The following is a 144,179-nucleotide window of genomic DNA, read 5'->3' on the forward strand; positions in this document are numbered from 1 at the left end:
ATCAGGAGATGCACGCGGTAAATATTATCCATTTATTACGAAAGTAGAACAATAAAAGTAAAAAAAAAATAGTTATTTCAAACTTAAAACTTGTGGTCTACCTTTTTTAGGATCAATGGATTAGGTTTAATAAAGTAATTTTCGGATCAATTATGCTGAAAATAAAATCATTTTGATAGGATGCAATTCCAAATCTATCACTCTAAATAAATAAATAAATAAAATCTCAAAAGACAATGAATAATAAGAGATACAAGATTCTTCACCAATTCTCAGAACTGGCAGAAATTGTAGAGCTTCTGAATCCCATTTCACAAAATTAATGAAATGTAAATAGGATAGCAACAACATGTTCTTCAGGTTCGTTTTATATTTTTTATTTTCTCCATGAAAAATAACCACCATGTATCCCATTCCGTTATAGCATACAGACACCAATCCCCCAAAGTAACACAGACATATGAAGTTTTCTACCATTATACAAGAAACGTTAAACAATCTCTATTAAAATAGAGACATTTGAAAAGTTCCCATGATGAAAAACGTGTTCCAATTGCTTAGATATCCAAGGTAGCAACCAGGCTCATTACAAGCTCATCAATAACAATAACAGGCATCTTTTATAATCAAATAGGTAAAAGTAGTCAGAACTCTGAATAACAGAGGGGGGCAGGAGTGGAAGACGATGAAAAGCAACTATAGATATACTTGAACCTTGTAATAAGCTCAGAACTCTCAGTATCCCATTGAAGAACACAGAACTTGTACCGCTCAGTTGCTATGAAAAGAAAATCTTGGGCTTCTCCCTATTTAACGTGCAGGAAAGAAAGTCACAAAAATAAGGGAAAATTCATGGAGTGGTACTAATCAGGGCTTTGGAAAAGATAGAACTCACGTGAGGGCGAAAAAGTTCCAGTGTCGCAATCCTCCCATATATCGGAACATCCAACATAGGCTGCATGGCAGATGCAGCAAGATAGGCATGAGCTATGTGACCAAATTCAAGGTAAAATAATAACCGATCAGAGTTTCCAATCTTTTTTTTTTTTTACAATATGAGGTGGAGGGATCGAACCTCTAACCTCAAAGCTATCGTATATACTTATGCCAGTTAAGCTATGCTAATTCTAGCAAAGTTTACAATCCTTGGACTTGTGGTGAATAACTTAGAAAGTTGATAAACCACCTCTTTCTTTCACATGACCCTTTTAATTACTTCTCACGTGAAATGTGAAAAATTGTATACAATTTCAAAAGTTTATACCATTACAGACCAAATGAAGTAGCCAGTATTTTCATGGTTCAAAACAAGCCATGGTTATTGATAACTTGATGAAGATATAAACTTAGTAACTTACATGGACTACAACGTTCCACATCAATTTACATGACCTATTTCAACTTCAAACTAAAACCCCTGAAACTGAAATATCTCCAGTTCCCTATAATTGGATCATAAAAGATGAATCAAAAGCAAAAGAAAGAAAGGTAATACCTGCAGGCCTTGAGCAGTAAGCAAATGAATTTCAATCCGGGTACATTTCCTGTAGCCCAATTTTAGGTGTGAATAACTTCATCAGCATTGCATAGCATTCTTAAAGTAAGTCACAATGACAAAAAGAAAGCTTATACAAGAATGAAATAAAATGACGTGAACCCGGCAACCACAATCTGAAGCATGTGCAGTAGCCGTTCCATTCTTAACATATAATAAACAAACCAAAAAACACAAAAACACCAAAAAAAACGAAAAAGAAAATCTTATTGTGATCATACCGAAAAAACATATCAGGACAACATAGACCGGGTCAAATGGAGAAGAAATTCATTGTACAAAACGGTGAACAGCCGTGCATTAGTGTAGCTTGGTTTATTATCAATTTCCATATACCCTTCAATACTGAAATAAAACCCTAGCTCCTCAATCAACCATCAACACAAGAAAAATCTAAAATGAGAGTAACAACTGACCAAAAAGAAAAACGAACTCAGTAGATAGGGGGAAAAAAACAACAGATTACGAAAGGAACATTAAAAAAGAAGACGCAATTCAATCCAAGCTGTTGAAAAAGAACCGGAAAAGTGAGAATTAGAGAGAGGGTGAAAAGTTGGATCAGAGAGATGAAGAAAAACGGGGGAAACATACGCTATAATGAGGTTGAGCTCCTGAGGGCCGGTGAAGTTGCCGACACAGGAGTGAGTGACGTTGGTGGGTTTGTGAGCGGTGACGACATAGTTCCAGACGCTCATCTTCGAGCTAGGAAATGGTGCGTGCAGTTGTTCGTTGGGTTGGGCAAAACCCTAGGCTAGGCCTTGCCGGATGCTTAAACAGTGCGTAGAAATGCCGGATTCTGTGTTTGTATTGTGTACGTTCTAGCGAGAGTGGCTCGGCCGAAGCCACGGAAGAAGAGAGATTTCGGCAAGAGGAAGAGTTAAATTAAAAATAAAATTAAAATTAAAAGAAAGAAAGAAATAAAGCGGTAGCAATTTTTCGGATAAAGGAAATGTTAAATACTAAAACAATACGAACAAGTTCGAAATATTGATGGCCGATAGGCTTTTTCATGGAAATTGATGGTTAGTTATTGAAATTTTGACGTAGGGTTGTTTAGATTACATTTTCTAACATTAATTTAAAAATAAGTTATTTGGAAGAAAAAAAATTCGAGTCTTTGAAAGCTAATCAAATAGCTTTTTAAGTATATTTTAAATTATTTTCACAACAATGAGTATCTTAAAAAACATTTTTTATTAGGTCAATCTAATTTTCGGTATACAAATTGAGTATGAGATTTGAATATGAAAGCTTGTTTATTGAGCTAAGCTTTTGTCATAATTAAAATAAATATTTTAATTGATAAAATATGTAATCGAATAAGATATGTTAGAGGTGTTTGGTGTCAAGGGCATATTTGTCCAAGGTATTATTTATCTATGGTCGTATGCCCGAATTCCCCTAAATCGCTTTATCTTTATGTCTTGAAAGTAGTTTAGGTTAATTCTTTCGTTTTCATGTCGCCGAGCCACAGTGTGACATTTCAGCTTTTTCATATGCAAGCGTGCCAAGGCCAAAAATCTCAATATGTACTATAGGGGGTACATGACTAGTCCGACCCCTGCCCAAGCCTTGTCGCACTCTTTGCAAGTTAAACTATTTTCTTTGCAATTGACAGTCTTCAATGCTTTCTTTATGATGTTTTCAACTATTTACTTTCTCTCTCTCGTTTTATAAAAACATTTTCTCAAGAACGAAGAGGGAGGCTACATCATACCGCGAGTTTGTCCGCGGATTCCGAATTTCGAACGGCTGACTTGTTGATCGAGCTAAGCAAGTGCCGCACAATCGTGTTGAGAAGTTACGATTGTGACAAGTGGTATCAGAGCCAAATCGGCTAATCGACGATAAGATCGAAACATGTCGTCCGCTAATCCATCAGGCAAGTCCCAAAGAGATCGACTAGTAGAGATAGAAGAGCAGATGCTCTACCTAGTCGAAGTTTTCGACTCCATCCGCTACTTGGAGTCTCGTCTCGATGAAATTTCTGAGAAAACTAATACGATCGATGCGGTAGCTGGCCGTGTCGAAGGGTTTTCGATACAAGAGTTGATGGCAAGGGTCGACACCCTGGAAACAAACATAAACATCGGAAGAACTGTCAACTACGAGCGTGGGGACAGTTCGACGGGCTCTGTTGCCCATATTGAGGAGCGTGTCCAAGAACTAGATAGCTCTCAAAAGACACTGTTAGAGATGATAAACAGCATGTCAGAGGATTTCCGAGCTACCCTCAATGTCGTCAGAAACGAAATCGCAGATGTGAACGCGAGACTGAGCCTCACAATGCGAGCAATGGCAAACCAAGTTCCCACTGGGGGAGCCATTCCGGTTAGTAGAGTGAAGATCCCACCAAAGCCCTTATGTGGGGCAAGAGACGCGAAGGCCCTAGAAAACTATATCTTTGACCTGGAGCAGTACTTCAAAGCCACAAACACGGTTACAGAGGAAGCCAAAGTCACGTTGGCGACGATGCATCTGTCTGAGGATGCCAAGTTATGGTGGAGGTCCCGATTTGTTGACATGCAAGAGGGACGTTGCACGATAGATACTTGGGACGATTTGAAGAGAGAACTTCGCTCGCAATTCTTTCCTGAAAATGTCGAGATCTTAGCTCGACGGAAGTTACGCGAGCTGAAACACACCGGTAGTATTCGGGAGTATGTGAAACAGTTCGCGGGATTGATGTTGGATATACGCGATATGTCCGAAAAAGATAAAGTTTTCTATTTTGTCGAAGGATTGAAGCCGTGGGCGAAGACAAAGCTATATGAACAAAGAGTTCAAGACCTCACGTCCGCGTACGCTGCAGCCGAACGGCTGTTTGACCTGTCTAACGACTCTCAAGATACGAGACGTCATCCAAGTTCCTCATCTGGAGGAAGTAGGAACAACCGCCCAAGTTCTCCTAAAACTACGGGACGGGACAGACGTTTTAATGGAGATCGTAGGTCCCATCAATCGAATACTGGAAACTCCAGGCGAGGATCAGGTAATCAGAATGTGTCCAATCGTCCTCTTAGTTGCTTCATATGTAAGGGACCACACTTGGCCAGGGAATGCCCGAACAAAACTGCTTTCAATGCATTCCAGGCATCTTTAGCCTCAGATTCAGACAATCAACTAAGTCAAATCGAGAGGGAAGTAGACCAGACAGAAGAAATTGATAACCCTCGAATGGGGGCCTTGAAATTTTTGTCCTCTCTCCAGAAAAAGGTGGGGGAGACGAACACACCAGTGGAAAGGGGCCTAATGTACGTTGACACCTGGATCAACCAGAAGCCAACCAAAAGCACTATGGTTGACTCCGGTGCCACCCACAATTTCATAATAGAAGCAGAAGCTAAACATTTGAATCTCCGCTGGGAGAAGGATGCAGGAAGAATGAAAGCCGTGAATTCTGCTGCCCTACCTATCATCGGACTAGTGAAACGAACGATGATAAGATTGGGAGGATGAAGTGGCCTCGTAGACTTTGTAGTAGTAAAAATGGATGACTTTGATGTGGTACTGGGAATGGAGTTCCTACTCGAACATCAGGTAATCCCAATGTCTTTGGCCAAATGCTTGGTGATCACTGGATCTACCCCTTCGGTTGTACAGACTGACCTACGTCAGCCAGATGGGTTGAAAATGATCTCGGCCATGCAATTAAAGAAGGGTTTCTCTCGAGAAGAACTAACGTTTATGGCCATCCTGCTCAACTCGTCAGAGGACTTAGGGGAGACAATCCCTAAGAAGATTATGCGCGTGTTAGAGAAGTACCGTGATGTGATGCCCGATAGTTTGCCCAAGTCTTTGCCACCTCGGAGAATGATTGATCATGAGATTGAGTTGGTGTCAGGGGCAAAACCGCCTGCGAAGAATGCTTACCGTATGGTGCCTCCGGAGTTAGCTGAACTTCAGAAACAGTTAGATGAGTTACTGAATGCAGGATTCATTAGGCCTGCAAAAGCTCCGTATGGGGCCCCAGTTCTTTTCCAAAAGAAGAAAGATGGGAGTTTACGACTGTGCATTGATTATCGTGCCCTGAATAAGCTCACGGTTCGCAACAAGTATCCACTTCCCATAATTACTGACTTGTTCGATCGCTTACATGGGGCGAAGTATTTTTCAAAGTTAGACTTGCGATCGGGATACTACCAAGTGAGAATTGCAGAGGGAGATGAGCCAAAGACACCCTGTATCATTCGATATGGTGCGTTCGAATTCCTCGTAATGCCATTTGGTCTCACCAATGCCCCTGCAACCTTCTGTACGTTGATGAACCAGGTCTTCCACGAATACCTCGATAAATTCGTAGTAGTCTACCTGGATGACATAGTGGTCTATAATACGACCATGGAGGAACATAGAAACCACCTGCAAAAGGTTTTTCAGAAATTGAAGGAGAATCAACTGTATGTTAAAAGAGAAAAATGCTCTTTTGCACAAGAACATGCAACTATATACCTGTTAGCTCACCTCCGGGGGAGCGAGATTGGTGGGTCGGTTAGAGACACCTTTAGAGAGTTCCTATAGAAAGATCATGTCGCTCAGAATGTCATGAATTTAGTGAAGGCGGGCAAAACACGACAATTTTGGGTCGAGGAAGACTTGTTAGTCACAAAGGGCAATCGGCTATATGTTCCAAGAGCAGGGGACTTAAGGAAGAAATTGTTGTATGAGTGTCATGACACTCTATGGGCTGGCCATCCCAGATGGCAGCGGACGTATGCCTTGTTGAAGAAGGGCTACTTTTGGCCAAATATGAGAGATGATGTCATGCAGTACACTAAGACGTGTCTTATCTGCCAATAAGATAAAGTAGAGAAAGTGAAGGTTGCTGGACTTCTTGACCCTCTACCGATTCCAACAAGACCTTGGGAGAGTGTCTCTATGGACTTCATCACCCATCTTCCTAAGGTAGGCGACTTTGAAGCCATCTTAGTCATCATTGATCGTTTTTCAAAGTACGTCACCTTCATCCCCACCACCAAGCAGTGTTTAGCAGAAATGACAGCTCAATTGTTCTTTAAGCATGTTGTTAAGTTGTGGAGAGTCCCGACAAGTATAGTGAGTGACAGGGATGGTAGATTCATTGGCTCCTTCTGGACGGAATTATTTTCCTTCTTGGGGACAAGTTTGAATATATCCTCAAGCTACCACCCCTAAACGGACGGCCAGACTGAGCGATTCAACTGCATGCTCGAGGAATACTTGCGCCATTTTGTAAACGCAAGGCAAAAGAACTGGGTCCAGCTGTTGGACGTAGCCCAATTCTGTTTCAACGCTCAGACAAGTTCATTTACAGGGAGAAGCCCGTTTGAGATTGTTTCTGGGAGGCAACCAGTACTGCCACACCTTGCTGATCATCCCTTTGCAGGGAAGAACCCTCAAGCCCTCAATTTCACGAAGGAGTGGAAACAGACAAACGACATCGCCCGAGCGTACTTAGAAAAAGCATCGAAGCGGATGAAGAAGTGGGCAGATAAGAAGCGGCGGCCTCTTGAGTTTCGGACGGGAGACCAGGTGCTCATCAAACTACGACCAGAGCAAGTCAGGTTTCGAGGACGCAAAGACCAGCGTCTCATCAGGAAGTACGAAGGACCAGTTGAAGTGCTGAAAAAGGTAGGGAATACTTCTTACAGAGTAGCGTTGCCCACATGGATGAAAATCTACCCAGTAATTCATGTTAGTAACCTGAAACCGTACCATCAAGACACTGAAGACCTGCAGCAGAATATCGTAACTCGCCCAATTATCGACCTTAGTCAGAAGGAAGACAAAGATGTTGAAGAAATTATGGTCGAGCGAGTAAGAAGGGGCAGAAGACCCGTACGAAGGATCCACGAGTATCTGGTAAAGTGGAAGAACCTTCCTATGGAGGAGGCTAGCTGGGAACGTGTCGAAGATCTTGAAGCGTGGAAGCAGAAGATAGAAGATTTCAAGCTTCGCCAGTTGACGGGGACGTCAACCATTTAGGTGGGGGAGAATGACAAGGGCATACTTGTCCAAGGTATTATTTATCTATGGTCGTACGCCCAAATTCCCCTAAATCGCTTTATCTTTATGTCTTGAAAGTAGTTTAGGTTAATTCTTTCATTTTCGTGTCGCCGAGCCACAGTGTGACATTTCGACTTTTTCATATGCAAGCGTGCCAAGGCCAAAAATCTCAATATGTACTATAGAGGGTACATGACTAGTCCGACCCCCGCCCAAGCCTTTGTCGTATTCTTTGCAAGTTAAACTATTTTCTTTGCAATTGACAGTCTTCAATGCTTTCTTTATGATGCTTTCAACTATTTACTTTCTCTCTCTCGTTTTATAAAAACATTTTCTCAAGAACGAGGAGGGAGGCTACATCATACCGCGAGTTTGTTCGCAAATTCTGAATTTCAAACGGCTGACTTATTGATCGAGCTAAACAAGTGTCGCACAATCATGTTGAGAAGTTACGATTGTGACATTTGACACACTAACATGAGATGAATTAATATATTATGGTGCGTTTGGGGAGGAAAATAGTTATGGGGGGAAAAGGATTATAATAATTGTAGGATTATGATAATTCCAGTGTTATGATAATATGTGTTTGGAGGAAAGGTTATTATTGGTAGTGTTATGGTAATATGTGTTTGGGAGAAAAAATATAAAATGCAGTGTTATTCGTATATGTTTGGGGGAGGAAATATGATAGTAGTGTTATAATAATATGTGTTTGGGGGAAGAGTTATGATTGTAATAATTTAAAAAACAATAATAGAATTTGGATTTGGTTATTTGGGTAGGGTAATGTAGGGTAAGAAAGTAAAATATAGGATAAGATAGGGTTATTTAGGGGTTAGGATAACCCTAATCCCCATTTATCATAATCCTTGGGCCATACACGGTTTGACCCAATTTCCTAATCCTTTTTCCCCTAAAACTCAACCCTAAACATTCCCTTAAGGTATTGCTTTATCTCCTTTATCGGGTTCCTAGTTGCAAGATAAACTCTCTCTTTCTAGTAATATAGAAGAAATCTATTCCATGATCAGATTTTAGAAATTATGTCTTTATGGGGGTAAGAGATATTCAAAATGGACACATAATTGAACTCCTAGAAAGTTTGAGTCATCCGCATCTTTAGGTCCGACTATCGATATTGAGATTCTTCTACAGAAAGAAGTACGATGTAAATAGCTCAGTCTTCCACTTTCAGGAAAGGGATCAATTTCAGCTTAGTCTGCTTAATCGCCTGAAAAAATCACTTAGTTTTGCGCCTATAGGTTCACCCATCAGCCACCATTGGCAGTTATTATTTTTACATATCTAACCCCAATGACCAGTTTCTAGCTTCGACAACCACCTCTAACAATTTGTAGCTTCGACGACCACCTTTACGTAACCAACTCCAACCATCAATTTTGGACTCCAATAACAAACTCCAATGAAAATCAACTTAGATCACCATCTTCGCACGAAGAATTTCAGGTTCCGACAACAAACTGTAGCGACCATTTCTAATATCAATTTTGTGCAACAAACTTATATCTTCAACAACCACTTATGACTACAAACTTTGACGAAAATCACATTTGATAATCAACTTCAACAACCACCTTCAACTTTGGACTCAAACAACTGCCTCTCTACGATAAATTTCAATGAAAATCACCTTTGATAATCAACTACAATGATAAGTGCTTTTAAAGTACTAGAAAAGTAACTTGATTAGCAAAAGTGCTTTTAAGTACAAATTTGAAATTACTAGTTTATAATGTTTAATAGTCATCTTTTATAGTAACTTGATATTGAGAAGTTGTCTAAGGATGGTTGATCGTTCTTATAGATTTACTTCTCACAAGTTTTCATAAACCGATTGCTTCTTAACCACATTACTACAATCAATGAAGATGTATTGCTTGTACTTACTTGGTAGGACTAACCAATTTAACCATTTTAAAGAACAATATTTTTTCTGTCTACATGAAATTGGTTTTTATGTTGATTGTATATATATAGACACACGTCAAATGAGTGTTACAAATTTGGAAAAGTATGTACGTAGTTGAATGGTGGAACAAAAAACAAAACAAAACAAACAAAAAAAATACCTATAAAATGGAGATTTGTTTTTGTTAAATATTTTCTAGCAAGAATTAGTGAAAATAAAGATATATTGTTTGATGATTCTCCAAATTTGGAGAAATTGGATGTGAAATTGTTGAAGAAACGTGGTAGCATTTCATTGACCGCTAAAGTGGCTAAGCAAATTCAAATAAAAGAAATCATGAGAAAGGAAAAATACAAAGCAACAATAGAAAGAAAAATAAAAATAAAACGATGACATTTATGGAGAAAAATTAGGAATTTAAAGTTTTGAGTTCTCTTTTGTTTTACATTTTAATCTATCGATGTTAGTGCAAAAAATATAGTGGTGTTCATTACTAAAAAGAAAGAAAAAAATTATAAAAACAAAAGAAAAATGAAATCTATATTTTATTCAAGCAAAGATAAGTAGAATTGTTGAATAAAAAATTTTAAAAACAAAAAAGTATAAGAAACATATTATTTAAAAAAAAAATGTGCCAGAGATTCCTAACATATGATGTCAACTCTACATCCCAAACAGAGACATATAAAAAAACAAAATAAGTTTGTATTCCAAACACAAACATATGTACCAAGATATCTTATCAAAACTCAGTGTCCCAAACAACTTCTTAATGATAATGTTAGATGACCATGCATAGTGTAGCCACCTAATTTTGTCCGGCCTTATTTAAAATTAATCTAATTACTAAATTAATTTTTGCCTTAATTTGGTTTATTTTGAATTTTGTGATTAACTACATTTTTCATAAAAAAGAGTGTTATTTACCTACTTTTTAAATTTTGTAGGTAGTTTGGTCTAAACCATTTAGTTAGGGTAACTAAGGTGTTGGAGAAATACCAAATTTGTATCTTTTTTAAATTGGTTTTGTTAATAAAAGCTCCATTTTTAGGTGTAAGACAAAGATATCATTATTTCAAATTTAAAAAAAAAAATCCACTATTATGAATTTTTAGCCATTTGAAGAAATGATTTTGGCTATAAATATTCTCTTCTTCTTCATCCAAGTAAAGGTTACACAAAAAACCCTAGAAATTTTTACAACATTCACATCCTCTCTTCTTCATCTAAATCTCTAACCTCCATATCCTCTACTTCTTTTAACCTTCATATATTCTTAAAAAAAAAAAAACTAAAAGATCTACGACATCCATTTTATTTTCTCTTCTAACAACCCCCAAATCTTCATTTATCTCCCTACCATGCCAAGAATCCAACACACAAAAAACTCTAACTTAGTTGGAGGTGTATGGTAGGGCTTTGTCCCAATGATCCACACCTCAAACAACAAGTGAGTTTAGTGTGTTGTAATTTCAATCTTTCTTTCTTTTTTTTTCTTCTTCTTATTATTTTGTTTATTTTTTCTTCAAAGTTCTTTATTTTTTTTCTTTCTTATTCTTACTATTTATCTTTCTTTAAGCTTCCATAAAAAAATGCAAAATAAAAAAACAAAGATTAAATGATTATGTATTTGCTTATTATTCTTGTTCTTATTTCTCTACTTTATGTTATCTTATAATTATTTATTTATTATCTTGAGAGCTTCTCTTTTATAGTTTTTTATTTATTTATTACATATTTCTTCGGGGTATCTAATTTCAAAAAGATAAAAAAACGACAAAATATTTACACTATGTAGAACAATTCCAAAAATGGAAAAAGCTCACAGGTCCACCATGTAAAATACAAAAAATGCCCCGTCAACAGCTCACATAATATATATGTGATCGTTTAGATTTGTTTATTGTTTGGTACGCGATCGTTTAGATATGACTACAATTTATCTTTTCAATTATATCGTTTAATTTTGTTACACGATCGTTTAATTTTGTTATTTAGATTTGGGGACTCAAATCTAAACGATTTTTTTTCAAAATTTGGTACACGATTTTTTTAATTATTTTGGTACACGATCGTTTAAATTTCTCTAAGCGATAATTTAATTTTTTTACACGATCGTTTACATTTGACTACTTCAATCTAAATGGTTTTTTTTTAAGATTCTTTATACACGATCTTTTATTTTTTCTACACGATCATTTACTTTTTTTACACAATCGTTTATATTTGGCTACTCCAATCTAAATGATTTTTTTCAAGATTCTTTATATACGATCTTTTATTTTTTTACACGATCGTTTACATTAGGCTACTCCAATTTAAATGATTTTTTTCAATATTCTTTATATCTTTTAATTTTTTTACACAATCGTTTACTTTTTTTACACGATCGTTTACATTTGGATACTCCAATCTAAATGATTTTTTTCAAGATTCTTTATATATGATCTTTTAGATTTTGCTATTTTTTTTTATACAGTCGTTTAGATTTGGTTACACAAATTTAAACAACGTAAAAAAAAGGAAAAAAAGAAAGACGATGGAAAAAATCGCAGTATAAAAAAGAAGAGGAAAATAATAAATATGATGGAAAGAAATCGCAAAAAAAAAAGAGAAAAATAAGAAAGACGATGAGAAGAAATCGCGAGGAAGAGAAAAAGATGGAAGGGAAAATCTAGAATATTTAAAAAATTGCTAACTTTATGGACTTTGTTACACAAGCCGTTAATAGTTTGGTGTTTTGTTACATTTATGTAACTTTCCCTATTTCTTCGTACCTTGTTATTTATCTCTTTTTTATTTCTTATTATGTCTTTTCTTTGTTAATTTATTCTTAAGCTTTATTCTCTATATATTGTATCTTTACCTTTCTTTTAATTAGCATTTTTATCCTTTTTTTTTCCTTTTTTATAGCATTCTATATTGCTTCTTTAATATTTTCTCATCCTGATTATTGCTTTTTTAATATGTTATTGTCTTTTATATATTTTATTTTTTCTCTCTTTTGTGGTCAATTTATTATCATGTTACTACTAATAATTGTTTAAGTTTTAACTTATTTTTCTTAAAATAAAACATTTGACGACGGAATCTAGGAAATTTGGGAGTCCAATTTCATATAATTCTTGAGGAGAGGAAATCGATTCTTTGGAAGTCCGAGATCGATCTCCAATATGTTTTTATTAAAATCTTAAAATGTTATTTTCTGTTTTCATAATTTATTATGATGTTTTTTTACTCTTGTTTCTACTTTATTTAATTTTCCTATTAAGCCTCATTTTGTTTCTTATTTAAAATTTTCAACTCTTTCTAATTTAAATTCTCAATGTTTTAAAACTCTTCTAATTTAAAATTCTCCAAGTTTTAAAATCTTTCACAAAACTCTTTTTCTAAACCATTTAGAACATTTTTTCTTTTAAAGTTATAACTTTTTATGTTTTCTCAAACGTTCAAAATTTAATCTATGATTTCATAAGGTTTCCTAATCAATTTTTTCTAATGACTTATACCGTTTTCCCTAAATAAAATTCTACGACGGAATCTAGAAAATTTGGAAGTTCGATTTTCTAGAATTCTTGAGGTGAGGGATCACGTCTTTGGGAGTCCAAGATTCCAAGAAAAAAATTATTTTAATTAATGTTTTTTAAAAAATCTCTTTATTACAAGGCTATCCCTATGATGGATTTTGAGAAACTCTACCAATTTATCACCTTCTTGAGGTGAGAAGATTTCTTCAATATAGCCTAATTGATGAAATTTTTTCCACTTATTTTATGAGATCGTTGCTTCAAATTTTGAGTAATGAGGGGTAAAATAAGACACTAGTTTTAAAAGAAATTAAAGAATATTTTCAATTTAAAATTTGAAATTTGGCCACCGTTTTCTAAACGGGTGTTGTGAGGTGCTAACACCTTCCTCAGACACAAATGACTCTCGAACTCAACTCTAGTCTTCGCAGACCATTTATTTTAGTGATTTTATTCAAAAAATTGTTTACTCTATTTCAGTGTCCAATCACACTGTAAAAAGGATTAGTGGCAACTCCTATTTTGTTATAAAACTAACCATTTTGAGGATGTTGACTGTTTCGCATCGTCTCGGGCACGTGGCGACACATAGGGTATTTAAACAAGTGGTCTCCACCTAATTGTCCCATGTATTATGTTATCCATGCATCTTACAATCATACATTCTTAGGGTACGGGGGTTGGGAGTGGAGTGGACTAAAGTGAGCTATAATAGTTCACTCCTTGTTTGGAGCAATGCTTTGTTTTATTTGAGGATTAAGATTAGGATTAAGATAACCCACATGTCATTACTATTCTTTAACCATAGGGGTATTTGTTTCAAAAGTTGGGAAGTTCGTTGACCAACTTTTGTTCAACACCACCACCAGTGAGCATCACTAGTCAATCTTCGACCACCACCTCTATTGACTCCACCGACAAACTTCCAACAACCAACTCTGGCGATGTTGCCAACCAACCTCTAGTTGCCACCAATCTCTGATCACCACTCCGGTTACTCTACCGCAAACTTCTAACAATCAACTTCGGCGATCGTCGCCATCAATCAACCTAAAAATTTTCTAATAAAACATTTTTAGGGTTTAGGCAAATCTCTTGCGATCGTCGTTGGCCAATCTCCGACTATCATCTCTAGTAACTCTACCAGCGAACTTTTAACAACCAACTCCAACAACTGTCGCCATCGATCAATCTTGAAAATTGTTGAGAAAAACATTTTTATTTATTATAAATAACAAACAACAAAAGAAACTTGTATATACAAATTATTCTTTTAAAAGATGTTTTTATTTTAAGAAATTTTTATCAAAAGTGTTTAAATAAAAATGAATTTTTTAAAAACCTTTTTCTAAGTCATTAAATATACACTTTTAATTTAATTATAATAATATTTTTTAAAATACACTTTCTTTGGCTTTTTTCATGCAAAATTATTTTATCTACTTGATAACTTGTTAATAGTCATATATGAAGATTGTAGTTACATTTATTAAATGAACAAGATAATTAACAATATTTAGTTAAATCACACATCAATTTCTATAAAATATGTTATAATATAAAATTGTAGAAGGCATGCATCCCAACTAGTAATGAACTAGTTTGTATAAATTAGTGGAAGGTACAATTTGAACTAGGTTTTCAAAAATGGTATTTCGTGTATCTAATATATATATATATATATATATATATATATACCAAAATATAATAGTGAAAAAAATAAACATGATATAACACATACTATAATAAGACTATAATACTCTACACCAAAAACACAAACTATAATATTCTGCACCTCAAACACGGACTATAATAACTCATAGACTATTATAACCCACAGACTATAATAATCACATATTATTATAACTCACTTTGCGCCCCAAACGCCCCCTTAGTGTCCTTGCCGTATGTCAAAATATTATCACCCAGTTTGTTTTTCATGTGTTTTAAGCTTACACACCATGTGATCCACCACCTACTTGGTCTCTTTACCTATAAATAGAGGTCTTTGGTGATGGAATAAACTAAAAGATATGTATGATGATTTGATATTAGTTCATCTTCCTCAAGCTCATTATGATTGGATGAATTTGAGGCTACAAGATGTTTAAGTGACTACAATTCTAAATTATATAGAATAAGTTCAAAATTGTTGTTATTTGTAGAAAAATTTATTGATGCGGATATGTTGAACAATACATTTTGTACTTTTCATATATCGAATATGCTTCTACTGTTGAACAAAGTAACGAGTTGTTGATGAAAAACCACAAATCTCGAACAAACTGGAACAACATCATTCCTTGAAGTGAATGTTGTAAATTTTAATTGTGGTCAAGGTTGTGATTGTGGTCGAGGTTGAGACTGTGGCAAAGGAAGAAATAATAATTATTTTCATGTTGGTTGTTTTAATAATTCAAACTCTAAAAAAACCACATGAAACGATTACTATAAAGGCAAGACTCCACAAAATAAGAATTCAAAAGGTGATGAAGAAGTATGCTATCAATGTGGTATGACTGGACATTGGTCATGTGTTTGTCATACATCGAAACTAAGGATCTATATCAAGCTTCCTTTGAGAAGATAAAAAGGGGAAATGTAAAAGCTAATTGTGCATACCACCAAGTTAATGATATATTTGACCTATCCAATCTGACTAATTTAGATGTGACAGATTTCTTTGGAACTCTTGAAAAGAAGATTGGTATAGATGATGGAACAACAAATGTTTCTTTTGACATTGAGAATATCTAAAACGATGTTGTTATTGTTTTGTTATCTATCTTTATTTTCCATTCCAAATGTTCGGGAATGACTGTCATTGTACTGTTTTATAATTACGATTTGAGTTGAAAACAATAACTTTTATTATTTGATACATTTTATTATTCAAAAACCATTATTCTTTTTTATATTTTTTTAAGAAAAGATTATACATGAGGCGTTCTTTCTCCTGAAAAGAAATCCTAACGATTTTCTTTTGATTCCACTCCTTACTCCCACGCTTGAGTGGGGAAAGTTATGTTAACTAGGGGTGTAATTGGGTTGGGTTGGGTTGGTTCGGGTTTCCTTCAAAACAGAACCAACTCGAAATGTATGGTTAATTTGGTAGCGAAGCCTGACCCGACCCGACCCATATTCGGGTCGATTCGAAATGGATCGGGTCATTCCCCCCCCCCCCCTTCGTGTAAAAGTAAAAGTAGATTTTGTACAAAGCAGGTAGCTTGCATATCTGGATACTTTATATGTACGTTAAGAAATAAGAGATAAACACACCCTCTGGTCATCATACAAACTCATCTCCAACTTGTCATCATTGAGACATTGACAAGTTCTCTACGAGAGTTATTCTTTTATGAACTAAACTAGACAGTAGACACATTCAAAGTCACTCAGTATCTTTGCTTTATATACTGGACCATAAGATCCTTATCCCAAAAGAATAGTGAAGTTCTCTGTAGCCTTCTGAATATCTCTAAAAAGTAAGGGCAAACCAATAATTTCAGCATAAAACAACCTCCATATTGAGGAAACTTATTTGCATTTAAAATACCTCTTAATATATTCAATTAGAGAAAACATCTTGCACAATGATAACTAAAGGCAAACTGATCAGCAACCTACAAAATGTGTATGTAAAAGGAAAATGAGAATGAAACATCCAAGTTCAATATTAAAGAAAGATGATGAAATCCATGAACAATAAATCAAGTTAAAATCATATTCCCATTAACCAAAACTTACAAAACTTTAGAAAAGGGACGAAAATGAAATTATATCGCAGAACAAAGCAGAAAAAGTGGTGAATTCCCAAAGCCACAATTGTTAACAAAAATTCATATAACTAAACATATATCGTAGAACAGAGCAATTCAATAAGTAACTTCAAATTTTCAATTCAAAGTTAAAGAAGAGAAAAAAACCCTAATTAAGACATCTGTCCTTTTGAAGCAATGACAACAAAAAAATACCTACAATTGAATCTATTGTCTACGTTACACCTTGTTCGTATAACCCAAAGTGCTTCCATCACTGTGCTTCAAGACTCTAAAAAAACAAGATTCAATATTTAACAAGTTAACAATTTAAAACAAAAAAATGTAAATAAAGATTTGAGAGTAGGGATTTAAACCATAGAGTCATTATTCAGATTCTCAAATGCGGCTTCCATCTCCTTTCTTATGTTTATGAATTCTAGATCAAAATGACAAACTGTTAGCTTATATGGGATAATTGAAAATTTTAAATGCGTATTTCAAAAAGATTATTACCTTCATCAATTTCTTCAGCCTCATCAATTTCTTCAATCATGTTATCCAAAGGTTTAGACTAAATCCAATTCTGAGCACAAATGAGTGCCTCTACAGTTTGAGGAGTTAAAGAACTTCGAAAAGAATTTAATACCTGTCCTCCAATGCTAAAGGTGGACTCAGATGGCCCAGTTGATATAGGAATACTGTAGATGTCCATGGCTACTTGGCTAATGATCTTAAATCAAGAGGAATTCACCTTCCACCAATTTAGCAAATCTAAATATTCATCTTCTATACGAGCCTCATCCAGATAACGAGCCACCTCTGTTTTAGCATCATCTAGACATGTTTTATGACTTTGTTTAAATCTATCATGAACAATAGCACGTGAATTATAAGATCCACTAGAAGATGAGATAGAAGGTATTTCACTTTGACTTTGAAAGCCAAATCCTTCGATAGGTGTACATGATTGTGTTTGTGAATATTTTTCTTTTGACATTCTCATATAATAATCATCGCACAATCGGCGAAATGCTTCTTCAACCTTATTCATCCATATTTTTGCACAATCTTCCTCTAAAAATTCCTTTAAACAATAATTCACATAAGCCAGCTTGTATCTAGGGTCAAGAACTATAGAAACATACAGTAATAAATTGGTCTTCTCACTTGTAGTTATACCCCAATACTTGTTGAATTTTGTCTGCATGCTTAATGTTATTTGACTGAATAATGCATTCTCATACGATGAATATTCACGAATTATTTCTTGGACCAAACAAAGTTCGTGAAAAAATATGTTTGAATTCACAGACATAGATGCAGAAAACTTCATTGTTACCTCTGAAAAAGTCTTTAGGAACTTCACTGTTACCTTTGGCAAATAATTAGGGTCATGCTCCTCTAATTCTTCAAATGTCTTTTGATACTTAATTGTTCCATCCAACATAGTGAAAGTAGAATTTCATCGTGTTGGAACATCCATCGTAAGATAATTTTTTGTTGACATCTTATTTTCTTTAGCAAAATCTTTAAATATTTACAATCTAGTAAGAGATGACCTAACATACTTCACAACATTTCTGATTCGAATGATAGACACATGCAAATCTTTTAAGGCATCACTAACAATTAAATTAAGTATATGGGCACAACATCTAATGTGAATAAATTCACCATCCAACACCAACCCATTTCTGTCTTTAAACTTTTTAACCAAGTAGGCAATGGCCACATCATTTGAACTCGCATTATCAACTGTTATAGTAAAGAGCCTATCAACACCCCAACCTTCTAAGCACTTTTCAATAGCACTACCTATTGTATCTCTTTTATAATTAGCTATTTGATAAAAGTTCAAAATTCTTTTGTGCAAGTTCCGATAACCATCAATGAAATGAGCCGTTATAACCATATAATTAATATTTTGCACAAAAGTCCATGTATCTGTTGTTAAACAAACTCTTTGGCCACTTCGAGTTAATGCATTTTTTAACTTTTTTTTCTCTCTCATATACATTTGAAACCAATCCTTTGCAACGGTTACTCTTGATGGAATCACAAACTTTGGATTTAATGCCCGACAAAATTGGTGAAACCCTTCACTTTCTACATACTTAAATGGCAATTCATCCAAGATAACTATCCTAGCAAGCATTGTTCTACAATTTTCTTGAGTGAAGGATGTAGCCATCAAACTACATTCAGAATCTCCCTCTCCTTCAACATTATCTTCCAATGGATTTACATACATCTTACATTTCTCTAAATATCTTTTTAAATTAGTGGTACCATTTCTTTTGGAATCACAAGCATAGGAAGTCCCACAATGTTTACAAGCTGCCCTAGGATATTTAGGATCACATCCTTATACTTTTATAAAATGTTCCCTTACCGATGATGGTGGTTTAACTGGTTTTCTTTTTACTAACACTGGACTAGAACAACTCTATTTTGAAGTCTCGTCTACAGAGAATGAAGTCATCCTAATAATCATCAAACAAAATACACAGAAAGAAACACTCAAATTTTAATTAATAATCGGTATTACCCTCTGTAAATTGACAAACACATTGACAATAAAACTATAGCAGCCAAAGAAGATTACAACTGTAGTTATACCCCAGTTATAAATTTTAGCAGCCTGTAAATTTTAGCCCTGTTATACCCAATTACACCCATACTTTCACTGGGACAATGTGAAAGATTTCAATCTGAACTTGCTCTTGGAATCAATGAAAATGGTTTAAATTTGTTACATAGGGTTTTTACTACGGTGAAAGTCATATCAAACATACCTTTGGTTTTTGAAGAAAAGAGTTGGCGGAATGGAAATGTTCTCCAGCATCATTGACTACTGTCATTTAAATATGTCTCATTTATCAAAGGAAGGAAAACTGAAACATGCTACTTTTTGTACACCCCTAGTTATACCTCTAAATTAAACACTATTTCTACTTTCAAGAAATCAAAACCCATCAAAAAAATTAAATCAAAATTCCTTCCAACCAAAACCCGGTGAATTTATTCGAGGAAAGTGTTCTAAACAACAAAAACCCACAGACAACAAAGCAAAGAGATAGAAAAATAGTGAAAATGATACCTAGCAAGTGACAACGGAATGGCAAAGTGTGAAAACGAAATGACGAACAGTCAGGGGTATGGGGCGAAGACGAAATGATGAACAGAGAATGGAAGAGGTGAAGACGAAATGATGCAGACGAAGAAATGACGTGACGAAAATGAAATGCAGAGCAGGAAGACGAAATGCGAACAAAGACACTTTTTGGTATTAAACGAAATGCAGAGCAGATAAAGTGACAAAATACCTTTTTTTAACCTAACCGGTTAATTTTAGACCCGATTTGACCCGACCCGAATCAAATCGATTCGGTCCAATAACACTATTGTTACAAATCGGTCCAAATCGAACCGAACCAATTTGGTTCGATTCGGGTCATCGATTTGGTTTTTTCACCCCTATTGTTAACCTTGGGATCGCAATTGGCATAAGCGATTTAACATCGAAGTCGCACCAAATTATGCTGAATTTTGCTTTCAAGTGCTTTCAAGGCCATGGTTTGATACGACATAACAACGACGATCAACATTTTTTTCGAACAATTTATTTGATTTTTTCATTTCAACGAATTTACATGATACATCAGAACAAGCATTTCTAGGATTTAATGATTCATAAAAGTGGAGTCATCCTGTTAACTAGCCGCGTTAATTTGGTAATAAGATAATAACGAATAGAAAAAAATTAATGGCTTGGATTGTGTATCCAAAACTTACTTCCAAATGTTGATCAAATCTAGAAAGTTATTCTGGAAGAAATCCCCAAATTTCACAATCGTAAAATTTGGGGAATGTGAAAAAAAAGGGTCAAAAGTTCGAGCGGCACTAGGATATCCTTCGAAAACGTGTCGGCAGTAGGACGAAGGCCCTATGTCGATCCAATATAAGAAAAGAAAAATAAAAAGCCACAAATGGAGAAGAAGCTGCATGTTGTCAGTCAATTATCATCGCAAGAAACTCCTTCAGCATAAAGAACTTGACGCTAGAGTTCGATCTCCTTTTGAATTTTTTGCAATGGACATTCTTTGGTATATGAGATTATTGCATCTCAGTTTTTGGCTGTTAACTCATCCCCCAATTATATATACATTTTAGCCTTTGAAAGCCCTAATATTTCCAAGACGCCTTGTCTAGAGCTTCGTGTAGTTGTATGTGTAGGGAGGAGAGTGCGATAAGATATAGGACTTAAAGGAGGGAGATTTGGGTAAGATCTATTAGGAAAATATGATCATTATAGGAGTTAGAAAACTTTGGGAAATGAGGTTGTGTTTCTGACCGCTAGTTCATCATTACTATTTGATCTGTTTAGGCTGATGGAGATTTAGGATCAAATCTGCAAATTGGGAGGCAGATTTGAAGGAGATGAAGCCGAGGGTGAGCATGGGAGTGAAGAATAGATATTGAATTTGAATGCGCTTAAGGAGTCTGTGAATATGCTTAGAAGAAGTTTAAGGGAATTAAATGTAACGACCCAACTCCTTGTACTAAGTCTAAGCCATTACTAATTTAAAAGATACATAAAATTTGTAAAATTAAGATAAAAATAAAACAAACCTCAAAATTTTCATTTAAAAGCATAAACAATTGTGATTAGAGATAAGTATAAAAATAAAATCCTAACTCGGGTCTTATCTAATTTTAAAGAAATAAAATAACAAATAAAGAATAAAATAAAATGCAAACATTAAAATCTGCACTATGACATAAAGCGGAAGCAAAAGATCCCTATAGCTTGTCACGGTCACTTATGGTCATTCGCCAGCTTGCCTTTGCCCTTACCTCTGCCTCTGCCTGAAAAATAGAAATGGAAAGAGTGAGTATAAAATACTCAGTAAGGGACCCACTACTAGTCCCGCTAGGTGCTTGTTAACTTCCTATTAGAGTCTTGAAAAGTGGCACCCAAGAACTGGTACATCCCCGAACACGTGCAAGATGTGATCCCGGAGGAACATAACTGGTCTTCGGTGATCCCAAAGGAACACCTAGAACAAACTGGTCTGTAGTGTATCTGGAGGAAACAGTAAGACAATCGGGCTGCGAGCGATCCCGTCGAATCACTCGAATCATGTCTATGTCAATGCCAGACTGGCGGTCTCGTCGGACTGTGCAGTCCTAAAATGGTGATGATCCCGAAGGACACCCATGCAGGTACGACTCTAATAGGATAAGCTAACACACACCCTAACCATAACATGCATGTAACAAATCATCATCACATCATCAAGTCATACCATATCATCATGTCATATCATGTCATCATGTCATATCATATCATCATTAATTGTCATGTCGTTATGCAATCTAGTCATCAATATGCATAACTAAAAATACATGCGATCTCTTAATTCCACTCGTAGGTCTAGTAGTAGAATCTCTTACCTAGAGATTAGCTTAATCAAAATTTAACAGTAAAATCACGCCTTCCAAGCAGCGAAGTCCTAACCAAATGAAAAACACCAAATTTAAGTAGCCCAACCACCAAACGACCAAGGACCCAAGAATCCAATCGAAATAACTTACCCGAGGTTGAGGTTGCAACGAATAAGCCCTTAACTGGAGAAATTCCTCGCTCCAAAATCACTTGGTCCAAATTGTCTTTTAAGAGAAATAATTTAATTTAACACAAAATTAAATTATTTAAGATCCAATAATTTTAAATTTTAGTTGGGTATTCCAAAATCCAATCAAAGCTTACCAAAACAGGTGAAAAAGAACCCAAAACAGGTTGGTGGCTCAAAATTAGCTGGACGGCTCGACTGGAAAGGCAGGTGCGGGCGCAAGCTGGGAAGGCGCGGGTGCAGGCTCCGGTTCGAACGAGTTAGGTTCGGTTTACGAAGAAGGGGCACAGGTCGAGTTTCGATTTATGGAGAAGTCTTCGGTTGGGACAACTTGAATGGCTCGCAACGACTGTCAGCGCGACGGACTACGACGACCGACTTGTCGACTGCTGTTCGACGGTGGCTGGCGAAGACGACTAACGAGGCGGCTTCAAGCGACGTCGCTCGCGATAAGCTTCGACCTCGTTGCTGCGAACAGCAAACGACGCTTGGCGGCGCTCGACCTCTTCGATGATCAACGACAAGGGACACGCACGGCGAACGACGGAGTGGCGGCGGCGGCAGTTGCAAGGAAGTTAGGGTTTGGGTTCACGAAAATTAGGGTTAGTGATTCCTTCTCCCTTTTTTTCCTTGTGCACGGATCCCTATGTCTATTTAAACACAAATAAATAACCAATATTATTTTCTCTTTCCTTTTCCTTATTTTAAACCAACAAAAACCAATCTTCTCTTTCTTCAATTAAAACCCACTAAATCTCCCTTTTAAATTCAAAATCAACCAATCACATCAATTTTTTTTCCAAATAAAATATCACCATTCTCTTTAACCAATAAATCAATTTTCTCTCTCCTCAACCCAATCACCTTTATCTTCAAACAAATATCTCTACAAATTTTATTATCCAAATAAAATAATTATATTATCCTCAAAACTTAATTAATTACACAACCAAAATATAATTAATCAATTTTCCTCAAATACATCCAATAATAACACAACTCCCAAGCATCACCACCAATAGATATTTTCTTAATGTCTAATAAAAATCAAATATTCATAAATCACTTAATTCAAAACATCCAAAATTTCAATAATTACACTTAAGATAATTAAAACTAAATCATCCCAAATTTTTTGGGTGTTACATTAAATGCATAAACCATATCTGTTTTGGAAATGTGGAAAGAAGAGGATCTAGAAATAGAAAGGCTCAGTGAGACATTAAGGGTGCGTTTGGGGGAAGGGTTGATTTAGAGAAGGGTTAGTGTTATGATAAAACTAGTGTTATGTTAAACCTAGTTTTATCATAACCCTTGTTTGGTGGAAGGGTTTAGAAATGTAGTTTTATGATAAGAGGTGTTTGGGAAAGAGTTATGATAGTGTTATGAATAAGATGTGTTTGGGGGAAGGGTTATGTGGGAAGGGTTATAAGGATTTTATGATAAGACGTATTTGGGGGAAGGGTTAGATGGGTAGGTCTATGTAGAATTTATGATAAAAATTATTTGGGGAAAGTGTTATATGGGTTGGGTTAATAATTTTTTTTATGTAGTATAATATTTTTTAAATTAGATTGTAAATATAATAAAAAAAAATTATTGCGTACTTTTTTACGAAAGCATCGAACCCGTCTTATTGCAAATAATTTATTCTATATGTAATGTTATTAAATTAGTAAGGACGGTTGTCCAATTTCAAATTAATTTATGAACATATTGTGAAAAGTTTATTAAAAATTATTATTTAGAAATACAAATTAATTGTTTGCTATTTGTAATTAGCGATAGTGACGTCCCCCTATTTTGAACATATATAATTACGTGGTATAACGCCTACATGAAATTTTGAAGTAATTGTATGTTTAAAATAAACATATGAACGAAATTGAAGGGATGTAGAAGGAACAAAAAAAAATATGCATAACTAACTGAAGTACAGAAGGAAAAAATGAGTTGTCTACAATAGCAAAAGTAAACCACAATCAATAAAAATGAGAAAGTGAAATAAGCAAACAAGAAGCAAGGAGGGTCAGTAGAAACATAAACTATCTTGGCATGTCACATAGGAGGACTCTATAAAAGCCCTTCCTCTCATCCTCAGGCATGAGTATGAAACCCCGCAGGTCGTCCATACGAGACAGAAGATGTCTTTGCAACAATGCCCTATTCAAACTCGTTAGTTTCGGCATCTCACGTAATATGTGAAAACATTTCGTGCGCACATGGTTGTCATTGGTAAGGGCACGTGCAGGCCTCTCCGCAATCATCCTTAGTTGGTCGTTTGTTTGGTCGAGCACGAAATAAACATTATCAACATCCACCTCTCTCTTGCTTCCCCTCTTCCTCTTGGATCCGCTCAATCGGTCCTACCCTCTAAAGCGCGAGAAGATCGTGATGTGCGTACATCGTCTAGTGACATGTCAATTCCCTGGTTGTACACAAGTGGGAACTCCTCGTTCCCATCCGACATGTCAAACCCCTTATAACTGTCAGGCTCGTTAGACCCCACGTTCGCAAATTTCTCTACGAAGCGACTCGTCGCCCTATCGTGACCGAAGACATATGAAAGTTTGTCGTAATACAGAAATAGTTTGTTCAGAAGTCCCTTCACTGCAGGATACGACTGCGGGAAGAAAATAAACCACTTATAAGTACTGATTGAAAAAAAGTTAAGTAAATGTACATTGCGAACATCGTGTGACGTCTATATTATTTTCCTTACCCTAACCCAATTATCAAATAATTCTTTCTTCGCAATGATACATTTCTCTTCATCGTTCCACCTAAAGCCACTGCACGCTAGCCCTCGCATTTCGGCGATGGCCTGGAATGTCCGCTTTAGTGTCTTTATTCTACAGTCAATTACAGTTGTTGCGTAATTGTACAGGTAGTTTCTCCGCCATCATGCGTACCAACTGAGCCAGGTTGAAGGGATGAAAACCCTTTACAATGAAAGAATTACAGAAATCCAATTTTAATTGGAACCTTAAAAAATACCAATACAATGGCAAAAATTACAAAATAATTTTTGTGGTTAAACATGCTTTGAATAAAATACAGAGAAGAAGAACTTACTCTCATTGACGACTCTGAATCCACCAGACACCAACTTGGGGCACCACCACTTGAAAACCTTCCTATTCTCTGAATGAGATGGTTTGTAGGAACCAAATTGGATTGAGAAAATTTTTCTTTAGAGAGAAAATTTGTTCAGAGAGAATGTGATAGCAACTCAGTCTTCGCAAAACTCACCCTTCTGATTTTCGTTACGCAAAAAATTCCCTCTTCTTTAGTCGGAAGAAGAGGGAAGTTAGAGAGAATAAATAGGAGCGTGGGAAAACCACCCACGTTCCTTATTAATTAAATAAATAAATATTAAATTAATATAATTAATTAATTAATTAATTAAATCATATTTAATTCATATTTCATTTAAATCATATTTAAATGAATATTCCTCGCATAACCTATAGTTTTAATTTAATTAATTTAATTAAATCAAATTTAATTAAATGAAATTAAACTAAACTATTAATTAATTCTCCAATTAATTAATTTCTAAATTAAATATCTTATATTTAATTTAATCCAAAATTTGAATCATATTCAAATATAAATCTCTCATATAACCTATAGTTTTAATATGTATCACATACACATTAAATTTTAACCTATAGTTTTAATATGAATCTAATTCGCATTAAACTAATATTTGAACTCATTCAAATATTTTATTCTCTCGTAATTTAATTTTGAATCATATCCAAAATTAAATTTATATAATAAAGTCTAATTAAAATATAAACTTTATATTATAATGTATCAATATACATTATATTAATTACCAAAGTAAATTTAAACATTTCAAATTACAACCAATATAAATAAATCTCATTACTCTTTATGAGCTAGGAAGGAGACCTAATGGACCTACATATTAGAAGCTACAACGATATGAGATTAATTAGCTAAACTCCTTAACCACATTAATCAATATTCGTTAACTGTGTGTACACTCCACTAAAGACTCACAGCTGAACTCTTCTCACTGTAGATATATTTCTGTGTCCACGGATATAGACCAATACCAGTAAGTTAGTCCTTCACAAGTGTTCGTAACACCAGTTCGGTCAAATTATCGTTTTACCCCTAGGTTACTTCTAGTCCTTAAATACCAGTGCTCCTCTAATGAACAACTTGTTTATGGTCCAACAACTAAACAGAAACCCCTCTCGTGCCATAGAAAGGGTAGGGCCCTTTATTCAAGTCCCGGAGACACCATTTAAGGGAATACTTATCTACTTACTCTAAAGATGGAAAAGAGTGAATTCCTCTTGTGTGATTATGTTCCCAGCTCCCCAGTCGGTCTTGTCCCCAAAATCATAAGCATATTAAGTCGGCTATTTGGCCACTCTCACCCGTACAAATCAAAGGACAATCTTTCGCAAACAGGAGTTCATAATACACTCAGGATTAAGATTAAGTCACCTAGGTCATCCTAATGAAATAGAAATCCAACTAGTTAACGGAGTTACATCTAGTGATTACTATTTCGTGGTCCAGTCTTATGCAAACTCATTGCATAAGATACCCTCACTCGCATGTCGCATTCATGAACGCATTGGATCAATGTGTTTGTATCAAATACAAAGTGAGTCATATCCATAGTGTTAACAGGATAAGGTACCCAACCTTAACCATATACTATAGACCTTTTAAGCTGATCTTGAACATTGATCTCCGTATGTCTCTACATACTGTTCAAGACTCATCAAACAGCTTAGGATGTTAGTTTATTGGATTTAGGTTATTAAGACAAAACTAATAATCAATAACACTTATTGAAATTATAATAATAAAACACTTTATTAATGACGGTCAATTGATTATATTTACTATCTACGAGTTTTAGAACATAAAACTCAACACAGGTAACCTGGCCGGAACGTACCATTATCGGATTTCCATCCCCCCATTGACAGCAACTCAATTAAACACTCCACAAGAGTGCCCTCCTCCTCCTTCGTCCAGACATGCCTCAGAGCACGGGTTGAGGTTGACATACTGAGAATGACAAATTACAAGAAATATATGGAGTACGTTACTAATTTAAGAATTTCACATTTAACGGTCACAAACAAATGGCACGCGTAAATTTCATATGCAACAGTACATTTTACAGGTCATAGAAATTCGCATACAACTGATGACTTCTAATGTAAAATTTTCTAATCTAAGCATTACGCAACTGCCAATCAGTGAACATCGATTCAGCTAGTTCGTCGCGCCACTGAGACCACTCGTTTGTCGTCTCAATGTAGTGAATGTCTTCTGAAGCGGTGGTCGTCGCGTATGCAGAGTCCCCCTCGTCTACGTCGTCAATGTCGTCACAATATGTCATTTATCTGTTTATCAAGTTGTGGAGCAAGCAACATGCCAGTATGGTGCGACACTGGAGTTTCAGGTGATAGTATGACTTCCCACGAAATATTGCCCAACGACCCTTAAGAACACCGAAGGCGCGCTCAATCACATTCCTTTCTGAAGAGTGCTCCATGTTGAAGTACTCCTTCGCATTTCTGGGCGCATTTCTAGCACCACGCCACTCTTGTAATGGTAACACTGGCCTTTGTAAGGGGCGAGAAATCCTTTGGTGTTTGGATAACCCACATCGCACAGATAATAATATCCTATTATTAAAACCAATCGTTTAGAGCCTTTCCATCTGTAAGTACAAAAGGGCTTTGTTTGATTCAAACTAAAAAATACCCTTTGGCACTTGTAGTCCATTATCTCGTGTAAGGACATCCCATAGAATCCACAATTCTACCGTACATCCTTCCCAACCAGCGAGGACGTAAACAAAATTCTCTTTCGTGTCGCACATTCCCAATACGTTTGTGGCCATTTCCCCCTTATGCGTTTTGAACGTAGGTTGATCTGCTGTGGGGACGTTGACCTTTATGTACATTTCCTCTAACACGCCAAGGTAATTCTACAGGTTTAAATAAAAACGCTTCAATTAGTGCCATGTACTGAAACCTCACACACCAGTAAACTTGAACCATGTCCACCTCGAAACACTTCCAACGTTGATCATTGCAGTTGCTTGTTACCGAAACAGGTTTCTTTATCAACTCCTCGTATAGTCGAAACACAACCAACAATACGAGGTTAAAATGTCGAGATACTGTCTCATCGAACCGTACAAATTTCTATTGAATGACGTGATTATTGACGTCATGGGCAAGGACATGCAAGAACATTGCTGCCATTTCCTCAACATCGACAATCTCGGTCGACGAAAGACCAGCTACATTTCTAAGTAAATGACATATAATTGTGAATGTTTGCATGTCCATCCGCATGCTCTGCCAATACACAAGATCTGATTCGTGTATCATGCGAAAGTACGCAAGTTGTCTAATTCTATGTCGTGTATCGGGCGATGTATGTGGGAGACGCTTCTTGTCGTTCATTAGTAGCTCCAACGTTAGTAAGATCTGATGTTGGGCCAGCGTGAACGTAATTAGGACTCCAATAAGTGTTTGTTGATCCATTACAAATTACGTAAAGTTTCCTAAAGAATTGTACTAAGTGAATTAGTAGTATATGGATATACATTGTGCAAAAAAATGCATAATGAAAGCTTCTTATGCACTTACTGAAACCCTAAATTAGTAATTTGTTACAAAACCCGTACTTATTATGGGATACATATCTACAGACAGTTATGAATTTTATTGAAAGTTTATCCAATTGCAAATTTAATTAAAAGCTTATCTACAAACGGTTATGAATTGTTTGTTACGAATTTGCAATTTTATTTTATTAACTTTGTAACATAGTTTGACCTCTCATTTATATGTTTGAATTGATGGTCATAAGGAGTGATGTAAATTGGTATTTATTATGAAAAGTATAATTTTACGTTAGCTAATTTGAAAAATACATTAGTTGATTATTGTGTTATATGTTAAACATTCCCATTATACTAATTTACTTACATTATATATTACTTAATTGCATGATATGAAGATAGACGAAAGTTGAAAAATATATTGATATTGCATATGTATATTGATCTTGCATATGTAAAAACTACGTAAAGAAGATATTTAAACTACACAATGTATACACATTAGAAATCAAATGTAGTTTAACAAAACGTTCATAATAAATTCATACAAAACCCATAAAAATAAATTACAAAAAAATATTGAAGTTCGTAAAAATAGAAAATAAATTACGATCCTTAGTGTAAGTGACCATAATATATGAAACAAAACAATTGAATGCCTACAAAGGGCAATAACAATAGTACCTCTTAGAAGAGTATACTCGTGAATGGTGAGATCCTGCATAAGATAAACATCATTGTTAACATTTGTACATAAGACAGAATATAGAAGAAAAAATATTTGAAAGAATATTACGTATACATACCTTCAATGACGACTAATACGACCCGAAATCAACATTGAATGACTAAAGGCATTAATACTCAACATGGAAAGTTTAAGAAAATGCTATTTTTTTGAAATTGGTAGCCTCAAAATTTTGAAATCCATTCAACATAATGAATGAAATTCCATATTAGTAGAAATATCAAAAGCGAATGGAAAAAATACAAAGAAGCATATAAGGTAAACATCAATACAATAGACGAAACAAGTACATATAAAAGAGTGCCTAATTGAGGAAGTATGAAAAGACAGAAATAAGGCATAAACATAGGTCGCCAAACAGTGCACAAACATACAAAAAAGGTTAAAAGCATTTATGTAAGAAAAGTATGAACAGGCAGAAACTACGATTACAAAAAAGTTTGAAAAGGAAAGAGCGAAGCAACTAGGGCAGAAACCGTGAGAGAACAAGGGAGAAAGTGTGATGAGAAAAAAGTATGAAAATGTTAGAAATATTTACCTACGAAAGATCAATTTGGAATACAAAGGAAAGAGTCAAACAATGAAAAATGGAAGTGGTAAATGATAAGCATAAAATGAGGTTTATTAGGGTATGGGTAGTAAATATGGAAATAAATTATGCAACCAAGAAAAGGCAGAGATTCGCTGCAAAAGTAGCCCTAAAAATAAGTCAAGAGATAGTCAAAAGTAAATATTGGAAGCTATCATGCAGTCAAGTACAAATGAAAAGATAACACATTGCTTGAAGGGACAAAACAATATTGAGCAGAAATGTATACATTTTCCCAAAGAGTGTACAAATTAAAGGATAGGATATTCATGAAAATTTGGAGGCCACTATATTGAATACAATTGGGACAAAAATAGACAATAGATATATGTGAAAAATTAAAAAAAAAGTTGCATAAACCAGATTTCATATAAACCAAATCAATGAATGAAATTGAGCAAAAAAAATTTCAGAAATCTATCATCGATTGACTACTCATTATCGGTTGTGTTTAAAAAAGAGTAATGAAACAGAAGTATACCTCCCTACCATGCTCGAGTAGAACCAATTGTCGGTGAAGACAAAGCATTGAATATGTTCTACATCAGTCCAGGGTAAGGTCGAACGGGAAATTGAACACCAAGCAGCAAGGAAGGGTTGCTTCAAGGGTAACACGCACATGCGTGTTCACACAGAACACGCGAATAAATTTGAAAACGGTTTCGATTTGGAGGTAGCGCCGGTAGAGGGCCGCCTTCAACAAACCCGATCCATTTTCGAAAGTGAGAGAGATCAAGATCGGAAACTTCCATTCCGTGTATGAAATCCTTTTTCGAAAATAACGGGGATAAGCGAATTTTCTGGCTAAAAGAACAAAAAATAAACAAAAAAATATGGAAGCTTTCAAGAACGTAATACATACAATAATGGAAGGCGAAAGTGAACAAAGCCGAAAAGAAAAAAAATTCACCAACGGAACCGCAATGAAGGAGTGTAAACACAGAGCCCTCAATCGAACGTAATACACGATTGAAAGAAGACAAAAACACAGAGGTGAAAGTGAAGAAAGAAGATGAGGCGTAAACACGGTTGAAAGAAGGCGGCAACACGGGTTGAAGGAGGTGGCAACATGGGTTCAACGGGTGTAACACGGAAGGGAAAGGAAATTCGGTAGGGGGTTTCAAAGAATTTTTTTTTATGAAACTGGTTTATGGAAACCCTAAAACTAGGGTTTCCATATACCGTGGGCCAAACGTGGGTTAGGGTTGGGCTAACTTAAGCCCACAGTGCTAAACCTAACCCCAAACAGCCCCTAAGAGTTTCACAATGAAAGATACAACGATTTTATAACTTATAATTCTTTGTATTGTGAATGATTCACGACTAAACAACAATTCAGACTTTGATAAAATTCAAGTCTAACCAATTTAATTCCAATGCTTCAAAACACTTACATTGTAGGTTCTTTTTTTTAGGTTGCATGCATAGATGCATTTATTTGATGGGTTCACATGATGCTCCAAATGAGAACTACTAGCTTTGAAACCTTTTAAATTAATGATTTATTTTATGTTTTTTTTTCTTTTCTTTTTTAAGTTATTTTAGTACTTTAATCTTGGTTACTATTTTGTTCTATTTTTTACTTTTTTTTACTATTGGTGGCACTTAGGAGTTTTCTTTACCCTACTATTTATGTACTGTTTTTTTCCATTATTGAATGGTAAAAATTAAGGAATTCTCTCTCTCACGACCACTTCTTCCTATTTCCTTCTTCCATATTTTGTTTTTCAAAACCAAATGGTATTCTCATTGACTTTCATATAAGATTAAAAATAAATCCACTAAAAATAAATAAATATATAAACTTGGGGACAATTGAAACATACTTTGAAAATCAAATAATTGATCTCGAGGTTGATGATAGTACAAACATTATATCAATTGTCCTATAGTTATTTCAGCACACCATTTATATGTCTAATGTTAAATTACGACCACCAAAGCAGACAAAATTTACATTTTTTAAACAAATAAAAACCTTTGGAAGTGTAGTATTTAACATATGAACTTGAACATCAACATGAATTATAAGATTAGAACTTCGAGATTGCACACTTTGTCTTAAATTATTCTTAACTACTTTATATTAAAAAATTTGTATCGTCTAATTATCCATTATAATTTTGCTAGCAACCATATTTAAGCCATTTGTGTGAAGAAGCTATAGACTTAATTAGTAAATCTTACCTTACCTAATTGTTTTTTTTATGTTTCTTCAGTTTTAATAAACAATTATTTGAATATAAACTCCATTGGAGTTGGCTTTAGAAACCAGCTTTCATGAGCATTTTGGGAAAAGCAACCAAAAAAGGAAAAAAAACTTTGATTTGTACTTGTTTGGGAATATGTCTTTGCTTAGTTGCCAAGACGAGTACTTGTGGCTTGTGAGAAATAGGTATAGCAAAGCATTTTTAATTTGACTAAAATATATTTTTATATCTGTTATGAAATAAAAGATAATGAAACAAACAAAGAGAAGAATAAAGAAGAGAGGAAGAAGAGAAGACAATTGAACTCAATTGTGGTGTGTCTTACAAAGACATCACACTCCTCTATTTATAGGACATATTATGATATAGGTTACATTATGGAATTCAATGGGATGAATGTTACAATATAGAATTGAATGTGAGAGTTATACGAAAATTGTAACCTATGTAGGATATATCCTACATAGATATCCATATTATATAAAAATAAATGCCTCGTTAAAACCTTACTAGGAAAAAACTCGATGGAAAAAAAATCCTAGTGAAGGAAAAAAAGTACATCATTTTTATACATCAATAACTGCCTCATTAAAAACCTTGCTAGGAAAAACCCAATGAGAAAAATCATAGTCAAGGGAAAAAGAGTGCAGTATTCCTATTCCTTGAGGGCAATATTTCTACTCCCCTTCTGGATACATCACTTGAGTTCTCTGAGTCGTCGCATTTCAATATTGTGCACTAGCTTTTCAAATGTTGATGTGAGTAATGCTTTTGTGAATAAGTCTTCCAAGTTGTCTTTTGAAGAAATTTGTTGTATAGAAGAGTTTTGGCGAGATATCTTTGTTCTATCTCCTTTTATATACCCTCTTTGATTTGTGCTATACATGCGGTATTATCTTCAAATAATATTGTTGGTAAATTTTTACTAAAAGACAAACCACATGTTTCTCGAATATGATGAGTCATTGACCTCAACCATACACATTCTCTACTAGCTTCATGAATTGCAAAAATTTCTGCATGATTCGATGAAGTGGTCGTCATGGTTTGCTTTACAAACCGCCAAGATATAATAGTTCCTCCACATGTAAATAGATAACATGTTTGAGATCTTGCTTTGTGTGGATCAGATAAATATTCAGCATCCGCATAACCAACTAGATCAAAGTTTGATTTATTTGAATAAAACAAACCTATATCAATTGTCCCTCGAAGATAACGAAGTACATGCTTAACTTCATTCCAATGTCTTTTTGTTGGAGAAAAACTATATCTTGCTAACAAATTTACTGAAAATGTTATATCTGGTCTTGTGTTATTAGCAAGATACATTAGTGCACCTATTGCACTAAGGTACGGTACTTCAGGACCAAGTAATTCTTCATTGTCTTCCCAAGATCGAAAGATATCATTTTTTACATCTAGTGATCGAACCACCATTGGAATGTTCAATGGGTGTGCTTTGTCCATGTAGAATCTTTTTAAAATCTTTTCTGTATATGTCGATTGATGAATAAAAATTTCATCGGCTAAATGCTCGATTTGTAAGCCAAGGCAAAATTTTGTCTTACCAAGATCTTTCATTTCAAATTCCTTTTTGAGATATTCTATTGCCTTTGAAAACTCTTCAGGAGTTCCAGTTATATTTAAATCATCAACATATACAGCTATAATCGCAAATCCTGACTGTGATTTCTTAATAAAAACACATGGACAAATTGGATTATTTTGATAACCTTCTTTCAATAAATATTCACTTAAGCGATTGTACCACATTCGTCCTGATTGTTTCAATCCATATAATGATCTTTGTAATTTGATTGAACATAATTCTCTAGAGTTTGAATTATATGATTCATGTATCTTAAATCCTTCAGGGATTTTCATATAGATTTCATTTTCCAAAGATCCATACAAGTATATTATAACTACATCCATAAGATGCATATCAAGATTTTCACATACAGTCAGACTAATTAAATATCTTAATGTAATAGCATCCACCACAGGAGAATATGTTTCCTCATAATCGATGTCTAATCTTTGAGAAAATCCTTGTGCAACAAGTCGTGCTTTATATCTAGTGACCTCATTATTTTTATTTTGTTTACGCACAAACACCCATTTAAATCCCACAGGTTTTACATCTTTAGGTGTATGAACTACAGGTCCAAAAACTTCACGTTTCGTGAGTGAGTTTAGTTCTGCATGGATGGCTTCTTTCCACTTGGGCCAATCCTTTCTATTTAGACATTCGTCAACAGATTTAAGTTCATAATCCTCATTTTCATGAATGATATATATTATGTGCAACATTATATACAAAAATATTGTCCACAACTACATTAATTCTATTCCACCTTTTTCCTGTCATGGTATAATTTATCGAGATCTCATTGTTATCTTCATATACTTGAGTCTCTTCTACATTCTCGTGTCCATGACTTTTTCTTGAATGTTTCTATTGTTAATTAAGTCATTTCGACTATTGGTCACTTTTCTTTTTCGAGGATTTTTATCCTTTGAACCCATCGGTCTACCACCCTTTTGGCCCAACGCTGATTCATTAATTGTATTAACTTACTGAGTTGGGATTTCAATTCTAGATGAAGCATTTGCAGCTGGAGTATATGACTTGGTCACTTTCTTAGTATCTGTAAATGCATCTGGCATTTGGTTTGCTATACTTTGTAAATGAATTATCTTTTGAACTTCTAATTCACATTGCTTTGTACGAGGATCTAAATGAGACAATAACGATACATTCTAGGCAATTTCATTTTCCAACTTCTTAATTCCTCCCCCTAATGTTGGAAAATTTGTCTCATTAAAATGACAATCAACGAATCGTGCAGTAAATACATCACCCGTTAGGGGTTCAAGATATCTAATAATTGATGGGGATTCAAATCCGACATATATTCCTAACCTCCTTTGAGGTCCCATTTTAGTACGTTGTGGTGGAGAAATTGGAACATATAATGCACAACCAAAAATTCGCAAATGAGAAATATTTGGTTCCTGGCCATAAGCTAATTTTGTTGGGGAATACTTATGATAAGATGTCGGTCTTATGCGTATAAGAGACGTTGCATGCAAAATAGCATGACCTCATATAGGTAATGAAAGTTTTGCTCTCATAAGTAATGGTCTGGCAATCAATTGTAAACGCTTGATAAATGATTCTACCAAACCATTTTGTGTATGAACATGAGCTACAGAATGTTCAATATTTATCCCAATTGACATGCAATAATTATTAAATGCTTAGGATGTAAATTCACCAGCATTATCAAGTCGAATGTTTTTTTATTGTATAATCTGGAAATTGTGCTCTTAATTTGATTATTTGAGCAAGTAATCATGTAAATGCAAAGTTTCGATTTGATAATAAACACACATGTGACCATCTACTTGATGCGTCAATTAAAACCATGAAATATCTAAATGGTCCACTTGGTGGATTGATTGGTCCACATATGTCACCATGAATTCGTTCTAAAAATGTAGGTGACTCAACTCCCACTTTGACTGGTGATGACCTAATAATTAATTTTCCTTGAGAGCAAGAAATACATGATAATTCATTGGATTGAAGAATCTTCTGGTTCTTTAGTGGATGTCCGTGAAAATTTTCAATAATTCTTCTCATCATTATTGACCCAGGATGACCCAATCGATCATGCCAAACAGTAAACATATTTAAATTCATGAACTTCGGGTTCATTGTGGCATATGTTTCAATTACTCGTATATGAGTATAATATAGTCCAGAAGAAAAGGCAGGCAATGTTTCCAATATACGCTTTTCATGTGAAACAATAAATGTAATATAAAGATATTCTATATTATTTTTATTGTTAGTTTCAACATGATAACCATTTTGACATATATCTTTGAAACTCGATAAGTTTCTTTTTTACTTTCTAAAGAACAAAACATTACTAATTGTGAATTTTGTTCCTCTAGACAAAATAAAGTTTGCTCTACCAAAACCTTCAATCAAGTTTGTAGAACTTGATATTGTATTGACATTTGCTTCAAGCATTGTCAATGTAGAAAAATATTTTTTACTTTTAAGTATTGTGTACGTAGTTGCACTATCTGCCAAACATAAGTCTTCATTATTCATCTTTGAGTCAGCCAAAATATGAGAAATGTCCATAACTCTTCATTAAAAAAAAGTCTCTTGGTAAAAAAAAAGGAAAAAAAAACTAACCTTGAAATGTAAATAATGTAAATAAACTGGTAAATGTTAAATAGATAAAACATAATGCAAATATTAGTTTTGGACATTATCATAATTAAAGGAAGTATTTGCTACTCCTTCATTAACATCATTTTTCTCTTCAGGAGACTCAAAGAAGTCTGTCACATCCAAATGGGTCATGTTGGAAGGTCAAATACATCATCTTGATAGGCAAAGTTTACTTTCACATTCTTCCCTTTTTTCCTTCAATGAGGCTTGATAGAGGTCGACTAAGTGCTTGGATGTACGACAAGTACGAGTCCAATGACCATTCATACCACAACGGAAGCATTGATTTTCACCACTTTTAATTTTCTTATTGTGTGGAGTCTTTCTTCTATGATCATCATTTGTGGTTTTCTTGAAATCTAAATGATTATTACCACGTAAATTATAATTACTTCTTCCTCTACCACGGTCACGACCTCGGCCACGACCTCGACCATTAATATTATTTAAAAATACAACATTCGCTTCAGGGAACGGTGTTGCTCCAGTTGGTCGAGATTCATGGTTTTTCATTAATAACTCATTATTTTGTTCAGCCACAAGAAGACATGATATGAGTACGGAATAATTTTTAAAATCTCTTTCTCGATATTGCTGCTGCAGGAGCATATTCGAGACATGAAATGTTAAAAAGGTTTTCTCTAACATATCTTCATCAGTAACTTTTTCTCCGCATAACAATAATTCTGAACAAATTTTAAATAATGCGGAATTATAATCACTTACTGATTTAAAATCTTGCAACCTTAAGTGCATCCAATCATATCGAGTTTTAGGAAGAATCACATTTTTTTATGATCATACCTTTCTTTTAAACTTTGCCATAGTTCACAGGAATCTTTTATCGTAAGATATTCAATCTTTAGTGCCTCATGAAGATGATGTCGAAGAAAAATCATGGCTTTCGCCTTTTCTTGACTTGAAGTCTTGTTCCCTTCTTTAATTGTTTCTCCAAGATTCATGGCATCCAAATGAATTTCAGCTTCAAGCACCCATGATAAATAATTATCACTGTTGATATGAAGAGCTAGAAATTCTAATTTGGTAAGACTTGACATGGTAAAACTATAACAAAGAACAAATAAACTAACTTATATTAGAAATTTAATAAACATGTCAAACATGCATTCTAAGACAACTTAGATAAATATCGTATCATGCACATGATACAAAAATCAATAGAACCCATATATAATAATTCAAAACATGCATGTTAATGTACAATAATTAAAATTACAAATAAAAATTACATATACATATTATGGAAAATTAATAACAATACACACCAAAAATATTAATTTTACAACATACTTAAGTAAATTGATAAAAGCATTTAGATTATAAAAACAATTACAAAACTTATACTAATAGAAAGTAAACAACTAAATTATAAACACAAATTATAAAAAACTCATAAACTATACATAGATCTTAAAATAATTGATATAAGAACAAAAAATAAACAATCACATAAATCATAAAGAAATTAAAGATGAACTAAAAATCATAATCTTATCATGAACTAAAAATATTTTTTTAACAAACAATAACCATGTAAACGTAATATGTAAAATTACAACATGCAATAAGTATAAAATATTATATTCTCAAACATTTAAGCTATGCATGATGTATACATGAATTGTTTCATGCAATATTCACAAATACCATAAAAACAAACTAATATTATAACTTACCTTTTGCAAATAATAAAATTGTAGAGTGTTGTGCTGATAACGTGTTATGAAATAAAGAATAATGAAACAAACAAAGAGAAGAATAGAGAAGAGAGGAAGACGAGAAGACAATTGAACTCAATTGTGGTGTGTTTTACAAAGGCACCACACTCCTCTATTTATAGGACGTATTATGATATAGATTACATTATGGAATTCAATGGGATGGATATTACAATATGGAATTCAATGGAATGGATATTACAATATGGAATTGAATGTGAGAGTTATATGAAAATTATAACCTATTATATAAAATTTGTAACCTATCATTGTTTTTCAATTTAATTATATGAGTATTTTTTACATCCACAAATTTATGACTAATACTTTAATTTTTCATCCTATGTGTTAATAATCAAAAAGAAATTTAGTTGGAGTCCCATCATCAATCAGATACGAATTATTAATACTAAATAATTTGAAAGAAAAAAAAAAAACATAATGTTATCATTTTATATATATTTGAAAATTTAAAAACATTTTCAACGAAAAATTATAATAATGATAACATTAATTTACCAGTATTTATCAAATAATAATAATAATACCAATATAAAAAACTTTTTAAGTAAAATACACTTTTTTATTTTAATTTTTTTAAAAAAGAAAGTAAAAGTAAAGTACAGTGTTTAATTACTGTGGATTTAGAAACCAAATTACCATTGTGGGTAATTTTAAAGGAGCAAAGAAAGTTATGTATAGGCTAATTAGTTAGACTCTAGGTTTCATCATTATCCATGATTGTTATCCTTTCACAATCATTTCATTGGTCAAAGGGAAAAAATATCCAAAAGTGCAAAATATCATAAAATCGATAAAGAAAAGAAAGGAAAGAATCTGATGAACAATATTTTTAAATAGATGGGATTACATGAGCAACGATTGAGTATAGTATTCTGCATCTACCACGTAAAAAAAATAGTTGGAACAAGTCGTATTTAGAAAGAATGTCACTCGATTCAACTACACTTGAGATGTATCAAGATAGATGGATCCAAAAGAACACCAAGTTTTTTCTTGTATGTATTTAGTCATTTAAAGTTGTATAGTAATGGCAGAGGTGAAGAAGGGGATCTTTGGTGGCCAAAGCACTTTTCTCTTATTGGCTAGAACAAAGGTTGTATGTATCTAGAAGTTGTACTAGAATTGCTCACAACCTGATTGCTTGCTTGTTTCTACATCTTCCTCTTGATCCTCAAATCCCCCTCTTGGCTTTCTTGAGTCAAAGATGGGGTTTTAGGATAATGATGCTTAATGGTCGTTTGCTTGTTTCATGTTAAAAAAAAAGTATCTAATAGATTTATAAACTAACAAAAATTATAAAAGATACTTAAATTTTCAATTTTATGCTTAACAAGTCGAAGTATTTGGACTCCCAACTTTAGACTTGTAGTCCCATAATTGGATTTCAATTATAATAATTCTAAACTTTTCAACTTTTATAAACTACCATTGACTACAACATTACTATTTCATCTTACACACTCTAATAATTAACTCAATACCTCAAAAGCTCTTGAATGTTAAAAGGATCATAAGTTTCCAAACTAGTGGAGAATAAGCTTTTAAACTTAGGAAAAGTAGGGGACTTGGAAGTAGTTTGGTGTTCCCTAGTGTCAAGGATTTTAGGATTCTAAGGCCCAATATATGAAATAATGTCAGTTCATCCCAATTATTAGAGAATAAATCTAGTTAATGCAGAGTTGGGGATTGTAATAGTTATGGGGGGAAAGGACATTGATTGACAATTTTGGTATGAGAATAATGTATGTAATGTAGTAAGAAAAGATGGGTTGGTTGATTCATGGTTCGAATTTAATTGACAAAAGAATTCTCAAATGGATTCAAAATGCAGTTCAGAAATAGCCAAATGAGCTTTTTGAATGGCTTTGAAGGTTGAAACTGGATGGATGGATAGATGGATATGTAGTTGAATCCAGGTGAGAAACTTTCCAATGTTGGATAAGACAATTTTCTTTGACATGAGAGCTTTGGTAACTGATGCAATTGATATTTTGACACCTGTTTTCTCAAAAAAAAACATTTTTATGAAAATATTGAAACATATAACACAATACAAAAGAATTTACAAATATGACAAAATTTAGATCAACTCTTAAAATCTATCTAAATAGAGTATTATGAATAGATTTTGATATATTTGCAATTCCTAAAAATGTTGTTATACACTTAAAAAAAATGTTGCTCATTGTAATTATTCTTAAATTTTTGTCGGCTATCAAATGGGGATCTCAACTTTCTTTTTTTATTTTCAAGATGCAAAAGAGGATTTAAACTCATGACTTTTGAGTCAAAGGTTATTTTAATCAGATCAACAATTCATCATCAAATTTAAAACACATAATTATAAATATAAAATAATTAATGACCAAAAGTCATGATGTTAGATAATTATTATATTTATTCTACACAAGTAAGTTAGAGAAACATAATATGCAGATTGGCAGTAGGAGGGGCAAGGTTGATCCCTAAATTAATAATATGGAAAAACAGTCGAGAGTTAGTTTTTGAATATCATCCATAGAACATTTAACTACAACAAAAATAAAAAATTGATAAGACAAAATGAGAATGAGTAAAACATATGATGCTATATTACTGCTCGTACCTTTTGAGTACTGCAACATGGCATGAATCATTTTTCTTGTTCAATCACAGAGTGTTTTATAGTTGGAAACTCCTCATATTTGCTTCCACATTGCCAGTAAACTTTACGTCAATTCATTACAACAGCATCCAACCCGAGCTACTGCGTCTTGCCTTGGACTAACTGGGTTATCTCCTCTGATCTTGATTGGATTCCTTTTAGATACTCGGTGAGCACGCGCTGTTGGTAAGATCCTCCCTCCTGAAACATTGACGGAAAGAAAGAAGAATGGTGTGAAAACATGAACAAGATTGTTGAAAAAGAGTAAAAGTGACGAGGAAACAACACATAACAGAAGACCGGTATCTGTCTTACTGTTCGTATTAGAGTCCGCTCAATTCGTTTTTTAATGACATCATCTAGTTCATCTGGTGAGACATCGCCTTTTCCGATAGTCAATCCATTAATCAACAGCTTGTTCCACTCTTCTTCAGGAGCTGCAAGCAATCATTTTGTTAGGATACCCCCTAACGAGAAAAATTCAAGAACACTCGTATACGGACATATATGGAAATATGTTGTACTAATATAATAAAAGTAACAAGATAACCTACCTTTTGAGAGGGCTACTCTCTCCCAAATTCGGAAATCCCTCAAAATTCTCCACCCATCCTCTCGGCCCCACTCCCTCTATTTATAGCTAAAAGCTCAAACAAACTTACTACCTATTTACAAATATGCTCCTTCTACGATATTACTTGAACAAGATCTATTCTCTAGGTTGTACAATTATGTCCTCGAGTTCCAAGGAAACTGATATACCTCTTCTAATAACCACTAATTATCCTAACATATCTCTAACCAGGAGTCCTACACATTTCTATTTTGGTTAGGTGGGTTTATTAGAGATGATGGAAGGTTGGAGATTTAAATTTCCTACCACCACGTTGAGTCTAAGAATAATTGACGAATCAACCATATACCAAACAGCGAGATGACTTGTTGGAACATAGAGTTCAACATCGCTTTTTTTTTTTATGAATAACGTTCAATATTCGTTATGCATGAATGCGAGGGTTGGAATATATATCCGAAAGGTTAATGGGAGAAAAACTATATAGACGAGATGAATATAAGCCACTTACCTCTGATCACGGTTTCTAAGAACAGTTCAGCTTTCAAGACTTCCTCTCCTGCAAATAGAAAACGGATTATTTCAATACCAAAGCAAAATATATAAATAATGCAGGTAGACTATTTACTAGCAGTGGTACTTAGCACTCACAAGAATCAATAGGCACCGAGTGTTAAATTAAATTATTATTTATTAGAACATGATCTTAGGACATTAAGCCTCTGGGACATTTACAAGTATTTTAGTGAGAGGTTTAAAACTGGAAGGTTAGCCACCAACCGGTTGGTTGAATCCATGGGTTTCTATTACATACCCAGACGGCTGAAATTTGGTACTGTAATTACTGATTACCCTTCAATAAACTCAACTGTTTTCTTTTCTGAAGTATTTCTTCCCACATTATAGGCGACTAAGCTATACATTCTCGTTCGTACTGAACAAATGGTCAACAGTTGCAAAATTGTTACCTTTCTTTGCATAACTTCTCTTAGAAAGAACTCTGGATGCATAGAGTTGCAAAACCTTCTGTAACATAGCCTCTAACCCTGGCTTGTCTCCATCTTCTTTGGCCTGAACCAATTAAACAAGATTAGCCGTTCTAGGCACTATTAAACTCCATCACTAGTTGCATGCGGCCTCAAATTATATGTATCACCAGTCTTTCGCATGGACTAATGAGCACTAATAGAAGCAAACGGACATAGGATGCAATCTCATCTATATATCTTATTAATATTTTTAGATAGAAGCAATTAGACCAATGTTCTTGTGCATGTATGATGGTAGCAAATCTTAAATTGAATAAATAAATTAGTACCAGAGTATACTTTCTTGAGTTCAATGATATGGGGTGGGGATTTAGACCTTTGACCTCTTGATTAATATTATATGCCTTAATCAATTAAGCCATGCAGGTTTAATCTTCATCTATAATTTTCATGAGGATGAAAATAAGAAGATCGTACAAAACTTACTTGGCGTAGTTGAGCACTAACTTCTGCGAGAAAGCCTTCATCTAATTGCCCTTCTTGCTCCCGATGGATTATTTCCTAATCATCAAACACCTTCTAAGAAAGCTCGATGAAACTAAATATCATAACAATCGAGACTAATTTTTTTAGATAAGAGACAATTTTGTAGAAAAGGTCTTCTCTAGAAGCAGCTCGTTAGAGCTTTTTCATGGCTGATTTGGTTTGAACGAATCAACTCTTCAACAACAAAGGCCAACATTTTGAGGTTTTCTTAGACCATGTGTTTAATATTGCTATTTCTTGGTGTAAATTGTCTAACCATTTCAATTCTTATAGTTTTGATTCTCTTTTGGGAGATGTCTTTTGTAACTCCTTTGATCCGCGGCCTCTTCCCCCTCTTCTTTTCTAATTCCATTCAACAATCAAGACTAAATAATATTCCATAAGGACATGATTTAACAGCTCACTTAACGACAGCTAAATCTCAAGTGGAAGAAACTGAAAAGAATCCTAAAAGTAAATACTAGAAGCATTGTTTATTCTGACTCAAGCCAGAGAGAATGGTAGCAAACAATCCCAATTCCTTACTTAACAAGTATATACAAGCTCAATCGAGGTCACAATACAAGGACACGGCATGCAAAATATAAGATATACCTTTTCCATTAGCTTCAGTGCCCCAGGATCCCTGGGTGGCCAAGCTATCTCTTCCACATCGTCCACTACAGGTTTTAGAATCTCTTTAAGAATATCAGTAGATGATTCTATTTTTTCCTGTACAATTTACATTACAAGAAAATAATAAACATCATGACTCGAGCAACCTGATACTATTCTTCAATGTGTATGTGGGTGTGTATGAGAGAGAGAGAGAGAGGGACAGTACTTCCGTAGGAACTGTGGATTTTCAGTTTATGGAGGTAGTATGGGATTTATAGTTGGTGCGAAAATTACCCGTTAAATAGAATATGCTACCAATCAATTTTTACCTCTTATTCCAACGTGTGCTTGAAGGAAGTTTGAGCTTGGTGAAAATGGCAAAAGTATCTTTCATTTTATATGATTATCAATATCAATTTTAGTCCCTATACTCGGAAGTTTATCACATTTTAGTCTTTGTAATTTCAAATATCCAATTTTAGTCCCCCAAACTTTCCATAAATCTTAAGTTGAATTCCTCTAAGTTATCTTTTACCGGATTTGGTTAAATAATAACAATAATTTTCATAAAAGGAAAATACAATATATGAATATGTTTTTAAAATTTATCGTAAAAATGCAAATAGATAACAAAATGCTTATTAAAAAATTAACCATAAACTAGCATTGGAGACTAAATTTATCGCTATTGAAAGTACATGGACTAAATTTGAATAAAAACTTCGAAGTATAGGGACCGCAGTGGTATTTTAACCCAAAAATATATATTCTATGTACCTTAGTTTTATGGACAAGGTGATCCACTATACTCATTACTGAGGCAGCCAATTCCTCGTAATCTTTCTGAAAAAGAAAATATAGTATGAGCATAAGAATGCTTATAAAAGCATGGACAAGAGTTCAGACAAGAAAACAATGTCTAATACTAAGATGAAAAAAATTAAGTCAAAACTGAAACCATGCTTTATCGTCCTCTGATTTGCAGGTATCTGTTCTTGCTGCTAGTCGAATCCAGAAATTCTCATTGAAAGCTAGGACATTTTGAAGGACAAGTTTCTGAAGCTGTTTACACATACATGAACAGAGTACATAGTTAGTATTAAATCCTTGTACAGTGGAAAAGAAACGGTGAAAGTTTAAAATGAACTTTTTTATATACATAAAAAGCATTTCATCGATAAATGAAATAAGGGGGAAAGTTGAAAACAATTTAGAACTTCAAAGTGAAAGACACCATTAATTAGAAGGCCTCATATCAACAACAATTTCATTTAAGAACTGGCTTAAATCCATTTTCGGGTTATTCCATTTTTGGTCCCTACACTTCCAAATTTTCAGTTTGGTATTTACTAATTACTTCATGTTTGTTCGATTTTGTCCATATGCTTTTAAAAGTTTATTTTAATCTGGAGTTAAAAATAACTATTTTGGTTCTAGTTGTTACTTCACCGTCAACTGTTTAAATGAATAACGAATCTTTGCATACGTCTATTAAAATTTTAAGACGAGCATGTGTGAGAACCACATCAGTTGGTTGAGGCAGTATTAGGTGAACGAGGATTAGATAGTAGAATGATAGTAAGGATTAAAATAAATACTGTTAAAACTCAGAGGAATAAACTAGATATTTTAAAAACTACACAGCCAAAATGGAATAAGTTTGAAAGATAATGAAATTTTTTAGAGAAGAAGTATTTCATCAAAAGAATGAAGCAAGGAGAGACCCCGAACACTAATAGGTGATTACAAAAAGGATTTCCAATTGAAAACTAAATAAAAAAGATTAAAATTCTTAAAAGGGTGCTTAGTTTGCACCAATACCAACCCCGTAGATAGAACTAAATCCATAGAACTATCAAAACAAGTAGAGGAATCTCCTTATTACGTAAGTTCGCCCCACGATGTCTAGAAGAAAAAACACATAATATGACCAACCAAACAGTCTCCTTTTTACCATAAAATGGATAACACCAAAAGAGATCCCAAGATTTTGACCATATTATCAGAGCAGGCTAATGACCAAACAAAAGCATAATCTTCCAAAATATTACCGATACAATAATCCGATTGCAACTTGCACATGGAAATCCGTACAAAAGGGTCAACAAATTATAATAGATAGTGCAATATAAACATGGTCCAATTCGTGGAAAAGGATTACACTTACCTCTATTGAACTTGCATTCCTCAGGGTATCTATCAGTCTATCTACTTCTACAGTCTTCTTGAATGCGTCCTCAGCATCTTGATTGACTGCATATATTAAAGTTCTCCTGTATTAGAGCCAAACGTGCAAATTTACTTCCAATGGTTCCATTACTTAGAGGCAAGAATGGAAATCGATAAACTTTAACTTTAACATAAACAATTTGTTTCGTACATTTATTTACGTGATATTATTAATAACAGGAAAGTCTATCAACCTTACAACTCAAACGTTAAAGCAGCTAAACAAAAAATGAGATGTCCAATGCCAACCAATTTATCCCCAGTTTACAACTAAGAGCTCCCAACTTACTTTTTTGGCATTCTAATGAACCTTCAAGGAAAATAATAACTTCATACCTTCCTGCCTCCATATTAATGTCAGTCAAGTTACTACAAAGGACAAAGTTTATAATTTTTTACCTCCTGATAACAAACAAACATTTCAATGATTTCATTAGAAGAGGCCGCAGCAACAAAGAAGAATGTTAATTTTGTTGGATATGTACTCTCCCATCAAAACTTACCAGACAAAAAACTTCACTTTCTTAGGAATTTTAACCCTCTAGAAAGAGAAGAAAATTGAGGCCACCTGATAGGGAGAAGGGGAGTAAAAAAATCGAAGATTGACCAATGATAGAATCCTTCATCAATAACTAAATCACAAATATCTCTTCACTGTGAATGGACCATCTGATCAGAGATGACAAAAAGAAGGCCAAGCACCACTAGAAACTCTAAGTTCGTGAGGAGCAACGGAAGCCCAAGGAGAGAGAGTACACATATCAGATGAAAACAAAAACAGACCAGAAATGCAACATGTCTTCTAGTTCAAAACTTCAAATTGATAAACTTGTGGAAACAATCCCCAAAGAGGCTTGTCTCCCACCCATCAATCCTCCGAAAAGTAATTATCAGACCCATTCTTGACTGAACAGTTAATGAACTAGGAGAATAAGGGGAAACTAATAGCAATAGTAATCTATAGGTTTTTACTTCAACCCTTCAACCTACCACTTGAAAGCCACTCAAAGGGCTGCGGACTATACTAACTATGATCCTATAGCACAAAGCACACAGTTCCTGGTAGAACACCATAACTATTTAACCAACAATGTTTCATTACTAATCTCAAGTTACCCATGTCTAAACCTCGAACCTCCACAGACATCAAATCTATTCACACTTAAACAAGTGAGATCCATGATTCCTTCCCATACGAAATTCTCCATTAAGCTCTTTGTTTTTACACACAACCTAGGGAGGAGATTTCTTATACTTTATTCATAAGCATCTTCCTTAAATTATAATTTGATCTCTATTGCCTTATAGACATGTCAAGTTTCTTACCAAACTAACATAAAAAGTTTAGGTTTCCAAGAGCTTCTGACAATTTTACATATATCAGTTCTTTATTCCAATTCTTGGTTCCACCTTGTACTTGCCAGTGATAACACTTCTCCATAAACCTTGTTCTTTATTCCAATTCTTGGTTCCACCTTGTTCCATCTCCATACAGTTGCTCAATTAATAGGAAGAGAATCATTCTTCTGCTTGATTAAGTTTGTTTGCACCTTCATTGTTTAGTCCAAACCAAAGGAAAGCACTCATTCGATATGTCTAATTTTTTTGGCAATCGTAGCTGGAATGTAATGAAAGAAGGAAAATAATATCAGGGAACATCAATGTGATTGCTTCCATTGTAGTAGTTTACCTATATAAATGGATAGACCTATGGCCTTTTATCTATCTCACAACTTCGTGGAGAAAAGCCAGAAGGTTCATAGGATTAATAAGACAAATGAATATACCAAGTGCAAATAAATGCGAAGGATCAAGGGAGGAAGATAAAGAAAGAAAGACACTTTTGGTGAAAAATTAAAAAAAAAAAAAAAACTTGTTGAAAGAACAATCAATCAATTCTACAAATTAAAGAATACTAGCAAACATGCTTCAATCTCAGTTGCAGCTGTGGCTGCAGGCTTATTACCTCCTCCTGGAGTTAACTGGACTTAAGGGAAATGCTCTAAGATTCCATGTCTTGAAAACTCCTACGTCCCATTTCTGAAAATCTGACATCTAAGTGAAAGGAGAGAGGAAGAGGGAAAAACATAACACCGCATGTCAAATAAAGAAACCACGCCTATGATTACTAATTGAATTATCTGCCAACATATATGCACGGAGGGAATATAAAGATTATAAAAGGTTAACTATCTAAAAGACAATCATAATTTTGCGTACAGGGGATGGAGCAAAATCCTCGATAAAAAAAATTACCATATGATATTAAAACAGACAATTCAAGTCACTTATGCATACACAGCACATCCAACAGTCTCCATACCAGTTAACTCGAAAATGTATAAACAATGTGAAAACTAGAACACTCGACTATCTCGACAACCAAACAAGAACGAAATAAAAATTTAAACTCGGGCAGAAACTTATGCACAACATTCTTCCAGGATATAAAACAAACGCTCGATCCAGTTCGTCTAGCTATACTCAACACGTCAACATTTTACATGCCAGTTTACTCACAATTGCTTAACAGACGTAAAAAGAAATGAAAAAAATGAAAAATAAAAATAAAAAAGAATCAAAACAAGAGCAGAAATCTCAATAAAATATACGGAAGGGATATAGAACAAACACACAGTTCAGTTCATCAATGCATACTCAGCACATTCAACAGGTGTGAAACCAGTTAACGTAAAACTCGTTCACCATTGCGAAAGCTAAAACAATACGACAGTCTTGATAACCAAATTAGTAAAGGAATCAAAGGATGAAAAAGCTACCAGAACCGTTGATAAACAGCACGCAAAAGATAGATAGCGAGAGAGATATAAGAAGTACCATGGGGTGAGAAGATGAAGCAAAAGAAATGCGAAAGAATGGAGGAGGAGAGGGGAAGAAGGAGGCCATGGGAAGCGAAGGAAACAGGGAGAAAGAATGTGGCGGGAGAGACAGCTAACGACCATTCATTCGGCTTCCACCCAAATCCATTCCTCTCTAACGCAGTGAGAATTGAGATTTGGAGGCCAAAGGTTCACTTTCACTCTAAGCCCAATCCATCATCAACTCAATACTAACAATTTTCAAACGCATGACCACATCCTAAATTCCTAATAGTTCAATGATTATGATTCTTTTTGGAGTTGAAAAGCATAAACACGTGTAATGTTAAATTTTAAAACATTCAGAATGCTTACAAAATGAATGTTTCGATTGAAGTAAATATTGTGTTAAAGGCTCGAACCATTTTGCAATGGATGATATGTTCCTAACACGATAATGCACTTCATACTGTGAAGATGTTCTATAATCGTTTGTTTTTTAAAATTTGATTAGCAACACAAAACAAGCTGAATTTTTAGTTGGATTATTAAATCTTATTTGTATTTTTTTATAGAGATAGTTTTAGTTATCCTAGCATCGTACAATAACAAGCAAAACAATGTAAAAACTCAAAAATATATATATATATATATATATATATATATATATATATATACATATATAAAAATATAAAATGAGTATAAAAACTCAAGCAAATACAAAGAATACTTAAGTTCAATCTTGATTATATTCTAATCATCGAAATATACAAAAATGTTCTTTAATGGTGTGACAAGTAAAATACCGCAATCATCTCAACAATTAGAAAAGTGCAATAAATGTCGACATATTCGATTTTCGATCTAACATTTTTCCAGTGTTTTTAATTTTGTGCTTGATGGGTTATTGACCTAACCAATAGTTTTTAAAGTTGATGAATGTAGTGATTTTTTTTTTTTCTAAATAAGAAAGCAGTGGAATGAGGATGTTGTTTGTTTAGTGAAGATATGAACCTATTTGTTTGTGGGAATTTGAGAATACCTAGGCATCTTAAAATGACTATTAAATCATACATACTATGCCCTCCCTCTTGCAATACATTTTTCTCTGCACTTTACATTTTTCTTTTTATATTTTTCGTGTTTTTTGTTTTTTTATAAAATTTCTTTATTTTACATTTTTTATTTTAAATTAAAAAACCATTGTCTTCTTAACATAATCTATATTTTAAATTTAGATATAAAATAAAGTTTAGTTAAATTGAAAGGTTGATATGCTATTTTGGTTCAGTTTCTTTAATTTTAATCTATGTACTTCTCTAATTATAATCTATGTATTTTTCATAAATGTTAAATTTAATACCTGAAAATTAATATTAAATTATAACAAAAAAAATTCATGCAAGGCTGTATGTGAATATATTTACCGAAGTTATAGCAAAATTATTAATGTACAATAAAAAAAATCGAAAAATTCAACGATCTACTAACATAGTTAGTCATTAAGCAAGCATTTAACTGTCCATGAAATCACCTCTTAAATGTACTAATTGCTAATACATCATTGTTAACAAAAACTGTCAATTAGATTTTGAGGGGGGGAAAAGGTATTCACATATCCCACTAGTTTCCCTGTAAAAATTGTAGAACTATATCGTCTAAGGCTACTATCTCCAGAATCAGCCCCTATTCCAATGTGGGACATTTCAAATTATCGAGTACCGGAGTGCCACGTGTTGAAATTCGATAATATGAACTTTGAGAAATCAGTGGCTCCAGAACGACTATTTCCCTAATATTTAGTCTGTTCCAAAGATAGGTCAGAAATGCTATTGATCAAGTCATCAAGTAAATCTTCCTTCAAGTCTTTCAACACACCAAGATTACTGTCCATTGAAGGGACTGATTCAACAGAATTTTCGGTAAGGGCTTTGTTCAGCTGCTCCATGAGCTCGTCCTCGACTGGAGGAAAGTTCAAATCCCAGACATGGAAAATATCATTGATTGGCGACTCAGATCCAATTTCTGACAATTCATGCCCAATTCCAGCTTGATCATTCTCATCATTCCCTTCTACTTCCTCTTTGTAAGTGGGTAGAAATGGATTCTTGATAAGAGTTAAAGGCAGAGAAGTATCGATGTTGTCGTGCTTTTGGGGATCTTCCGAAGCTATTCCCGTATCATTCATAGGATGATCTTCCAATGCCGTTCTTGTTTCGTTCATAAGATCATCACTATCTCTTGAGGAAAATGTAGGCTCCTTCACATTGTTAGAGGGAAGCATGTCTACGTCGATGTCGCCGTTACTAGATCCTGGAACGTTATCGCTCCGAGCAAGAGAAGATTCAAAACCTTGAGGATAAAGATCAAGGATTTCTAATAAGGCATCCTTTACGTGGTTCCAATTGCCATCTGAAATATCTGGTATCTCTTTAATCAGACAAGAATCAACCCAAGCAATATCTTCACGAGTAAGACCATCGACTTGCTCTTTAGATTCTGGTCCAATGTCGAGATGAGAAGAAATAGACCCTTCAACCATGCTGTTCCATACAAATCATATATGTAAATTTACCAGAAAGACAATGACCTTTTAAGGATGGGGAAAAAATAAATCAATCTTTTTTAACTACAGGTAACTCTGCTAGTTTCAGTTCACACAAAAGGACTACGGTTCTAGAATTTGTTTACTATTATATATATTAAATTTGTTTTCACCCATTTACTTATTTTTTGGATCAATTAGTGATTAGTTTAGTATGACATTAAAAGCAGGAGATCCATTCCAAAGTGAGCTTAGCTCAATGGTAATTAGCATCCTAACATGTTATTCCTATTTCTTCCTCCATGCCTGCAGTTTTTGTACTAAATAAAGTGATCAAACCCTACAATGTATTTCCTCTCCAATTCATTTTGATTTTTACTTGTACTTGTTGGATCTTCTACATATTTCAAGCTCACGAGTGAGAAGTGTTAGATGATGTAACATTAAATTTGTCTTCACCGACCAGTTTAAGCTTTTAGATTAATCAATGATTTAAGATTTATGACAATATGGCCGATCTAGGGAGTCTTCATGGGCATATTCGTTGGTACTGAAACTAAGGCTTATCCCACTTTCTTATGGACAATACTTACCTACTGATTTGATTAATGATTGGGAAGTAGTAATTACTAAAGATTCGGAAGATAAAAAGAGAAATTATTTTTTTAAAAAAAAAGTATATCGTTTGATGGTGGTCCGGCTGCTAGGTTGGAAGGTACGTATTGTTTATAAATGGGATCAATGTATTGCATTAGTCCAGCCATAGAAAAGCAAGTAAAGCCATAATAAGGACAAAGGGGAGGAAGTTGGTAATGGTATAGCCAAAATTGCAAGAACCAGCACAAAAATTGGAAGGGAAACATGAAGAACAGATTCATTAATGATCAACATCTCTAAGTGAAGGGGGGAAAATATTCAAAAGATAGAAAGACCAATTCCACAAGCTCAAACCTCAAAAATGTTCCCATAATCCTTCAACAACATGCTGTTCCATACACCTGGATAAATTTAGAAGTACTTTGATCTTTTGACAACTGGTGAAAATGACTCGCTTTCTTTTTTAAATACAAGTAGCCCAAATAGTTGCAATTTTCCGATTCTAGTATTTTGTAAATGACAATGTTTTCTGGGTCAATATATAGAAAGTTTTTGTCAACCAAATGTTGGTCTAGTCATAAAAATTGAGACTATCTAGTCATAAAAAAGGAGACATAGTCTCAATGAATAACTAAAAGGTCAGGAGTCCAATCCTAGGAGTTACTTTGACACCCAAATGGAATATTTTGTCAGGTAGGTTATCCTTGTGATTAGTCGAGGTGCGCATAAACTGGCCCATACACTCATGGAAATTATAAAAAAAACATAGAAAGTTTTTGTTGCTAAGCTTTGTCCCAAATTTATTGCTGGGTATCAAAATATTCCATTCACAGTCAATCCATAACAAAGCAAGTAAAGCCATATTAACCAGTGGAGACAAATGGTAGAGCCTAAACTGCAAAAAGAAGTATAAAAAGCGAAAACAGTGCAATGCAAGGAAGTATTAATGACAGGTTCATTTTTTATCCTATTTTTCAAGGTGAAAAGGTAAAAAAGAAAAAGGAACAAAACAAGAACAGAGGATCAATTCTACACAAAATTTCCCGTGGTTCTGCAAGATTAATCTAATATCCTAAAAATCCCATTTAATTGAAACTAAAGGCCAAACTACATTACTTTTGAGTCTTCAAAAATCAAAATTACTCTAAAACATGTCTCTAATCATTCAAAATCAATTTAATGCTTGGTTTTTCATGTAATCAAATTCGATTCCGGATGATTAACGACGACTCCAGAAAAATTTTAAACATGACTGATGTGATCTTAACCATTTCTAAACCCCTCGAGTCTGTAAATTTCAATTTCATTCTCAGCTCCCAGGTCTGATTCTCTATATTTTAGAACTGAACACCATAAAGCTTCGAACAAAGGAAAAAGAAAAATCACAAACGTTTCTACGAACTGACAGCAACGCTGCAAATCAAACAATCATTCTGATATCTTGCGGCTCTCTATAAATAAAATGAATTCTCGTAAAATTAAAATAAGTAAATAGCGCTGGTGATTATGAAACGCAACGAGTAATTGTCAGTAATGTCAAATGTGTAGATGGAGAGAGAAATATAAAAGAAGACAGATAAAGAATTCTTACTTCGTATATAATTGAAACCCTAGTTTGGTTGAAGAAGAGTGACGATCCAGATGGATTGCTTGATGTTGCTAGTAGAAAATGAGGTAACGGAAGAAGCTAGAAGGACTCTTCTTGAAATAGAGAGGCCGGGTATAGAGGCATTCGAGGCACCTGGCCCAAGGGGAGTATCCTACCTTATATGTACTGTTTGAGAGATGATTATAAATATTATTTAAAAATTTTCAATTGATTACGGGAAACCACTATTTTGAACTTTTAGTTTGATTGATTAGCTTCCTTACGTTTATTATATATTGCAATAAACCTCTTGTATTGGTTGATGTTTAATCATAAGAGAGAAAAATTGTCGATTCAAATAAATTTAAATTTTTTTGCTTTGATTAATCCCTTTAGATGAAGAAGAAGAACTAGCCAGTGGTAGGTTTTCGCCGGTTGAAATCCTCTACCACGAGCTGGAGGGAAACTCTCACAGCCTCATCCAACTAATCTAGATCTTGATAGCCTACGTTTGAATGACAAGATTGAGGCAAAGACTTGCTATTATTCAAACTACCTTGCTATTGTTGTTGGTCATCCTCCGTCGTGGTAGTGCGAGAAAATGCTTCAAAAGTTTTCCTTCATTTTTCCTTAAAGTTATTGCAAACCCTCGTGATCGATTTTCCTCGATAATAAGATTTAGTAGAAAGATCAAACATAAACTATATCTATTATATGTTTGTAGGGCTATAAAAGAAAACATAATTAAGAAATTTAAAAGAAAACAAAATTAAGGAGTTTTCCTCGTGTCGGAATAGTAGTGGATTTAGATCGACAAACATCTCCGACAAGTTTTTCCTCTTTTTCGATCTAAAAAAGTTAAAAAGAGCAACTAAAAATAAGTTTTTTCTTTATATATATATATATATACACACCCCATGTGAATCGACAAATTTATCACTTTTAATTGATTATCAACCATCCAAAATGATATATTACAACACTTGATAAAAGGCATAAGATTAATTAATCAAGGTAAAAGTTGAATGGTACAATAGTAACAAACTTAGTTTAGGTTTTTTTTTTCCCTAGCTTTACAAAGAAGCCTATGTCTAGTAATTAACAAACATTAGATTGGTTTTTGTTATACTTGATTCATTGTTGACTCACTTTTTAGCTTCTTTTTTTCTTTTGATTTTTTATTTCTATTTGTATCTCTGTGTTTGAATGGACCGTTTTATATATTTTCAAGCTAAAATTTAGCTTTGCTGTTAGTTATATATAAATTAAAGCGAGGTCTCTTAATTTTTACATGGACATTTTAAAAGATAGCAAAATATTGAAACTAATTATAAAATATAACAAAATTCATCAAACTCTATAGTCCATTTAAAAACATTACTATATTTTGTAAATAGTTTCATTTTTTATGCCACTCATACTAATTCTCCTTTTGCTTTGTACTTTTCTACATAACATACATACGTACTCCTTACTAGTTAATAATTTTTAAAACGTTAAGAATCATAATAATTAAAATACTAAAAGATGCATAATGTTAATATGTATGTTTGTAGAAATACACAATAAGCGAAATACACCGTACCTGTATAAAGTATATCATACACGAAGACAACAATTCCCCTATAGAAAATACATTATAAGGTAACTATGGTTACTTATCACACAAAAGGTATATTGCCTATAAATGATAATATAAATCGTGAAAACATAGAAGTATTTAATTTCAAAATAAAAAGAGTTGAAATTATATCAATGGACTACAATAGGGTATCTCGTAAACTTGATATAAGTATACTTATATGGCTCTCCCAAAATATATAAAGTACAGCGTACTTTAATTAAAAGGACCTCATGATGAATGCAACTTATTGATAAATATATAGATTTAGAATACTTAAAATTGAACACATTATATTTAGATTAAAAATGAATTGTTGTATTACATAAAAATATTCACACAAACAAGCTCGAATTCATACATCGAATATCTTATAAGGTATGATTAGACCTAATTGTACTATGTTCAAAACTATTGTTAATGGAAAGCAAATAAACAACCATTTTAAAATACTGATTTGCTTCTAAACATTGATCCCATTTTAATATAAATTTCAGCTTAAGACGATTCAAACGCTTCAAAGTCAATAATTTTCGTATCATGATGTGAATTTTGAGATATGGAGAGTTCATTATTAAGAAGCGTTGTACTTCCAGAAGCACCCGACGATATAGAGTCAAAAACCACGAACAAATCATTATCAGAGAATTTTGATATAACCAACATAAGCTATGAAGCATCCTTATCCTCGACAATTCGAATGCGGTTGCAGCGATCCAAGTAAATAAAAAAATTTATATCTGATATATTCAACAAATTATGAATCGAATATGCAAATGGAACATACACCTCAACAACGCGATAATCGTGATAGTGGGAAGATTCGATCCACCTACCATAAAATATAGTATTTACTCGTTGTAAAACCGCAACAAAAACATCTTGATTTCTATTATTGTCTTCTAATTGTATAATATACACAATTTTTAAAATATTGCTAAAGGATGTAGTACATATTAGTATACAAATAAAATTAAACAAATAAGATATAATATAAAGATTAGTTTAATACAACATTTAAAATAATAAAAACGAATAAAGATAAATAACAATATTCCAAAAATGTATTAAAAATAGACATTTTCGAAATTTTATTAAAACAAGTATTTTCGAAAGCTAATGGGAAAATGATCTAAAAAATTTATTAAATATATATTATGGAAATCTTAGGAAATAAACACGTAAAAAATAAACAAAACTATTTTGAAAACTTATTAGAATTTTTTTAATTAAAATTATATATTTTCAAAATATTAGTAAAAATATATATTAGAGGTTAGTTAAATATATATTTTTCAAATGTTAGTAAATAAATATATAAATATTTATTAAAGATACCATTTGAATTAAAATATAATTCAAAAACTAATTAAGATATTAAATATAGATATTTCATTAATGTAGAAAAGATTTGATGCAATCTTCTTTGTAGAAATAGTTTTAAATATAGCAATTCAAAATAATTAAGTATATAACAATATTTTAAAAAATTTATAAATATAACAAAAGATATATCAAAATCTATATACAGTAAAAGTCTATTAACAATAAATTTTTCTGTATTTATAATTTTTTAAAAAATATCGCTCAAAATTGATAATCACCTTTTCAGATATCGTACAGAATGACCTTTTTTGGGCCCAAAATACTATTGAGCTTAGTTAGATGGCCCAATATTGTCTTCCACCTTTTCGTTTTCGATCCGATATGTACCGTTTCTTCTTCCGCACTTCACAAATCTTCGTTCTTGAGCGGCTGTTCTCCCGCGAATCTCATCCCGTTGCAGTTCCGTTCGTAATTTTGCATCGTCAGCCATTGTAGCTACGGCAATATCGGCCACGAACACATAGCCGTTGGTATTAGGTTTGTTTTTCTTTCATTTCTCATTTACTGTATTGTTTTATAATCTTATTTGATTTCTAGGGCTACAAGCTTAGGGTACTTTATTCATTAATTTTCCGTAGTTCATGTTGACGTATAATCTTCAGCATTGGAATAAATCTTAATTTTCTGTATGCAATCTCGTTTGTGTCATTTCTTGATGCATTGTGTTGCTTCTGCGTCTTTCTTTCGGGTCCGTGAACGGGTAAATGGGGGAAGTGGTTTATAAGCCAAGCCTGGGAATTGTGTTTGTTTGCTTGTATATGAATGTTGTTTAGAATAATCTCTCCACGAGTATGAAATTGCGTTAAAAGTGACGTCCGATGACCACGTCTGTAGTTATTATTGGGGTTAGGGATGGTAAATTGTTTTTGTTAGCTTTGTTTTATTATGTTAGAAAAATATTTATCAGTTATGTCATTGTAGTTTCTATCGTTCGTTGTCTTTGGATTTGTGATGTAAATCAGAACTGGAATTTTATTTCAAATGATGAACTGTTGAATGACTGCAAAAACCAGATATAAAAGACGTAAACAACAAGAAGTCAAGGATGTTGTACAGAATTAGTAAGAAAGCCACAAGAAAACATGTAAGGCTGAAGTTACACCAAATGCCCTCATCTTCAAAAGAACTCGTTCCAGAGTGATCAAACCAGCTAGCTAAAACTCATCAGGGGCATGATATTCTATTTATTTAGCAACAATGCCACATTAAAAGTAGAGGAAAATTTGTACTGGGAAGGGAGGTCAATATTGTAAGCATTTAAACCAATCTTCTTTAGTATTGGAAAAGGTCCAATTTTCTTAGGCAACAACTTCAAATTCTGTCCTTTTTGAACTGATTATCTCCTTCATCCCAAATTGTTTTCTTGTGTTGGTCCCTCTGTTTTCTCTTGCATTTGTTTCTCCATTCTAGAAGTAAAAGTACTGGCATCAATAATATAGTATAGAGACTGTAGTTTCACCTCTCTCTATATTTATACTTACACATATATATCTTCCCTCATTTTGTTAACACAATGAGCTATAAGCTGGTCTTCCGTCTGAGCTATATTGGTTCTTGTACGTAACCAGTTGAAATCCTTCATGTAATCTTGAATGCACCGATTTTCTTGGTTGCATTGTTGGTGCTGATCATAAAGTTGTACATAATCAGTGGGAAGAAATTGATCGTCTATAAGCTTCAACATTTTTGGCCATATTCATATTGGTCCCTTTCCATTCGTCTTTCTGTTGGAAGTAGATGTTTCTACCAATTCAGGCCTCTCTAATGGAGGTCTAAACGCCTGGTTGAAGTTTCTTGAAGGTTTTCGAATATCCCAATGAACTTCTTGAACTCTTCTTGGTGCTGGAATTCATTGAACTTGCTGGGGTCGGTAAACCTCGCCTCTCATCATTTCTTCTTGACAAAGGCTTTTTGTAATTATACCAAATAAAGCATTTTACCTAGCTGGCCCCCTTTCTTTAGGGGTTTTGTGCAGCTTGGTTTCTTGTATGGCTTGTACTCATTTTCCCTCAATGAAACAGTTGTTTCTATAAAAAGAGAACTGAGTTGGACACAACTTGTTAGACCTCCTGAACTGGTAACAACTAAACTTACTGCCAAAAACTAACTAAAATAAACAACTTACACCAACATAAGCATTTAAATGAACAATAATGTTAACCATGGATAAAACACTTCAGCTACGAGAAACCAGTGCACTTGTAAATGAAGATCCCTTGTGTGCGGAAAAACAATGTTGGTCTTCAAATTGGTTAAAATCATCTGTATCTTCAAATCTGAAAATTTTCAAACACATTTGATCCTTTGATAGTAGTGTGGGCTGTTTTTAATTATTTTTAAACAAAAATTGGAAAAACTGCTCTCATGTATGGTGGTTACAAGTATACCCTTAAATTTATTATGACGGTAGAAATTAGACCCCTCAGGCCTCATTTGGTTTTTGGTTTTTTTTTTTTTCAATTTTTAGAAGTTAAGCATCTTGATTCTCACTTTTATTTGTTGGCTTCCAAGCTTTCTTTGACTACATTTTAGAAATGTTTTAAAAATCAAGGTAAAAATTGAAAAGAAAAGGCTTTAACTTTTTTTTTTTAAAATTGGCAATACTTGAAATGATTCATGTGTAAGAATATGAGAGGAAATATGTTTAATTTTTAAAAATGGTTTCTTGCATGTCCGACAAAATAAGTTTAAAAAATTAGGTCCATAGTCCAAACTTATTTAATTTTGTATAAATGGAAAAAAAAGATCTCTAATTCATGGGATACACCTTGGCAAGATAGTGTGGAGAAGACACGACTTAGAACCAATCACCATGAGGAATTCTATATTCTTCAGATTGTTCTCTACGTACCCGCAATGAGCCCTAAATAAATTAAACTTATGTATCAGTCATGTGAATCTAGGATTCGATTTGAAATTTGTTTTGAACACATTCGAGAATTAAAAGTTTTGTTATTCCAAGTCCAAAACACTTTTGTATTGTTGACGAATTTGTTGATTAGGAAGGATAAGAGAGGATAGTGAACTATCAAGGTCTAAAGTTAAGATCTGAAATAAAAAAATTTTGATTGAAGATATTTACTGTACCAGAATCTGATGGCAACAATGCTGATGAATCCAACCCCAAAAGAATAAAGCTGCACCAATCCACTGACACCAACCTAAATTTGATAAAGGAATCACAGCATCCAACGGGCTAATTTCAACATCAGGCATATGCTTTCTTCCTTGAACAATAAACTGAGCTAGCCCACTTGCGGCAAAGTGGCAAAGTGATACACTTCTGGAATACAATTGCTACAAAGTGATAGAGGAGCTGCTGTATAGAAACTAATCAAAAATAATAGAGATCAACATAACAAGCCTCTAGACGTCAGGATTGAACTACAACAAAGAACAATGAACCACCAAAATAGCAATCTATTAGAACACTAAGGTAGTGTCTATTCTTTATTGATATCTCAAAGGAAAATTACAATATATGAAAGCAAAAGTAGTTCCCAACAATGAACTACAATAACAGTCCTTCCCTAACAATGAAATACTTCTAATCCAAAACACAGAAAAGAAGAAAAAAAAAACGTAATAACAAAATAGCAAGAACAAAGAAACCTGATCCTTCTGCTTCTCCTATCTCTTAAGGAATAAGAGAGCCCTTTCCTTCACCAAAATCTTCATACCCCTCTCTTCTCTTCCCAACATCCTATTTATAACCATCTAACTGCCAACATAACCAATTACCTTTATACCCCTGACTTATACTAATCTAGGTATCTAACACAATCATCCATGAAAAAACTAGAGCCTAAAAGAATGAATCATACTACATCCTTACATATGAAAAACGAAATAATATACATTAATCTAAAAAATGCAAATTCAAATTGACCCAGAAAGTATTTTCCATCCTGAGAAGCAAATAGTCTTGATTCTAGCACTTAAGTCTTTCAACAACGTAGTAAAACAAGGTCGAAAGTACAAAGAAACTAGCTATATTAAAACCAGTGAATATATATTGCAACAAACCAACTAAAGAAAGCTTCAAAGTGGTACTTACAACAAGCCAGTTAAATATCCAAAGATGTGCATCCGAGCCGAGGGACTATAGTTGAAAACGTATATTGTTTCATAAAGACGTCTCAAAACTTGAACTTCCATTAATAAAATCAGAAAAACCGCTTTCCAGACCAAGAATCCATGTTCCCTCCAAGATGAATGAGATTTTTGCCATGCAAACAAACTTGAACCTCCGGTCAACTGGTTGGCAGGAAAAATGGTTATGAGATTTTCGGGCTTGATACATATGCATAAATCTAAGTTCTTCCTAGCAACAAGGTTGTTCAGATAACAACCAACACATAAAAGTGGCAGAAAAATTTTTGAGGTACAGTGAATTTCTGAAATTAAAAAATATAGGTAAATAGGAGCATAGAATCTATGTCAGATACTCACAAACAAACATCTAACACGATATAGTGGTTTAAAACCTTATCAAATATTTGGTATACCCTCCTCCCACATCCTATCTAGTTGACCTACTATCTTGTCCCACTTCAATATCAGTACCAACACTGATTGAATCAAAATCCAATGTTAAATGAGATAATGAAAACTTTGTAAAGTGAGACTAAGACTAAGTATTAAATGTAGGGCCTAGTCATTATACAGATTGGAATTGCTCCCATAGTGTTTTTTGGTAGGGTCACCGGAGGAAAAGAACACTAGATATTTGGTTAAATTACAAATTTGGTCCTTAATGATTTTGACTTCTAAGAAATTTAGAATTTAATCTAACTATGGTTTTAAATGTCAATACAATAAAACTTCACAAAAAAGCCCCCTATAGTTCGATACTGACTATTTATGAGAACTTTATCAAACCATAAGAACTAAATTATAACTATAAATGAGGGATTAAATTCTAATTTCTATCTTTCTTCAAACGGTATGGACCAAATTTTCAATTTTACCTGCATACGTTTATACCCTTTAATAGATTTCATGCCTACCTACATGTTTTTTCTATACCTCGTTGCATTTACTCATTCTTTTCTTAACTTGAAAAGTTCTATATATATATGAAGGAGAAAAAAATCCCACATATGTTAAAATTTTCAATTCTTTTCCACAGATTAAAACTAAAAGTGATTATTGAAGAAAAAAAGGCAAAATACATAGAATCACCTCATCCGATACCCATAATACAAATCCTAATTCAAAAGCTTTACAATACTCTTCACTGCCATTCAATTTTCTCAACCACCAAACATATATTCAAACCATAAAGGCTCATGGGATAAATATATTCAAGGAAATCGAAATTTGAGAATTCAACCACTTATTTGAGAAGACGATTGCAAGATCTTCCCTCTCTTCGCAAACCCCAACAGAATTCCACGAAACCAATTAAGTCTAGAGAAGGGTAAGAAGGCTACAATTATAAGCAAAATTCCTGCAACCCAAGCAGCTTAGAGAAGCCAAACAATTCTCAGCTCCATTTTGCTAAAAGAATAGGTCTAATTAACTTGATTTTCGCAGTATTTTGGAGGAATGAACCGATCGTTCGTTTGAAATGAAAAGAAAAGCGAATAGAATTAGATTGGGGCAGGAGAAAGACGAATTAGGGGAAGTTTAACAGGATAAAAGAAAGTATGAATCGTCATTTTGAAAGATTCTAGGTGTGATCGAGAGAATTTCTTAGGGAAATGCAAATAGAGATGCTAAGAACGTCGCCAGTTCCATGTTTCGGCGGTTTCCACCGTCATGTTGACTGATGTTTACGGTGTAATAAAAATAATTAGATAATCCTAAAAATAAAAATAAAAAAGACATAATTATATTTTCGAGAGATAATTGTATAGGAAAAAAATAAAAAGCTAAAAATGGATTTTTCCAATTTTGCCATTTTGCTTAGTGACATTTAAGTATCTTTGTTTTTTCTTATTCTTTTTTGCCTTTCATTGTGATAGTTTTTCTTTTTCTTCACTTTTCTTTGTTGTTGCTACAAAGGTGGTTATCAACCATGTTTTCATCAAAGAGGTCATGGGCTAAACATCAAATAATGAAAGAGCTTGTCAAAGTGTGGGTTTTGAACTTTTGTTTTAGAGGGATCACTCTATGTTTTTGTAGGTTGGATTTATGGCTTCTTTTTTTCGAAAGTGTCAAGAAAGAAAGTGAGAGTAAGAGACTCAATTTTGCAAGTGGGATGTTTTGTTAGCATAATTTTCTCTCAAAATAGAAAACGAATTAAATTTTAAAAAGGACGTGTTTCATTTTGATCTTTCAAACAATGTTATTAATTCTAGGTGTTATGGGTAACTTTGAACTTCTGAAGAAGTCAAATGTAAAGGTAAGACGAGAAAAGTTGTCTCATCCCAAATAGACCTGAGACAAACATAAAAAAGACTCATGAGAGATGTTAACGAAGAGTGAGCAAAGCAATTGGGTTGCTACACCCAATTGGGGTGCCTTCTTAGAAATTGAGGTGAGAACCAACTCGTCCATTTTATTTTTTATTGATGTCAAAAAAAGAGAGCGCAACACAATGGTCTATCTTGCCCTTAAAGCTCAAGGCTTAGGCCACGTTTTCCCCCCTTCTTTATAACTTGTTCTTATAGGTTCTATTACTTAAAAGATAAAAAAATCTAAATCTTTTTCTTAAAACGGGAAGGAAACCTTAAGTTTAGTCCTACTATATATAGATATAGTAAACGACAGTACCATAGTTTTAGGTCATGTGAGTTGAACTTCTCTAAATTTCTTGCTTCGACCTATGCATTGTGAATGAACCAAAGCCTCGAAGAGTAAAAGTGTTTGTAGAATTCATATAAGATGGGGTTCTGCAAGCTAAATTTGCATGCTTCGTGATATGAACACAATGGTGTGCATGGATAAACTAGATCGTCCACCACTTCGGTGGGACTTCGATCTTTGCAAGTTGCAAAGAAGGTGGAGAAACAATATGTCAATAATCTGAAAATCAATATTGTGAATAAGGACTTATCTAAGTTTCCTTGTTGGACTAGTAGTTACTTTATGATCCAATTGATTGGGAAAAATTTATTACATCAACCTTACAAATATTATAAATCGTGAGTGGTGTGATTTGTCTAAGTTTAGTGGCTTGGTTGAGGAGACTGTCCAATTGTTTAAGGTTGCTCAAATTGTATATTTTGCCTAATGTTTGAGATCAACCAATAGAATGAGCCATCGTCTTATGACGACAACGTTGAGAAGATTTCGAGTTAGTTTTGAAAACTCTCTTCTTCTTTTTCTAAAGAAGATGATGTAGATTCATGCTTTTGCTCCTTTTGTGCTACTTGTGAAGAGACCTGTATATCTTACTTGTTTAGCTTTCTATATGTTTTTTAATCTCCTAAAAATACTTATTTATTAATTTAAGTTATTTCTTTAATTTTCACTTCTATAATTTTTCATAACAAAATCTATGTGATCCAAACATTTTCTTAAAATTAAAATATAATATTTTCATTCTCAATTTTGTTTTAGAGGGATCACTCTATGTTTTTGTAGGTTAGATTTATGGCTTCTTTTTTTCGAAAGTGTCAAGAAAGAAAGTGAGAGTAAGAGACTCAATTTTGCAAGTGGGATGTTTTGTTAGCATAATTTTCTCTCAAAATAGAAAAAGAATTAAATTTTAAAAAGGACATGTTTCATTTTGATCTTTCAAACAATGTTATTAATTCTAGGTGTTACGAGTAACATTTTTGGCTTTTTATTTTTTTCCCTATACAATTATCCCACCAAAATATAAATGTCTTTTTTATTTTTATTTTTATGATTATCTAATTATTTTTATTACATTGTAAACGGAAACCGCCGAAAAACCTGTGGAACCGGCGGCGTTCTTAGCATCTCTACTTGCATTTTCCCAAGAAATTTCCTCAATCACACCTAGAATCTTTCAAAATGACGATTCATACTTCCTTTTATCTTGTTAAACTTCCCCTAACTCGTCTTTCTCCTGCCCCAATCTAATTCTATTCGCTTTTACTTTCATTTCAGACGAACGATCGGTTCATTCCTCCAAAATATTGCGAAAATCAAGTTTATTAGACCTATTCTTTTAGCGAAATGGAGCTGGGAATTGTTTGGCTTCTCAGAGCTGCTTGGGTTGCGGGAATTTTGCCTATAATTGTAGCCTTCTTACCCTTCTCTAAATTGAATTGGTTTCGTGGAATTCTGTTGAGGTTTGCGAAGAGAGGGAAGATTTTGCAATCGTCTTCTCAAGTAAGTGGTTGAATTCTCAAGTTCCGATTTCCATGAATATATTTATCCCCTGAGCCTTTATGGTTTGAATATCTGTTTGGTGGTTGAGAAAATTGAATGGCAGTGAAGAGTATCTAAAGCTTTTGAATTAGGATTTGTATTATGGGTATTGGATGAGTGATTCTATGTATTTGGCCTTTTTCTTCAATAATCATTTCAGTTGGGAGAGAATTGAAAATTTTAACATATGTGGGATTTTTTCTCCTTCATATATATAGAACTTTTCAAGTTAAGAAAAGAATGAGTGAATGCAACTGAGGTGGCATGAAATCTATTAAAGGGTATAAACGTATGTTGGTAAAATTGAAAATTTGGTCCATACCGTTTGAAGAAAGTTAGAAATTAGAATTCAATCCCTCGTTTGTAGCTATAATTTAGTTTTTATGGTTTGATAAAGTTCTCATAAATGGTCGGTATCGAACTATAGGGGGATTTTTTGTGAAGTTTTATTGTATTGACATTTAAAACCATAGTTAGATTAAATTCTAAATTTCTTGGAAGTCAAAATCATTAAGGACCAAATTTGTAATTTAACAATAGATAAACCCTACCAAAAAACACTATGGGAGCAATTCCAATCTGTATAATGACTAGACCCTACATTTAATACTTAGTCTTAGTCTCACTTTACAAAGTTTTCACTATCTCATTTAACATTGGATTTTGATTCAATCTAGTGTTGGTACTGATATTGAAGTGGGACAAGATAGTAGGTCAACTAGATAGGGTATACCAAATATTTGATAAGGTTTTAAACCACTATATCGTGTTAGATGTTTGTTTGTGAGTATCTGACATAGACTTATTTGAACCAAAATCGAAAGTACCATGACACTAGTGAATTTTCTTGAAGTTTTAGAGTATAACTAACACAACCATCTAAACTTAGGAATTAAATATGTAATTTAATGTTTCCTGTAATTCTATGCTCTTATTTACCTATATTTTTTAATTTCAGAAATTCACTGTACCTCAAAAATTCTTCTGCCACTTTTATGTGTTGGCTGTTATTTGGACAACCTTGTTGTTAGGAACAACTTGGATTTATGCATATGTATCAACCCCGGAAATCTCAGAACCATTTAACTTTCCTGCCATTACCAGCCAGTTGACTGGAAGTTCAAGTTTGTTTCCATGGCAAAAATCTCATTCATCTTGGAGGGAACATGGATTCCTGGTCTGGAAAGCGGTTTTTCTGATTTTATTAATGGAAGTTCAAGTTTTGAGACGTCTTTATGAAACAATATACGTTTTCAACTATAGTCCCTCGGCTCGGATGCACATCTTTGGATATTTAACTGGCTTGTTGTAAGTACCACTTTGAAGCTTTCTTTAGTTGGTTTGTTGCAATATATATTCACTGGTTTTAATATAGCTAGTTTCTTTGTACTTTCGACCTTGTTTTACTACGTTGTTGAAAGACTTAAGTGCTAGAATCAAGACTATTTGCTTCTCAGGATGGAAAATACTTTCTGGGTCAATTTGAATTTGCATTTTTTAGATTAATGTATATTATTTCGTTTTTCATATGTAAGGATGTAGTATGATTCATTCTTTTAGGCTCTAGTTTTTTCATGGATGATTGTGTTAGATACCTAGATTAGTATAAGTCAGGGGTATAAAGGTAATTGGTTATGTTGGCAGTTAGATGGTTATAAATAGGATGTTGGGAAGAGAAGAGAGGGGTATGAAGATTTTGGTGAAGGAAAGGGCTCTCTTATTCCTTGAGAGATAGGAGAAGCAGAAGGATCAGGTTTCTTTGTTCTTGCTATTTTGTTATTACGTTTTTTTTTTCTTCTTTTCTGTGTTTTGGATTAGAAGTATTTCATTGTTAGGGAAGGACTGTTATTGTAGTTCATTGTTGGGAACTACTTTTGCTTTCATATATTGTAATTTTCCTTTGAGATATCAATAAAGAATAGACACTACCTTAGTGTTCTAATAGATTGCTATTTTGGTGGTTCATTGTTCTTTGTTGTAGTTCAATCCTGACGTCTAGAGGCTTGTTATGTTGATCTCTATTATTTTTGATTAGTTTCTATACAGCAGCTCCTCTATCACTTTGTAGCAATTGTATTCTAGAAGTGTATCACTTTGCCGCAAGTGGACTAGCTCAGTTTATTGTTCAAGGAAGAAGGCATATGCCTGATGTTGAAATTAGCCCGTTGGATGCTGTGATTCCTTTATCAAATTTAGGTTGGTGTCAGTGGATTGGTGCAGCTTTATTCTTTTGGGGTTGGATTCATCAGCATCGTTGCCATCAGATTCTGGTACAGTAAATATCTTCAATCAAAATTTTTTTATTTCAGATCTTAACTTTAGACCTTGATAGTTCACTATCCTCTCTTATCCTTCCTAATCAACAAATTCGTCAACAATACAAAAGTGTTTTGGACTTGGAATAACAGAACTTTTAATTCTCGAATGTGTTCAAAACAAATTTCAAATCGAATCCTAGATTCACATGATAGTGAGTTTAATTTGTTTAGGGCTCACTGCGGGTACGTAGAGAACAATCTGAAGAATATAGAATTCCTCATGGTGATTGGTTCGAAGTCGTGTCTTCTCCACACTATCTTGCCGAGATTGTATGTTTCTCCCTTATGAACTTGCAATGAACCAACTGCAGGTTTTCTTATCAGTAACCCTTACCCATTCCTGATGGCTTTGCCTCTCTTCCTTTTTCCTTTGAAAGGTTATATATGGTGGACTTGTGGTTGCGAGTGGAGGAAAAGATTTGACAATCTGGTTACTTTTTGGATTTGTGGTAAGTTTTTATTTATTAAGAAAATTAAATTACATTTTCGAACTCCATATCCAAATTTTGGAACTAAAGATGGAGAAAGGAGAATAATCTTCTGTTGGGTCCTTGCAGGTGGTAAATTTGGCCTTTGTAGCAGCAGAAACCCATAGGTGGTATTTTCGTAAATTTGATAATTATCCAAGAAATCGATTTGCTATTATACCATATATATATTGAGCTATGTGATATTTTCAGGAACCCTTGCCCAAGTACTTTGTGTGTGATTGTAATTAGGTTGCTTTTGTTGAATTCTATAAGGTAATGACATTGAATGATGCTGTATAGAGTTTATGCATTACACTGGAGTTGACAGCCCTCATATTTGGTAGGCCTGAAAGCTCTTTCAGTTATTAATAAGTTTCTCATGGAAACAGAAGAAATTGATAATTAGGTTCTCTAACCTGTTTGGATCTTTAAGTGTAAAATTGAGAAAATAATGGGTTGGTTTTGAAAAATGGTAGCTCAACTGGTCATGTTATGAACATTGGTTAGAGGTTCAAATCCTTTGTCTTCATCCTCAGTATTACTTTTGGTTGATAAAATCAACTATGAGTCTACCTGTCTCATCCCTATCTGCCACATGTTGCACAGGCAATTTTGTGATTGATTTTGAAAATTTTTTATTCACATTTATCGTATTTGAAATGACTCTAAAACATACTTCAAATAATAAAAAACCAATCTAAAGTTTGATTTTTTATTTTTAAATATGATTTTCTTATCCAACAAAATTGATTTGATTTGAATGATTAAAACTGTTTTTTTTTTAATGATTTTGAGCATGACAAAAATTGTTTCTACAACTTTAAAATTACTTTCAAACACGATATTGAAAGGTGACTCTTGTTCAAACTGATCTAAAACAGTAAAAACTACTGTACCAACTGTTCATTTGATTGACTTTATAAAACCTGTAGAAATAGTACGTTGTGTTGGTATTTAAATCTCGTCTTTTTTTTTTTTATTTTAATTACATGTTTATCAAGTTGTTACCTTTTTATAAACAACGAGTATCAAGTAGCAAGTAACCATAATTAAAAACAGAAATGGAAAATAAATATTGAAAGGTAAGGAGAAATAAAACTTATGTTTAAAAAAATGTTTTCATTATTTAGGTCTAGTTTGTAAAGGTTTATTTTTATCTTTTAGTTTTTAAAAGAAAAATTGTAGTGGATGATAATTTGAGTTTATGGATTTGTAAGTTTTACACTTTTTATTTTGCAAATATGATAGAAAATATATTCGACTTAAGTGATACATTCGATATATACTTGATATATTTGATATACACATGATGTGCGTGCACACGTATATATATAAATGTTGAAAACGACAAAATATTAATGTAAATATGTCTAATGACATTTGGGTAAATAAAACAATTTGATATTTTTCTAAGTTGATTTTTATCAACTTTAGAGTAAAAAATTATTACCCTCCTTAGGAGAGGTTTGAAGTAAGAAGTGAGTTATTATAATTCAAGTTTGTTATAGTTGGATTATAATAGTTTTTGTTTTGAGGGTAAATTATTTTAGTTCGAGGTATAATAGTATGTGTTTTTGATTTATATTTCTACAATGAACATGTATATTACTTTTCCTAATCATTTAACAAAAAATTCAAAATCTTTTATCATAAATAAAAATATTTAGTATTTCTAATGTGCATCAAGTATATCAAATGTATGTCTGATGTGTATCACAGTGGATATTAATAGTGAATCGAGTGTAATTAGTAATGTATCAAGGTGTATCCCATGAATAAGAGATCTTTTTTCTAATTATACAAAATTAAATAAGTTTGGACTATGGACCTAATCTTTTAAACTTATTTTGTCGGATATACAAGAAACCATTTTTAAAAATTAAACATATTTCCTCTCATATTCTTACACATGAATCATTTCAAGTACCAGAGTTGAAATCTTAACCAATTTTTTTTTTTAAAAAAAGTTAAAGCCTTTTCTTTTCAATTTTTACCTTGATTTTTAAAACATTTCTAAAATGTAGTCAAAAGAAGCTTGGAAGCCAACAAATAAAAGTGAGAATCAAGATGCTTTAACTTTTAAAAATTAAAAAAAAAAAAAACCAAAAACCAAATGAGGCCTCGGGGGTCTAATTTCTATGGTTATAATAAATTTAAGGGTATACTTGCAACCACCATACATGAGAGATTTCTCCGATTTTTGTTTAAAAAGAATTAGAAACAGCCCACACTGCTATCAAAGCCATCAAATGTGTTTGAAAATTTTGAGATTTGAAGATATAGATGATTTTAACCAATTTGAAGACCAACATTGTTTTTCCAACACAAGGGATCTTCATTTACAGAAATGAACACAAGCAAAAAAGACAAACCAATTAGCTGCATCAAACACCAGAATCCTTGCATTGTTTTTCCCACTGAAAAATCTCTCCCACATTACTCAATTTTTAGAAATGAACAATGACAAGATAGACACAACTGTTGAGAAAAGAAAAAGAGAGAAAAACTAAATTACTTACTCGTTATCTACTTTCTAAAAATGCCTTTTTAAAAATATATACCCAAATTTTTAAAACCAAAAAATAATTTTTAAACATTTGTTCTTGTTTTTTTTGGAATTTAACTAATAACTCGACTCTTTAACTTAAGAAAGATGAAAACCATCGTAAGAAATTGAGCACATGGACATGGGGACTAAATGTTTCTTTTAGAAGCATTTTTAAAATTTTCAATATCTATCGATCGTGAAAATTATAATTGGCTAAAAGCAATTCTTGTCCTTACAAAATCATACAAACTCATCCTGAAGCTCCCAACTGTTTGAACGTAAAGAAGGATTCAAATGCAGAGAAATAAGAATTCAAAATCAAACTCACTTTTGTGGTAATGAAAAGTTCTTCCCTCTTAACAAGTCCACTCTTAAAAGCTTCTGCTAACGCCTCCCCAGCTTCAGCTTCATTTTTTGTAATCAGCTGCAAGAATACAACAAAATCTCTATTAAAAAAATATGTCACTCAAGTTTTCTTCAGACAAGTATTCCCAACACATTAATACTTTAAAGTGACCACTATTGAAACTTGACCAACAATTATAATTGCCAGATATGACTGGGAATGCTTGAAATTGATGTCTATTCTTTAATTAAAAATGCTTAAGAATAAGAAGTCGACCTTTTCTTTACAGAAAAAAAAGTAATACAAAAAGTACCAAACACAAATCCATATATTCAAACCATATTCAACCTTTAGACTAAGCGATTAAATTCAAAGTTTGAATATATAAGGATTGACAAAAGCTGAATAATCCACTTGTTTTTTTCGAAGTCCTCTGACTCAATAAACACTTAAATCGAAATTAATTGTCTGTGACTGTAAGTACCCCAAAATCAGGTATCAAACATTTTGACACTCAATTCCTCCCACTATTTCTACACAACCTAACTCAAGAAAATTAAAAAAAAAAAAAAAAAATGGACCCAGAATCGGAGACATTCTATGATTTCGACTTGATTTCTAAGTTATACACAAGGAAAATCAAATTAAACCAAATCCAGTCTCGTGGAAGAAAAGATGATAATATCAAAAGAGAAGGAATTAAAAAGCAAGAGAAACTGAGAATGAATCATGAGAAGAGGGTACGGGCGCAGTCAAAATGGCGATAACCAATCTTAATGGCGTTGATAATGAGGTCTCTGACTTGGTTGCTTCTCCATACGCCAAACTCCAAGCCCGATCACTGGCATCTTGAACCCACTGTTAAGAGTTATCGCCATTTTTTTTTATCGGAGCTTTGTTCTTTCAATCAATTCAATGAGTCTTCTACTTCCACAAAAGTTGAGCTCATTCGCTTGTGATTTTAAGCTCTTTCTTTTAACGCCGGCTTCAGCTACCATACAAAAACGACATCGTACGAGATATTGATGCAATCATTTGATTGATGGTTTGGGGTTAATTGGAAAAATACGGTAGTTTTGACAAAATAATCAGGCAAAAGAGAATTATTTTTCTTTCGAGAAAACAGATTCATAGATAATAAATCAAAGGTACAAAAATCCATTATCAACCTCATTTAGTCTCTTTAATCAAAGAAGGATAAGAATCGATTCACAAATTAGAGGTAAAGGAGCTTAAAGCATAGGCATCCATAGTATGGGTTGTGCTCTTACCATTTCTAGAAACATGAGAAAGGCCTAATTTCAAGTTAGTGGATCACTTAGTCATAATAATTTGGGTCAACCAGAATAGTAGCAATAGTAAAGTTGAAATTTTGAAAAATAGTAAAATAGGTTTTTTTCCTTCAAAAATGGCCAAATGAAAAAAAAATACAATAAATAAGAATTTGTAAAAACCTACTTTCTTAATCTAAAATAAAATACACTTCCATAAATGTTGAAACATAATTGCAGTACATATTTGTTTAATCAAAATTAAAACTATTCATCATCTCCATTTTCCAGATTCGTTGCAATGATTTGCATTTTCCATTTTTGTTTTTCGATTCTCCATCTTTAGTTTTATGATTATCCATTTTACTCGCATCTTCTTCAAGCGAACAAACCCTAATCTTTCCACCTTAAGGAGGATAAACCCCAATCTCCAGTCTCCCTTTTGCAAGTTATCATTCCATTTGAAGTTTCATTTTTATCTTCAGCTTCTTCGATCATGCATTTTTAAGAATAATAATATAAACATTTGAAGAACGCAAATACTATATTCATTTTCCACCTTTCATCTTTGATTTTCAAGCTCAATCACGCTTGTAGTGGAAGAACAAAAACCTTCACTTGGAAGAACAAAGATAAAAGTTGCATCTTTTCTTTGTCTCTTAAGAAAATTTTAGCTCATTTTTTTAAATTATTTAAATTATTTAATTAATAAAATGTATGAAATTTGAGAGATTTTATCTAAAAACACAATATCTTAGCCTATTCTTTTGAAAAAATTTAAAATTTAAATCAAGATCTTAATATGAAAATTAATTTTAATTTCTAAATTAAATATTCAAATTTAAAAAATAAATTAAGATATAATAAAAAAATTAATTTTAATTTCTAAATTATTAAGTGTTGAAAGATTCAAGGTTATTTTGAAATAAAAAATTTGAGATTTAGTCAATAAAAAATAATAATATGATTATTTTGAAATAAAAAATGAATAAAGTTGTTTTAATATTCAACAAAATTGTAAATTCGAAATATTAGGAAGAGGTTATGATAGTGATTGTATACCTTATTAACACGTCGAAATTAATTACAGACTCATATATGTATATCACCAATTAATTCCACTTGAAGACTTTTGATAAGAACATATATATTGAAATAATTACAGTTCGCGAATTTGAGGATTTTTGTATTGTATTAAATACCATGAACGTGTGACACTCTGAAATCATATTAGTTGTATGTTATTTCTTTCAATCACATGATCATCCAATTATAAACATCAAACCAATATTGATAGAAATTATAATTTAATTAATGTTATTCAGTCAAATGAACATGTTTTGGTTTAAAATTCGAGGGGGCATCTCCCGACGTCTTGTGAGTAAGCGTCGAGAGATTGGATGAACTTGTGACAGACGTCTATTGTCGTCACGAGTTTCAAGGGAACGTCAGGCGCTTAGCGGGGATAAGTGTCCGACGTTGGACATGTATAAGATATCTCGATGCCACTTTACAAGACGTCTGACGATCCCCATATCTCTCAACGCGATACTAGCATCGTGGGAAAGATGAAAGATATTTTAAAAAACTTATTGCTTCTTCCGATGATTAGGGTTTAGGGTGTTGGGAAATATAAGTAACTTCCGACGACTATAGTACATCATCAGAAGTTATACGTAACTCCAGACTCTTGTGCGTCGGGAGTTACCTTTTAAAAACCCTCATCAGATTTGTATTTTTCAGATTTGAGAAGGGAGAATGTGAACAGGTAGAGAAGGGAGAACGAGAAATCAAGAAGAGCATAACTACCGCCCCACAGTCGCCCGTGCCACCACCGCCCTCCGTCCTCTCGCAATGTCGTCGACTACCCCTGTCTCTTCCATTATGTAACTTCTCTTCTCATCTATATGTTATGAAAGATTGTTGTTGTTGGATCCAAGTGATGGGATGCATAAAATGAAAGATTTTTGTCAATGGATCCAAGTGGTTGTTGTTTATGGCATTTTGTAAAAAAATTATTTTGCTTATTGGATTGTATTTATAGTTGCTGGGGATGATTTTGAACTATAAGACATAATCACTGTTAAAAGAAAAGCATCTTAGAGCCTTACACGTGTTTGTCTATCTTCAACTACGATTAAATTAAAATTTGGTACCCTAAATTAATTTCAAAGATTATGGCCTTCGACTATTGGTACAAACTCGAACATTAGATAGAATGGTTATAAGTGTTTAATTATGAGCTTTAAAAAGTTTAAATAAAATCTTTAAATGTTTAGAATATTGTACATTATAACTATGTTTAATTGACCTAATGCGTATTTTATTTTAAAAAGACTACAATATAATGTGTTACGAAATTTATAAATTAATATTTGAATCCACTATCGTGATTTCGTTTAAAGTCATGATCCAATCTTTTATTATACATTTTCTCCATTATATATGTGTGTTTGTGTGTGTTTAGAAGGTTGAGAAATACATAAAAAAAGGGGGAATAGTTTGAAAAACCATAAACCATCGTCATAGTTGTAATTATATCTCTAAATTTTCAAAATTAGAAATTAAGTTCTTCAAATTTATCTAAATAAGTTTAAGAATTAAAATATAAATTTAAAAGTAATTTTTAAAATGTTGTTTTCTTTTAGGAGGACCTAGAAGTGTGTTCATGTTTATATGTTATAAAGAAAAGAGAAATTTGTAATATTTAGATCTTTAATTCTTCTTATCTTTCTCTCTCTATTTAGATTATTGAATAATCAAACCTATTAATCTTTTAGGTCTTTAATGATGAATAAATATTGGATCAAACTTAGAAATAAATTGTCGGTTGAGTATAGAGAGAGAGTGTCCCAATTTTCAGAGGTTACAAAGAGTTTCATGTTAATGATTCCGAATGAACAAGACGATGTCCATGCAAGAATTGAATGAACTCAATGTGAGAGTCATTAGAGGCGTGGAGCGACATCTATTAACCGTTGGAATATCCCCCTCATATATGAATTGAGTATATCATAGAGAGTCAGTCAACTTTCCTAGAGGTTTAGAAAGAGTTACAACTCAGCATAATGAAGAAGAAACTAGCAACCTTTTTGAGGAAAATGAAATGTTGGATCCTTCTTAATGATCTAAAAGTTCCGATTGAAGAACAAACTTATTTGAGGATACAACAACTAGGACACGCACACAATTCATTTAGGCGTTCGAGAGTTCTGAAATCCTAACGCCGTGTTAATGGTGCATCGGGAGTTCTTCTCCCGACGTGGTTTTCCCAACTACATCCCCCACGACCATTTAGTTGTCGGGAGAACTATTGTCGGTGCCTTTTTGTATATATTTTCGACGACTCTATGCCCTATTGATTTTATTACTATTCTATAAATATCCATTGCCAACAACAATTTTATCTATAGTTTAATAAAATTGAGACATAAACCTTTTCTTTATTTTGATATATTATCATTAATTTCCAAAAACATAAAAGTTACCGAACAAACCTAAATTAGAGTGAATTAAGCATATATATTTATGTCCCAAGCCAACGTTGATACGAGATTGGTTCTATATTTCTTGTCAATATTTTGTATGAGATCCATATCTTCCTCTTCAAGCTCAAAATCAAAAACTTGCAAATTCTCTTCCAATCTCTTCAATTTCGAAGTCTTTGGTATATCGACAGTGTCCTTTTGAATTCTCCACCTTAGGGAAATTTGAGCTGGACTCCTCTCATATTTCTTCGCGAGTTCCTAACAAGGAAAAGAACCTCAATAAAATATCGTCAAATTGCAAGTTTCATTTACAAATTTTCGAATGGTGTAATTTTCTGAATTTTTTTCAAAGGATATCTCAATAATCTTCCAAAATTGTGTTTGTTTAATCTCCAAATTAAAAAGCAAGAAATATGTATCTTAATCAAGGTGTTATTAAATTGTAATACTCATCCAAGTTTTAAGATAAAAAACATGATTAAAATATCATTTTAATTAGAACTTATAAATTTTAATTTGATAAAAAATGTTATTAAAATATCATTTTAACTAGAGATATCTATTGATTTAAATTTTCGTTTGTTTTTACGGTATATAATTCTTAACATCTCAATTTAATATCCAATTCATTTTCAATTACTCGTAGAATAATCCTTACTATATAAGTTCGTTATTGTTATAATTCTTTTCAACAAAAATCTTCATTAGCATTTCTTTTTTAAGTGATGACAATATATTCACCAATCGTGTTTATCCTTGCATGAAAATTATTATTATTATTATTTAATAAATTTTCAATAGAAATACTACTTTCAAGATCTATTGAAAGTAAACAAAAAAACAAAAATGAAAGTATATGGATGATGACTGCAATGAAATAGAACCCAAAATGTACATAGGTTAGTCCAAAATTTATATTTTAACCTGTGATTTTTTTTATAAACAAAATTAATTTATTTCAAAGATAATTAATTAACTTCATTAAAGAGAAAGAACTAACACTTGAGAAAGGTCTCATAAGCTTCTAATTAAACTGATCTCATAAGCTTCTAATTAAACTAGAAATAGATTAGACAAAAACATAAAGAGAACTATTCACGTTGAAGAGTGAACGATTACACTTAACAAAAGAGGAGAAATGAGATGTTTTTATCAGCATTGAAACCGAAAAAGATATAATAAATGTCAGTTTGCATCGTAGCTGAAGAAGAGGATCTTCGAGACAATTATAGTTGCACCAAAAAAATCAAGATTTGACAAAATTTGACAAGAGATTCTGTTTGAAAATAAGGATGTGCTTCTATTTGGTTCACTATGAAGCCAAACAATCTCTTGTTACAAATATGTCATAGTTGCTGCAACATTTTGTTGTACACAAACTTTGTTATATGTATCATTAATTACGTGTTTCAATTTTTAACAAATCTTATCGCTAATAACAAATATGTCAATGCATTTTTGTTTTCATTCCTATTTAAATTTATGTATATGTCTACTTTCAAAACGCTTTAAATTCATTTTTCTTTTAAGAAGTAACCGTTTTGTTTACTGACAATATTATTGGATTTCTTTGGAGTGATGATTTGAAATATGATTATTATAGGTTTAAATAGATGTTTTAGATTAACAAGTGGATGGTAAAAAAAAGTATGTACATAAATGGAAAAGTGTTTTCATATATAAATAAACCAAAACTAAATTATAAGTATTAAAATAGAAAAACAAGAGACTTAGAAAAAACATAATTACTACAAACACCCTAACACAAAAAAAGGGTTTTTTTTTATAAAATATAAGACATGAATATGACACGAACATGTTTATTTAAATAAATATACATATTTTGTCTTTTTTTTTTTTTTTGTTATTGTCTAACAATACCATATCAATTATACAAACAAGTGTTTGACATATATATCTAATACGATGAATATAAAATGGTTAGACAAGTTATCTAAATATATCAAAATGTTTGTGCTTTAAGGAGAAAACAAAAGATGCAATACCTGATATATACCGATGCTACGAACTAAACCAGTAGAAGCTAGATCATCCATGGCATGCCAAGTGGTTTCTAAAGACATGGTTGTGTCAATGTCTAACATCCCATCCTCATCCTTCTCAGTTCTAGTAAACTTCTATATTTAAATCTATTTAGAAGAAGAAGAAAAACTCACCTTTGAGGTAATGAAAAGTTCTTCCCTCTTCACAAGTCCACTCTCTAAAGCTTCTGCTAATGCCTCCCCCTACTTCAGCCTCGCTTTTACAATCAGCTATTAAAAATCATATATTTAGTTAGACTTTTTAAATAGCTAAAAAAAATTTCAATTAAAAAACACTTATTTAAACAATTAAAAATCAATTCAAACAGATTCTTAAGTCACGTAACACATTTAACTATTTTTCTGTTTTATTTCCTTTTCATCTCTCTATAATATTTGATTGGTAAAAGTTTTTTATCTTAGGTAAATAACCCTCACATGTCCTAATATCACTAAAGGCACTATAACATAATGGATATATAAAATATATGAAGGGACCCTTCGGTAGTGTGTAGATAAAGAAATGCCAATCTTTGTTCTTGTTGGGCTATTATCCTATTATGGGAAATCCTAAAAAATACAACATTTTCACAAAATATTTAGAAAAATCTAAGTTTTATTTTTTGTGATTTTATTATATACAGTTTAAATAGTTTATTAACTTTTTCTATTTGAAAAAAAAAAAAACCTCTCAAATGGATTCTATTTCGAAAAGAAAATTTAAGGTATGTTTGGTAGAAATCTAAAAACAATCGAAGGGATTAGATGAAATAGAGCTGTATTTCATATCTTTTTATATGTGTTTGGTAGAAAATTAGAATTTATCAACATAATTTGTTTTTAAAAAATTGTATAACTATTATTTAGTAATATTATATAATTTATAAGAGACCGTATATGAAATTATATCACACGTAAATTCTAACCTTTTAAAACCATATGGATTAATTTCTAACTTTATCCAAATCGCATGGACCAAATTCATAATTTATCCTAATTTATAATACATGTTTTCATTATTTTAAAAAAATAATTGAGTTTGTAGCCTGACATACTATAATTTTAAATGTTTTTATCTTTAGTTAATATAGTTTTGCATTTTAAATTTTTAATTAATATAATTATTTCACTATATATAATTTTGATGTCGCAGCTAGTTGTGTCATTATAGGTTAAGAAACATTTATTTCCTATATTTACATTATAGTTGTGTCATTATATTTGTAGGCATGGATTATACTTATAGGTTGAATTTGTTTTCAACATAATAGCATAAACAAATGGAAATTTTGAGATATCATTGTTTCCAAAATACTAAAATACACGACAATATCTTACTAAAAGCAAAGAGAGAACAAGTCGCATCACTAATAAAATTAATATTAAATTTATAAACTTGTCTCTTCATTAACACAGTCGTGAACTTAATTTTCTATGTCTTTTTTTTTTTGTTGGTCAATTAATGGTTCAAGTACTATTTGGAGTTATTCATCAAACTTTACGAACTAAAATATTTATTTATTTTAATTGACATTAAACTCAAAGTGTGTTTTGTTCTATATACAAATTCATATTTCCGATATCTATATTAAACAAATAGATCTAATACACAATGGTTTATCTTGATTTAGTAATCTATGTTATGTTAGTTTAATTTGAATATTGCATAAATCTAAAATTAAAAAATAGGCCAATACATTTAAAATACTATTGAAAATCATAACAAACCAAATTTCGAGACCGTGGCGTGGGCTTCAATAGGTCGGGCTGTGAAAAAGCCCAGGCTCAAAGACCACTCAATATACATGGCGTGAACATTACGAATTCGAGCACCTTCTTTGCTTACGATCATATTCGGGTTTCCAAATCCGCAAAATCGGACGCTCATCATCGAAACCGATCAATACTCTCTCCCCTTCGTTCTTCCTCCCACCGTCGATCGTTTCATCGGCCACTCATCGCTCCGTTCATCTCATCTCTGGTACGTTTGCATTCGCATTCTGGCTTGTAGTTTTTTTATTCGAGTTCTATCTTGGTTGATCCTCTTGAGATGTTACTCTGGTTGTTTTGCTTGCTCAGAATGCTGACTGACCGGAACTTTGAATTTTCATTATCTTTACAATCTCCTCATCTGGATATGTGCATTCATTTGTTAGTTAACTTATTTACTGTTCCGTTGATCGGAAGATGTTGGTTACCTGCGGCCAATGAAAGATAAACGTAGCAACTTGATTGATTGATTATCTTTGATGTCAGTTCTGATTTTTCTTCTTCTTCATATTCTTATCTTTTGCCTTGTTTTATGTATCTGTCTAGCTGTTATTTCATGTTTGATATAAGGGGAGTGAGGATTTGCTATCTATTTATGTACTTCTTTCTGCTGTTTTGGTGATGAATCAGTTTGATGCGCTTGATGTCCTTTAGTCACTATGCTGTATAAATGGAATTGTGCATTAGCGATTTAATTCTTGAACTTAAGGTTTATGATTATGATACCGTAGTTTTCAAGCATTTGGTTTTCTTATATATCGTACATCATACAGTTCTTCACCATTCGATTTGGAGCCTTTAAGAGGTTGATTATCCGTTGAGGCACTCTATACAGGCTGTACAAAATGGTATGAATTCTTTTCTCAGCTTGTTCTAATGAGAACCTTTGATGTTTTTGTGAAACTGCATTTGATTCTTGCATTGCCTGTGTGATGAGAGAATGAAGAAAACGCATGTAGTATGTATTTTAGACGTGATGTGGACTTGAATTAATTTATCTTACAGAAGGTTCTACTGTCCCTCAATTTAATAAATTACTGGTTTCTTATTTTTTTGTCACTTACATTACTGCTCTTTTGTTAATCCTTGACCTTAAGATCTTGAGCGTCTTCTGGCTATGGAACACAAAACCTGCTGAACAAATATTTGCAGAGGATTTATTCTGTGTTGCATATTTACTTCTCCCGCCTAAAACCTTTTAATTAGTGCCTTATACAATATGCGAGTGATCAGGGAACTTCTTTTTTGAAAAAGAAAAATAAAGGATTTAATTTCTTTTTGTACATCTCACTTGGTCAAAGCAGTTTGTCGCTTACATGATAAACTAAATTTGAGAACATAATGTTTCGGATGTTTCCAATCAATTCAAACCTCGGGAAAGGATTTTACCTTTGTTGTAGATTTTTCTGGTCATGTACAAGTTGTTACGGTTTTTTCAATACATGGGCCTCCAATTCCCCGTTTTAGGAGGGTTCTTAATGTGAAAAGTTATGTACATTTTTCTGAAAAGAAACTGGTTAGTTTTTGTAGTTATTACAATTCACGTTATCTCTATGTTTCTGCATCTGCAGTATTTTGATGGGTATGGATATCGTGGAACATCATTTGAGCAAAGTTATCAATGTTTCTCTACATCATTTATTGATAAGGTTTGATTTCCTTCTATATTTATTCGTTATTTATAGAAGTGTGCTCAAATGTTGATTAGTGTTTGGGGTGTTCCTTGTTTTATTTTGCATGCATAACAAAGGCCTTCTTCATGCTAGATAATTTAATGTAGGCAGCCTTGTGATACTTGTCTTTGTTTGAAGTTTCAGCATGGATCGACATTGCTCTTGCATTATTATTTGTCATTTTCTTTTTGTGTGTGCGTGCTTGGAATTTCATGTAATATCAAGCAACTGCTGCACATGTTTCTAATTTGTAGGCGAAAGAAAGTATATATTGGAATGTTGCTCTTTGTTATAAATAACTTTAAAGCATCCATATTTGGACACATAAAATCGAATTGTTTTCTTATTCCCAAAATAGTCAATTTCTTCTAATCCCAGTTAATTTTTTCATACTGCAGCCACACCTTGAAACTGGAGATAGAAGTAAGACATTCAGTCTTCACCTTTTTTATGTTTTAGGTTTCTGTTCCTTTTTTAACGTATTCTTCAACTTCATATTCATAGTTTCTCATGTTGTTTATTTTACTTTTGATTTTCAGTTATAATGCCTCCATCAGCCCTTGATCGCCTTGGTTTGTTGGCACTCTTAAAAGTGTTCTATTTTTTCCGCTGTTCTTTTCATCATAGGTGACTGATTTAAATTCAACACCCTGCAGCTTCTTTACAAATTGATTATCCAATGTTATTTGAGCTACGAAATGATGCTGTTGAGCGAGTCTCTCATTGTGGGGTTTTGGAGTTTGTTGCAGAAGAAGGCATGATTTACATGCCTTATTGGGTAGAGTTCCATATTTCTCTTGTGTGATACATGTCCCAGGTGTTAGTAGCTCTGTTTTATGTTTTGTTTTGTCCTAGAACACTTCCGTTCTAATTGTTACCCTTTCAGATGATGGAGAACATGCTTTTACAAGAAGGAGACCTAGTGCGAGTGAAAAATGTCCCCCTTCCAAAGGGAACCTATGTTAAATTACAACCACACACAAAGGACTTTTTGGATATCTCGAATCCCAAAGCAATGTAAGATATTCTTCAACTTTCTCCACTTATTTGTATTTACAGCTTAGGTCATAGGAAGGAGTTCTAAATCTGAAATCCACGACCGTTTCTTATTTAATTTGAAGACGAGCTCTTTAACCTACGTTAATTTAGCCGCTACGGCCTATAGGCATAAAACATGCCTAAAATGCTCGAAAGTCAAATTGCTACCGTGGATTGGTGTTGACCTAATGGTAAAAATAGGCAGCTCTAATCCAATGTCTTTGAAGTAAATGATTCAAATCTCATAGTCACTTGATATATTTAGTATTATGGGAAGCTTTTAGATATATAGCCTGCATGGAAGAACTTTTGGATCTTACGACAGCATTTGTTGCTTGATGAAAGTTATATTGAAAAAAATTAATGGTCAATATCAAATTGGTGTTTTCAAATTGTCCATGTTTGACTTCATAAGTGATAAGATAAATATGGAGGCTGATTTTCTTATTAAAAAATGGAGAAGTATGTCTGTGCATGGTAGTTAAGGAAGTGTTAGATGTTAGAACATTGCTCTCAAACACATGCTGTGGTATTTCCTTTCTGGGTGATATGCCCTTGTCATAAATCACGTGTTTGGTGTGATGAAGTTTGTTTCACATGTCAGATTATTTATCTTTGTCGTACAGCTTAGAGACAACACTTAGGAATTTCTCCTGCCTCACCACTGGAGACAGTATTATGGTGGCATATAACAACAAGAAATATTACATTGACATAGTCGAAACGAAGCCATCCAATGCAATAAGTATCATTGAGACAGATTGTGAGGTGGATTTTGCACCTCCCCTGGATTACAAAGAACCAGAGAAACCTGTTGCACCCACAAAAGGGAAGGAACAAGGTGTCATTTTCTACTCCTTTTTGCTCAATTCTTACTGCAATTTGCTGATGTTGTTCGTATGCTGGTGTATGTATTTTAAATCAGTTAAATATAATGCTTGATTTTATTTTATTTATGCATATGAAGTTGATGTTTTTTCTTAATCAGCTTTGTAACCTGATTCTATAGAGAGTTTCTAGTTATCTAATGTCATAGGGTTAGCAATCTTGAGCCAAAGAGAATCAGAAAGCCACCGTTTACTAGTTTCTAGGTACTAATGAATGTGGAAGACATGCATTTAGAAGCTGGGTGTGGGTAATCTTTCATATTCTAAATGAACTCTCTTGCAGTTGCAGAAGCTCCAGATGCCGAAGCAGAACCCAAATTTAGTGCTTTCACAGGAACAGGAAGACGTTTGGATGGTAAATCATCAAATCACCAGCCTCAGCCAATTTCATCTTCTAGGTCAGGTGATGCGAAGCAATCGGGTGGTAGAAGCAGATATGGCCATTCACAACAGTCTGCTGGATCTAGCTCAGTGAACGGAGCTCATCAGTCTCAGGGAAAGTTGGTATTTGGACAAAATGCTAATCGGAATCCTAAAGAGACTCCAAAGGTATACTCACTCTGCTCACAATCATCATCTTATTTAAACTTTTAAATTTGTGTTCAATAAATACTTTATCTTTAAAAAATCTAGTTGGTTATTTTCAATTTTGTGTCTTACGGGCCTTTGAGATGTCTTTTATTTTAAGTCTAATAGAATCTAATATAATCCCATGCCTTTCCATTTTTGTGTTTTCTAAATCTGTGAATTTTAAAATACCTATTGAATCAAGGTTAGACATAAAATTTAAAATTTAAGAACTAGAAAACCTATTTTTGAACTCATCTACTTATAATGCTATTTTTTCTTGGTGTAAAGATTACCTACCTCTTAAATATCATAGGTTAGATTTTCTTGTTGCAAATTGGACCCATATTTTGTATTCCCTATCATAAGAATCTCTGTACATTCTTTGGACATTGCACACATGTATGATTTTTTTTTTTTCAATAAAAAAAGAGGTAGAAAGAAAGATAAAACGAGAAAGGTAGAAAGAATTAAAGAACCTTCGAGACACCACACCTCATAGTTCGAGGCATTAATACTTTTTAGACTCTATATTGATGAGAATTGATACAAGTTTGTCGTTTCATGAACACTTGATAGATTTCTATAAACATATGTAGGAAAATTTTGCTCTAACTCGTAAATAGTTTGATTTATTTTTCTATATTTCAAAAACTCCATTTATTTATTTATTGTTTCAAAAAGAAGAGAAGTAATGGAGTCTGTTATGACATTTTGTAGGAGGCTTCAAGAGAGAATAAAAAGGATCAGGCTGAAAAGGAAGACCCCAAATTCCAACCTTTTACTGGGAAAAGGTACTCATTGAGAGGTTGATTCATTATCTAACATTTACTTCAGTAGATAAATATAGGAACACTTCATTGTCTACATATATCTCCTCATAGAACAAACACAGTGTAGTTGAAATCATGCCATGCAATACCTCACTTTGTGTCCATAAATTTATAAATCATGAGCAATTATTTGTTCTCCTTCTCCACTACACTACAATTTTAATCTTTGCATCATTCATTTCATACCAAAATCGAATTTACAACACAATTAAATAGTAAATCTCATCCAAAAAGAAAGAAAAAACAATTGCTGTGGCCAATTTTGTTGATAATTGAACTTAGGAAAGAATGGACTTGAGTGCATCCTTGACAGAAGGGTACTTATACGAAAAACCCAATTCCTTGGCTCTGGTAGGAACCACCCTTTGCCCTTCCAAAACCTATTGGACATGAAATTAGAATACAAAATGACGAACTTTGGAAATGATAGAATTTTATATTTAAAAAAAAAAAAGAAAAGAAAAAAGGAAGGGTAAAGAGTGGGGATTGTGACGAACCACAGAAGCTCCTTCTCCAAGTACGGCTTTGAGAGCAAAGTCAGGTACTGGGAGCCATGAAGGTCTTCCCATCTCAGCTCCCAATCCTTTACATAATTCACCCAACGTAACTGGGTTCGGTGCTGTTCCATTTATAACCCCTGCTTTTTTTTTTTTTTTTTTTTTTTTTTTTTTTTTTATTATAGAAATTGTTTTAGATGACAAAACTGTTAAAACTATTTACAAATATAGTAAAATGTAGTAAACAGATGAATTTCAGAATTTCATTTTATATATATTTTCATTTTACCTTATTTCTTTTTTCAAAAAGCCCTTAATTTAATTAATTAATTACCCTATACCAGTTTCTTAGATTCAAAACAATATTAGAAATGCAAAAACGAAAACAAAAGGGTCATCGCTTACCTATGATGTATTGAGAGTGAAAATAACTAATTAATCAAAATTAATATTATCCTAAATTGCTTGTTATTTTGCCAGTATTTGAAACAATTTTTTAATTGTTTATGTTTACAATGTATTTATTCTGGGAGTGTGTTAGAATGGAAATATGACCTTGATAAGATGGATTGATCAGAGCTTCATATATTAAGTTCACAATGTCATCCAAATGAATCCACGAAAACCTGCGTTACCAATTTTTATAAATGAATAAATACTACTTTTAAGAGGAAAAAAAAAGGTCATATGAACCTTCAGCAGGGCTAATTAATTATCACAAAAAGAAAAACCTAAAATTGGATTGTCAAGGCTAGAAATGTTTTCTTTTGGGGGAGAAAACACAAAAGTTGATTTTTTTCCCTCTTTTATTTTGAGAATAGGTTGAAAATACGAATATCCCTTTTAACATTTTTTTCCTCTTCCAACTCTCCAATTACCTTTTCACTCTCATTGTTAAAAACTTAAAATAATAATAACAATAATGGTAGTAATAATAATAATAATAATAATAATAATAATAATAATAATAATAATAATAATAATAATAATAATAAAAGTTGTTTGAGATTTTGGATTTTAGAAATTAGATTTTAAAAATGGGAAAGAAAGATACTCGATTTCTAGCTACAATTATTCGATTCATAAATGAAAGTGTGCTGAGCTTAATTGAAATGAAATAATTGGTCAATGTTTTAAATTTTGAGTTCTAGATAGAGTGTTACCATTGTTTTCCAGATCCCAGAGGGCCTCCGGCGAACATCATGAAGAGAGGTATCATTTTGGCTGCAAAGGCACATACAGAAATATTATTTTAAATTTTAACATGGAAAAGATATCCACAGTACTACTCTATACAACCAACATCATAGTATTAATTTTACGTCCAACATATTGACATTTACACGTTTTCATAGGCTTGATATCGGTATGATAGGTAAATCGTAAAAAAATACCCAAAACATAAAACATAAGTAACAACATACTACTAAGATGAATGTAATTTGTTTAAATTCAAAACATTTTCTTAAAAAAAAGAGTTGAATGATTTATGTGCTAACTAATTTCTTTTAATTTTTTGTTTTATAAGTTTCTCTAAAAATATTCATCGGTATGAATATTTTTATGACATCAATATTTACGAAAACCTGCGTTACCAATTTTGTTGCACTTGACATTATTTTTAATAGATATCAACATGACAATCAATTAATGAGTAGTACACATATACTATCGCAATATAGGAAACTTTCTAGTTACCATGAAGAGCCTTTTCAAATACAACCAAGCTTTTGATAATTTGGTCCTACATTCTTTTACATATATTGTTCTTTCCGTATTTGCATGATTCTAACACGAATATTAAGCTCAATGAAAGATCTTCGATGACAAACAAAGACAATATTTTGAAAATCATTTAAATGTAGAATTAAGTATGACAATATTTTGGGAAGTTATTTAAGTGTTGCATTGAGCTGAAATCGTGATTGAAAATAAGATTAAGAAAAGATTATCAAATTGATTGAATTTTAAAAGTACATAGACCAAATTAAACATGGTTCATGTAAAACGGACGAGACAAAAATTATTTTAAAAAAAATGACTCTTTTGAAAATTTGGAGACTAAACTCACTTTTGTAATAGTTAAAATCATTCCCAAACACACCTTTGATTGTTCAAAATTAATCCAACGTTCAATTCTACGAATTCTGTGTACTATTAGAATTAGCTTCTAACGGTTAAAAACATTTTTTAATTGATTTGGAAAATGATAAAAGTAATTTTAACTATTTTACTATCACTCCAAAACATGTCATAAAATAGATATAAGTTGAAAGTAAACTAACCAAACTAAGATTTAAACATAATAATTAAGAACAAAAAGAAAAGAAAACAATAAGAGCAAACTCCCATACCTAAAGCACCACCTTCTTTACCAAGAACAACACCTATACGGATAAGAGCCACTCTAACGTTCTTGTTTACTCCCAGGGCTGTTGCTTCCCATTCCCTACAAACCTGGGAAATCAATATCTTTATCTTAAGTAAACACAAACACCAGAAATCAGAAGATGTGGTACGAAAGTTTTCAGTATATGACAAATAGAAAGAAATTTTAATGATACTCCTCAGCAAATAATTTCATGACAAACAATTGCAATTTATTTATTTACTTATTTATTTATTTGTTTATTCATTATTATTATTATTATTAACAGAAATTGCTGTAAACAATTTTCCTCTTTATTACGAAGAAAAGGAAAATAAAATTCAACTAGTGCTCTTCAATAAGCACTATCTGACAACTCTCCTTACCTCTGCTAAGTAGTCATTTCCGGATGGACTTCGTTCATCGAATGTTGCTGTCTCACTAGTACCTGAGAGATATAATAGTTCAAATATATTTTTTATTATAAATTTGAGTTTCTTAATTCTCACTGCAAAATTGAGAAGATAGGCAGTCCTAATAATAGGAAAAGGACGAAAATGATAATAATAATAATTTCACAACAGCTCTCTTCATCTTGTTATGTATTTGTCTTTATTTATTTATTTATTTTTGTTTCCTTGTATCTTAAGCATTAGTCTATCTTCATTCTCTTAATAAAAGTTTCTAAAAAGAACAGAAAAAGAATGAAAAGAAAAGAAAGAAAATTTGAATTGTTGACAACTTTACAACAAGGAGTACTCTTTCCATTTATTACAATCTGCTTCTTGTTCTTTGATCAAGTTGCTTTGAATATTCTGAAATTTTTAAACTAAACTAAACATTGGCATCTGTTCTTTCAGATATACAGTCAAGTCTTGCCGATATATAGTAAGGAAGAGAGAGAGATAGAGAGAGAGAGTTGAGTAAGTCTAGAAGAAGCACATACCATAGTAACCAACAGCTGTTGCGCTAACCAAAACCGTAGGGCGAGCTGCATCCGGTGCGTCATTGATTAAGCTTACAACCTTCACATTAGTTAAGTAACTAAGTAGACGAGGTATATTAAATATTGCGACATATCAGTTTTTTTGCTTCTGTAAGCTAGAAAAGGAAAAAGTCCTTAAAACTGTTTGCAGTATTCTAATAGTTAAGTTGGATAAATTTTTACCTTTGAGGTGACTCTGATCCTGCTTTGCTTGATCTCTTTCTTGATCTGGATTGAAATGGGTACAATGTATATTTATTAATTTTGGAAAAATAGCTTACAAGACAAGTCCTCAGACCGTCAAATTGAAACAAAGAGGGTAAGAGATACTGAAAGTGATTAAACCACAAAGTGTCGAATTGAATCAAATTCTATAGAGACAGTTCGTCTAAAACAGATATGGTGGTTTCCAGTAATGGATAAACATACAAATCTAGTGCCACAATAAGACATTGCAAATGTTAAGCTTCTTTCCAGACCTTATTCCTAGCTCTTTGTGTAGTAAATGGGACCGTTAGTCACGTCTTAGGAGGTCAAAATCCATTGGAAGTATGTACTAACCTCAGAAGACCACCTGGTACTTATAGGCATGCCAGCCAAGTTAACAACTCCATCTGAACCTTGGATGCAGTCTTTCCACCCCGGCTCCTCTGCAATCATGATTCCTGGAAACTCCCTAGCTACAAAATGTGGGATGCAGTTTAAAAGTTAGACAGAAAAGAAGTCAGAAGGTACAGTAAAACATGAACAACTATGACATGTATTACCTTCTTACCCGGAAATATCAACTCGGCCTTAGATTTAGAACGTGTTAAAACTCGAATGTTGTGTTTATCTATAATCATGAACACAACAAAGAATTCTCGAATCAGTCGTTCGTTCACTATATTGTGAGAAGCAGATTGGAGCTAAAAGGTTAAAGATATGACATTAAGCAAGCAATGTTTTTTGAAATTTTTTGGTGGCAAATTAGACATAGAAAAAGAAAGTGAGGAAAAATAGGCAAGCTTTGATGTGGGTTTTGCAGATGTCTAGCGGGATGTATTGAACATAACCTGCATGTAGCCTTTGCACAAGCCTTCGGCCAATAAAGCCTGTAGCTCCAGTTATTGATACTGTGAGCTGATTTTTCTGCAACAAATTGCTTTTTAATCAAAGAACCGAGCTGACAAGAATGAAAGAGCAGAAAAGGGTTCATAGAAACATCTAATAAAAGGATCTAACCAACCACAGTTCTAACAAGACAGAAAAAAATAATAGTAGAAAAACGGCTTTCAGCCAATTGCCAACAAACATGTCGCCAATCACAAAAAGGCAGATGAAACAAAACCTTCCCCAACATAAGTAGACGACCTCCATTACGAGCTAAGCAAACACCAAAAGTCTCCAAAAAGCATTTTTGTATCAAAAGAGCAAACTGGAATCTCCCGAAGATGTGATCCAGATTTTCAGATAACTTGCTACAAAGAAAACACCACTGCAGCCCCAACAAGAAGGAAGAGTGTGTTTGAATACAAGCCATTCCATTCACTCTCTCATGTAATGCGTGCCAAGCAAAAACATTGACCTTCTTGGAAATTTTAACCTTCCTTAAGTTCCTAGAAGTGCAAGGGCTACCCAATATGAAGGAAAATGAACCAGAGAGACCCTTAGAGGGATTAGGGGAACAAAAACTAATACTCCTACTCCTCAAATGAAGATGGCCATCTCCCAATAAAGAAAGAATAGAAGACATGTCAAACGATTCACTATCTGAAAGAGGACAGCAGAAACCAACATCAAGAGAGAAAGCCATAGGACACAACCTCGAGAAGGACGAGTGATACAAGCAAGGAAACAAGTACAGAAGGGATTATCAGTTCACCCAGTCCATGATACTGCCAAAAAGAAGTGTTAGAACTATTTTCAACTGACTCTAGAGGATTAGAAAAGGTGGAAAAAGAAAAAACCCAAAGAGATTGCCTCCCAAGAATTCTTGCAAGTGTCAAGCTCACAAACGGATGACCACTTGAAAGGGTAGGGACTATATTTGCACACAATGACCCTATGCCATACAGCTTTTGACTCTATTAAAAAACACCATAGCCATTTAGCCAACAAAAGCCTCACTACGAAGTCTCAAATTGTTGGAAAAAAACCTTCTGCTACTACCACATGAATAAGCTCAAAATTTTAAAAAAATCAAAACACAAAAGTTAGCATGGAAAAACTCCAAAACAAAGAAAAAACCATGGACCAAAAAATTTTCGCCAAGTGGAAAATGATAATGATCAAACAGAAATCTCTTTCAACACTTATTATACCATTCGCACAATTGAGTTAGTATATCATGCATAAAGTACTTCAAAATGGGATGATAGGAAACCACAGGCATAATCTTCTTTTATAGTACTTAGAAACCCTTAACTTCCTTGAATCTTTCAAATGTATGACAACTGCTATTCTAATATTTGGACAAAACCCAACACAAATTACTAGATCAATACCAATAAAGATAATTTCACAGCGGAGACAATTATCAAACATATAAAACAAACTGACTACAAATTAACTACACATTACAATTCTCAATTCCATAATGAAATATAAAACATAGAAATTCAAAGTACATACCATCTTTGTAGCATCAATGACACAGAACACTCGACACCTGTTGCCACATATCTTCGAAAAGGAAAAGAAAATGAGAATTTAAACGAAAGAAAAAAAAACAGAGAGAGAGAGAGAGAAGGCAGGGAAAGCATTGATTTAACCATATTCATCCCTCAACAACCAACAGATCCGAATAAATGCGATAATGAAAACGGAGGACTTACTGCCAGGTGTTGAGGAATGCGAAGAGAATGGGAGACAGTACGGCTCCATGAGAAGGAAATGGCGGGAGGGAGGTCCATTAATGGGGTCGGAGATGTGTCGGCGGAGAGAGTAAGAAGGAAAGAAAGGAAGAGGGAGAAACGAAGATTAAGATATGGAGGATTTGATGGGCCATGTTGATCTACAACTACTGGAAATCAAGAGGACGCCATGGAATCATTTCCATCACAAAATTAAAGCTCAAAATCAAACAAATGGTTCTAAGAAAAAACTCGAGGGGGAGTGGAGGGGAATGGAAAACTAAAATTAATGGTTCATTGGGGTGAGAGAGGCTCGAACTCTCGACCTCAGGATAACTCGTTTAAGCTATGAGACCTACGCGCTAGCCAACTGCGCCACCACCCCATGTTGCTTATTCACATATAAATCATATTATAAGTTTTCAAACTTATAAATTGCAAAATTAAATAAACTAAAATATTTATAACACTTAATAAAATTTTAGATTCTATCGATAAATACCAATAGATTTTTATTACTGTCTATCAATATGATTAATAGAAGCACATGAGTGTCTATCAACATCAAAATTTGAAAATTTATTATATTTTATAAATAGTTTATTATATGTGGTGGTTCGCGAATGGCAGCTGCCGCGACAAAAACGACGATCGACGCAACACGTTGATCGATGACGTTTTCAAAGGAAGACGGAGTGGAGAATGGCGATCCGACCGGTGACATAGAGAAAATTGACGAGTGGACGACCATAAAGAGGCTGGCGATTGCACTAGGGTTGCAAGAAGAAGAAAGGTCGAAGATGGTGAATAATACGCATGGGAATCGACACTACAAGAAATAATGCTTACGATAGCTAACGAAAAAGGCTATAAAAGACCTTTCATAGCCTTTTTCGAAGGTCCTAACAGCCCATGTTATTAAAAGTCTGGGACATTTTATAGCCTTTTCGTAGAGCTATGACGAATGCTATAATAGTGTATAAATATATAGCTTAGATATGTTGCTATAAATCCATTTGATAGCTTTTTTTTAATAAAGCTATAATATATTTACATAGCTAAAATAGGATGTTATTGTTAACATACGGTGACATTTTTTCAAGGTTATAATATGTTATTTATAGATATAATTATATGTTATAACAATGCTATTTGATCTATTATAATTACTATTATTATAATTTTATTAACCTTTTTATAGCTTTACTTTTTTGCCATACAAAAATTTCTATAGCTTTTGCTGTGACTATAAAATATCTAATTTCTTTATAACAATAATTTTTAAATTAATTAGATTTTCATAAATTTTATTGAAGTACTCATTTTTAATTGAAATCAAAACACATGAAATATTTCATAACAAACCAACATCAACATTACAAATAAAGTATTGAATAATTTTCTGCAATAAAATTGTTATTCAAACTAAACAAGCTAAGATAAAGTACACTAGCTCTCAAAATACACTTGATTCATCAAGTACTCAAGGTTATATTATCAATGTAGTTGAGTTGTCATTGTTGGTTCTCTTTTGCTTTCGCTTTGACAAGGTTTCATTTCATCCACACCTACATAAATATATAAAATATATATCAATATATGATTATGAAATACTAATAAGAATCAATTAAGCAAATAAATATAGATAAAGCAACCACTAATTACATATAAAAAATGTTTCACAAACCCAAGACATAAATTTGGACTGCAATCTCAACCTCTTAAGCATACACTCCAAACGCAGACCTTTTAAACTTAGACTTCCTAAACATGGACCTCAAACACAATTTTCTTAAACCCAAGCTAGACTACCAAAAGCACAAGTTTAGAATTCTAAACCTACATGTCAAATGCCCCCATACGGTCAGTTTAATTGTGGTTTGTTCTTTTAGGTTATCAAGTACAAAAGTTTTGATTGGTCATCAAACTTGTGAATTGACAATTTTGTCTTTGGTCCGGTCCAAATGCTTAACCATCAATATGGAAGGAGACATTTGGGAAAAAGAGAAAAAACAAGTATAACTTAAAAGCACAATAACATGATCAGTGCAATACCTGTGAGGTAACAAGAACGATAACATGACTAAGTACAAATGCATCATCTGAACTTTCACATTGAGAAACGATCTGAAATATCAAAAGGAAGTTAGAAGCTTGGAGACATTGGGTCAACTACGTGATGAAAAGTTTCAAGAACTAAAATCCAACTCTAAGAATTTGTACTTCAAGAACATATTATTCCTTAGAAATATAATTCCAAGGCCCTATAACTTCAAGGTTAATTGCAAGAAGCCACTATGTTTGCGACCACACATATTCGACATGAAATCACCTACTTAATTACAATAATGAGTAACAGAAAAGCAAGATGCATCTACCGGTTAATGACATGGTATTACCTTTTTTGCAAATGCTGCAATGCTAATCGTTTGCGGACAAAGAGCAGCCATGAAAATCTTCAGAATTTCATTAGTTTTTGTTCTGAATCGGAGAGTGAATAACAAACAATCAATATGTTTTCAAGAATACAAATAATGAAAATTTCTTATGTATTTACAAAGATAAAAGAAAATAGCAGTAACAAAAAAAATTGCACAAGTTTCAAGTGTCTTACAACCATAACTGAAAGTTATTTATTATAGTAAGAACTTACAAATATAGCTACAAAACTAAGCTTAAGGTCAAATCTTATAAACATTACAACAATTAAAGCCATCAAATTAACAAAACAAATTAAAGCCACCAAATAGACCAAATAATTAAAGACTTCACTCAAATAACAATTAATCTTACTTAAGAAAAGCTCTCAACCTTGGAAACTACAAGAGCTCTTGGAATGAGAAACAAACCATTAGCAAACATCGTTATAAATACTCATAGAAATCGTTCCATTACTTGAATTAGATAAAAAACCAAAACCAACACTCCTAACAAGAACAAAAACCAACATTAAAACAACAACAACAAGAACCAAAAAGTAGTCAAAACTTGGGGGACTAAGATTGATAAGAAACTTAAAGTAATGGAGCACGAAAAAAGAGCAAAAACCAGCCACTTAATAACCAATCCAAATTGATAAAATTTGGTTAAACAAACCAAACCAGAATTAACAAGTTCCATACTTTGCGTAGGAAATGAGTAATTTGATACCTCATATACAAAAGCCTGTCCAAAGGTGGAAGAAGTTTTGTTGGAGAACTTCACTAAGTTCCTCACAAACTTGTCATCCACCACTGAATTTGTAAAGGAAGAATCAATACACAAATGAATAAGAAGTTATGTAGTATTTGATGTTCTTACATATAAGGAAAATAAAAATGAAGCAAACCAAACCATAATAAACTAACAGTTTATGATCCAACAACAATAAGAACTTAGGAATACAGTAACTTAAAATGTACCAAAAATGCTTACAGCTCTTGCCTAATGTTCGTATTGATAATTTTTCACACAACAACAACGTAGATAGGTAAGAGTGTAATGTAGTATACATATTAATATTTTTCATACAAGCAAAGAGGTTACCTCAATATATAATAATAACAGAATCAACAACTTCAGCACTAGCACAAACATTGTTATGAAGCCATATAATATGATTGAGTGATTAAAGGGTGAAATATTTTGTTATTGCATTTCTAGATTGGAGCATTTGTAGCACCTGATAAAATAAATTGGGCAAATGAGTTGCTAAAAAAAAGAACTGGAAAGATATTGAGAAGAGTTTTGAGAAAAATCTTGGAGATACCTCAACACTTGCAGATTCTACTGTCTTAGATCAACTGCACAAATTGATCCTTGAAACCTCAAAGAACTAAGAAAAACTAACAAAAAAATAAAAATAAAAATAAAAAGAATGAAGAAGCAAAGAAAAGCATCAGAAAACTGTACCCAACACGGACCTCTACGCAAGTCAGCTATGTAAGGGCATTCCAACGCGCTGTTAGCTTTGGCATCAAGAGACTGAAAGAAGCATATGTCAAGATCTTCGTTTCTATCCAATTTCAAAATGAAGCTTATGTCTTTAAAGTGGACAAACCTCATTTGTTTCATTACCACAAGCTTCAGCTTCTGCAAGAATGAAAATGTTGGTTACATTTACATCCTCAAATGTAACACTAAAGAGAACTAGGACAACAACAAGTACAAACAATATTTCAATTTATGTGTGCAAAGAATTGTTAAAGGACACTAAGAAAATAATATCGTTCTGTTCTATGATTAAATGGCTGCATCATTCCGTGTTTTCTAGAAAGAAAGGACTCCGCAGGTTGATCCTACTTTCGTTTCTTTCTTTGCTCAGTTTAAGAAGAGGAATCGTTTCTTTCTTTGATCGGTTCGTCGGAGGAAACCCAAACGCCATTGTCCTCCATCATATGAAAAGAAGAAAATCTTCTTCTTATTCTTCAGAGGTCAAAATCGGGAGCGTGATGTGAAGACAGTGCAAAGCGGAGCGTCCCCGTTCAGTTGCTCGGAGATGAAAATGAACATACCTGGACAACAGAGAAAAACGAAGAAGAAGAAGAGGAGAGGAGAAAAATGAAAAAGAAGAGGGGAGGAGAAAAACAAAGAAGAAGAAGAGATGAGAGAAAATGACCTAATTTTACGAACAAACAAAAAGATGAGAAACCGCCCGATTCTTCTAAATTTTTGGCGCTCAATTAAAATTTTGTTTTTTTAATTTTTCCGCCCTTTTATATTTTATAGCCTATTTTCTAAAAGGTCATAATGAGGAGCTATAAAAGGGCATATTTGTTGTAGTGCGAAGCCTTTATAAACATATTATTATTATTATTATTATTATTATTATTATTATTATTATTATAGAATTGACAGTCCATAGCCCTTTTTCTGGGTGGTCTATTGTGGTAAATTTGATGGTCCATAGCCACGTGTGGGTAGTCCTTAAATGGATTTGATGGATGAAACTAAAATCTTTGTAAATTTCAAAGCCCTTCTTTAGATGGTCCTGGTATGGACTTGATGGATAACTGTAAAATCTTCATAGCTTAGTTTTGAGTGGTTTGTCTTTGACAGACTTGATGAATTTAGTCTTAATATAGACTAGTTGTGAAGTCTTCATAGCTCAGCTTTGAGTGGTCTATTGTGATAGACTTGATGAAGCAATAAACATGATTGTGAATGTATGGTCGTCTTCTATGAAAAAGTTTAAAGATATTTTTCTAAAGCCTTCATGTTGACTCGAGGTTTTATGTGCATGATCTTAAATAGCACATTTTTTAGTTGTTTTTTGTGATAGATTTTATTGCAGAGTTGATGGAAAATTAAGAAGTAAAACGTGTTGTGGAGGTCTCAACCGTAGTTATTGAAAGTTCAAAAGGCAACTTACTTTCTTTAATTAGATTGTTGCCCTACCTCACTATGCATCAATTCAAATCGATCGAAAGATATATTGATGCTTAAATTTATACTTCTTTCTTTGCTCAGAGAAAATATTTTATTACTATTTTAACTAGTATGCAATGGTAGTCATTTGTGGGGGATTGTTGAGAATGATTATTATTGTACTATTTTATAATTAAGGTTTGCGTTGAAAATAATAATTTTTATTATTTAATACATTTTATTATTAAAAAACCATTATTCTTTTTTATATATATATATATATATAAAGAAAAGATCATGAGGTGTTCTTCCTCTTGCATACAAAAAAAAAAAAAAAAATCCTATTTACCCTCTCTAAGCAATGTTCCTTTGATTCCACTTCTTACTCTGGTGAGTGCATGCTTGAGTAGGAAAAGTTGTGTTAACCTTGGGAAGCAACCGGCATAAGCAACTTAACACCGAGGTCACATCGAATTTTGCTTTCAAGGCAGTGGTTCGACACGGCACGACAACGATGATCAACATTTGTTTTTCCAACAATTTTACTTATTGTAACTAATTTCTTTTAATGAAGAAACATGTATCATTTTAATATGTTGGGTGATTAAAAGATGAGCAAAGAACTTCTATGTCTGGCATATATATAGTGCAACTACACACAATACTTACAAGTAAAAAATATTTTTCCAAATTGACAATGTTGAAAGCAAAAGAAAATACAATATCAGGTTCTGTAAACCTGATTGAAGGTTTTGGGAAAGTGAATGTTATTTTGTCCAAAAGAACAAAATTTACAATTGATGATGCATTGTTTTCTAATCAAACAAAGATAAATCTACTGAGTTGTAAAGATATACATTGCAATGGTTATCTTATTGAGACTGATAGAAATAATGAGACATGATATCTTTATACTATATCTATTTTACATGAAAAACGTATATTAGAAAAGTTGTTTACTTTATCTTATGGTTTGTATTATATACAAGTAACTAAAACACATGCAATAATGAACAGTAAAGTTCATGAATCCAAATATATTTGTTATTTAACATGACAGATTAGGTCATCTTGATCTATGACAATGAGAAGAATTATTGAGAATTTCAGGGGACACTTGTTAACGAACTAGACGATTTTTCAATCTAATGAATTATCGTGTTTGTTTTCTACGTCAATTAATAGTTAGATCATCACCCAACAAAGTGGGAATTGAATCATCTTAATTCTTTTAGAATGAATTCATGGATATATGTGGATTTATCAACCTGTCAAATTGACCATTTAAGTTCTTTATAATATTAATACGAGACCTTTTTACATCGAAAGTAATTTTGTAGTCATGAATATGGTGTAATTGAGGATCGAAGAGCAAAATACAAGAGCAAAAAAATCAAAGCAATGCTCAAACCTTTTCAAAGTCTTACACGTATAGAGGAAGAAGATGAGAAAAATGATATCAAAATGAAGCCTTAGTTTAGTTTTATATTTTGATGGATTTGGTTGATAAGAGTCTTTGGAGACCCCTATTTAAATTGACATGATTTTATTGCATAGTGCACGAAGTCTTTGCATGTTCATTTCACTTGATATAGGATAAACATTGATTTATGGTTTTTCTTTTTAACTAATGTCATGGCCCTTGGTAGTCTTTTAATTTCGATGAAATAATCTTCATAGGCTTACCATATGTTTTGAAATTCAAATAATTGGTTTTGTCTTGTTATAAGGTTTGGAAATTTGTTGATCTTATTGAATATAATATCCTATTTAATTTGTATATTATATTAGATTAGATTTTGTAAAATCTACAATATGCTTTGAAAAATTAAGGTTTGCGGTTAATCATATCCTTTTTCTATAGATTAAGTGTGAGATCCGTACCTAAATTAAGAGGTTAAATTTTGGTCAAGGATATGAAAAGTAGGCATTTTGGAGGAAAGAATGTGGAGAAAGGTTAATTTTTGGCATTGAAGCAAGATTACGCGAGAAGAAGAAGAAAAGCATTTGGAGTGTCTGAGTTTTCAAGGTTGTTAGTGTATTTCTTTCAAAGTGTTTATAAGATAATAGTTTTCTTTAAAAGTTATTCTGATTTGAAATAATGATTTTAATACCAGGATTTTCAAAGAATTTGAATAAAAGCTTATGTTATGTTTAAAGAATGATATTTGTGTTTAAATAATTTATGAAATGGTATTCAAACCATTAGTCTTTTCCCAGTCAATGAGCTAACTGTTATGCATATAAAGAGTAAAGACAGCCATGTATAAAAGGTGTGCATGGTGAAATGAGGCGGGACAATGCATAAAAGATGTGTATTGCGCTTCGGCCTAAGCAACAAAAAACGAATCAGAATATTCTTAGATTCTGGTGATGAGAAGGTCATCTCAGTAGTCTAAACCAAGATGCGATGAGTCTTTGTGTAGAGAATATTTCAGATTCTTGGTGAAAGGAATAACTATTGACTAATGTGTGATTATGTGAAATGTATGTGTAACTTGATTTGTTATGTGAAAAGATATGTTTAAGCGATTTGATGTGAATAATGTTTACGAAAGGTATTTCGCGAAAATAATTTCTTAAAACATCACTAAGTCTTTTGACTTATGTTTTAAAGTTTTACCTTCCAGGTGTCAAACATTAAAGCTAAAGTAAGAAAAATGGTGAAAAGCTTGCTAGGCGAGAAGAGCTGCCATGTGTGTTTAGCTTTAAAATTTAAAGTTTAAATGTTGTTTTGTGTAATTGTAAGTTTAAATGTTGTTTTCTGTAATTGTGTAAAGTGTTGTAATCGCGTAACTTAAGTAATAAAAGTTTAAGTTTTGGTTACTTTTGTTGTGTTAAGTTTGTTTTTAAATTACAAGTCAAGTCAAGGAAAAACTATTAAGCGATTAAGCAAAGCTTAAGGACCTCAAGGTGAGTTTCTTTAGCGCTTAATGCGTCAGAGAATCTCAAAGTCATACCGCGTCTCGAATGGTGAGTTGGGATGCGTGTGGGATGGGGTGTAACGTTAAGCTAACATCAATTTGGGGAATACAATTTTTTATTTTTATCATGTTCATATACTTGAGTTCTAATACTAAATTTTGTACTAACGGATGTAAGTTATATCTCGAACTTTGAAATTAATGAACTTTTGAACCAATCTCTTTTAAGGTCTTATTTCCTGAGGTGCTTCTTTTATCTTATAGTTTTTACTGGTTTGAAAAGAAAAGAAGATTCAAGCTAGCTGGATTACATATCTGAAGACATTAATACCAAATTACTAGCTACAAGAAAATTCACAAGCCTTTAAATGAAATGTATGATAACTAATAGACATAATATGGAAATGACAATCATTTGAGAGGGACGTCACCCCTATACTATATGGAATCCAACTTGGTACGCTTGTGTAGCTTCAATCATTTGAGGCTTCATATCTTATTTCACTCTTGTTTTTGTTTCTTTTCCTTTGTAGAAAATGAAATGAAGATGACTTTTCAATCTTACACTTAATTGAAAACAAAAATGTAACAAAACCTCCTAAATGGAACTTTCTGAATCTAGAAACATAACTAAAACATTAAATTGTACAAAGATCTTATGATATACACGGGTACTTTCACAAGCATAAATCTTATGTAACAATTCATGAAGATTAACAACTTCATAATTTAAACAAATTAGAGACAAATTTTCATGCACAGTCAGCAAAGGTCAATATATACAGACATTAAGTACGTGTATATATTTACGAAGAAGGCACATGAGATGCACAGTATTTTAATTAATGAATTAATTAATCATTTAACCAATCAATCAATTAATTAATTAATTAATACAAAGCTACAGCTAGTTTCGTAGTTAAAGAAAAAAAAAACGTTATTTTCTTTTCTTTTTTTCTTTTTTGTAGAAATAAATCATTCCAATTTCCACGCATAAAGGAAAAGGCAGAACTCGGTCTGGTGAGACGAGTTCATACTCCGAGTCGAGTAATAGATACTGCCGTCGTCACTGGGTTCCAACGCCCCGCCGCCGCCGCTACCTTCCTTGTCGCTTTCCGATTCGGGTGGACCGGGTTTAAAAATGAACAAACCATGACCAGTTCCAGGGTTAGTGAAGAGCCAATCGTGAACATCCCATAGGACTTGAACCGATTGCTTGTTAACGAGGACCGTTTGATTTCCCCGGAATTTCCACTGCAAATTCTTTACCTGAACAAGAACAATGCCGTCGATACTGATCCACATCTCCGGATCTTTAGCGCCCGAAGTGGAAATCTCAACAACAATATCACATTCCTTACGACGATCGTCGAATTTAGCCCGAGTTGAAAAGCACTTTTTGGCAAAGACATTTTCCTTTTTGTAAATCAAAATGGCATCAAGAAGAGCAGGTCTAGATTTAGTCCTTTTATAAGCTTTCTTCTTGTAATCACCTAAAAGCAAAACGACTTCCTCATCGGAGACTAAAGCGACATAGAAATCAGAGTAAGGTTCAGGACCGGTAGAGAATTTAGCAGAACGAACATCCCAATAAATATCGATTTGATTTCCGTCTAATTCAAGGGATTTGAAGCCTTTCTTGCTCCAAAAATGCCAAGGCTTAACGTCGATTTTGTAATTGCAATGGAAATCACCTTGAAGACTTTGAATGGTGATGGTTAAAGTATGGTTCATGAGATTCTTACACCATAAAACGGTGACGTTGCGCCAGAAACCGGCGATGTTGGCTTGGTAGAAACAGGTGACGGTACTTTGAGCGGTTTTGCTGGTGATTGGTTCTTCGGTGATTTTCTCGGCTAAGGGAGGAGGATTGGCGAGGGATTGAGAGCGCATTGAGCGGCTAAAAGACATGGTTGGAGGAAGAAGAAGGAAATGGTTGCATTGGAGTTAGGATCAATCATTCCATTCGTTCATTCATTCATTCATTCAAGATTGAATTTGGAATTTTTGGGGATTTTGGTTTTGGGAAGAATGTGAGAGAGAGGGAGAGAGAAGGTTAGGTATTGTGGAGAAATTTTCTGAAGCTTTGAGGTGGAGAAGAAGGAGGTTAGGGTGGAAGAAACGGGATTGACATTTTGACGGATGTTTTGTTTTATTTTATTTGCTGTATTACTTTCTTTTTTTATCTATTCCATTCTAAAACTGTAATTTTACATTTTTATTTATTTAACTTTCCCTTCTATATAACACCAATGTTTCAAGTAAATTTTTCATACTATCTCAAAATTACATTTTGGTCATTGGTTTTTGTTCTTTTGTAATTTGTGTGTAAATATTTTTTTTTAAAAAAATTATTCTTGTTATTTAACAAATTTTGATAAAATATTGACTTTTAAAGATTAGTCGGTGGATTGACTCAAGGAAAGAAGAAGTATTTTTGAGTGGTCGTAAAGAAAACTATTTTTAGTTAAATTAGAAAAAAAACCCTAAGGGTTATTACTATTGAGTTAGGTTATGGTAACCCAACCCTTGTTTGGGTGAAAGATTCTCATAACCCTTGTTTTAGGGTAACCATAACTCCTCTTCCTTCTCTCTCTTTCTTCTTAAACCTTTTTCAACTCACCCAAATCTTATCTCTTCGACTATCTTTTTAAATCTTTTTCCCAAACATATGTTATGATAAAACTAGGTTTATCATAACACTAACCCTCCATAACCCAACCCTTCCCCCAAACTGTACATAGTTTGTGTCAAAAATATATCTAAACTTTTGAAAGATACTCTAAAACTTAAAAAAAAAAAAAAGTTCAAAATTACTCTTAATATTAGTTTTGGATAGACATCATTAATTTGTTTAAAAAACACTCTTAAACTATTGAAAAGTTACATAAATACCTTTGAGCTTAAAACAAGTTAAAAAAAATATTTTCATTGATCCAAATTTTAGACCCATTTTCTCAACGTTATTGTTGTAAGTAACATACTATTAACAATTTTTGTAATATTTTTTTATTTGACTAATTATTGTTTTAGTATGTTTTAGGAAGAAACTTTTATTTTAAAATTTTGTAAGATTTCGTAGAATTTTATTATTTAACCAAGGTTTAAAATATTGATGTTAATGGATATACTAAAGTCTTAATTTTACAACAATCTCAATTTTGATAGATATTTTCGGAAAATTACGAAAAAATATTTCAAAAAATAAATTTAAGTTAGTAAATAAATATTTTATTATTTTTAAATAAGTAGCATGTATATTATATTTATAATAGTGTCATTTTAATGTTTATTTCTTATGATTAATGGATTTTTCTACGATTTACCCCTCGATATTGAACTCATGAAAATGTAAAAATATCAATATATCAATGTAAATTTAAACTATGGTTTTAACTTAAGGTTTTTATTTTTATTTTAAATGCTAAGAAATTTGGTGTAGAAATTGGATCAATGACACTATTTTTTCAACTTTTTTAAAGTTCAAGGCATTTACGAAAAAATCTGGAAAGGACTTCAGATTGCCTTGACCACGAGATTAGATTTCAGCAAAGCCTTTCACCCTCAGACCAATGGTCAAACAGAGCGTTTGAACCAAATTTTGGAGGATATGTTGCGGGCTTGTGTGCTAGAGTTTGCAGAGAATTGGCACTCTCATTTACATTTGATGAAGTTCGCTTATAATAACAGCTATCAGGCTCTATTGGCATGACACTGTTTGAAGCTTTGTGTAGTAGGTGTTGTAGATCTCCTGTTTGTTGGAGTGATGTTGGTGAGCAGAGAATGTTAGGTCCTGAGTAGGTTCTGACCATTAATGAAGTCATACAGAAGATTAGAGCTCGTATGTTGATAGTGCAGAGCAGACATAAGAGTTACGTTGATGAACGATGTAAGGATCTCGAGTTTAATGTGGGAGACATGGTTTTTCTGAAGGTAGCACCTATGAAGGATGTTTTGAGATTTGAGAAAAGGGGAAAACTAAGTCCATGTTTTGTAGGGCCATTTGAGATACTTGAGCAGATTAGTCCCGTAGCTTATCGTTTAACGTTGCCTCCATCATTTTCTGCAGTTCATGATATATTTCATGTCTCTATGTTGAGGAAGTATGTAATAGACCCGATGCATATAGTTGACTTTGAACCATTGCAAATTAACGAGAACTTGAGTTATGAGAAGCAACCCATTGAGATTTTGGCAAGAGAGGTCAAGATGCTCCGTAAAAGAGGAATTGCACTGGTTTAAAGTTCTTTGACAGAACCACAGAGTTGAAGAGGCCACATGGAAGAGACAGGATAACATGAAAACTCAGTATCCAGAGTTGTTCAAGGATTAGAGCTTTTGAGGACGAAAGTTTCTCAAAGGAGGGAAGATTGTAACGTCCCAAAATAAGGTAAGTTTTAGTTTTAATTATCTTAAGTTTAATTTTAACCATGTTAAAATTATTTTGGGAGTTATTTGAGTTAATTGTTGAAAATGTTTGATTTTGTGAGAAGTGGGATTAATTAAATATTTTTGGGAGAATATTTAGTTAGTTTTGAGATTTGGAATTTTTGGTGTTGTGAAAGATTTGATTTAAGTTGATGTTATTGGTTGATTTAAATTGGCAAAGTTGCGGGAATTATGATTAATTATATATATGTATATGTAATTAATTAAATTGTGAAAAGGTTAAGAAAAATTATATTATTGGGGACAATATAATTATTTAAGGATATATATATGTTATTTTTGAAAGATAAAAGTGGATGTGATTGAGGAGAGAGAAATAGTTGATATTAGTTTTGGGAGTGAGAAAAAGAAGATAAAAGGGATGTTGGATTGGTTTTAAATGAAGAGGAAGAAGAGTTGAGATTTGTTTTGGATAAAAAGAATAAGGAAAAAGAAAAGAATAATAATAATAATAATAATAATAATAATTATATCATTTTCCTTATATAAGTCTTCTTAAACGTGCAAGTAACTATTTATCTTCTTCATCCTCAAGAAACTCTTGTCGTCGCTTCATCTCCACCGCCCCTCTCTCCGATCGATTGCCACCACGAAGTCGGTCATGTTTTTTTTCGTCTCTCTCCGTTTGAGTGTCACGTAGGCCATTCATTCCCGTCCGAACTAAAGTTGAACCTGAAGGGATGAAAACCCTCTACAGCGGAAGAATTACAGAAATTCAATTTTAATTGGAACCTTAAAAATACCAATATATTGGCAAAAATTACAAAAAAAAATTTTATCACTACAAGAAATTGGGATTTTCCCGACGCAAAAAAATGTCGGGGAAAGTGAAATATACGTCGGGAAAGGATCTCCCGACGTAGTCCTCAACGTCGGGACAAACGTCGAGGGAAGTGAGTCGGGATAGGCTTTCCCAACGCTGTGTTGGTCACGCGTCGGGAAAGCCTCTCCCGACGTCGTCTTTCCTGACGCAATCCACGATGTCGGGGAAGCCTCGTCTGCTTTTTCGACGTCATGTACTTTGTCGGGAAAGCCTCCCCCAACAGGCTTTACCATACAATTTTGTTAAGGAACCGTTTTGCCGACACTATACTGAAAGCTCGAGAAAAGGCACTTGAAAAGATTCGTTAAACTTGAGATTTTTCTTGTTTGTCCAATGTTAGGCCAACCCTATGATGCACAGACGCACACATATTCATTCAATGAGAGTTGTTTCAATAAAAAAAATTCATTTAAGATATATTTGTTTTGAAAGTCATTGACTGACTTAGCTACAGGGTGACAAACGAGATCCTAAAAAAGTTAGAATGGAGAGAGAAAAACTTAAATGACAGCAAAGAGAAGGTTGGCGGCAAGCTACGGACGGAGGAAGGCTGAAGTTGAAGTTACGGTCGCGGCGACGGACGACAACGACGATGGAACGGACGGCGGCGAGTTACGGATGGCGACAAATGTTTCTCTCTTCTCCGAACCCTTTCCCTTTCGTTTTTCAGTTCTGTCTAAAACAGAAACGAAATAAATATTCAGGGGATCTCCCGACGCACTACTTATGGTGTCGGGAATACCCCTTATTTCCCGACGTCTTATGCTCGGCGCATGAATTGTGCGTCGAGAAAACCTCTTATTCCCGACGTCTTACTTTATGCGTCGAGAATAGCTTTTTCTCCCGACGTCTTACTTTATGCGTCGGGAGAAACTCTTATTCCCGACGTCTTTTTTGACGTCGGAAAAAGTCCGATTTCTTGTAGTGTATGGTTAAACATGCTTTGAAGAAAAATACAAAGAAGAAAAACTTATGCTCGTTAACGACTCTAAATCTACCAATCACCAATTTGAGGCACCACCACTTGAAAACCTTCCTATTCTCTGATTGAAATGGTTTGTGGGAAAAAAATGTGAATAAGGGAACAGAGAAAAAAAAATTTCAGAGAGAACGGGAGAGTCTTTTGTTTCACACAACTCACCCTCATTTTGTTACGCAAAGTATTCCTACTTCTTCAGACGGAAGAAATGAGAAGTTGGAGATAATAAATGGAAATGTGGGAAAACCACCCATGTTCCCTATTAACTTAATAATAATTATTAAATTAATATATATTAAACTAACTAATTAATTTAATTAAATAAATAAATAATTTACTAATTAATTAAATCATATTTAAATGAATATCTCTCGCATAACCTATAGTTTTAATTTAATTAATTTAATTAAATCAAATTAAACTAAACTATTTATTAATTCTCCAATTAATTAATTTCTAAATTAAATATTTTATTTAAATGGATATCTTTCGCATAACCTATAGTTTTAATTTAATTAATTTAATTAAATCTAATTAAACTAAACTATTAATTAATTCTCCAATTAATTAATTTCTAAATTAAATATCTTATATTTAATTTAATCCATAATTTGAATCATATTCAAATATAAATTTTCCTCACAACCTATAGTTTTAATATGTATCATATACACATTAAATTTTAACTTATAGTTTTAATATAAATCTAATTCACATTAAACTAATATTTGAACTTATTCAAATATTTTATTCTCTCGTAATTTAATTTTGGATTATATTTGAATAAAATATTTGAATAAGTTCAAAATTAAATTTATATAATAAAGTCTAATCAAAATATAAACTTTATATTATAATGTATCAATATACATTATATTAATTCTCAAAGTAAATTTGAACATTTCAAATTACAACCAATATAAATAAATCTCATTACTCTTTATGAGTTAGGAAGGGGACCTAATGGACCTACAGATCAGAAGCTACAACGATATGAGATTAATTGGCTAAACTCATTAACCACATTAATAAATATTCGTTAACTGTGTGTACACTCCACTAAAGACTCACAGCTAAACTCTTCTCACTGTAGATATATTTTTGTGTCCAGGATATAGACCAATACCAGTAAGTTAGTCATTCATAAGTGTTCGTAAAACCAGCTGGGTCAAATTACCGTTTTACCCCTAGGTTACTTCTAGTCCTTAAATACCAGTGCTCCTTTAATGAACAACCTGTTTAGGGTCCAACCACTAAACAGAAATCCCTCTCGTGCCATAGAGAGGGTAGGGCCCTTTGTTCAAGTCCCGAAGACACCATTTAAGGGAACACTTATCTACTTAACGTAAAGGTGGGAATGAATGAATTCCATCTTGTGTGATTATGTTCCTAGCTCCTCACTCGGTCTTGTTCGCAAAATGATAAGAATATTGAGTCGGAAATCTGGCCACTCTCACTCGTACAAATCAAAGGACAATCCCTCGCAAACAGGAGTTCATAATACACTTAGGATTAAGACTAAGTTACCTAGGTCATCCTAATGAAATAGAAATCCAACTAGTTAATGGAGTTACATCTAGTGATTACTATTTCGTGGTCCAGTCTTATGCAAACTCATTATATAGGATAACCTCACTTGCATGTCACATACATGAACGCATTGGATCAATGTGTTTGTATCAAATACAAAGTGAGCCGTATCCATAGTGGTAACAGAATAAGGTACCCAACTTTAACCCTATACTATAGACCCTTTAAGCTGATCTTGAATATTAATCCCCGTATGTCTTTACATACTGTTTAAGACTCATCAAACAGCTTAGGATGTTAGTTTATTAGATTTAGGTTATAAGACAAAACTAATAATATAATCAATAACACTTATTGAAATAATAATAATAAAACACTTTACTAATGACGACCAATTGATTATATTTACTATCTACGAGTTTTAGGACATAAAACCCAACAGAACCGTCTCTGTTGCATATTCTCTATCGTTCTGTTGTGCAGACCGCCGCCAACGACCCTTCATCTGTCATCGATCAGTGTGTCTCGTTCGTTCGGTTGTTGTTCAAAGTGCCGTCGCCGTCTGAGTCGAGTTTCCCTTCCAAGCTGCAAGTGTGAGTCAAGCCATCCTTCTTCATGAGCCTAGCTATAAGCATAACCAGCTGAGCCGCACATGCAAACTCCAAACCGCGCAAGCTGTCTACCCAACCCGTTCAGCCTCCCTGTCTTCCAAGCCGCACGCGAGCCGCCACCCCCCCCCCCCCCCAGCGAGCCACCAAGCGTTTTCTCTAGCCACTCGAGCCGTTTGCCCTTTAGCCGAGCCGTCCACCTAATTTTTGGTCTTTTCCCCTTTATTTTGGTATGTTCTAATGAGTTTTGGATAATACCCATGAGAAATTTTGGGACCCTAAATAATTTAATTTTGAACTTAAGTTGAATTTTGGAATATTTTTCTTAAAGGATTTTTAGTTGAATCTTGGAAGTAGTTACCTGATAAATTCTGTCTTAAAGGTTGAATTGGTTTCAACCTATTTGTTGGTAAGTTGGAAACCCTAATTAAATTTTGGTAGATATTGGTTAACAAAATTATTAAATTAATTTTGTCTGTATTTAGGACTTGATTGTTTGGAAAAACTTGGTTATTGTTGTTAGGACTATTTTAGGTTAAGCTAATCTCCAGGTAGAAGATTCTTCTACTATACCCTCGTACTGAAGATAAGAGTTTGCATGTGATTTCTCTATTATGCATTGATGTAGCTAAAATGCATAGTGTATTGATGATGTATGTTGATGACCGGTAGTCATGGCTGAGTTATGTTAATGAAGATGACTGATTATGTTAATGTTGATGCACGAAGTATTCGTGATTAAGGATGTTATGATTAATATTCATGTCATGTTTATGATGTTATGATGTGCTACATGTTGTGGATAGAGTGTTTTATTAACTTTATTTATTAAAGTCGTACCCACATGAGTGTCCTTCGAGATCACCACCTTTTTATGACTGTGTGGTCCGACGGGATCACCAGTCTAATGAGATATTATGTATATGAGTGGTTCGACGGGGATCACTTATAGCTCGATTGTCTTAAGTGTTCCTTCAGGTTCACTGAAGACCAGTTTGTCCTAGATGTTCTTTCGAGTTCACGAAAGACCAGTTTTTTCCTAGGTGTTCCTTTGGATTCACCAAAGACCAGAGATGTTCCTATGGGATCATTAGATTACGTGTGTTTGAAAACACGCCAGTTTATGGGTACTTTTTTGCGAGACTCTAATGAAAAGTTAACAAACACCTAGCGGGACCTACTACTAGTCCCTGAAGGAACATTAGCATAACGAGTTGCTTAGTATAGCGGGACTAGTAGTAGGTCCCTTACTGAGTATATGTTTATACTCATTCTTCCTATGTTTAATTTTTCAGGCATAGGTAGAGGTAAGGGTAGAGAAAAGTGAGTGAATGACAAGAAGTGACCGTGACGTTCCATAGGGAAACTTTTGCTTTCGCTTTCATTTTGCAGTTATGATCTTAGTGTTCTTTGATATTCTTGGACTATTTTCTTTAAAAGTAGATAGAGCCCGAATTAGGAGTTTATTTTAGATTTATTTCTACATTATTTATTTATTTATGATTTTAATTAGTATTTGATATTTTCAATTAAAATTAGTGTTATTTTTCATTTTGGTTAAAAAGGTTTTTATTTTCTTTTAATAGTAATAACTTTAGCCTAACGAGTTGGATTGTTACAGATGGATACAAGTAACTATTTACAAAATATAGTAAAAAAATGTTATAGAGATTTGATGAACGGGTTTCCTTATTTTGTTAATTTTAAAAATGTAAAGATTAATTATTTCATAATTTATTTTTAAACAGAAGATTAAGGAAAGTAGTTTTGTAAACAATTAAATCAATACAATTTTTAGAAAAGAATTGTAAAAATAAATAAAGACGAGGAATTTTAGTGAAGTTAGAGAAATTGTAAATTACTTGCTTTTATGAAAATATTAAAATAATGTTTGAGATTTGTAAAATTTAGAGAAGCTGGAGAAACGGTTACGGAAGCCGTTATTCAATATACAAGATTGTTAAGATTAGGTCATATGAAATATTAAAATAGTGTTTATTCGATTTTAATTTTATATAAGAAAAAGTTCATTTTTGTAAACCAACACTGAAATTTGTAAGATTTACCCTTTTTTCTTTTTAATTTAGAGGAATAAAGTAGATTTAGGGGTGTTAAAAAAAAGACAGTAATCTGACCAATCGAATTATCAATCCAAACCCTAAGTTTGGAGTTGGGTTATATTTTAGAAAAAAGAAAAGAATAAAAAGAATCGGGTCGCTTAATTGGACAAATAAGAGTTTGGGTTGACCCAATTCGATTATATTATATTATATATATATATATATATATATATATATATATATATATATATATATTATATAACCTAATTTGTAAAGACTTAAAAGCCATGTCTGTCGGCTCTTCAACCTTCCGCAGCGCTCGCATTGAATGGTCTCCCCTCAACCTCCATCCGCCCACTCCCTCTCTCATTTGTTTCTTTTTCCTTCGTTTGCCACCCTCCGCCAGCCGTCCTCTCCCTCTTTCTTTTGTTTTTTCTTTTTTGCCTCCGTCCGCCTTCTTTTCGTTTAAAATTCTTTTGCAACCTCTTAAATCACTCTACACATTTGGTGCCGTTGAGTTGAGCTCATGTTGAAAATATTAGTTTTTTTCCTCTCCATTAGTATTTAATTGTTAACTTTTCGGTGGTCATGTGTATGAACAGTAGATTAAAAAGTGAATTTGACACAACACAAGTTAATTCTTCCTAATAGATTTTTATAAGAATACTATTGGTTTTGAATGAAAGAATCTATAGTATATATATAAGAATGAAGTGGAGAAACTTTTTAGTCTCATTTTACCCTTTTTAAAGTCTTGTATTAATGGCAATTTTGTCATTCAAATAGATTTAATGTTTGTCGTTTTTATCACATTTAACAAGATATAATTAACTTTTAATCTCTTTATTATAATTTTTCTCAAAATTTTAAAATTTTCTCTCCAATTAATTATGTCATTTAAATTTATACAAATCCATTCACATTCGTCTCCCTTTCTTAATCTTTTATCTTCCAACTATTATTATTCATTTATCTCATATTTAACTATTTTGTATGCAACAAATTTTTTTATTCACGTTCACAAGTCACAACAAAATGCTAAGGGTGGAAAAAACCAAATCATGTTTTTCTATTCTCTTTTATTATTTTTTGTTGATTCTTTTTTGTATATAGAAATATGCGAGTGTATATTCCTTCATTTATAGATTTCTTTTTAATACACAAGAGAAGAAATCGAAATCAGGTTTGAGATGTAAAAAAAGGAAAAGAAGATTCCACATATATATATATATATAATATATATATATATATTAAAAAAAAAGTAACTTTTAGGGCTATTTTGACTTTTTTTATGTATTTTGGTTTAAAATAAATCTTTTAGTAAACAATTACAATAAAAGAAACTTTCTTGTAATTTGGAAGAATGTTGTAATTTTCTAAACTTAATTTGTTTTGGTTTTAAATGAATTTTTAATAAACAATTAAAATTGAAAAAAAAAACTTTCTAAAAATTAATTTGGAAAAATGTTGTAATTTCTCATGTAGTTTGATTTAAGACCAATTGTTTAATAAATAATTAAAATAAAAGAAACTTTTTATAAAAAATAAATCTGAAAGAATGTTGTGCCATGGTCTCACTTTAAAACCACACAATTTTGTTAATGATATTGGAAATGTATACATGTTAATAATAAAAGAATTTAAAACTCCTAAATTAAATAATAGAAGTTAAAATGAAATTGGGTAAAAAAAAGTATGTTTGTAAAAAGTTTTATAAAAACCTTAAAATAATAATTTATAAATGAAAATAAGAATTTATAAATGATTCAAAGTGTAAACAAAAGAAACTCTTAATTGGTGAAAAACATAAAAATGAAAAAAAAAATTATTCAGTGTTCAATGAATAAAAAATATTTTAAAAAATAAATCTGCATTGAAAATGGGTCAATTTAGTATTTTTCAAAAACCGACAAAAATAATTAACCTTAACCTTAGTTTTGCAAATATTTTCTATTCTATTTTTAAAATATTTTTTATATTATTAATATGAATAATTCGTACTAAATTAATTTTATTTGTGAGATTTGCATTGATCGTAAAAAAATTTGTAGTTTTGTGTCAAACCAACGTTTATCACGTATGTTTTAGTCAACTAAGAAATTTTTTTTTTTTTTTAAGATGTTAATTAAGAAAGTTTTTTTCTCAAAGATGTTAATTAAGAAAGTTGATTTATAACTCTGATGTTAATTGATAATTAGTTAATAAATTTAGCTGAAACATTGGAATAATGTAATTAAGAGTTATTTGTTAATTAATTTGACATTGGATATATTTGTATAAAAGAATCTATATATTAAAGTTCCCTCACTCTCATAAGTACTCTAAAGTAATTTGCATAAACAATCAAAACTCTACAAAACAATTGATTGAAACAAAGTTGGACATTTTATGTACTCTTAAAGCACTAATTAGTTCTTAAATTCAACATAAAATACCATTATTTTAATAAATTTAATGCACAATTTTTATTATTTTAATTAAATAATTAATAAAAACATTATTTATTATTAATTACAAATTCAATAATCACCAACCCAGTACACTTTTGATAAGTTCATATTTAACAAAATAGAATTCAAATACAAACTTAATAAACTTGATCTATATCCATACTCAATCTAGCTAGTACTATAAATGCTAATTACATCATTAAAATTGATTACATTGGCTTTTTAGAGAAAAGTTTGTTTTCTTAATCATTTAAAAGCAAAGTAGAGGACTATAATTATTTTTCTTAAAAGTAATTTTTTAAATTTAAAATTCACTTTTAATTATTCAACCAAAAAAAATAATAATAATTGGACTGAAATAACCCTTTTACTCTTTCAAAACACATCCTAAACACAGGGAGGTGGCCCCATAAAAATAAACCTTTCAAAAGCTATTATCCTTTATTTGTGGTCTATAAAATCTGAGAATATACATTAATTTTAGTTAAGAGTTTTGAGAAGAACATTGGTAGTGAGGTTTGACCCATTAAGTGAAGTACCTAATAAGTTTGACTTTATCTGTAAATATATATGAAATATATTTAGAGAAAAATGAGAATATAGAGTTAATTATATTTACCATTTAAGCTGGGTTGTCTATTATACTAATTCTATAACATCATCCCTAAGATTTTGAAATAATGTACGTTTTTAGTCATTACATTTTTAATATAAACTTAAAAAGTCTTGGAAGCAATTTGTTTATTTTAAATAATCACAAAAGATTTTAAATTCAAGAACCAAAGATTCAAATTAAATTCTTCCGAACGCAGTGACTAAAAATAAAAATTACAATTACTTGCCTCCATCGTTAAGGAAACAATTCCTTTTTTTCTGAATAATGGATAAAGGAAAACCCAAAAAAAAGATATTAATAATAATAAATAAAGGCAAGGATTATACAAAAGAAAGTAAGAATAAATTGAGAATAATCTTGAAAAATGAAACTAAGATTCCTAAACCATCGACAAAGAGAAGAATAAAAACTAAGCAAAAATCATAACAATTTACAGAATGTTAATTAATTGATTAACTCATCCAATATTCTTTGCCTTTTCTTTTTGTCTCCTTTCCTTCAGATTCAACTTTGGCTTTTGTTAATTAAAATTAATTAACTAAGCTCTTAATCCAAAATCAAATAATTCATTAGCTTCCAAAATATAGATTTAGAACCACAAAAACCCCAGAAAGCAACTTCAGGCAGATATGGCTTGGACTGTTCTTGGATTTTGAAGGTGCCGAGTTTGTCGAACTGGGTGTCATTTTCCAAACAAAATAATCAAAATCAATATTATTATTACTATTATTTATTTATTTATTTAATTATGGGTGGGTATTATTATTGTCAAATTGCTTGTGAAATAAATAAAAATACCTGGATGCTGAATAATCACATTTCCCATAACCTGTCAAAAGAAGAAGATAAATATTTGATGAGGAATGGTTTGTTACATTTTTAAGTATAAATGTTTGTTAACAACATGGATTTTTATAACCTATATTTAATTTATGAAAATTAATCTTATAAAATTATTAATTCAATACTCTACATATTGATTACAGCTACTTATCCCTTTCTCTAAGTTTTCAGGTCCAACCATAAGTTATTAACAAAAACGTATCTTTAACTCCTTTTATAGTCATCTTGTTTTTTTCTTTTTCTTTTTAGATTTTGGTTAAGTCTATTTATTCACATTTTCTTAGAGTAGTTTACATTTTATTTTTATTTAGAAAAATAGTTCCGTTCTTAACCAAATTTGAAAGAACAAAAAAAATATTTTAAAATTACTTTTTAAAATTTTTAAACTTCAGTCTAATTTTTGAAACATTAATAAAAGTAGATAAGAAGCAAAAGAACTATGATTCAATAGATACAAGTTCAAAATAAAAAACAAAAAACCAAATCAACCTCAAACATAATCTAAACCAAAATAAACAAACTTTCAAAAAAACCAAACAATTAACAAATACAATCTCAACAATGGTAGACAAAAAGCACCCATTCATCAACTCATAAAACTATGTACTTCGACCATAAAGACAGATGTTCGAATCCATGGACATCATTTGAAAGTCATCGAAGAGAAATAGAGAGAGAGGGAGAGATTTTACTTGGGTCTTTCTTAGTCAAAGTAGCACAACCACCAAAATTGCAAGCAATATCAGAGTTGCCATTTTGTTGATAATAGCTATTAAATGCATAAGACGCATGGGACAAGAGGGTATCCGGTTCATAACAACGCCCTCCCTTTTGAATCGCTCTACAATCAGCTTTCCCCATTCCACAAGCCCAATCCAAAGCATTTTGCAAATCAATCTGTGAAACTCCAGGCTTCGCCACACACCACGTAGTCCCATCTATGAACGTCGTGTTCCCTTCCACCGGCGCCGCCATCACCGGCATCCCCGCCTCCGCTGCCATTGCTCTCCCTAACAAAACCACAACATGAAGAAGTTAAGTAAAACAAAGTAAGTAATAAAGTACTGTATTTTTTGTTTCTGGTTTGTTAATGGGATAAAAGATGAAGTTTTTGTGAGAAATAAAACAAACCCAGAAAGAAATAATGTAGAAAGAGGAGGATCTCCAAAACCCAGATTTTGGTTTTCATTTTTATGGTTAAAAAAAAAAATGAAGTGTGTTGTTGGGGTGGAGTTGGGAGGGTGTAGAAGAAGGAGAGAGGTATAAATGAAAGGGTTTTTGTGAAGAATAATTAGTTTCTTGAAATGAAATTATCTTCTTTTTCTTTGTGTTGTTTTGCTTTATTTTATTTTAATGAATATTTTTCTTGGGATGGGATTTAACGTTTTATGAAGAATGTACGTTTGCTGCAGAAGCTAAGCAGCTACTTTTTGACAGAATAACAGTGGTGGATTCCATAAACCTTTCAATGGAGCTTTCCTCATAAGCTGGTTTCGTTTCAAATTACAATTTTTTATGTCCTGTTTACTGAATGAATAGTAATAGAAATTCGTCTAATCAAAATCACATTTTATTGATAGCTCGATCGAAAATAATTGGATTGTTTTCTTTAAATTATGAATTTGTTACTGTTTAACTCTATCACTAACATTAATGGTAAAGGAAACAATAAATGTAACAAATTCATAATTTTCATATTGTCACAACAAATAGCAATATATGTAATAGTAACAATAACGAAAACAATAAAGGTAGTGAGTCATGCATAATTTTCAGGCACAATTTGATTGACCACCTTCTATTCATCAATTGTATTGCATGATTTGATTACATAACTCAAGGTGAATCCAACTCCATCACAGAAAGCAAGTAAACAACAACAAAAGTGATCACTACAGTTCACTTTTTACATTACTATTGATACATTACCTTTCATAATTGGGTAAACGCGGCCTTAATTTTTGTGTTTTGCGTTAGTTTCAATTTGATGTACAAGTTGTTTAAGGTACCATTTGGGTTGTTGAGTCGACTATTTTAATCTATCGAATATAGTGTTTTTAGGTTATTAGTTTAGATTATAATAATATGTGTTTCGAGGATTATAAAATAATAAATACAATAACAAAAAAAATTGGAAAGAGATTAGGAACGATAAATAGTATTAGTAATTAAACAAGGTAATAAAGAGATGTAATAGTTTGATTTTAAATTATAATAATAATTAAAAACACCAATTAATGGAAGTTGGAGACAAAACAACCAGTTAATAGTTTCAACCTAACTGGTCAAAATTTATGATAAACTTTTGTTATCAATTACCATATTGGAGTATTTGTTTGAATATCAAATGTAGGTTGTAATTAGTGGAGTTATGTTATGATTGAGAAGCTACTCAACAATCTATTTTACTCCATTTAGAAATGTTACGATTACTTAAAACTTCGCAAACTTCCCAAAAACTGTTTAATATTTTCCAGCACAAAAAGGAAAAAAAAAAATATATGATTACACAATTTGGTTTCTTTTTGACCAACCATAACAGATGATTTCCCCCTTAATTTATAGGTTTCGTAGAATTAAGTTTAGCTGTTGTATTGAATTAATGACATATTGAAATATCATACACCTTCATTATATTAAATAAAGACAAAGATATATCTTCCAAACATGTTTGAAATATTGACATATAGTCTATGGTTTTGCTTCCGAACGTGTCTTAAGCATCATGCATAAAAGTTTTCTTAGTTTAGAAGTTACGCTTTGTTCTTAAATCATCAATTGATATCCAAAAGTATTAATCTTCGAACGTGTTGGTTTGAGAGACCCTATATTCAAATCTTTACATTGTTGATATATTATAATTTTTTGTCGTAATTATTCCAAAATTTAATGTTCTAATGAAGTTCAATTACATTTTCATCCTAAGCTAAATCTATGGCATTTGATTCAACTATGTGATGCTTTAACAAGATAATTGTGTTTAACATAAACTTGCATGTGGTTTTTATTTTTAACTTTTGAAAAATAAATTTGTATGTATCATGTTTACCTTTAAATTTCTTGTTTTGTTATATATCTCTTATCCATATTTTCAAACACTAAATCAAAATTTTGAAGACAGTAAAGATAGTTTTAAACTTTTTTCCTTAAAATTGATTAAAAATTCAACTCTTATATTTAAGAAAATTGTAAATTATTATAAGAAAATGTGAGAAAAAAAACTTCTTTAAAACAAATAGATTTAAAGTATTAGCATAGCATTTTTAAAAAGTTATAAATACAATAAAATCTATTAAAATATATGATTGATTTGCAATTTTAAAAAATTATTGCTATACACTTAATTATTAGGGGTTTTTTCAAAAATAGAAAAAATTTACAAATTATTTACGCTCTATAAAACCACTAAAAATATAAATATTTGGTCAAATGTTTTGTTTTTTATGATTTCCCTAATTATATATAATTAAATATTATTTCTAAAATTATTATCTATTCTAATTACTCATTTACCTCTGAGCTTGTTTGGAATGTAGTCCAACACATATTCTTTTTAGTTCAATTAAGAAATATTTAGAGAAATCATCTACTTTAGATATAATTTTACACAAATGTCTCAAAATTTCATTTATTTTCTTAATTAAGATTTCATGATTTTAATGACCATTTTATCCTTCACATCAATTATAGATAATCTTTATTTCGTAAATATATATAATATAATACCATAGGGGAAATTTTTATAAATATAACAAACTACTAAAATATTTACGGCCCATGTAACAAAGCTCATAAAGTTAGCCACTTTTTAAATATTTTAAGTTTCCCTTTCTATCATTTTTCTCTTCTTTGCGATTTTTTTTATCGTCTTTCTTCCTTTATTGTTCTTCTTTTTTTTCACTTGCAAATTCTTTCCATCTTTCTTCCTTTACTTTTCTTTTTTCATTTAGATTTGGTATTTCTTTCTATTGTCTTTTTTCTTTTTTTCTTTCTTTTTTTTTTTTTTGTTGTGCATTGTCTTTCTTTTTTTCCTCTCTTTTTTACGTCGTTTAGATTTGGATAATCGAATCTGATTTATTTCTATCGTCTTTCTCCTTTTTTTTTCTCTGCGTGCACTTGCTCTTTTTTTACGTTGTTTAGATTAGAGTAACCAAATCTAAAATTTCGTGTATAAAAAATCTTTAAAAAAATGGTTTAGCCAAATCTACACGATCGTGTACCAAATTTTGAAAAATAAATTGTGTAGCCAAATCTAAACGACTAAATCTAAATGATCATGTAACCCAATTAATTAAACGATCATGTAACCAAATTTAACGATAGAATTGAAAAAATAAATCATCCAAATCTAAACGAACAAATTTAAACGATCGTGTACCAAACAATAGCCAAATTTAAACGATTGTGTACCAAATATATTACGTGTGTTATCAAATATATTACGTCTGTTGTTGATGGGGCATTTTTGTATTTTCTATAGTGGGCCTGTAGGCTTTTACCGTTTTTAAAATTGTTCTATACAGTATAAATATTTTGCCGCTTTGTTATATTTTTGAAAAGACCCCATACTATAATTATATGATATCCCATTTATCATATATTTTATAACTTACCTAACTAATGTAATAAATAATTTGAATTTTTATTTTCATTAAGTTAATAGGATATCATTTATTAGAGATTCAAATTTAATATGGTAGAAAATTGAGTCAAATATGGTAATAATATATTAAATAATTTCTAAAAGTGAATGAATTTATTTTTATTGAATTTCATTTGACATCCTAATTTCACATTCTTCTTCTACCTTTTTGGCGTCTTTCACCGACCAGTTTATCATTCTTCTTCCATATTTCCGACTTCATTCATCAATCTGTTTAGTCATCCTATCTTTCTGATCTATCTCTTTGTCCTTGTTTTTTTATTACGCTCATCTTTTTCAAATATATCCGGTGACTGCATATTTCTTTCTCCTTCATGTTTATGTGAATTTTGCTATATATAATTCCGGTCTGATTTTTCGTTGAAGTTTCTGGTAAATAAAAAGTACAATGAATGCATATTTTGGTTATCTCATTCAACTAATTTTTTCATGTTATTAATTTTGTTTCTTAAATTGTGAAGTATAGTATACAATATATAATGAACATATTTTGTTTTTCTTATTTAAATAGTATTGTGCAATTATTTTTATACATCATTGCATATCTATTATATTTTTGTGTCTTGATTAATATATACTTTTTCATATATAGAATATTACATTAGCACTGTCACATATATTTATATTATTAATTATCATGTATGTACAAAATTGTAGTATATTTTGATTATATTTTCAGCGATTCTTTCAAGTGCATATTTGTTTTATTATTATTATATACCATTGCATATTTAAAATAATTATGTGTTGTGACCTATATATGCACTTGAATGTTTAAAATAATGAGTAAACAGTAACACATAAAGTTCTATTATTTATTGTCAGGTATAACCAAAATTGTTGTATATTATGATGATCATCTTCTTCAAGTAATTGTTTCATGTTATTAATTTTCTTTCTTCAATTATGCAATATAGTATAGAGTATATAATGAACTTTTTTTCCCTTTCTTATTTAATACTACTGTGCAGTGAATGAACTTTTTTTTTAAGTTTCTGAACTTTTGACAATTTATTTCTTTTTAGGATCAATGGTGTACTTTGCAAACGTACAACATAAAAAATATCATATAATTTACAGTATATATCATGTATTATTAAATATTAAGCATCACACACATAATATATAATTAAGCAGCAAACACATAATATTTCATATATGTTATAATATATATTAAATATCATTAAGCATTAAGCATTAAACATCACACATAGAATATATCATTAAGCAACATACACATTATATATCATTAGTAATACCTTTTCCTAATTGTATTGATATAAATTTGTACTTTCATACAATGTAAAATTTATTACAAAATTAAAATACAATGTAAAATATGCACAAATATATTGTTATCTAATTCTATATTAAATATACAGGAGTATATAATGATCTATTTAAATCGAAAACAATTTCAATCACAGTAATTAGATTTTACAAATTAACTTCCGATATATGAAAATAAATGCAAATTTGATGAAATATAATAAGTATTTATCAGAAACTATTAAATTACACGGAATATATGAAAAACGATGCAAAATGAAAGAAAATGGTGTGGTATATATGCTTTACTGACTGTAAATTACGTGACATATATACTCCATTCATTGTAAATTTTCTTTATTAGAAAATTCTACCAAAAGATTTCACCGGCATACTATATTTCACAATTTATACACATAATTAATAATATGAAACGAATATGCACTCACTGAAAAAATTTGAAGGATAAACGAAATAAAAAAGAATGGATAGAGAGAGATCGAAAGAAGGGAAATTTTTTTGAACAAAATCACCAAAAGAAAAATAATTAAATGAGAAATTTGATTATAATAATACCATAATAGAATTATTCAGATACCATATTTATATAAGATATCTAATAAATATAAATCTTAATCACATGTAATAGTCCAGTTTTCTTATTTCATTTTTCTATTTTCTAATATATTATTAATAATAAAGATGGGTAATTTGGTCTTTTGAACTTTACAAAAATTGAAGTTAGATTATAACATTCATGAAAAACCACTTTATAATAAGACACCATATTTAGGCCATTAAAACCATTTCGATTAATATGAAAAACGGTCCAAAATTGGATATGCTCCATTTTAATGGATTGGACTTTGGGCCTAACTTTCAGATGTTGGGCCTTTGATATCCGGGCTATTTCAAGATCCGATTTATTTCCTTTTTTGGGCTTTGATCTTGTACATCCATGTCCACTAGAAATTGTTTACAAAACTTGTAAAAAGTAATATTATTTTACTAAACAATGACAAAAATAATGAAAAAATGTATTCGATAAAAATAGGTGTTAAAATCAAAAACCATTCCATTTAAGATGTATAAATGTTGTTACCAATTATGTATCAAATAAGTCATTGATCCGATAGTTTTCTACCACCAATACGATGTTGTGGGGAATTGAACTCAAGACGTATCAGAAAATCATTTTTTAAAATTTATTTGATAATAAAATTTATAAATTTTAGATGTAAATTGAGAACCCCACCTTCTATATGACAGCCACCGTAAATAGGTGGAACTTGATGGAGTTTCCACGTCTATTTTCAATTTAACTCATGAACTTGTTTTTGTCATTTTCTTTAAACAACTATATTATTTTTAGAATTAATATCGAAGTTTACAACGGAAAGTTATATAGGAAAGTATGGTTATTTATTCTAATTTACATGACTGAAAAGGCTAAATAATTGATTTAGTATTTTTTTTTTAAAGATCATTTATTGAAGAATTTAGTTAATTAAATATTTAACTTATAATAACTAACCCATCCAATTTCTATGAACTATTATTATTTTATTTTATGACCATTCTCGTATGTTTCATCCATTTAATTATTTTTATGTTCTTGAATCATATTTTTGTAACATGCAAGTTTAAGATTAATCTAAATTCCACTTTGATCTCGTTAGGTCAACAAGATTGTTCTCATAATCAAACAAGTCATTTCTAAAATATTTTATTATCATTTACATACTTTTTATCTAGAAAATGTCAAATAGGTCACCTAAAATAAGACTGATCCATCTATTAAATGTTTATTTTGACTTTTTTTTTTTTTAAATGAGGCATTGAGAATTTTGTAATGTGTTAGCAATGTAGGCATAGTGAGGTGTTTATGCGTTGAAACTTTGAGGCGCATTACGTTTTGACTTGACCATTGAGGCGTTACAGATCTTGAACATTACTACTCTTATGATCATTGACGTGTTACAAAATCCTATCACTATATATATCCCTCCACTCTTCTCATTTCATATCATCCAAAAAAATACTTCTCTTACAAATCTCTCTTAAAACTTTCTCTACTTTTTTTTTTCGGGCAAAGTCATTCAAAGTGTGTTGGCTTTTCGATCGGTTCTAGTCCAGCTTTAATTGAGTTTTTTTTTTATTTCTAAGAACGATGTGGCAATATCGAGTTGTTTGCACTTTGAGTAGAGTCACGAAACGTATTAAAAAGAGCATGATCCATGACTCAACCTTTCATCTAATAGGTTTCTATTCTGTAGTTAGGCGTTCAGTCTAGGCATTCACTAGTCTAGGTGTCCACACTAGGCGACCAAGTTCCAAGCTAATTCATCTGATCGATCTAGGCTTCCAAACTTTCGAATACTAGTTATTGCTTCCATCATCTTGTTCACCTCATCCTATATACTTGTACCAACATTTTAAAATAAATAATAATAATAATAATAATAATAATAATAATAATAATAATTTTTATCTTTTTTTAAAAAAGGGCCACCATGACAAAAATTATGAAGAGATCTATTGTCTATCAAGTTTGGGGGCCCAAAGGCAAAATGGGGCCATCTGATTTTCTGTCATAGAGTAAAGAGATGATATAAGGTTTTCACCAACTCATAGATAAATAAATAGACCTAATAGAAATTATATAAATATTAACAAATATCAGAAACAAGATAAGTTATCAAATTTATAATCAACGATTTGATCGAATCATCTTAGAATACATAAACACAATATTTCACATATGTCTTTCATGTCGTTTTGAAAAACCTCGTAAGAATTAGATCAAAGCAAACGTCCACTCCTATCTAATCTCAATATTTAAAAATGAGAAATAAGGATGGAAACCTATTTAGTACATGTATCTCAAAGTATATGTTTTTAAATTTTCAATATATATTTTTTAGTTGTCAAATTTGAAAGGATAAGAAAACTTGATTCTCCAACTTCTGAAATACATACTTTTTAAGTACTTAAACTTTTTATTTTATAAATATATGACCTTTCTATCCAGAATATATATATATATATATATTTCAAAGCACCTTTTAAAGCTATTTAGTATTAATGTTTGTGGATATTGTTTCACTATTCATGAATAATTGCAACATTAAAACAGGAAGAAAAAAAAATCCAATGAACTACGTTTTTAATAATAGTATTGATATTAAAGTGACAAAGACCTTTTTATGATGATGCATTTAAAATTGAAATGCTAAATGTTGATTTCGTCGATCAAATGAAAATGACAAGTGTGATGGCCATTCTTCTTCATATTTTTGTCATGAACATCACAAACACAATTAAACATTACCATTTTTCTTTGTCATAATGATGAAAGTATAGCTTGAATGAGAACTAAGGACAAGAGGATTTTTATTTTGGATTATGCTTTTAAATTTAAATTTTTTTTCACAAAAGAAATTTATATATTTTGATATATAAAATAATAATGGGTAGCATTTGGGGCATTGGGCTACTTGTCTCTCACCAAATGGTCATATCGTCTAAGTTAATAAAAGTGGTTCATGCCCCTCAAATTCTTGTTTCTTAAATGATTTATATGGTTGAATTTTATGATATTGGCATTATATAATGTATTCAAAGTTTCAATCTTTTAGCCAAATATATTCAATTACTCCTCTAATTTTATTTATGTCTTAAAATCTTGTCTTTCTTATCAAATTCATAGAATAAGCTAAGTGAGAACTGATTGCAAAATCTCATACTTTCTATATATATATATATATATATAAATAAACTATATAGTCAAAAGTTTTAGGTTTCCTTCAAATATTTTAATATCAACCTTTAAACATGTGAATTTAGTCCTTATACTTTTTATCAATCTTTCCAAATAATAATAATAATGGCTAGTTTGAAATTATTTTTTTAAATCTAATCTTTGTATTAATCTTATTAAATACTAATAATACAATATTTTTTATTTTAAAAATATACATAGTATAAATAGAAAAATTATTGTAAATGAAAAAGCTACTTAAAATATTTATAAAATATAGTAAAGTTTTAGATTCGATCAATAATAGACTTCTATCCGTTTCTAGAATTTGAAATTTTTGTTATACTTTATAAATATTTTGATTTATTTTGCTATATTTGAAAATAACGTTTCATGTAAATAAAGAATAATGTTTCATGTAAATATGTTTGAAAAGACTAAAAAACCTATTGTTCACATTAGATTTTAGGAGAAATTTGATTCGTGGAGTTGAACTTGTATTTATGTTGATTTGGTACGATGTGGTTCAATCTCTAGAATTTGATCATTTAATTCTTTATCGGTTGAATATTTACACTTGATTTGAGGAAGCAGAACACGTGATGTTCTTGAGGTTGAAGTCTTGGAAAAAAGCAGCTTGTATCTTCAAATTGAGCTTCAATCTTCGTTGAATAAAACAGCTTGTATCTTCAAACGAGCTTCAATCTTCTAGAGCGGTCAACTTCAGAAGTTAGGGAGTCTTCTAGCTCGTAGGGAGAATTCTCTCTAAGCCTTTTGGAGTAAAAAATTTCAAACTCTTACAAATCTAGGGAACTCCTCTATTTATAGAGTTCTCTGGTGGACCTTTATGAACTTGGACCTACTTGGTCCATATACCAAACTCATGGACTAAACCACATGCGTTTGGGTCATATTTAACTTTTAGACTAAATTAAGCTTATTTTTTTTGGCTCAATTAAATAATGTTTAATTGAACAAAAAAAGAATTAATTTGATCTAATTGTCATAATAAAGAAACGTGCATCATTAGAATTGGCCAATTTGTCTTTAATTTTAATTTGTGATACATGACAATTTTTAGTTAATCCTAAATGCAAGATTTTAGTAAATGACATGGCAATTTGTGATTGGTTCTAAAATTTCTTATTCAACACCGTGTATGTATATATATATATATATATATATATATATATATGAGATACAACCAGAACACGAAAATAAAAAATATTAAAATAATTAAATATAATAAATAAATAATAAATTAAGAAAATAATAAAATCTAAATATTTTTTTCACTTTCTATCATTTATTTGGAAATTTCACCCATATGAGTGTGTCTAACAAATATCACTATTTATAGACAATTTGATGAGCATGAGCTCAATTACATGACCATTAAAGACCGATATGTGAGCATACATGACAAAAGAGTTGGATGAAAAAGAGAATGACACGTGAGATAATATGTATAATGATATATGGTTCCGGATGAAATGAGCATTTATTTATTTTGAATATTTATCAAGAATGAAAAAAAAAATATTAGAGTTTAAGATAATTATTACTTCTAGAATTTATTGAAATATAAGAGCTAAATTTCAACATTTAAAATACATAAGTTAATATATAACTATTCTTAAACTACAATGAAAGATGGTACCATAAATCTTTCTTTAATTTCATGGTTTAAGAACACATTAGGTTATTTCTTTCTAAGTTTATTTGTTTTTGAAAAAAACTAAATAAAACAAATAGAAACAAATAAAAAATTAAAAGGGTCAATGGATTCACATATGGATTTTTTACCTAACAATTATTGATTGAATAATAATGTTGAAAAAGAAGACATGAAATGGGGATCTCAAGATATGTCTAAGTAAAAAAGGTTACCATTAAAAGTAAGCTTTGGAATGACCAAAAGCAACAACAACCTATATATCTCTCTTACAATAAAAAATATATAATATTCCAAAAATAAGAAAAGTTAGATTATGAATAATATATAAATTTGGAAGTCCTTTTCTATTTGTCAATGCTTGAGTCTAATTTGATGGGTTTTTGTGAACTTTACATATATTATATATTGCTCAAGTTCCTATGAACTATTATTATTTGTTAGTTAATCCATGTGGTTGTTTCTTTAATACAATTTAGTCAAACTCCAACAAATTATTTTTAGTTATTTGGAGTAACTAAAAAGTATGTAATGATGGATTATGATAGTATGATAGTGAAAGTAACCAAACATCTCATTCTAATTGTTATAATTTGAATTTTAATAATCACAACCCCTATGATTTAAGTTCACTTATTTTAGTTGTCTTAAAAAAAAAATTAATATAGGATTGAAAATAGTTTGTCAATTCTCGAAGTCTAATTTAAAAAGATTTTTTTAAAAAATAATTATAAAAAAAACTATTGATACTTAATGCCAAAAAAACTACTAAATGTAAAAAATTTACTATCCTTGATTTTTGTTTCAATTTTACCATTTTTAACAAATTGTCTAAGTATATATATATATATATATAGTCTTAAATTGTAACGATCATATATATAAAACATTAATTTTACAAACAATGAGAAACATCACTCGTTTAATCAATTGTCAATAATGATGTTTTGCTATTAGGCAACACTAACAAAAAAAAAATTAAAATGTACCAAATCCAAATTAGATTATTTTTAATATCACAATAATTTTGTTACAAAAATAACAAACAACTTATAGTCGTGCCATCATATATTTTATTAAACATAAAGTGTTATTTATTTTTATCTTGAAATTGACGGCTGATCTTATTAAATTTTAAAATAAGAAGTTGAATAAGCATTACATATAAAATTAAATAAAATATAAACAAGTGTTAATTAGTTAGACGTGGGACAAAATCTAGCAATTAATTAACTATATAATAAGAAGAAAAAAGAAAAAGAAATGGGCATTTAAAGCATAAGTTGAAGTAGACACAAAGACAAGCAATGTGAAGAGCTTTGGGGACAGAAGGCATATGCTCAATATTTTTCATGGTACCAAGAGAAACAACTCTCAGATTCCTTCTCTTTTAGTTTTATATATCTTTGTATTTATGGGTTAATCTTCATGCAGCCATCATATACTCATAGTTATATAAATATATATATTATATATATATATTTCCCATCTCTAAATAATAATTGCATAACTTATTCAAATCTTATTTTATCTAACCCTATATCAAAATAATTATTATATATTTTTTAATTCATAAATAATTTTGATGTTTCTTAGATTGAACTTAACTTAATACCAATTGACATGATCTTTCTACTTAAAAATTAAAGGTTCAATCTCTCGTCATGCCGAATTGGCTATTCCATTTGAAGAAGGTATGCATGTGTGAGAACGTCTATACTGACGAACCATTTCAATAGTATGGGTGTTGTTGTGCTATAAGGCACAAACATGTGGAAGTATGTTTTTCATATCGATCAAGTGGGTTTTGTTTTATTTTTTGAAAAGCTTATCTGTCATACTATTTCAGTGTATCTAAACTAATGATGGAAAGTAAGTATAAGAATTAGCACAGATGGAAGTGATTTAACTAGAACATAAATTATCTTTAATGTTTGTCAAATTGAACTTAGCTCAACGATAATTGATACTATCATTCTTTTTAGAGGTCAAAGACTCAATTACTCATCTCAAAGTAGTTGCACTAGAAAAACCAAAATATTTATTTGATTTCCAAACATTTTAGAATTAATTAATTTACGTTTCTTATGATTTAAATCCAAAAGTATCTCACTCTGATCTTATGTATTAATCTTTTAGTTTTTGATATAAGCATAAGATATATATATATATTAATAAAGAGAAGAATCGAAAATCTAACATTATAAAAATGATTATTTTTTTATAAGATTTAAGAATCAAATCCGACCTTGTTCTAAAATCTATGAGGAAAAAAATGGAAAAATTATAACTTAAAAATAAAATAATGGTTAAAAAAGTTTTAAAATGAAAGTAGAAGAATAAATTTAGAGATGAAATTATGATTATAGGAACAATTCTTATATATAATATAATATCTTATTGTACCAAAAAAAAAAAAAAAAGAGAGTAATAAAAACAACATAAGTTGGGGGGGGAGAGTTAGTTTAATATTGAAAGTTGATGCCATGATTTTCAACTACAAAACTATATTTTAATGAATTTTATAATATATCGTTTTTTTTGAATGTGTAAAAGTGACAAATTCTGCCTAGGTGTCTCCCTATCAAAACACCGGGAATATTGGCCCTTTGTTTTTCTTCTTCTTTTTTTAATTTTGACAGATGCTCTAATTTAAAAACTATATTTATAAAATTAATTAATTAATTAATTAATTAATATTTTCACTAATTAATTAGTTAATTAATTATCTTGTTCCTTGGGTTTTATACTATGTAGACATTGTCATTTCCTAGGTTTCTAGAGAAAACATTTTTAGGGCTTTTTTCTTTTAACTATTAAGAAGAAAAATAGAACATGCCTTCCTCTTGTATATATATATATAAAGCCATAATCTTGATGGGGCCTATAAGATGAGTGTATAAAATTAACTTAATTAATTTATTATTTGTTGTATATATTATTATTTTTTGTCTTTAAATTTCTTTTTGGCAAGCTTTCTAAAAAGAAACATGAGGCAAAAGGGTGCATTATATCTTCAGATCTTGGCAGCTCTTTTCTTTTCTTTTCTTTTCTTTTCTCTCTATTTATTTTATTCATCCTTTTTTATATAAATTAATACTCATTAAGATTTGAATTACAGATGAAAATTTTAAACCAACAGAATTTTATATCGATTACATCATATTTTTGGTTGGTTCATATATATTGATGAATCTATTATTATTAAAAAAAAAAAAAAAAAGACTTTTGTGTCTAATACATACTTTTAAGTTTTTAACTTTGTATTTAATGGGTTAATTATTTTTAAAAAAAATAAATAAGACATAAAACTATTGGACAGAACTGAAAGTTTAATAACTTTATTTTAAAATATTTATGATGAACTTTTTAAGTTAGAAGGGATGTATTTGACACACACTTTTTTTTTAAAAAAAATAGTAATTTAACTAAAAACAAAAGGAAAAGAAAACACTGAAGAAAAAAAAAAAAAAAGATGATCACATAGACAGATCTGATAGTTTGTGTGTGTGTGTGCACACACACTTCACCATTCTAAATAAACTATTGGATTCCTAGTGGAAGTAAATATATATACATATTTATAAAAGATGCATTAAATGTAACAAATATTATATTTTTGTTTAAAATCTTGAATAATTCGATTTGTTAAAAGTAAAAATAAAATGATATTCAAATTGGTACTAAGTAATTTTCTTCTTAATTATTTTTCTAATTTAGGATATGCATTATATGGACTTTTGAATTATAAAATGATTTATGGATGTAATGAGTTGTTTGAGATTTCTTTTGCTTCTTCTCTTTTCCCCTTTTAAATAATTTAATGATAATGCATGTGAACTTCCATCACCTTGCATTTACTACTTTTAAGAATAATAAGGCAATGTGAGAGGAATTTTCTGCTTTTTCAAAAAAAAAAAATACAAAAAACTATAATTTAACTCGAATTAATTTAAATATTATTTTTAAATACAACGAAATAAATTTAAATATTTAAAAAAAATCATAGTTTATTTACGATGGATCGCAGTAGACTACTATATTTGTCTATCTACATCATGACTTATGATTGTGATATTTTGTTGTATTTACGATTATTTTTCAAAAGGTTTGTTATTTAAAATAATTTTTTTTAGAGAGATTGATCTTTGATATTGAAATAAAAATTAAAAAAGAAACCATTCAAATTCCAAAAAGAAATGTATTTATTTATGAGATTTCTTTTTACAATAATAATGTGTTCAAAGTTTAAAAAACAGATTAAAGCATAATAGTATTAGGGATTTGTTTTAATGCATATCTTTCCTTTATTCTTTATTTGTCCATTCTTTTTAGAACACAAAATTTGTCAATATTCCATTTTATGATCAAATTTTCAAAAATTTAAATAACAAAACAATCCCATATCCATCTCGATTAAATCATAGAATCTTCGCTAAAGACCTACACAATTAATAATCAAAGAGAAAACAAAAACAAAACAAATGAATCTTCAAAGTTGATTTTAATATACAATGGTAGATTTCATAATATAAAAGCTCTAAAGATATATGATATGGAAAATCAAAGAAATTAAACAAAGGGTTATGTGGGTTCACATGTTGGCCATATATTAATTAAAATTTTCTTATATATATATATATATATATATATATATATATATATATATATATATATATATATATATATATATATATTAATTACACAAGTTGGTGAAGTGAAAGGGAGTTAATTGCATGAGGTTTTTAATGTAATTATGCTTTAATTAAGGGATTTAGATGACCAATAATTGTCATCAATTTAAATTTACTATACACACAACAAAAAATGTCAATAATGGTAACCAAATTTTCTTGTGGTTTGTGCTTAAATCACCCAAATTTTGGGGTTCATAAAGTTTTATTGGTCCTACTTAGATGTTATTTTCTTTGAAAACTCAATTGACTATACCCTATCCTATCATATTTTGTTGCTTTCTAGTTTTTGAAATTGGCACTTATCAATTATGAAATGTAGTGAGATCTAAGTAAGAAAGAATTTCAAGGATGGAAAAGAAGTTTGACCAAGAGAAAACTGAAATATTGATTTTTTATTTAGACGTTTAACAACAAGCAAATGGAGCTAGAGGATTAAATTTGAACATTTAATCTTCTTTGTTGGAAGTTGGTGTTCACACTTTCTTTCTTTCTTTTCTTTTCTTTCTTTTTCTTTTACATTTTCTAACACAAAAAGCATCGAACGAAGTTCTAAATACATCGACATCAACATTCATCTTAGGTCGGTCGAGAAAAAGTTTCTCCTAATGCACACCGATTGTGATGCCATTAAGCACCTTTTTTCTACTCGTCCAATTTGGTTTGCAGTACGACAGAATCTTTCTCCCAACTCCATTGTATTATTAGTTTTTTAGTTTGGCGAAATCAAGTTTAAAATAATAAAATTTTCTTACTTGATTAATAACAATGGAAAGAATCGTCATTATTGAATTATTTAGGTTTTTTAAACTCCTTGCGACACAATCCCAACCACCCTTGAGAAAAATAACAATCATCACGTGATGATTAATAATCTAACCAATGTTCTTTCGTTTTAAAATTCAGTAAGATCGATGTGTTTATACTCATACTCAACCCAACCTACGTAACTTCAAAGCGACATATAGTAACATGCATAATGCCCCGTAACTCTCATCATTCTCAACTCGGTTGAGATTTTATTGGACTACACACAATTCGACAACGGCGTAAAGAAACTTTTTTATAAACAATGTGGTCCAGAAAGGCTCAAGCTAAAGTAGTCCAAATATCTCCTATCACTGTTAGTTATAATATTGCATTATTAGGTTTAGATGATAAGAAAACATAATATAGGAGTAGTCTATTCCTCTTTTTAGGAAATATTGAAGTATAACACTACCATTTCTTGTCCTTTATACTAACCATTAATCTACAAAATGAATTATTTCTTGCAAGTTAACACATTTATGGGTATTAATTAGTTAAATGTCTTAGACATTCTTTAATTCAATTTGTAAGTTAGTCATATCAACCTCTCATACAAGCAAGAAAAAATATATATATATTTTCTATATATATATATAGAAAATAAAAGGGAATTTCTTTAAATAAATAAAATTCAAAGGAAGACCCATAAAATAAATTATTGTTTTTGATGGGTTAAATCATAATTATGAAAAGTTAGTGAGTGCCATGTGTGCAAATAGGGAAAGTTTGGTTTCGTAAATGATAGTAATTAAAGTTTGGAATTAATCTCACAAACAAACAAAGCCTTAATAATAAAAAGACACACAATGGGTAAGAAATACAAAAACCATTCCTTTTGGTGCACTTTTTGTTGGGCTTTTGAAAAACAAGCAATTTCATATGGAAAAATCATGGGACCTTGTTGAAGGGGAAAACAAACAAATAAATAAATAAAAATTGAAAAATTATTGTAGTGAAATTGAGAATTGAAATAAAAATCCAAAAAACATTGCTGGAATTATGTAGGGACTTGTTATTATCAAAAGAAAAAGAAAAAAGAAAAAAGAAAAGAAAGGATTGGGCCCAAAATTCAATTCAAAATCAAAATCAAAATCAAAATCAATTGAACCCCCAATGAAGTATGCACATCTTATTCAATTCAATTGCTTGTAATATTGATGACATGTCATGTAAAGTACTGTTGTTTTAGGCCATGTGGGGATCTATTATCTGTCCAATCTGTCTCCTCACTATTTCTTATGTTTCTTTCATACATTACTTTTTCTCTCTCACCTCGCCATGCATCCAAAATTAAATTAGGGAGAAAATATATTTTTTCCATATAGAAAAGACCGAAGAAGATGCCAAACTCCCAAAACCATGAGTTATTTTGTTTTCTTATGGAAGAACATGGCGTTTGGAGCAAATAATTCGTTATTATAGTTTTGGATTATTATATAGTTCGTAGATTATTTTAGTTTTAGCTATAGTATATACTTGAAGTGTAAACTATTTTAGTTCAAAAAGAAATTAGTAAAAATAATAGAAAAATGATGAATGTAAAATAGTAAAATTGTAGCTAATTAGATGTTTTGACATAGGATTTATTGTAGTTAATTGAAGACTTTTATATAATATTTTATACTACGAGGTGGTTATTATAGTTTTAGTTAGTCCTTACTCCAAACGCCCACTAACATATTTGCAAACAAAAATAGTTTTCTTATAAAAAAATTGAATTTGAAAAAGGGAAGAATTCACCTCAAAATGAGATGGATGACTTCTTGTGAATCAAAATCAACCACTAAAAGTTGATTGTACCTCTCATATTAACTTGATCTATCAAACTCTCTAACACGACCTTCGTACTTTCAAGCAGATTATTTGAGCTACGAGTCGTAATTTATTCGAGCACACGAAAATTTCTGTAGAGCATACTCCTCTAGCACCTGATGCTCTAGCTCCCTTTCCCTCTCTAACTTCAACTCCCTTTCCCACTCCGACTTAAATGTGTCGGCAGAAGATGAATTCAAATCTATTTAAAAAGTGGGGAGACTGATTGAGATCAAAAGCTCACTAGGTGTTGGGAAAAGAGGAAGAGGTCACCCCTAAGGGGTAAAACCATAGAGTAGAAAGGATCGATCCCTTGGTGGTTTCTTATCAAGTCTGAAAGAAGAAGTACTAGAAGAAATTTAAAAAAAAGTGACAAATTTTTAGCATGAATTCTAAACATGTTATGAAAGAAATCGACAAACATACGTAGTGCAATAGGTAAGGAAAAACTTTTCTTTTAAGAATGCATCTGGTTTCACCTTCTTTTCATTCGTTAATCCACCTTTTTTTTTTATAACGAATTGTTGTGATTTTGGTTTTATACGTCTTTGAATGACTCTCATATTGAAAAAACCAACGGAGGATAGAAAGGATCAGAAGGAGAAGGGAGAGAGATGAGGAAGCCAAACACACAATTTGACCCCCACCCACTTTTCCTTTTCCATATCCTCTCTTCTCATATCAATCAACATCTCAAATGTTTTTAATATCAATCAACTAATTTCTTAGCAGCAAGGATAAAAAGAATTGGTAGTGATCTATTTAGAATGTAAATTAATAATGATGGGAATAGGAATATCATTAACAAAAATGGTAAAATGAAAACTATGAGAACGTAAATTAATATCTTAAACCTCATGCATGCTAATACTCCATTAACTTTGATATTTGTTTGATATTCATCAAACTAAAATTATACCAAAATATAAATCAATTACTTTTTAAATCTTCAAATTCACTTTTAAAAATTAACAAGCCAAATGTTACAAAAGCTTAACTCAACTTACACCTCCCGTATGATACTTAAGATGAAAGATCTCAAGTTCAAATCTCCCACCAATACATATCTTGTACTAAAAAATGTTTACATACCAAATAAATACAAATTTCAAAAGTTTAAAAACTAAAGACCCATTTAGCAATAAGCATTTTATTTATAGTTTTTGAAAATTAAACCAACATAAACACTCTTCTCACCTCTAAGTCTCTTGTTTTATTATCTATTTTTTACGGATGTTCTTAAAAAAACCAAGCCAATAGCCAAATTTTAAAAACCAACAAAATTAGTTTTTAGAAACTTGTTTTTATTTTTAAAATTAAGTTTAAAAATAAACTACTTAAAAAAAAAAAAAAAAGAACAAATTATCTTTAAAATTTTGGTAGAAAATATACTAAAATTTCAAAACTCAAACTTCTCATTTAACATCCTTTTTTTTTTCTATTAAATGAACAACTCATTTCAATAACACTCTAACTATAACTTAAAAAAAAAAAAAAAAAAAAAAGGTTAAAATTTCCACATTCTCACATATAGTTGAACTCAAACAAATAAAAGAAAAGTTTTGTCTTTTTAAAAGTAAATTAAAAGAGGAAAGTTATATGAGAAGTCCTCATACCATCCACTGAATTAATATAGATTTTATTTAAAATATTTAGATTGAAATGAATGTATGGTTTAAAATTAAGGATTTTGGAAAACCAATGGTTATGTCTGAGGAGAGAAGAAGAGAAGAGATTATTATTATTATTATTCTATGTCTCTCTTACAAGATATTTTGGTCCACAAATTATGTCTTTCACCCAATCCAATCCTTTTTCTTTTTCTTTTTTTCCCTTTTTTTAGAGATTTTTATTCTATATATATATATATATAATGATATCATAATTATAGCACACTTTTTAAAAAAATTTAAAGCAACGAAATATAAAATTATAAATTAACCATAACATCGTACATGTTAATATTTAAAAATGACGAATATAAATATTGAAAATAATACATTATTTTATTATGTGTATTTTGTTTTTGTTTTTGTGAATATCATAATTTTGGAAAAGGAAAGGAAGAACTAATGGGTTTTTTGAGTTATTCTAAGAACAAAATCTACCCTTCTTTTGGGTATCAGAATATGGTAATATATGTTGTGAATGAGGTTCTAATTACATTATAAATCATTAAAAACACATCTTAATTAAAATGCTCAATTTCATTATTACTTTCTAAACAAATGGAATCCAACTAAATCTTATTCTTTTTTAATGCTTTTCTTTTTCATTCATCTGCCTCTCCAAATTGCACACTTAGTTTTCAAAATAGGTATATACTTCTTATTATATGGTTGTTGTTACTTAATTATACATTCATTATTTTATATTTAACAATTTACGAGTATTAAAATATGTTTTATTTTGTCGGTATAACAATTACAAAGATGAATACCAAACTTTCAACGAATGTTATATTAGTTATGTAATAATGAAAATCAGTATCAAAAGCTCTTTCATACTGCCCATATGGAATACAATTTAATGCACCATAAAGAAAAGAATTGTTTCATTAATTTTTAATCTATGCCATCATAATCTAGATTTAAGATAGGACTATTTTTAAATATAAAAAGATGAAGTAAAATATTTATAAAATATATTAAAGTATTATGATTTATCTACGATAGACTGCTATAAATTATTATGTGTGTCTATATGCATCATGATAGATATAGATAGTAGTCTATATATCACAAATAGATTATGATATATTACCATGTTTGTAATATTTTAAAGAAATTTTATCATTTTAAAATAATTTCCTATTACAATGGGCTCATTTTTTCTAAACAAAATAGTATATCTATAGTTTTTGTGGGTTTTTTTTTTAAAAAAAAAAGAAGATAGAAAAACTTAAAAAAAAAAAATAGAAAAACTTGACAAACTATTTACACCCCATAGAACAAAACCAATAAAAGAAAAAATTTATTATACTTGATTTTTCTATGAAGGTGTAAATATTTTGTCAAATATTATATATGTGACAAATTTTTGTAGTCCATTGCATTTGATCGATGTTCTTTTTTACTAAAAAGATTCATTAATACTTAAATTAATTATCCATGTCTGAAAATTATTTCAAAATCTTTTAATTTTTCATTTGATATGAATTCAATAAACACCAATTGAGAACTAATATTCCTAGAGAAAAAAAATGAAATTTTAATTTATTCAATCACCAAATATTATAAGAAGTCCTAAAAAACGACAGCTTAGCAAACTAATATGGTTTTTCATAAACAATTAAAAGAAAATTTGTCAATCAAATGGGTCTTAAAAAGATTCCCTTCTCTTCATATATATATTATTAATAGATTATGTTGAAAATAATTCAAAGTATATTATGTATGGTCTCTCATTATTATGTGTCTATCATTTATTTGAATACTCATTTGGATAATCATTGTGTGTAAGTATTACAAATAATTTTAGGTATTTCTCTTTTCTTCCTATTCAAATAGAGAAATCTTCAATAGATTTAGTTTAATCTATCTAAATTATACAAATATAGGTCCATCAACTTTATTAAAATACATGTTATGTTGTTTCTTAAATGGTTGATTAATTTTGAAATGCCATTTAAAAAGATTGGATTTAAGAAAAATATGACTATTTTCAAATAAACATCGATTACTTTTTATCATGGCCTATCGCGATGTATTATAAATAGAGTATTGTGATATTTTACTATATTTATAAATATTGTTTAAAATAACTTTTAAAAAGAATAAACAATACTCAACCATCGTTGGGATATAATACACAAAAGAAAAACCAACGTAAAATTGATTTCCATTCATCTTTCTTTTATATTTTATTAAAACAAACTAAGATGGCTTAAACAATGGAAATGACCCTCAAACTAAACTTGAGGTTTATGCTTATTTAAATGTCATTCACCAATAAGTTTAGTGATAAACTAAATCATAAATTTTAAACTTTAACTAATCTATCAAATATAGCTTTGAATTTTATTCCTAATTACTAAACTTTCCATTTTTGTGATTAGAAGATCCATGATTTAATTTTGTAATTTTGAAAGTTCAATAATTAGATAGTCCGACACAAACCTTCAATGACTAATTTTATAATTTAACTACAAATTTTTAAAAATATATTGAAATAAGATGAAGATAGGAGTGAACATCAATCGATCCAAATCATTTTTCCATTAACTAAACTGGCTATAGTTAGTTTAGTAAAAGTTCAAACCAACCAACAATTTGTGGGTTCAAATAGATTAAAACATGTTGAAATTTGAAAAAATGTTATTAGTTGGATTCTTCTCAAACTATCATCGATCAAACTCTTTTCTTATCTATGACGAACCGTCTTAGGTCCAATCGATTTGATTTTTCTATCTATCATGCTCGTGTATAGATGAAGGATGGAGAAGAAAAAAAGAAAAGGATGGAAATGATAGAAAGAAGAAAGTGGAAAGAAAAGGGGAAGGGAATAGAAAGAAAAGAGATGCCCCTACCACCACCAAATGTGGATGTTACTTAGTTGGGATACAGTAACCCTGTTTCCAAAGGGTGCAATTTAAGTTCCAAGAAGGTTCAAGGGTTTAATTAGGAGTGTGTGTGATCCATAATATTATAAGTTCCACCATTGTCCCCTACAACCCCTTTCTCTCTGCCATTTCTCTATGACATGTTTTCTCTGTCCCTACCCCCCCTTATTTTCCTTTTTTTAAATCATTTCTCATTTTGCATCGGAAGAAATGCATAATGTTTTATTCATTAACTAGCTACGGCTACCAAAGGAGATACGTACTTAGGTCATTTCTTTTAGTTGCATTATCACCCTTTATTTTGAAAACTCAAATATGGATTGACGCAACAATCATAAAAATTGAAAACTATTCTTCTCCTAAAGTTCTAAATATGAGAAAACAAACAATGCTCCTTCCTAAACTTGTTTAATATAAAAATTAAAAGTATGGATAGTTTTGAAATAGAATCTTAAACAAGTCTTATTTATTCACGTAATAAAGTTTATGGTTTTAATGGATATAATTATTGGTTTAGAATTTGTAACGTGATTTTCAATATTTTTTTTTTTTTTTTTTTTGTGGTAGCTTCCAGTTTGTTTAGGATTTTGATCTAATCGTAAAAAATCTTGGACTTTACAAATACTGTTTATAACATGCATATGTTACACTTCTTTTACTAATTAGTTTGGGATGAAATCTCATGTTATTTAATAATTGGTATTAGAGAAGTCTAGACAGATATCTAATCCAATAAATGTCGAATCTAATGAAGCACTATTATGAGCAGGTATGTTAAGAAAATATAATTCTACTAAAACAATAAATAAAGGAGGTCTAGTTACTTTCTTTAAAGGATTGTTTGAATCACAAATGTTGATTCGTGAAAATGGATATAGATATCAAATGTCTAAGATGTAATTAGTACGTCTAGTTAAATATACAATAAAATTAGTGTCATTAAATTAATACGTTTGATTTTCCAATCTTGTATATAGAAACCGAAACAAAATAATAATTAATTAATAAATTAGGCTCTATTAAATCTTCCCCATATTAAAAACCTAAAATTAGGAGGGCATTAAAAAAAAAACATTTGTTAGGTAAATTATTTTAACATTTCTTGAATAACAATACCACATATTTGGAAAAATGAAATCTCATGAAACAAACATTGTTAGTGATATTTAATGTTTGTTTGAAATCTCAAAGTAATATATGTGAAACAAACAGACTCTAATAGTCAAATATTCGAAACTTATATTTAAAAACTATATTAATTAGATCACTAAACGTACATAATACACAATGAAAACGTTTTCAAAAATTTAATCTTACCAACCATAAGTAAGATTACCGAATAATTCATTGTTTTTATAAAGTCTGATTTTGTCTTTGAACGATGATTTTTTCTTTTTTGAAAAAGTTACTATTAATGTGATTACATACGTTATATAATATTTTTTTTCAAATAATATGAATAATAATAATTAACTCTTCAAAATGGGGAAAAATATTATATAAATCCAATTAAATTCCCTTAAAAAAGAAATGCCAAAATGTATTAATTTAATTAACAAGTTCAAAATGACTTATAATAACATATCAAATCATGTATTTAATGCAATATCATATGATAGGCCCCATCTTTTGGATTTTAAATTTAAATGTGGTAAAGATTAAAAAGTACAAAGTGTTTTATTTTCCCTGTATGTCCAAAACTTCCATTTCTAATTTCATTGCTACCACTTTTCTTTAGTTGATATATTACAAAAACTTGTCACTTTTCTATTTAAGATACCAAATCAAATACATACCTTTCCTTATTTACATACACCACAATTTTTTTTTACTATAAAAAAATAAACAAAACACTAATAAACTTTTATCAATATTTTCATAAAATTTTATATTGAAATTTATTAATATCTATCTATTGTTATCATAGATTTCTATTAAATATTTTTATATCAAAATTTATAATAATAAAAAATTAACACAGAAAAATTCCTTATAAGTCACTAATTGTAGGGGTAAGTTCTCGTTTATTCCTTAATTTTAGGTTTTAAGATTTGCTCTTCTAACCTTCATTTGCCAAAAAAAAAAAAACTTATACTTACCATCTTTAACATTAAACTTCTTTCTATTGATTTAAGAGAATTAAGAATTAATTAATTTTTCGTTTTAACCTCACAATTATTTTAAATTAATGAAAATAAAAGTAAATCCTCGATATAAAATTACAATATTCTTAAATTTATCTTAATTTATTTAAGAAAAAGGGGGTTGGAGGTTGCAGGACGGCAAAGGGTTGACCAATTTTAAGTATTAACCAATGAAGAGAAAAGAAGTTGCCAATTTTCTTTCACTTTACACGCGCCTACATTCCCCCCCCCCCCACGCGCTTTCTTTCTTTCTTTTTCTTTTTTTATTTCTTATTTCTTATTTCTTAATTATAATTATAATCATTTGAAAAAAGAAGTAACATATGCCACGTGACAACCATCAGAAAACAAACTCATTACACGTGCCAATTCTATTATTACGTCATCCCTGCCCCCAAACAACGTTTCCTATTCCTTTGCCTTCCTTTTTCCTACACTATACCCACGTGCCAAACCTTACCCATCCCCTCTGCTCTCACGTGCCATCCCTTTTCTTTTCTATTTCCTTTTTTTCTTTTTTTCTTTTTTTTATAACCTAAACAAAACATAGGGTTTTGTCCTTCACGTTTATTTGTCTATTTTTCTTTTCTCAAATTAATAATAATAAAAACACTTCACATTTTAAAATTGGTTAGAATTTTGAAGACCAATCCATCTAAAAGAAGAAAATTCAAAAAATTCTTGTCACAATTTCTAGAAATTGTGAGAGAAACAGAATATTTCATCACTTACTCTACAAGACATAATTCCTTTCTTTTAAAAAAATTCTCTTCTAAAAAGATTAATTTGTTTGAATTACAAACTGGAAAAAATAAATTACCTAAATCTATTGTGATCTATAAAAATAGTTAGTTAACTAATTTGAAAAATAAGATGTTGAAGCTTGGAATCTAAACCCTTAGAAATGTTTGAATTTGTTAGTGTATAGCATAATATTAGTACATAGCGCTAAATCTGGCGGAGGTTTATAATTTTAAAAAAAATGTTCTTAAATTACTTCAATCTTCTACATTTACGTTGTGAAATATCTCTTACACTATAATTATTACTTTTATTCAACTTGGATGATGACTATATTGATTTTATTTATTTATTTATTTTGATATACGTGAGTGCCGTTCGAGCCAACTTACGTGCACCTTAACTAATCTTACGGGACAACTCGCCGACCTTACTATATTTGAGTCTCATGAGCTCTTAATTAGCTATTGAGACTATATCCTATTTTTACCACTAGATCAACTTATGATGATTAGGTAGATCCTTATTTAATAACTTGTGTTGCTCTTACTAAACATTTGATGCATTAGTTTTTTATAAATTTTTTTACCCAATAAGATAAAATGGCTAGAATAAAAATATTAAACATTTCAAATGATTAGTAGAAAAATTGCATAAACTATATGTCAAAGCTCTGAAGTTGGGTATAATTATACCTAAGAACTTTTGGTTCAATCTATTCCATAGGTTGGGAGTTAAGTTGGTGTGTAAACAACCCCTTGGCTAAAGAATTAAGCATCTATGCCAGGATTGGTTTTTTTAAACCAAGAAAGTTTATCATTTTTTTTAAAAGAAAAACATGAACATTTGATTAGCATTAATAATATGATCAAATGCTTGTATTGTATATGTAATCTTCAATAATTAGATAATATTATAAAATTAAAATTAAGTATTAAAAAGACATTTAAAATAAGAATTATATGAGGCTATAGATACTAGCACGTTTATTATTTATTTCTTAGACTAAAATAGTTTATAAACTAAATAAGTGCTATTATAATTTAAATTAAAATAATTTATGCTCTAAACACAAGGTAAAATAATTAAATTATAATAATTTACTCATTTAACATATAGGATTAAAAATGTTTAATATTATAGAAAAAGAATAAAATGAGGATAGAAGTCGGCCAACAAACTATAAAATTATTAATAGAATAGTTACAAATACAATGAGTGGTACCATACGCATACCAAACTCCCCAAGTCTTTACTGCTTCCTTTTATTTATTTATTACATCTATTCTTTATCATACACTAAATACACATCACATCTCATTTATTTCTATTAAATTACGACAAAAATTTTAGTACCATTGTACTATGTACACACACACACACACACACACATATATATATATATTCATTTCCAATGTTAAAAAATAATAAATGAATTCAATTCATATATAATTTTAAAATTTTGACTAAATTAAAAGTTTTGTCTTGACCTTCTAATTGCATGTCAAATTGTCTCTTTTTCTTTAAATCCGGTAGGTTTTTATACTTCTTTTTTTTTTTTAATTAAGGGCCTATAGACATAAAATAAAAACTTATTGAGTTGTTGGATATAAAATATAAAATAGAATGGTTTTCAAATATAATAAAATTTTATATTTTATTAACTATTTTTAAGACTCTTACAATATCTTATATTATCTATATTTATCGTTTTATAAATTTTAAAACGATGTTATTTAAAATAATTTTTTTTATAAAATTTAGGAGTATTAATCTTTTCTCTAAGTTAAGAGATTTATCAACAAAGTTAAAAAACTCAACTACTTTTTTCAGGAACTTAAATGATAAATATTTAGTAAAATGACAAAATTGCTTCTCACTATGTTTTTAAGAATCAAATTTACTTTTATGTTTTATCCTAAATTGGTAACTTTAAATTATATTTAATAAGTCATTGAGCTATAGGGATACATAGTATGTAATGTATTTAAGACCTTAGTTATATGTTTAGTGAGTTCATGATTTTTTCATAAAATAATATTATGTAGATCAATGTCATATGAACCACATAATGGAATGAGTTTGTAATGTAATGTAATACAATCCAAAATTAAATCAATATTTGGATTGTGTTTCTTGAGCTCAATTTATAGTTCTAAACACATTCCATTCCCATAAATTTCAACCCAAATTTATTTAATATTGTTTTGATGTTTAATGATTCCATTCCCATTCATCATTGATTATTCGACAAACACTCCTAACCATTTTCATATTTTTAGTAACCTATATTACATGCTATCTCCCAAGTTACTCGCAGGGAATTAAAATGTAATCATGATTAACTAAGAATTAGGGAGGGTTGAAAAAACATAAGTAATCAAATAAAAAACGGTAATGATATTATAAAGAGTGAAAACTGTGAGGAAAAGGATTGAATTGAAAAGAGAGTTTGAACGAAATAAGTTTTATATAACAAATAAGGTCAAAAAATGGTTGATCTAAACATGTGATTTAGATTGCATTATATCACACATTAGCTCTATTAAGAATGTGTTAAATGTTTGCGAAGTTCATGAAAAGAGGGTAAGGTAAGGAAGTTTAAGAATGGGAGGTTTGAAGAAAAAAGAGTTAAAATTAGAGGGATAAGGTAAAGAAAAGAGAGGGTTGTTTAGGAAAGTAAATAGAAGAAGAAAGGAGGGTTAAAAAGGGAATTTTGAAATTTAAACCAAAGATTAGGAATGAAAAAACCTCCGTACATCTAAAGCATAAATACCCCCTCAACTACTTCTCGCGCTTCTCATCCTCTCTTTCTTCTTCTCTCTTTCTCTCTCGCTCTCTCCATTTTCATCTCCTTCCTCTCCTTACCCAAAAACCCTAATCCAACTCCAATGCCCTAATCCGTTTCTCTCTTTATATTCACCCTAACATGTTACAACACCTTCCCTCAGAATCAGACGCTCTTAATTCCAATTCCAGCCAAAATTCTATGAGCAGCGAGAGTTGTAGTAGCTTCAGTCGTCTTTCATTTGATGCCGCCATTGATTTACCCACTTCCCGATCTTCACCCGCCAGTCTCCATTTAAAGCCTCATCGTTCATCTGATTTCGCTTACTCCGCTATTCGTCGTCGCAAATCTAAACTCACGTTTCGTGATTTTCGGCTTCTCCGTCGGATTGGTGCTGGTGACATTGGTACTGTTTATTTGTGTCAGTTGAGGAACTTGAGTAAAGGGTGTTGTTACGAAGATGAAGATGACGAAGACGACGACGACGTCGACGACGAGTATGATGATGATGATGTTTCGTGTTTGTATGCGATGAAAGTCGTGGATAAAGAAGCGTTGGAATTGAAGAAGAAAGTTCATAGAGCGGAAATGGAAAGGAAAATATTGAAGATGCTTGATCATCCGTTTTTGCCTACACTTTACGCTGAGTTTGAAGCTTCTCATTTCTCTTGTATTGTTATGGAGTTTTGTTCTGGTGGGGATTTGCATTCTCTCCGCCATAAACAGCCACGGAAACGCTTCTCTCTCACCTCCGCTAGGTACTGTCATACAGATCATCATCATCATCCTTAACCTTTTTTTTTCACTGAGATATTATGAAGATTCTTGGAAAGCTCTTTTGGAACGATTTTAAAAATATTAATGTTTATAAATATAAAATTGAATTCAGAGTTTTCAGTATGGTTTTTGTTTGGTTGTGGTGTGAAAACCTGAGATGTTACAATCTTGTCTGCTTTAGCTTTCTGTGATGTCTCCTTCAATGGAAATTATTCATTTTCTTTCTCTGGGATAAATTCATTTTCAATATTAATTAATGCATCTCTGCTCTGCTGCCGAGATTGGGTTCGATGAATATTTTCTGACTTTTATTTAAAAAAATTTCCATTTTAATGAAGTGGGGTTCGTTTATCCTCTGCTTTTCTCTTCTCTCTTGCATTTTCTTCGTCAGGAATTTTATCACCGTTCTTGTGCAACAATTTACTTCACATAATCATTACTTTTTTTTTTTCCTTGTGGGTGTGATATTATATCTTTTTTTCTGTAGAATTAATTAAACTGAATTGATCTGGTGTTTGATTTTCAGATTTTATGCAGCGGAAGTTCTTGTTGCTTTAGAGTACCTTCATATGCTTGGAATCATTTACCGAGACCTTAAACCGGAGAATGTTCTCGTCCGATCAGACGGTCACATTATGTTATCGGATTTTGATTTATCTCTCTGTTCCGACGCCACCCCTGCCGTTGAATCACCAAACTCTTCCCCCAACACGGCATTTCCCGAAACAACGGCGTACCCCAAAACTAACCCTGCTGTTTCCGCCACCTCCGCAGCTCCTTTTTCCTGCCTATACAACCGGCTTTTCCGGTCGAGGAAGGTCCAAACTCTGTCTCCCAACTGGCTCTTCGTCGCTGAGCCCGTTTCCGCTCGGTCCTGCTCCTTCGTTGGTACC

At 31.4% G+C, this 144,179-nt stretch overlaps 10 protein-coding genes, 2 long non-coding RNA genes, 1 other non-coding gene and 1 pseudogene across 24 annotated transcripts in view; 3 read left to right on the plus strand and 11 right to left on the minus strand.

Annotated features, from left to right (window-relative positions):
* Positions 1-2,483, minus strand: part of LOC103488135 (DNA damage-binding protein 1) — a 13,588-nt gene extending 11,105 nt beyond the window's left edge. Inside the window, exons 1-4 of the mRNA XM_008446727.3 lie at positions 2,147-2,483; positions 1,496-1,544; positions 896-955; positions 715-806 (exon numbers count right to left, since the gene is read on the minus strand). Coding sequence (XP_008444949.1) covers positions 715-806; positions 896-955; positions 1,496-1,544; positions 2,147-2,250 — 305 coding nt within the window. The 5' untranslated portion in view covers positions 2,251-2,483. The remainder of the gene's footprint in view (positions 1-714; positions 807-895; positions 956-1,495; positions 1,545-2,146) is intronic.
* Positions 2,484-40,318: 37,835 nt separating this feature from the next.
* Positions 40,319-49,240, minus strand: LOC103488108 (uncharacterized). Of its 3 annotated transcripts, none has more exons than XR_537379.3 (12): positions 49,023-49,240; positions 48,151-48,239; positions 46,123-46,228; positions 44,919-45,017; positions 44,733-44,798; positions 43,953-44,069; positions 43,299-43,373; positions 42,792-42,894; positions 42,335-42,382; positions 41,565-41,686; positions 41,211-41,450; positions 40,319-40,603 (listed from the first exon to the last, which is right to left on the minus strand). XR_537379.3 is itself a non-coding variant. In XM_008446676.3 (11 exons), exons 1-11 carry the CDS (start codon positions 49,089-49,091, stop codon positions 41,349-41,351), a joined length of 996 nt encoding a protein of 331 aa, XP_008444898.2. In that variant the 5' UTR covers positions 49,092-49,240; the 3' UTR covers positions 40,921-41,348. The 3 variants fall into 3 exon arrangements, 1 of the variants encoding a protein (XP_008444898.2); XR_537380.3 differs by lacking the exon at positions 40,319-40,603 and adding an exon at positions 40,921-41,070; XM_008446676.3 differs by lacking the exon at positions 40,319-40,603 and having other exon boundaries at positions 40,921-41,450.
* Positions 49,241-50,469: 1,229 nt separating this feature from the next.
* On the minus strand, positions 50,470-55,305 carry LOC103488123 (uncharacterized). 2 transcript variants are annotated; one of them, XM_051079779.1, is made up of 3 exons: positions 54,290-55,305; positions 53,737-53,886; positions 50,470-51,546 (listed from the first exon to the last, which is right to left on the minus strand). In XM_051079779.1, exon 3 carries the CDS (start codon positions 51,543-51,545, stop codon positions 50,796-50,798), a length of 750 nt encoding a protein of 249 aa, XP_050935736.1. In that variant the 5' UTR covers position 51,546; positions 53,737-53,886; positions 54,290-55,305; the 3' UTR covers positions 50,470-50,795. The 2 variants fall into 2 exon arrangements, with proteins under 2 accessions (XP_050935736.1, XP_050935735.1); XM_051079778.1 differs by having other exon boundaries at positions 53,737-53,919.
* A 1,703-nt stretch (positions 55,306-57,008) lies between these two features.
* On the plus strand, positions 57,009-68,232 carry LOC103488097 (polyprenol reductase 2). 2 transcript variants are annotated; one of them, XM_051080599.1, is made up of 8 exons: positions 57,062-57,217; positions 63,046-63,224; positions 64,766-64,990; positions 65,988-66,337; positions 67,065-67,299; positions 67,519-67,617; positions 67,725-67,796; positions 67,905-68,232. In XM_051080599.1, the coding sequence occupies exons 3-8, from the start codon at positions 64,835-64,837 to the stop codon at positions 68,007-68,009; spliced, it is 1,017 nt and encodes a 338-aa protein (XP_050936556.1). In that variant the 5' UTR covers positions 57,062-57,217; positions 63,046-63,224; positions 64,766-64,834; the 3' UTR covers positions 68,010-68,232. The 2 variants fall into 2 exon arrangements, with proteins under 2 accessions (XP_008444886.2, XP_050936556.1); XM_008446664.3 differs by lacking the exon at positions 63,046-63,224 and having other exon boundaries at positions 57,009-57,217.
* On the minus strand, positions 59,795-61,425 carry LOC107990708 (polyprenol reductase 2-like; annotated as a pseudogene).
* A 2,269-nt stretch (positions 68,233-70,501) lies between the features above and the next one.
* LOC103488090 (uncharacterized) lies at positions 70,502-71,834 on the minus strand. The gene is made up of 2 exons (XR_537377.3): positions 71,456-71,834; positions 70,502-70,789 (listed from the first exon to the last, which is right to left on the minus strand). It is a non-coding gene; the product is annotated as an uncharacterized LOC103488090 (long non-coding RNA).
* Positions 71,835-75,494: 3,660 nt separating this feature from the next.
* LOC127144180 (uncharacterized) lies at positions 75,495-79,400 on the minus strand. The gene is made up of 4 exons (XM_051079752.1): positions 79,254-79,400; positions 77,648-77,716; positions 77,477-77,587; positions 75,495-75,728 (listed from the first exon to the last, which is right to left on the minus strand). Exons 1-4 carry the CDS (start codon positions 79,398-79,400, stop codon positions 75,495-75,497), a joined length of 561 nt encoding a protein of 186 aa, XP_050935709.1.
* Positions 79,325-91,863, plus strand: LOC103488062 (uncharacterized). Of its 7 annotated transcripts, none has more exons than XM_051080478.1 (11): positions 79,325-79,493; positions 80,056-80,130; positions 80,854-80,931; positions 81,354-81,378; positions 81,495-81,527; positions 81,612-81,733; positions 81,842-81,972; positions 82,620-82,834; positions 83,170-83,429; positions 84,168-84,241; positions 91,595-91,863. In XM_051080478.1, exons 2-11 carry the CDS (start codon positions 80,128-80,130, stop codon positions 91,683-91,685), a joined length of 1,032 nt encoding a protein of 343 aa, XP_050936435.1. In that variant the 5' UTR covers positions 79,325-79,493; positions 80,056-80,127; the 3' UTR covers positions 91,686-91,863. The 7 variants fall into 7 exon arrangements, with proteins under 7 accessions (XP_050936435.1, XP_050936434.1, XP_050936436.1 ...); XM_051080477.1 differs by having other exon boundaries at positions 79,327-79,493; positions 83,164-83,429; positions 91,595-91,811; XM_051080479.1 differs by lacking the exon at positions 91,595-91,863 and adding an exon at positions 88,006-88,312 and having other exon boundaries at positions 79,327-79,493; positions 83,164-83,429.
* Positions 84,345-91,247, minus strand: LOC103488077 (epimerase family protein SDR39U1 homolog, chloroplastic). 2 transcript variants are annotated; one of them, XM_008446645.3, is made up of 13 exons: positions 90,947-91,247; positions 90,744-90,794; positions 89,186-89,261; positions 88,906-88,965; positions 88,692-88,810; positions 88,314-88,358; positions 88,092-88,170; positions 87,532-87,593; positions 87,132-87,234; positions 85,941-86,001; positions 85,333-85,403; positions 84,778-84,917; positions 84,345-84,660 (listed from the first exon to the last, which is right to left on the minus strand). In XM_008446645.3, exons 1-13 carry the CDS (start codon positions 91,022-91,024, stop codon positions 84,559-84,561), a joined length of 1,047 nt encoding a protein of 348 aa, XP_008444867.1. In that variant the 5' UTR covers positions 91,025-91,247; the 3' UTR covers positions 84,345-84,558. The 2 variants fall into 2 exon arrangements, with proteins under 2 accessions (XP_008444867.1, XP_050936432.1); XM_051080475.1 differs by having other exon boundaries at positions 84,781-84,917; positions 90,947-91,201.
* On the minus strand, positions 91,263-91,349 carry TRNAM-CAU (transfer RNA methionine (anticodon CAU)). The gene is given in 2 exon segments: positions 91,263-91,298; positions 91,312-91,349. It is a non-coding gene; the product is annotated as a tRNA-Met (tRNA).
* Positions 91,864-94,533: 2,670 nt separating the features above from the next.
* On the minus strand, positions 94,534-95,298 carry LOC127144470 (uncharacterized). The gene is made up of 4 exons (XR_007816170.1): positions 95,004-95,298; positions 94,867-94,927; positions 94,713-94,788; positions 94,534-94,625 (listed from the first exon to the last, which is right to left on the minus strand). It is a non-coding gene; the product is annotated as an uncharacterized LOC127144470 (long non-coding RNA).
* A 4,845-nt stretch (positions 95,299-100,143) lies between these two features.
* Positions 100,144-101,332, minus strand: LOC103488057 (uncharacterized). Its single transcript, XM_008446605.3, has one exon. The coding sequence runs from the start codon at positions 101,143-101,145 to the stop codon at positions 100,210-100,212; it is 936 nt and encodes a 311-aa protein (XP_008444827.1). The 5' UTR covers positions 101,146-101,332; the 3' UTR covers positions 100,144-100,209.
* Positions 101,333-112,896: 11,564 nt separating this feature from the next.
* LOC103488047 (glucan endo-1,3-beta-glucosidase 13) lies at positions 112,897-114,878 on the minus strand. The gene is made up of 4 exons (XM_008446593.3): positions 114,724-114,878; positions 114,285-114,602; positions 113,548-113,578; positions 112,897-113,424 (listed from the first exon to the last, which is right to left on the minus strand). The coding sequence occupies exons 1-4, from the start codon at positions 114,779-114,781 to the stop codon at positions 113,319-113,321; spliced, it is 513 nt and encodes a 170-aa protein (XP_008444815.2). The 5' UTR covers positions 114,782-114,878; the 3' UTR covers positions 112,897-113,318.
* Positions 114,879-142,522: 27,644 nt separating this feature from the next.
* LOC103488038 (protein kinase PINOID) overlaps positions 142,523-144,179 on the plus strand; it is a 2,354-nt gene continuing 697 nt past the window's right edge. The window contains exons 1-2 of the mRNA XM_008446581.3: positions 142,523-143,267; positions 143,813-144,179. The exon at positions 143,813-144,179 is cut by the window's right edge and continues 697 nt beyond it. Of these exons, the coding sequence (XP_008444803.2) occupies positions 142,651-143,267; positions 143,813-144,179 (984 nt within the window). The 5' untranslated portion in view covers positions 142,523-142,650. The remainder of the gene's footprint in view (positions 143,268-143,812) is intronic.

This window comes from Cucumis melo, chromosome 12 (assembly GCF_025177605.1).
Source record: "Cucumis melo cultivar AY chromosome 12, USDA_Cmelo_AY_1.0, whole genome shotgun sequence".
Lineage (NCBI taxonomy): Eukaryota > Viridiplantae > Streptophyta > Magnoliopsida > Cucurbitales > Cucurbitaceae > Cucumis > Cucumis melo.

Excerpts from the sequence above, each read along its gene's own strand:
- LOC103488047 (XM_008446593.3), bottom strand. The coding sequence starts at position 114,781 with ATGAAAACCAAAATCTGGGTTTTGGAGATCCTCCTCTTTCTACATTAT. Across the intron at positions 113,579-114,284 it reads TTTGACTAAGAAAGACCCAA|GTTATGGGAAATGTGATTAT; the intron begins GTAAAATCTCTC and ends TTCTTTTGACAG. Across the intron at positions 113,425-113,547 it reads TGTGATTATTCAGCATCCAG|TTCGACAAACTCGGCACCTT; the intron begins GTATTTTTATTT and ends AATGACACCCAG.
- LOC103488062 (XM_051080477.1), top strand. Across the intron at positions 80,932-81,353 it reads CTACATCATTTATTGATAAG|CCACACCTTGAAACTGGAGA; the intron begins GTTTGATTTCCT and ends TTCATACTGCAG. Across the intron at positions 81,734-81,841 it reads TGATTTACATGCCTTATTGG|ATGATGGAGAACATGCTTTT; the intron begins GTAGAGTTCCAT and ends TTACCCTTTCAG.
- LOC103488123 (XM_051079779.1), bottom strand. The coding sequence starts at position 51,545 with ATGGTTGAAGGGTCTATTTCTTCTCATCTCGACATTGGACCAGAATCT.
- LOC103488108 (XM_008446676.3), bottom strand. The coding sequence starts at position 49,091 with ATGGCCTCCTTCTTCCCCTCTCCTCCTCCATTCTTTCGCATTTCTTTT. Across the intron at positions 43,374-43,952 it reads CACTGAAGCTAATGGAAAAG|GAAATAATCCATCGGGAGCA; the intron begins GTATATCTTATA and ends TTTGATGATTAG. Across the intron at positions 42,383-42,791 it reads GAGAAGTTATGCAAAGAAAG|GAGAGGAAGTCTTGAAAGCT; the intron begins GTAACAATTTTG and ends TTCTATTTGCAG.
- LOC103488097 (XM_008446664.3), top strand. The coding sequence starts at position 64,835 with ATGGAGCTGGGAATTGTTTGGCTTCTCAGAGCTGCTTGGGTTGCGGGA. Across the intron at positions 67,618-67,724 it reads CACACTATCTTGCCGAGATT|GTTATATATGGTGGACTTGT; the intron begins GTATGTTTCTCC and ends TTCCTTTGAAAG. Across the intron at positions 67,797-67,904 it reads GGTTACTTTTTGGATTTGTG|GTGGTAAATTTGGCCTTTGT; the intron begins GTAAGTTTTTAT and ends GGGTCCTTGCAG.
- LOC103488077 (XM_008446645.3), bottom strand. The coding sequence starts at position 91,024 with ATGGACCTCCCTCCCGCCATTTCCTTCTCATGGAGCCGTACTGTCTCC. Across the intron at positions 89,262-90,743 it reads TCATTGATGCTACAAAGATG|AAAAATCAGCTCACAGTATC; the intron begins GTATGTACTTTG and ends AATTTGTTGCAG. Across the intron at positions 86,002-87,131 it reads TAAAGAAGGTGGTGCTTTAG|CCAAAATGATACCTCTCTTC; the intron begins GTATGGGAGTTT and ends GTGCCTTTGCAG.
- LOC103488057 (XM_008446605.3), bottom strand. The coding sequence starts at position 101,145 with ATGTCTTTTAGCCGCTCAATGCGCTCTCAATCCCTCGCCAATCCTCCT.
- LOC127144180 (XM_051079752.1), bottom strand. The coding sequence starts at position 79,400 with ATGAGCGTCCGATTTTGCGGATTTGGAAACCCGAATATGATCGTAAGC. Across the intron at positions 77,717-79,253 it reads CTATTGAAGCCCACGCCACG|GGGGAGGCATTAGCAGAAGC; the intron begins GTCTCGAAATTT and ends AGGCTGAAGTAG. Across the intron at positions 77,588-77,647 it reads AACTTTTCATTACCTCAAAG|GATGAGGATGGGATGTTAGA; the intron begins GTGAGTTTTTCT and ends AGAACTGAGAAG.